Here is a 143430-nt window from a genome sequence, read left to right as displayed (position 1 = left end):
AAGAGGTTCCTTTATTTTATTTTTCCCCCAGGAGTCAAACCAATAGCTAAACTAGCCACACCCAGTGGCTTCATGGATGCAAACACAAATAAAAAAACTCAAAGCATCTTTCTTCATTATCAATTTCCCCTTGGATAGATGGAGATGCGCCCTTGTTTATGACGATAGCTTTTAAGCTAGCAGGAAGATATAAAAGATTCCACCTGAATGGCTCCTTAAGCACACAAAAGAGCTGAATTTAAGCATAAATTCAGCTGGTTTTAAGAGCAACCGGCTCTTGTACCCAAGGACAATTTGCCATCCAGAACAGGCCTTACTAAGAGGATCAAGAAGTGAAAGCCTTTCATTTGTGAAGCATTTCCAGACAGATGTACATATTTCTCTCACCTCCAGTATTTGCTTACCCCAATGATGACGGTGTCATCGCCCTGGAAAACCGGGATGAATTTATCTCCCCGTATGATCTCCGACTGATTCAAGGGCCGGAACCTACAAAGCACCTTGATGCTGCATTCATTGATTTCTGTAGTCATGCTGGCTGGGCAATGGGGCTCTGTCTTGGTGTGCAGCTTTTGTAGCTAGAAGGAGCGAAGAGCAGCAGGAGATGCAATTCCCAAGGAAAATGAGAGACAGAGGGAGGCAAAAGCAGGTTGCACACAGGCGCTCTCGAAAGAAGGATCACAAAGGGGAAGCCTTTCCTAGATTGTCACCCCACAGCAGCAGAGCAGTTAGCTCTCTCGGCTGGGTTGGTAAGCCTTCCGTGCCTGTGGTACCCTCGGATGCTGCTTGCAGTGCCTGTATCCCCCTCCTCCTGCTGCAGGAATCGGCAGCATCAGCATCAGGCAAAGGGTTGGGCTCTAGCTCAGGGTTAATACTTTTAAGGTGGAACAATTCCAGTGCCTTAAGGTGGACATAATTTTTTTTTAAGGACTGCACCTTCCAGTTAGTCTTTTCCCTTGATATTCCAGTTGGTAGCAGTTACTTTGTTCCCTCTATCCTTTCCAGATACAAAACAGTACAAGGAACTATAGACAAAAGATGTATAGCAGAGAAAGTATTGAAAATGAGAGTTTGTCATGCAAAGTATAAAAAAGTTACTTTTCCTCTTGTATGCAGCTGGTAATTTTTTAAAAAGATTCTCCTTTACTTCAGAATTATTCAGAAAGAAAAAAAACCCTCACAATTGAATGGGACTTGAGTGGTGTGGAATTAATTCAAAGCCAACACTGAAAAATGTATTATTTAACAGAAGACTGAAAATAGCAAATTTGGTTATTTCAGATTGGTTTTAAGAGAGCTCCAAACAAATGGGAATAAGAATTGAGCAGGTCTTTTATAAATTGAGGAAAATTTTAATAGTAAGGACAGACAAGTAAATGTAGCTGGCAATGCCTGTGGATTGAATTGCTGAAAGGTGCTTCCAACTCATTATGTAGGAATGAGGCTTAACGAGGTAGTATCCTTAATGTATTCAACCAATAATAGGATCGATTAATCCATGAAGTCCACACAATAAGCAATATAATGCTTGCATATGTTTACATGACTAAGCAATGAGTGACAGTATCTGATGGTACTGTGAGAAATGGAACTTGTGAAGAAAAGGACAAATAATTTCTAAAAAAGATGTTGAGACTCTAGAAGGAGTACAGAGAAGAGCAACAAAGATGATTAGGGGACTGGAGGCTAAAACATATAAGGAACGGTTGCTGGAATTGGGTATGTCTAGTTTAATCAAGAGAAGGATGAGGTGGGACATGATATTCCAATATCTGAGGGGCTGCCACAAAGAAGAGGGAGTCAAGCTGTTCTCCAAAGTGCCTGAAGGCAGGACAAGAAGCAACAGATGGAAAATAATCAAGGAGAGAAGCAACCTAGAACTAAGGAGAAATTTCCTGACAGTGAGAACAACTAATCAGTGGAACAACCTACCACCAGAAGCAGTGAATGCTCCAACACTGGAAGTTTTTAAGAAGAGACTGGACAGCCATTTTTCTGAAATGGTATAGGGTTTCCTGCCTGAGCAGAGGGTTGGACTAGATGACCTCCAAGGTCCCTTCCAACTTTATTATTATTATTATAACAGTCATACAGTTTTGTTTTGATTCTCACCTTATGATCACAGAGAGCATAGAGCCAGAACTGGAGTTACCTGACCTGAAAATTGATAGTGTGCAGGTCCTGCACAGTGACCGTGAATAGCTTCTCTTTTAGTGTCTAGTCATAGAACATAATGGAATTATGTAATGCCGGTAGAATAATGTCGACAAGACTATATCTGCTCAGTCCAGCCCTTCTGCTGGTTCTTCCTTCATCACCTGAGATGAAAGTTGACAATTCTACTCCAAATGAGTAGAATCAGGTATATGTTTTCCTTTCCTTTTAAAGTCCTTTTAAAGACTATGGCTTATTAATTTGGGGTGTGTGTGAATATTCTGTTCCTAGTTATTGGAAATTAATTTTTTGACTGTTTTTTAAAACAGATTTTTAACATGCTATCAAGAAGTGCTCATACTTTCACAGTCTTGAGTTTAGTTCAAGTCTAGGTTTATAAATGTTTGGGGCTGGTAGATGTACTTGGAATGAAATCATATCCTGGGAGCTCTCTGCAAATAACTGCCACAGTGGGCACATCAAGCCAATGGTCACTAGAAGCCAAATGAACAATATTGCTACTCACCATCACCTGTAGCTTCCTGGAATGCTGTCCACTCCTTCTTGTTTCTGAATTTTTCAAACATTTTCAAATGTAGCTTGCTGCTGTGGCTGCCTCCCATCTTTTCTGTTTTCTAAGAACGTGTCAGGTGTACATGAAGGGCCCAGACTTCTCTTATAAGTCAGTCTTTGCTTTGCTGTCTGTTGATTTCCTGTAAAAAAATATTGAATCTTTAAACAAAGAAAGAGCATGGAGCATGGAGCCTGTGTAAATATCTACAGGCACCATTTTGGAAACCCAGTGTATATTGCTCAGTGCCCAGATGTTCCTTAAAAGTCTTGGCATTAGAAACAAAATATAGGATTGTTCTACATTTAATAAGCCAAATAGGATTAACGTACATTCCAGCACAGGTACAAATGGTCTCAAGAAGAGTGGGATCTAACATGGGCTAAATTAATAGATCATATACCACTTTCAAAATCCTGCTAGCTTATGTGGAGAAAGATTCTTCTTCCCTTTATTATTGGTTTTTTTTCAAATGTCCTCTCCTTTTGAACATAACCACTGATGGCAACACCTTGTGACTTTGGTTGAAAGAAAGCTAAGCACGTTCAGTCCTTGTTTGAACTTGGATGGGAAATGGATGGGAAGCCTAGGAAATCCCATCGTGGGATGGGAAGCTGAAAAACATGGAAGGCAGTGACAAACCATTGCCGTTTGTTGCCAGACATTACCTGTGTGCATTAAGTCACTAGAAACAGACCTTTTTTCAAAGAAGACTTTTTGGAACAGGAATGGAACCCAGTCCTAGAATCGAAGAGTGAATCAGTTTGATTGATCCAGTGGCTTCTACGCTGCTTCTGTTGTTATTATTTCCCTGATAAGGACACCCCTGCTGGCAATTCACCCTTGCATAATTTTCTAACTGGGCCACTGTTAAGTTGTGAGCTCTGGTGAGCAGGAATGATGACACAAGGCTGAGTACAGAGAAACTCATTCTTTTATTCTTGCTGGAACTGTACTTGAGCTTGGGCCGCACCCAGCCACAATATATAGCCTAGCCCATGGGTCGGCAACCCGCGGCTCCGGAGCCGCATGCGGCTCTTTGAGCCGTCTCCTGTGGCTCCCAGCCGCCCGGTGCACGCGCACCTCTTCGAACGGGCAGTGGTGCGCGCGCACCTCTCCAAATGGAGAGTGGCACCGCCCGTTCTGAGAGGTGCGCACGCACCTTTCCGAAGGGCGGAGGTGCGCGCGCACCTCTCCAAGCCGCCGCCATCCCATCCGGAGACCTGCCGCGTTCGTCAAACATTGACGAACACGGCAGCTGTGCAAACGGGATGGCAGCAGTTTGGAGAGTGCGCGCGCACTCTCCAAACCGCCGCCATCCCGTCCGGAGACCTGCCGCGTTCGTCAAACATTGACGAACACGGCAGCTGTGCAAACGGGATGGCGGCGGTTTGGAGAGTGCGCACGCACTCGCCAAACCGCCGCCATCCCGTCCGGAGACCTCTCCCAAGCCGCCGCCGTCCGGAGACCTGCCGACATTTGGGGAGGTTTGGGGAGGTGCGCGCGCACCTACGGTCGTTCGGAGAGGTGCGCGCGCACCTCTCGGAATGCGCAGCGGCGGCGCTCTTTGAGAAAGCTGCCGCGGCATGTTTGCAGGCTGCCGAAAGCGGCAGCTTTGCAGACGGGCTGTCGCCGTCGCGCAACCGGGAACCGGTTCCATCACACATTTTTAAAAAAATGGCAAATGCATGCGTCCGCGCATGCGCAAGAAAAACCCGTTTTGCGCATGCGCAAATTTTTTTTGCGCATGCATGGACGCACGCACGCGGCTCCCACTTTTTTTTATGTGTGATGGAACCTGTGCCCAGTGGCTCTTTTCCTTTTTCAGGTTGCTGACCCCTGGCCTAGCCCTAAGGTGGCAGCCAATAGGTTTGAACCTGTGCTTGCCGCCTGGGGCTGACCAATTGCAGGACCGGAGATGGCCTGTCTGGGTTGCTGGAGAGCCGTTAGCTCTCCAGCAACGCATGTGGTGTAATACCACAAGCCCAATACATAACACCCCTCCCTCCTAAGATCAGGCTATAATACCCCTTAATAAGCTTAACAGCAGTCAAGACTTATGAATCACTCCCAACAGCCATAATAAAATAATAACAAAATAATAATTAATAATGCTTATAAATTCAAGGTGGCTCCAATGACATTAGGCGACCTTTACAGACGTGCCATTGTAGTAGGGACTACAATGAGATTAAAAGTCTAAACGGCTTGCCAATGCAGTAAGGACTACAATGAGATTAAACAACGTCTCATGAACATACTTACAAGCAATACAGGCAGTTTCAAAATGCCCCAATTTCTGTAGGTAGTGGTACAATTGTCCCAACACTATACATCATTTTATTTTACAATATAGTCTGAGAGATATGCCAGAGGTTTGTGTGGCCTGAAGGAACACCTTGGAGTTCCCCTCGCTTTGTGGTCTACCAGCTTACCCAGTGGGCTGGGTAGACCCATGTCCCCTTGTGCTCCATTGTCCAGGGGGATTGAAACGCTCTGGCTGGCCTCACCAGGTTGGCCCACCCCAGAGTCAGTCTGTTTTGCAGAGTAGGCACAGTGGTTGCTGAGATTCGGCTGGCTCGCCCGGTCAGGGGTTCCATGTTGCACTTCCGAGCTTCCTGGTTCTTCCTCAGATTCAACTTCTGCTGAGAAGGGAAAACCCTGGTGGTTCTGGTGTGGGCTGGCTTGGATACCAGTTTGAGGACCTCAGGAGGGACTTATGCCACAGTCCTCACTTAGTGACCATTCTGGAAACCTTTTTCTGAGTTGGTCGATGTGTCTTCTGACCAGTCGCCCTCCCTCCAACCCCACTTCATAAGATAGGGGTCCGGATGCCTTGGTTACTTGACCAGGAATCCATAAATTCCCTGGCCCATAGTTTCTGGCACAAACCCAATCGCCCATTTGCAGCCCCCTCGGGGGTTTTGGTCTAGAGGCTTCTGATGCCACTCTGTCTGGATGCAACCTGTCCAGTTTAGTAATCAAACGCCATCCCCAACGTAGCTCAGCAGGACTTTTACCTGTAGCAGTGCAGGGCATAGAATGCTGGCAGAGCAAAAAATCTGCCAATCTGTGATGCCAGTCACCTGTGATAATATGTTTGAGTGCCTCCTTTGTTGTCCTCACCATGCGTTCAGCTTGTCCATTCGAAGAAGGATGAAATGGTGCAGACGTAGCATGTCTGATGAGGTTAGCTCTAAGAAAAGCCTGAAACTCAGCAGCAGTGAATTGAGCCCCATTATCAGAAACTAAAACGTCAGGAAACCCATGTGTTGCAAAGAGTTTTCTTAGCACCTGGATGGTCCTAGCAGTAGTCATATTAGGAACTGGAACTACTTCCAGACATTTTGAGTGGCTATCCACTACTATCAGGAAAAGCTGTCCTTGAAAAGGCCCAGCGTAGTCTATGTGAACCCTAGACCAGGGGGTATGCGTTTCCTCCCACCTGTGAACTGGGGCCTGAGGCATTTCAGGCCTAGATTGCTGGCATGTATAGCAAACATGAACTTGATCCTCTACAGCCTTATCCAGGCCAGGCCACCAAAGGTAGCTTCTCGCTAAGGCTTTCATTCTGACAATGCCTGGATGGCCTTCATGTAAAGAGTGTAAGACTCTGTCCCTCAATGAAGTGGGAATTATGACTCTGTTGCCCCATAAAATGCAGCCCTTGTGTGCAGACAACTCATGTCTCCTGACAAAATAACTTTGAAATTCAGAGCCTGGACTTTTTTCCAACCAGCCCGTGTATACCCATGACAACACTCTACTCAGAATTTTATCTGTGGCAGTTTCAGTAGCAATATCCCCTGCGTGGAGGGGAAACTCAGGTAAGTCCTGAATGGACAATATTTTAGCAGCAGGAGCTGGATCCATTAGTGGCAGTGGCAGTGGTAGTCTACTAAGGCCATCCGCATGGCCCATTTCCTTTCCTGGTTTATGAATTAACTTAAAATTGTATGCAGACAAAAATATAGACTATCTCAACATTCTTGGAGATAGTATGTGGGGAGTTTGTCTATTGTGAACAACCCCAAGAGAGGTTTGTGGTCAGTGTAGACAGTGGAATCCCTGCCATATAAATAATCATGAAATTTCTTAACTCCAGCCACTATGGCCAAGGCTTCTTTATCAATCTGTGCATAATTGCGCTCAGCAGAAGATAAAGTCCTAGAGTAAAATGCAATAGGAACCTGTTTCCCATTTTTCTCTATGTGGCTTAAGACTGCCCCCACCCCATAGGGAGATGCATCACATGCAAGACATACAGGTTTAGACTCTATGTAATGAGTTACAGTGGACTTTTCTGATAGAAGGGCTTTCAGATCCTGGAAACTTTTTTCGTGTAAGTTAGTCCATTTCCAAGGGGCTTTTTTTTTTTATCAAGCAGCCTGTGGAGGGGCTCTGCTATTGCAGCCTTATGAGGTAGGAATGTGTGATAAAAATTTAGGAGGCCCAAAAATGCTTGCAGCTCTCCTTTTGATTTTGGCCTTGGAGCCATTTTGATGGCCTTCACTTTTGAATCAGGGGGGTGAATTCCATTAGCATCGATACGGAACCCCAAGAATTCCGTTGATGAGACCCCAATACTACATTTGTTTTTCTTCATTTTGAGGCCCGCATCGTGGAGTCTCTGCAAAACAGCCCTGAGCCTACTGGCCAACCCTTCTGGGGATTCCCCGGCAATGAGAACATCATCAAAATAAGGACAGACACCCTGGATACCCTTAAGTGTGCGTTCCATAATCCCTTGGAAAATACCCGGTGCAACACTGACTCCAAACTGTAAGCGTTTGACTTTGAATGCCCCTCTGTGAGTTACTATTGTTTGAGCCGCGGCTGTGGCCTCATCAACCGGCAATTGCTGATACGCCTGCGCTAAATCAAGTTTAGCAAAAATGGTTCCCCCTTGCAAGGAGGCTAAAATATGGTTGACTACAGGAACCGGGTAAGCATGTTGATTTTGTTGTTGTTGTTAGCTGCGAAGTCGTGTCCGACCCATCGCGACCCTATGGACAACATTGTTGATTAAGGGCCTTTTTTAATGTGCATTTATAATCAGCGCAAATGCGAACTTTCCCGTTGGACTTCAGTTGGGTGACAATAGGAGTTTCCCACTCCCCCCCATCAACAGGCTGTAATACGCCCTGTTCTACTAGCTTATTGATTTCGGAATCGATTTTGTGCTTTAGGGCAAAGGGGACCATGCGAGGCTTAATCCTAATTGGCACAACATTAGGATTTAACTTAAAAGAAATTGGCAGGCCAGTGTAAGTCCCCAGGGTTGGATCAAAAACATCCACGAATTCTTCGCAAACAGTCATGAGGTCTGCAGTTTGTGTCCGGTTAATGCCTGTAATTTGAATGCCTAAAGCATCAAACCTCTCATCAAACCAATAAGACTTGTTCTTTGGCCCTCTACTACTATTACATCCAGGTGCCCCAAAAACCCTTTAAATTTTACCAATAATGTGGCTTCACCCTTAACTTTAACATGAGCATTCTGAAAATCCGTTAAAATGATATCTGAGGGTCTTAGTTTAGCCCAATTGTTACTATGCCTACACACAAAGTTGAATGTGTCTTGTGAAATGATTGATACCACCGAGCCAGAGTCCAACTCCATCTTACATGGAACTCCTTGTAGCTCTACTGAGAGCTTGAGTTTAGGCTTGAGGGGGTGACGAGCCCCGGTGCGGCAAACGCTTCTCCGGCTTCTGAAGAACCCCACACTAACTGGACCCTGAGCCCCAGTACCTCTCCTAGTCGGTTCCTCCGACTGGTGTTTGGGTGGCCTGTCTCTCTGGCGGGCTCTGCAAACCACTGCGATGTGGCCGGTCCTTCCGCAAGCTCTACATGTGGCCAAGCGAAATCTGCAATTGGCGCGAAGATGGTTGTCTCCGCACCCCTTACATCTAGGTAAGAGAACTGCCTTGTAATCGTTCTCTCGTTGGTGGTTGCTGCGATTTTGTGCATTTGGTTGCCTTTGGAGCTTGTTGATTTCGGGTTCTTCATCTTCTGATGATTCTCTGATGCATTTGGTGACCTCAAAATGGACGGAATCTTCAACTTTTGAAGGTTTGGTGGGCTGAACTGTCTGCACTGCATCCCTGGCAGCTTTGTCGGCCATGACTTCGTCCTGTCCTTCGGAGAATGTGAGATTGGGTCTAGCAAACAATCTCTGCTGGAGGGTTCTGTCTCAAAGGCCACAGACAAGCCAGTCTCTTAGTCGTTCCTCTAAGTTCAAGAACTTGCAAATGTGTGCGGCCTGCCTTAGGCCCACGATAAACTCTGAACATGTCTCTCCGGGTAGCTGCACTCTCTGGTCAAATTTAAAATGCCACGCCATCTCTGACATCTTGGGCTGAAAATGCCCGGTCAGCTTCTTCTTAAGGTCTGCAAACGATACTGCTTAGATGGGCGTCGGAGCAAAAAGATTCTCTGCTAGGTCAAAAGATGCTGGTCCACACACGCACAGCAACATGGTGGCTTTTAGGCCTTCCTCTGCAATTTGGTTTGCTCGTAGATAGTTCTCCACTTGCGAGAGGTAAGATGGCCATTCTTCTGGATGCTTTACATTGAACTCTCTGACAGTGGCGTAGCGTGGGGGGTGCAGGGGGGGCCGGCCGCACCGGGCGCAACATCTGGGGGGGCGCGCTCGCACTCGCAGCTCTCTGCCCCTGCCTGGCTCCTGCGAATCCGATCCGAGCCACCGGGTCGCCGCCCACTGTGGAGGGGGGGGGTGCCAGGCGTGCAGTGCGGTGCGGAGAGAGAGCGAGCTAAAATCCACGGGTTAGGGGGCGCAAATTACTTGCCTTGCCCCGGGTGCTGACAACCCACGCTACGCCGCTGCTCTCTGAGTTTGATGACCTTTGGCATCTTTTCTTGATTCCTGCGTTCTTGGATCCTGCTTCTTAGGCTCAGGGAATGCGTCCGCTGAGCAAGCAGCTGCTAGCATAGCTTACTAGCTGGCCTAGAGAGGTGGGGGAAATGCCTCTTCCCTCCAGCATGTATTGCCAATCCCTCGTTGACTTCAGCCCCTTAAACGGTGAAGCAGGATCCCACCCTTGTCGCCACTGTTAAGTCGTGGACTCTGGTGAGCAGGAATGATGACACAAGGCTGAGTACAGAGAAACTCATTCTTTTATTCTTGCTAGAACTGTACTTGAGCTTGGGCCGCACCCAGCCACAATATATAGCCTAGCCCTAAGGTGGCAGCCAATAGGTTTGAACCCGTGCTTGCCGCCTGGGGCTGACCAATTGCAGAACTGGAGATGGCCTGTCTGGGTTGCTGGAGAGCCGTTAGCTCTCCAGCAATGCACATGGTGTAATACCACAAGCCCAATACATAACAGCCACCCAGGTAAAAGTTCCCCTCCTGCTGATGAAACTCCTTTGCAAGGCTTTCTACCCAGGTCTAACCTTCAAATGGCATTATGGCTGAGCTGTATTTTTTTTCTAAGGAAATCTACGAAAACTATTTGTGCTCATATTTAGGTACTCATGTATAAAGTACTAGGCCTTAATGTATAATATTAAAAAATGTATATAATTTTAAATAAGAAAGTCATGTGAATCAGCTTTTATTTATGTCAAGAGATCACAGGCTGATGCCACATTTGTTCTGACTAAAGCACAGGTTTGGGGTACACAGAATTACTCATGGGGCTTAAGTAGGCAATAATTGTCCTGCAATATGTTACAAATCCAGTTCTTTATTAGGTGCTGCAGGAATAGGCTTGAACATGGCTACATAATTGGAGTTATTCCTACCATCCCCTTTCTCTAAGCTTCTAAGTAATGGCCCAGCCAGGAAGATATGCGTACAGTAAAACCTTTTAATCATCACCACTGTTACTCTTCCAAGAAACAGAGAGCCATTTGGGCAGATATTGCAAAAACAGCAGAAATCAGAGGAAGTCTGACACATGAAGATGTAAACAATAGCAGAAATGCAGCAGCAGCTTTTTGCAGCAGGCAAGGAGACAAAAGCATAACAACTACAATAATTGGCAAAGAGGGTTCTTTTCCTTCCGGATTGAACAAAATAAAGCTTGAAAAAGGAATGGCTGAGAAAAGAGAGGTGAAGTCTGTGGCCTGCTTGCAGGCCTGGATACGGATGAGACCGCCAAATGCCTCATTAAATGGCCCTTATTCTGATTCAGTCTGGAACAACAGTACTTTTGGTATATATACAGGGCTACATGTTCAGTGTCATATCTTAGCACAGTAGCCATATGCTGCAGCATTAAACAGAGGAATACAGGGCACTGTAAAATAATCAGTTTGAAGATAGACAAGGACCGAGGAGGCCATGCTGAAACTGCTACTCAGAGTTACAGCTAGCTGAGTGAATTTGGGCCTCTGAATAATCTGCCCCACAGCATTGCTTTGAGATACTGTATATGGAGAACACAAAAAAAAGAGAAGCCAAGAACGGTACTTTAGTCTCCTTGAAGACCAATTAGATATATGTCACTGGTGTGTTATATGTAATTTAAACATTTGTGGTGGTGCAGTGGTTAGAATCCAGTATTGCAGGCTAATTCTGCCGATTGCCAGCAGTTCGATCCTCACCAGCTCAGGGTTGACTCAGCCTTCCATCCTTCCGAGGTCAGTAAAATGAGGACCCAGATTGTTGGGGGGCAATAGGCTGACTCTGTAAACTGCTCAGAGAGGGCTGTAAAGCACTGTGAAGCATTATGTAAGTCTACGTGTCATTGCTAGAAGTGAGGGTCACACAGGATGGACTTTGTAATGCTTAAAACATGGTTTTTGTAGTACCGTTGCACAGGCTAACTAACATGGCTTTTCCTGAAGGTTAAGGCTTTCAGTACAATTAAAAAAGCAAATTTAAAATACAAGAAAATCCATATTAGTTAGCCAATACAACAGTACTACAGAAACCATGTTTCAAGTATTACAAAGTCCATCCTATGTGGCCCTCAAAAGGAAATCACACTCTATTTAAGGGATTTTGCTCCCGAGTTTAAGACCAGAAGCCACTGGATGCTTTCTTTTTTTTTTATTGAAAAGTTTTTCAATACATTTTATCTTTAACAATCCCTCCCCCCTCCCTCCACCCAACCAACCCTTCCTAACCCTCCCTAACCCTCCCCCCCTTCCCCCCTCCCCCTCCCCGACTTCCCAGAGCTAAATACAAGGTATAAAAGTAAAAACAATCATAAACAACCATATGTTAACAACAATAAACTATTAAGTCTATCGCACTCTAGCTCATATGAAATGACTACAAGCAATACTAATATCACATAAAAAACTTATACAAATGCTAAATGAAACTTTTTGGTCCCATATTTGTTCTGGATATAATCAATCCACTTTTTCCACTCCATAATATAACGTTGTTGCGAATGGTCTTTCAAATAAGCCGAAATCTTTGCCATTTCCGCCAGGTCAGAAACTTTTAGAGTCCATTCTTCTATAGTCGGCAGTTCCTCCTTCTTCCAATATTGACCTACTAAAAGTCTTGCTGCCGTAATTAAGTTCAGCATCAACTTGGTGTCCACAACAGTAGTATCTGTAATTATGCCCAATAAGAACAATTGCGGACAAAACTTTATCCTTTGCTTAAATATCTTCTGCATATTCCACCAGATTTTAATCCAAAAAGCTTTAACCTTTTTACAGGTCCACCATATATGAAAATACGTTGCGTCTTCGCCACCACATCTCCAACATTTAGGTTGGTAGTTCGGATACATACTTGCAAGCTTTTTAGTATCTAAATGCCACCTATAAAACATTTTGTAAAAGTTCTCTCTTAAGTTTTGGGCTTGTGTAAATTTTACGTTCCTCACCCAGATCTTTTCCCAAGTGTCCATTGTGATAACTTCTTGAATATTCTGAGCCCACTTTATCATACAATCTTTAACAAGTTCTGTTTCTGAGTCAATTTCTATCAATGCAAGATATATCCGCTTGATATGTGCTGGACCCTGATTTCTAATTTGCTTTACCAAATTTTCATCAGTCATTGAGAAACCAATTTTCTGGTCTTCTTTCCACCTGGCCCGTAATTGACCATATTGAAACCAAGTTTGAACAATCTTCTCATCTCGTAAAAGATTATACGGCTTCAAACACCATACGTTTCTCTCCAAACTTAAGATCTCCTTGTATGTAGTCACATCATGTTTGAAGCCAACATTTATGTTTTCTATTGCATGTTTCGGAATTGCCCATAAAGGTATCTTGTAGTTTAGCTTATGTCTATACTTTTTCCAAACTCAGCAATGCCTGTCTTAAAATATGCACTTTAAACACATTATCTACCTTCTTATCATACAATAAATATGCATGCCAGCCAAATAACAAGTCGTGGCCCTCAAGATTTAATAATCTCCCTTGTGTTAAATTAATCCAATCACTTATCGCTGACAACGCAGCAGCTTCATAATATAATTTAAAGTTGGGCATTTTAAGACCACCTCTTTCGCGCGTATCCTGCATAATCTTAAGTTTAACTCGTGGCCTTTTCCCTGCCCATACAAATTTATTGATACCCCGTTGCCATTCCTCCAAATTTAAATCTTTTTTAAGAATAGGTATCATTTGCCAAATTTAAATCTTTTTTAAGAATAGGTATCATTTGAAATAAAAATAGAAATTTAGGCAAAACATTCATTTTCACTGCTGCAATTCTTCCCAATAAAGACAATTGCATTTTTTCCCAACTCTCCAATTCTTTTTGAATTTTCCCCATAGCTTTTCATAATTATTTTTATATAGCTTTGCATTTGAGGGTGACAAATACACCCCCAAATATTTAACCCTTTTAACAATCTCAAATCCAGTTAACCCTTCTAAAAGGGCCTTTTGCGATACTGTCATATTTTTGGCTAATATTTTAGTTTTTTGTACATTAACCTTAAATCCAGAAACCTTCCCATATTGCATTATTATCTCCATCAGGTCCACAACAGAATTTTCTGGCTGGGTCACCGTAACAACCAGATCATCTGCAAACGCCCTCAGTCTATAATCCTGATCTCTAATTTGGATACCCTTAATTTTTTTCGAATTCCGTATTTTAATCAATAATATCTCCAATGTTAAAACAAATAATAAAGGTGATAACGGACACCTTTGTCTTGTGCCCTTTTCAATATTGCATACTTCAGTCAAACTATTATTTACTATTATTCGGGCAGTTTGTTTTTGATATAATACCCTAATTGGTTGTAAAAATTTATCCCCAAAATTCATTTTATCTAAAACTTTCATCAAAAATTGCCAATCCAGTTGATCAAAAGCTTTTTCAGCATCTAAAAAGATCAACGCCGCAGGGATCTGGTTGTTCCTTTCCAAAAATTCCACCAAGTCTACTATATGCCTCACATTATTTTTCATTTGTCTACCACTAATGAACCCAGTTTGGTCCCCATGAATCATCTGTTGCAAAACCCTCATCAATCTGTTAGCTAAAACCTTAGCAAATATCTTGTAGTCTGTATTCAAAAGTGATATTGGTCTGTAATTTCTTACTTGAGTAACATCCTGATCTTCCTTCGGAATCAGGGAAATAAAAGCAGTTCTCCAAGACGGAGGCACCCTTCCTCCCCTTTGAATTGTCTGAAACAATTCCCTTAATGGCTTTATCACCTCTGATTGTAGATTTTTGTAATACACCGCAGTCAGTCCATCCGTGCCTGGCGCTTTATCCACCTTCAGTTGCTTAATTGCTAAAAGAATTTCTTCTTCTGTTATCAATTGATTAATCTCTTCCTTTTGTTCTTGTGTAAGAACCGGGATGTTGGCATTCTTCAGATATACGTCAATATCTACTTCATTGATCTTATCTTTAACATATAATTTGGAATAGAAGTCCACAAAAGCTTCCTTAATAAGGTCCTGTTGATACACAACCTTACCTTTATGTTCTATTTTATCTATGTTAGAAGCCCTTTGCTTTTTCCTTAACCTGTAGGCTAACCATCTACCTGGTTTATTGGCATTGCAAAAAGTGTTATGCCTAGCAAACCGTAAGTTAGTTGCCACCTGATCAGCCATCAACTTATCAAATTGTCCTCTTAACAAATTAATAACCTCTTTGATCTTCACATCCGATGGATTCAAAATTAGGGCCTTTTCTTTTTCCCTAATTTCATTCTCCAATTCTTTCCTCCTAACTTCCAAGTTACGTCTGTATTTATTGTTCATATATATTAACACCCCTCTCATATAAGCTTTACTAGCGTCCCAAACCATGTCCATAGAAGTATCCTTGTTCATATTAATTTCAAAAAAGTCCTTCATCTGTTTTTTACATTCTTCCACGTTACTCTGATTTCTAAACAAGTTCTCATTTAAGCGCCAAGAGCGCCTATCTCTATTATCCTTATTAATCTCTAACCAGACTGGACTATGGTCAGATATAGTTCTTGGACAAATCTTTATCTTCTTAATCCTAGAAAAAAAATCATTAGTCAGTAATATAAAATCAATCCTGGAAAAAGATTGGTGTCTATCAGAAAAAAAAGTGTAATCCTTTTCATGTAGATGTATTTCTCTCCAAATGTCTCGCAATTCCAAATCGTCCTTCATTTCAAAAAAAGATTTAGGCAATCTAGCGTGGCTCAGAGCATGTTTAAAAGAACCACACTTGTCCAGTTGTACATCCAAGACGCCGTCCCAATCTCCCATAAAAATAAAAGATTTATAATCCATCTGAGTAATCTTACTGTGTAGTGAACTATAAAAGTCAGCTTGTTGTTGATTAGGAGCATACAGTCCAACCAAAAGCGTTTTTTTGCCTTCTAACAGCAAATCTATCATAACGTATCTTCCTTGTTTATCTGCTTCTATTAGCTCCGCTGTCACAGTATTCTTGACATAAATAACCACTCCATTTTTCTTATTCATTGCAGAAGCAATAAATTGCGTACCCAACCTTAAGTTCAATAGGTACTTTTGGTCCATAACCCTAATATGTGTTTCTTGCAAGCAAATAACATCAGTCTTAAATTGTTTTAAGTATTGAAAAACTTTCTTTCTCTTCTGTGGTGAGTTTAAACCATTGACATTCCAAGTTAGGAACTTAGTCGCCATCCTTGGCGTCCCGAAGCTTCTGGAGCACGCCTGCCAGGATTCCCTTAACTTCCTTAGGCCGCACCCCTCCCACAGCTTCGCTATAGGTACGCTTTGAAGGTTCCATAACTTTCTGCTGGTCTTGCTCTTGCTCTTGTCTCACTCGTCTCGAGGCGGCACGCGTCATCCTCTGCTCTCTAGCGTCTTCCGATGAAACTGTAGTTTGATCCCCTCCAGTAACTTTCTCATCTGTCTGTGTTCCTTCAGCATCAAGATGCCACTGGATGCTTTCATTTGCTAGCAAGCCTTAGAAAAAGTTCCATTGCAGCAGTGCTTAATGTGTAAACAAATCGACAATAAAAAAAGGTAACCACAACTATTAATTATATCCCCAAAAGAAGTTTGAGAACTATATTTTAATCATTTTACATATTTTTAATTGATACATACTTGTTTCTAAGAGATTTAGAATGATAAAATGATGAAATGCTTACCTAGTAAAGACCAATTTAGCACAAGTAGTACTAGGCTTCAATGAGAATGCTGCAAATTAGAAACAATTAAGTAAGTAAGGAGCACAAGACATTTGTACATTGTACACATCATGAAGGAAGCTCTGGAGACTTAATTGGAGAAATGCTTTAATCCTATCTATATCACATATAAGTTTACATTTGTGTATGTCTATAGTGAACGTATAAATAGTACAAAACATGTGTGCAGAAAGAGAGCTCTACAAAACCTTCAAAAGAGATGCTTGGTTTTATTTTATTTTTTTCATTAGGAAAGTGAAGTAGCTGTATGGAGATGCATGTGAAAATAGCCATGAGCTGTGTAATGTATTGGCCTCAACTGCTGAATTCAGTTGCACAATGTATGACCTTAATTGCTGTCCTTAAGTGAAGGATTGCTTAACAGTTTTTGTTACTGCAACCCAGACTGTCTGTCTCCAAGCTGTTAATTATGTTTTGGGCGGGAAACTTTTACTTTGAACCTATTGGTTGCCACCTAGAGGCGAACTGTATATATAGCTGTTAAGCAGCCTCTAGGGCTGCTTCTGTTGTTAGCTAATAAACATGCTTGCTGTTTCACCGCAATGCCTAACCGAACTAAGAACTTAACAAGCAGTTTAAAAGCAGTCATATGAATCTGATAAGAGATGCAGCTCCTCTAACAATTAAATAAACGTTTCATATGCGCTCCCACACGGATGCAAAACCTCGTACTTGTACAGCTCGACAATGTGTATACACACATGCATATTTACAGGAAATGCATATGGTTCTCCAAGAGCCAGTTTGGTATACTGATTAAGGCAGCAGGTAGAAATTGGGAGAGGGTGAATTCTAGTTCCACCTTAGGCACAAAGCTGGCTGGGTGACCTTGGGCCAATAATTCTCTCTCAGCCTTAGGAAGAAGGCAAGGGCACAAACCACTTTAGAAAAAAAAATCTTATCAATAAAACTACAGGAATTTGTCCAGGCAGTTGCCAGGAGTCAGCTCTGATATGAGGGTAGACACATACACAAATATGGTTCCCCAAATATTTGAAATCCATCAGGAATTTTACAGGCACTTTCTGACAATGCTTGTGGGGCTTTCCTTTTCATAAATTGGCCACTAGGGGAAACATGATTGATGATAAAGCATAGACTTACCAAAGATAAATGAGTGAAGATGATCTCCATTGCATCTTTCTAATCCCTGCACTGTCATTCCCATCACTGGCTCAGCAGCCACTTGACATTTGTATTGTTTGAAAACATGAAGCCTACGTAGAATCTAAGATGTTTTTAACATTAAAGGTTATACTGAATATTAATATTATGCTTTGCTACATGACAATTTCCTGTTGTTGTTTTTTTAAATTAAAATTCAGGCATATTGTTAAAAGTTCTGGTGGAGCAGGAAAGACCTACATGTAATAAGGCAGATTTCCTTTGGTGCCAGTGTTGAAGGAAAAGTCTTCATCATCGTTCAGTCCAAGCTGGGAATAAACAACATGGTGACTGCTTTAGAAAGAAGGTTAAAGTTTATTGAAGAGGAGAGCCAGATAGAAATATGGCTCTGGAAGAAAAGAGAGTGAGCACATGTAGGGAGTGGGTTTTTGTACTCTCTGGAGCCTTTTGTTTGGAGTTGTTCCTGTGGCATGAACTTTGACCTGAGTCTGAGTGTGTCTTTCTTTTATTCTGATGGTGGTGGGTTAATCCTATTATGTCCCAAAGGTCATATCCTGCTTCCCTGGGGGTGTGGCTGATGACTCTTAGATTTTTTGTGTTGATTCTAGGGATCTTTCTTCCTGATCCCAGTTTCCTGACTCCAGTCTTTCTGTCAAGATTATCACATCTGCAATTCTGCAGACTTGGTTTCTGTTTGGGACAGAGAGACTTGGGGTGGGGGTTGGTTTCTGCCTTTAAATCCTTTAGGGAAATATATTCTGTCTTTTAAATATTTCCAAAAATATTTTTCTCTGTGGGGAGTGGGGGTGGGGCTGACTTCCCACATCAGTGAGCACCATGCTTGGAAACTCAGGGTACATATAGGCCTATTTCTTACATTCTTTATGCCTTATATTTCCACTGAATTAAGACTTTCATAGTGAAACATGAAAAGATTTTCCAGCTAAGCAGAACGTTGCATGAATATTTATTTTCTATCCTGTAGTTCCATTCCAAGAACAATCAAAGCATCTCACGATCCAAAAAAATGAAAAGAAATCAACCCAAATAAGTAACATTAAAAGAGATACAGAAATGTTTTAAAAGTTCTAAATGTTTAATGTTTTAACAAGTTTTAAAATATTAAATCAGAATTAATTTTTTAGAGTTCTATTTATGGCCCTTCAGTTTGACTGAACTTTTTCCCCTCAAGTAAATAGATATAAAGCTGCAGAGTCAATTGTTTAAAAGTCATGTGGAAATTTAAAACTCTACAAATAATGGGCAGCTTATTTGTCATTAGTAATTCACTGTTAACATATCCTCTTGCTATCGTGTTGGAGCATATTCACCTTTCATTCTTACAACTTACAACAATGTTCAAATGGATTAGGTGCATATACCTAATAAAAAGGCATAATGAATTATTAATATTATACCGGCATAAAAGATGCACCCCCTGTATACCGCAGAGTACATTTTGTATTATTTCCTGACTTGCAGCAAAGCCACACTCTGCGAGATACCAGCAAGGTCTCTAATCCTACTGAAAGTTGGCTGAGAAAAGGGTAAAGACTGACGAGATAATCATCATCATTATTCCCCTTTTCATCAATACCAGCTTTGGCCCAATCTATTTTGCAGCACAAGGCTAAGGAGTATGTGTTGCCCAGATAGATGTTGGCTGCACGGGAAGATAAGCATACTTTTACTATAAGACACAATTTGAGGGAAAGTGTCCAGCCTTGCAATTGAAAACAATAGGCTGGTTTGGGAATGCAGAGCTGGACCCCCTCCTTCAAACTCTGCAGGCATTTAGCTATCCTCTTCAATAGTTTTTGAGGGGGGAGCAGTAGCTTAGTAGTTAAAGGATCTTGAGATTGTCAGCTGGAAAGCTATGGCCCGAGTTCAAGAACTGAGCACCTTGCCCAGCTCCTGCCCACCTAGCAGTTCAAAACTATGCACATGTGAGTAGATTAATAGGTACCACTTCAGTGGGAAGGTAACATGTATTCCATGTGCCTTGGGCGGATAGCCATGCTGGCCACACGACCACAGAAAGTGTCTTCAGACAACACCTGCTCCCTTGACCAAGACACAGAAATAAGTATTGGACACGACTGGAGAGGGAAACCTTTACCTTTATCTTCGATAGATACAAGCCTGGGAGAGGTGGCCGTCTAGTCCCTCCTTGAAGTGATGGATTAGGGATTGCTTGGGCCACCTCTCTATTTGGCCAGCTATCTTGCAAAACTCTCGTACGTATTCCAGTGCAGGCCTGCCGGCTTCTTTTATTTTGTGGACTTGCTCTTCTGCTTTGAGGGCAATGGATGGGTCCTTGAACCTTGCTCTCAGTCCTAGGAGGAAGAGATGGGGGTCCTCTAACTCGGGTGCTTGCTCATTATATAAATTGTTCAGCCACTCGGATGCTTCTCCTTCCAAGCTGGGTGCAATCATGTCAACCATAGCGGCTGGGTTCGGATAGAAATAGGCACAGCAGTTCAAGTGAGAGCACACCTGACTGAGGAAAAAGATCAGCTTCTCCGGGTCTCCATCAAAGGTGGAGAGGTGCCGCCATCAGTGGTTGCTGGCCTCCCCACTGTGGATGTTGCATCCCCAATTGTTGCTCCCCCCCATGGCGGCTGCTGCATCCCCAGTTGCTGCAAGCTTCCCGGTGGTTGCTGCACACCCAGGGGCTGTTGCCACCCCACAGCTGTTCTTGCATTGCTGGCGGCTGTGGCACCCCTAATTTCTGTATGACCCACACCGTTTTCAGCAGCTGCTGTAATGGCACCCCCAGTTGCTGCGCACCTCCCAGCAGTTGCTGCATGGGCGGGGCCTGCTGCCATCCCCATTGCTGCGTGCCTGGGGGGGGTTGTGGTGCCCCCAGTTGCTGCAGGTCCTCCTGCAGCCCCGGAGGCAGTTGTTGCTGGATCCCCATTGGTTGCAGGCCCCTCAGCGGTTGCTGCACATTCGGAGGTGGCGGCCAGCCCCACCACTGCTGCAGTGCTCCCAGTGGTTGCTGATTCCCTGGTGGCTGCATCATCCCCGGTTGTTGCGAGGTCCCCATCTGCTGCTGCACATGCAGGGGCTGCAACCACCCCCAGCTTGGCTGCAGCCACCCCCAGCGACTGCTGCCTTCCCACCTGGGGAGGCTGCAACATTCCCCTTTGTTGTACAGGCCCCAGGCTGGGTGGCTGGTAAGCACGTCGATCCGGGGTTTGACTGTCCCAGTGATGGCTCAGGATCTTATCCCGTCAGCGGTGATCTGGGCTTTTGGAGGGGCGACAACTGGAGCTGTCTCTCCCCACAGGGCTGGAGGCCATGGTCGGTGGCTTCGAGGATGGGGAGGCTACCTGATCTGCACAGGGGGGACTGGGGGTTCCCCTTGGTAGGAGTTGGTGGCTGCCTTGCCGATCATCATGATCGCTCACGTATGGGGAACAGGAATGTTGTTCTTCACTGTTCATCTCTAGCTCCTCAAATCTTTCCACCAACGTCTCCACTGACTTACTACGTGCTGCGGACAGGTACTTCCACTCACCCGAGTCCTCAGCAGTAGACAATTTTGTGGTTCTCCACTGGTCAGGGGAACGCGACATGTGGGAATCCCCTCTTTGCAGCTCAGCCTTGTCCACCTTTGAAGCACTTGATGGTGGCAAGGCCATCTCGAGGTGTCTGGAGTCTCTACTGGGTAGGGTCCATTCCGATGGTCAGATCAGCTGTCCTTGTGGCTTGGGCTTTGCCCCCAGCTGGGGCGCCTGAAAAAGTTCCTTCTCCACCAGTACGCTGGCTGTCGCTCCTCTCTCTGGGGTAGCAGCCGCTGCCGGGGTACTGGTTTCAGGTGCTCTTTCTTTCTCCATGCTGAGATCTTCCCTGAATCTTTGTCGGCTTATCCCTCAATTCTAGGGACAGCGACTTGGCCTTGGGAACCCAAGATAGTTAGGGAAAAAATGGAGCTTTTGGCTTAATGTCATGGTTCCAACAGATGAAACTCTTTAAAAGAACTTCAAGGCATTGTTTACCTTAAAGAATCTTTTATTCGAGAAGCAAAGTATCGGCGCTACATAGTTAAAGCCAAAAACTGAATTCCTCTCCCCTGGGCACAAAGTAGCAAAGCACAATTCCCTCCTCCAATTAACAGTCATAAATCACATTCCCCAATTAGCTTGAAGGCGGGCTTGCTCCCAGCCCACCAAATCTTTATCAGCTCTGGGCGCAATAACCTTGATTCCCCCGACTGAGTTATTGTTGTTATGACTAACTGCACTCTCATCCACATCCCCCATCCTGGCATCATCTAACTCTAAAAGCGAAAGAGAAAAGATGGCTACATTTCCATCTGTTGTCAAAGCAAGAACATCCCATGTTAGCAGCATTGACACCCTCTGTCCCCATTTTTGTAAGTATTCTGCATGCATCATGGTAGGAGCAACTGAGTGAATAGTGAAGAAAGGGCCCTACTAAAGCTGTTAAGGCTGTTTTATATCACTAATCAGTGGGACATACAAACTATGCTGGCTATTCACACCCAATGTGAGCTAACTGCTTATTGGGATCATAGGCCCATGTCATATACACAAAGGACATCCCTTGAAACCCGTGGACTGATATTGATATCCACAGATTTGTCCGGGGCTCATAATTATACACTGCAATTTATTTTTAACATCCTACAGACAATTTATAAAAATCATTGACACAATCTGGAGAAAATTTAAATGCTCAAGATCTGCAGAAAGATCAAGAAAAAGCAAAGTGGGAAGGAAAGAAAAAGTTAAAGGTGATGATGGGCATCTGAAACAAAACAACAGTTCAGTGAGGATGGATGTGGAATATTTGGGAGGAATGGATTTGAATATGTGGACATCCAGAATTCTTCAGCCAGCCTGCTTGCTAGGAATTCTGGGAATTGAAGTCCACACACCTTCAAGTTGCCAAGGTTGAGAAATGCTGAAGTTGGAAATGATTAGATAGAAACTTCATGAGCAATATATACTTTTAAAAAGTACTTAAAGTTAGTGCAATTTAGTTATATACCAGCCTGGGGAAACAGGCTTTTCTCTGATCAAACCTGTCCTGAAGAGGGTCCAATTTGCGGAGTCCCCATTTTCCCTTCTATAATAATAATAATAATAATAATAATAATAATAATAATAATAATAATAATAATAATAATAATAATAATAATAATAATAATAATAATAATAATAATAATAATAATAATAATAATAATAATAATGATGTTGGAAGGGACCTTGGAGGTCATCTAGTCCAACCACCTGCTCAGGCAGGAAAGCCTATACCATTTCAGACAAATGGCTGTCCAGTCTCTTCTTAAAAACTTCCAGTGTTGGAGCATTCACAGCTTCTGGAGGCAGGTTGTTCCACTGGTTAATTGTTCTGTCAGGAAGTTTCTCCTTAGTTCTAGGTTGCTTCTCTCCTTGATTAGTTTCCCTCTGTTGCTTCTTGTCTGGCCTTCAGGCGCTTTCGAGAATAGCTTGACTTCCTTGTGGCAGCCCCTGAGATATTGGAACACTGCTATCATGTTCCACCTAGAAGACCACAGTTCCAAATTTTTATATTGTTCCTGTTACTTCTGAAAAATCTTCGCGCGTGCACTCACACACACACGATATACAGTACTGTCTTTGTTTCTCTTCACCCCTTTTAAATGATTTTGGAAAAAATAGGCACATTATTTTATAAACCTTAAATTTATTTGTTTTTAAAAAGTTGGGTACTTTTCTTGTAGATGTAGAAGAATTAGGACACTAAATAAATGAAAACTCAAGCACAAAAATAAAAAAATAAAAACACCAGGACATAAATAAGGCTAATAATAGCCAATTATTATTATTATTATTATTATTATTATTATTATTATTATTATTATTATTATTATTATTATTATTATTATTATTATATTATTATTATTATTAAACTTATATACCGCCCTTCTCCCGTAGGACTCAGGGCGGTTCACAAGGTTTTTTTAAAAAAAAACAATACAATTACAAAAATTAAAAACAATTAAAATGATTACATTAACCTTGAATAAATAAAAATCCCAATTAGAATCCAATTACTAATAATAAAAATCAGAAATCCCTTTTTCCCTGGAATGTCTGGTTTTAACTTTGATGGGAAGCTTCTTCTGTGCTTTGGAAGCCTGAAATGAAAACAAAATTAAAATCAACCCTGGAGAAATACGCTAGCTAGCCTATGCTACGAACATGCCCAGTAATGACTAAAGTAAACTAAGCGTTCTGCATCCAGCGGTGGATGACTAAATTACTTCCTTGCCTCCAGGACTACAGCTCCCAGAAAGCATAGCGCGGCAAAACCACACACCCCCAAAAAAAGCCTTTCAGTGTTCCCATCGCGTCTCTCGGTTGTTCTCGCGATACTTGGCTTTTCTGCCTCTCACCGGCCTAGGTGGCTTCAAAGCCATCCCTGCACCTGGCTATGGCCGACCCCAAGTATGCGGACCTGCCCGGCATTGTGAGTGGCGTGAGAGAAGCCCCTGCGGGGAGAAAGGAGTGGGGGCGGGGGGGAGACTGGTGCCGCGTTAAGGATGGAGGAGCATGAACCGCGCCTAGGGAGAGGAAAAGGGTGGGGTCGGACAGGAACTGGAGATAGGGGGGCTGCAGGATGCGGGATGTCTGGATGGAGAGAAGAGGAGCACCTGAGCATAAAAATGGGGCTTTTGATTCGCGCCAGGGAGTGGAGCTCCTTCGTCTTGGCTGAGATTAGAGAGGTTTAAGGGAAGCCCAAACAAAGCTCAGCCTGATCTCCAAAGGAGGTTTGTATCTGGATGCCGGGATGCCATTAAGAAAGGAGTGCCCCTGAGGTTGTGCAGACAAGGTGGGGATCCCCTGCAGAAAGAGCAGGGAGTATTGAGTAAATTAAAAGGTATTTTGGAAGATTGTGCGGTCGTGTTTTATTTCCTTCCTTCATGCACATCATGCATGCTCCGAAGCAGGGTCCTTCGCCCTCTGCTAAGGTGATTTAGACCTTGATAATTCTGGAGGACAGAGGTTGCCAGCTCGTTTCCCACGCTTTTCAGAATGCAAGGCTCTGGGTGTCTTGTTGGCCGTTCTTTATATCTGGACTAATTAAACTTGTGTTTAGAGTTAGGTGAAAAAGAGCCGTAATGGAAATAATGGAATGTTGCATGTGATTTCGTTGGTGCAAACTGTACCAACTCATTGTAGAGCTGACACAAACATAGAAAGTATAAGCAAAATGTTTTTTAGAGTCTTTTCCTCACTCCCACATTCCCTCCCTCCCCCCCCACACCAAATACTTTACACTTCTCTCTGGCTTTTCTCCACCACTGCCAGGGTGATAAAATATAGTTGAATTAGTATCTTATTAGTGATAACATGGTGTGCAAATCCCAGGGCACCTTTCTCTAAAGACAAGTGTGATGACAATACAGAGGGATACTTTTGCTCCAATGTCTTAAATGCAGGGTATGAGAGAATGAAAAGCTGCTGCTGTTAGTTGCTGACAATAATCAATAAATTGTGCTTGTCTCAGTTAAAAAACGTCAAGTGTCACATAGAAGGATATAACCTAAGGTGCAGACACTTTATGGGTATTTTATCTGAAGTGGACGGGAACCCTAAGGGATGGCACACATTCCATGCCCTGTAGCAACATCTCTCTATTTTGTCCTGTCATTGGAGTAACTCAGCATTTGTGAGGGATTATTTGCTTACTGGTTAACGGCTTACTCTGCACACAGGAGATTCTGCATTCAGTCCCTGGCAGCTTCAGTTAGCTTACATAGCAGGAAATGGGAAAGGCCTTCTCTTCTTGAGATTCTGGAGAGCCAACACCTAGCTAGAATAAACATTGCTAACCAAACAGCTTTGTTTAGTCTGTATGTTGTACCGTAAAATAAAAATGAATTAAAAGTTGATTAAACTATGTGGATTCCATATTTTTTAAAAATGTACAGTGTTAGGGAAGGCTACTTTATATTTTAGGAAATATGCTAGCAACCAGCAGGGCTTTAATAGGATAAAACTGAATGAGTTCTGCCTAACCCAGTCGGTTGTTGTTGTTTAATTCAGACATTGTATTTTTTTTGTTAGAGGGCTATTCTGAAATAATATGGTTTCTTATTGTCAAAAGCTGATTTGCAGAATGTTTCATTTTTCACTACATATAGAATTTCCCCTCATTTGCTTTTCCCATATTTTGGCAGGTATGCGACCTTACTGCTCACATTTGAGCAACATTTTGTTCTACTGGGCACTCAAAAACATCCCAATGGAACTGCTTCAAAAGTTCTTGGGTGCATCTAGCAGTGTGCAAGTGAGCATTATCGTGAACCAACACCACACCGGAAGTCAGCATGCCTCCGACACTTGTTATGGATGGCTCGCCTGAGTTTTCATAATGTTTCACACTAGAGGTCTGAATTGATGGTCAAACCACACTCCATGAACTTCACTAGCACTCCTTTGGCACCTTCACATTTGGCAGGATTTTATATGGCACCACTTCCGGTGTGGTGTTGGTTCACAATAATGCTCTCCCGCACACCGCTAGGCGCACCCAAGAACTTTTGAAGCAGTTCCATTTGGGATATTTTTGATCACACACACACACACACACCCATAGCCCAGATTTGGTGCCGAGCGACTACTACTAAGGAATTTCAAATCTTGTAAGACATTATGACAAGTGCCTCAATTTGAATGGCGATTATGTCATAATGTAGTTTATACATTACATTGTACAAACTACATTGTAGTTTTCTAATGTGCATAATAAAAAGTTCTGTATCTGCGAGTGTCTGTCATTGATAACCAAATGGAAGTTTATTTCCAAATTGCCCTCGTATATATTTCTTATTGCACCAGAGATGATCACAGTATGTACATTTTTCTGCTGAGAGTTTCTTTTAATTACTCCACCATGCCTTTTGCTAATGACTATGTACCCGGTTGCCTGAGTTGATTTAATACTGATGAGGCCAATAGTTTGTGATTCTACTGGAGTTTATAGGCCTGGTTCTGAACAGCAGAAGTGGTAATATCTAGTACTGATTTAACCATCACTGTATTTTCTAAGTAAGGAAACACCACAAATAAGTGTGTAGATTATACATGCAATTTAGTCAGGTTCATTAATCCCCCTTGAATTCTTCCCTTTGAAAGTTTACTTATTATTGAAAAGGTTTTATTAAGGGCTGAATAATTCAGAACAGCTGCTTTAAGTTGTGAATGGGCTAATAAATATTCTTTGGGCCGGTATGTGGGATTTATTTATTTTTAAGGTTCCCAAGTCTATCCTGCCTCTGGGCAACATAAAACATAAGATAGTTAAAAATAAAAATATACAAAGATCTTACAAAAGAAAAGTTTGGAAAACCTATTACTTAACTTTAAGTGTAGTCCATATTGTTAAGTTCTCTGATTTTAGTTCTTTAGATAAAAAGAGTTAATTCATACCATTATTAATGGTAGATTTTTTTAAAGGAAATGCTATTGTAGTAGGTCCATTCAGAATCTGGATTAATATTCTGATTTTTCCCTCATTATTGTTTTTCAGGCCAGGAATGAGCCTGATGTTTATGAAACAAGAGACCTCCCTGAAGATGATCAAGCAGAATTTGATGCGGTAGGAACATGAAATTCTATTCTTTTGTTTTTAAATTATGAATATTAAATGAGGGTATCTAGCCCTCAGACTATTTTCAAAAATGTCATTTCATCAATAGTGACTTGTATTGCCTACTATTGTGATAAGAGTGACCAAGTGAAAGGAAATATGTAAATTGGAAAGAGATATAATTTGGTATTTTAAATCTTTGTTAAAGAGAACTGGATTTCATAGTTTCTTTTAACCTGAATAACTGAAATAAAGCTGAATAAACTTAAAAACATCAATCTGTTAAACTATTGATCTTCTTGACTGCTTCTCGTTTCCTTAATGTGATTCCACAAAATAATTCTGAACTGTAGATTTTCTAAGGAGAATATTTGTTGTTTTGTAATAACAATTTTCTAAATCAAGATTAGATATTAAACAATTGCTTTAGAATCTTTCAAAGTTATTTTTATTCCTTCTTGCCTGAAAAGAGTTGCTTTTGTGCCTTTGTATATGTGTGAGGCTTTTTAATGTGTTTTTTATTAGTTATATATGAACTTTAGTCAGTTTATATTCAAGCACAAGATTCCCTTGACGTCTTCTTAAAATTCTTGGTGGAAAACCAGCAAAATTATACTGGGCAAGCATTAATTGACTTTGGTGATGAGACCTTTGCTGTAATGAACAACTAATTGTTTTTATACTCGTTGTTTTACTTGATTCTTGTAGGTTGCTCAGAATTGCTTTTTGTAAGATGGACAGCTACACAGATTTGATTAATAAGAAAAATAAATAAAACCAAGCTTTTACAATTAGATGTAATAGTTAGTAGTCCCAGTCTGAAAGAAAGCATTCCAGGAGAAGCTAGGGGGGGAAAATCTTAAATGGTTCAGAAGAACTGGCATGAATTTTAAATTATCATAATATATTATGAGTTTGATATCTGGAATTAGGCATGTATTTCTTTTCTTTAAATATTTGTAACCAAAAATTTCTGAAAAGATTAGATGTGTCATTTGATAAACTAGACTTTTTTATATATGCACTGTTAAAAATTTATATTCCACATTCAGAAAAAAAATTGAATTACAAGAAACACAACCACAAGTTTAGGATTCTAAGATTCTGTATGCCACAATTCCCAAATGTGTGGATGAAGAAGCTATTTTATGCTTCTTCACCAATGAAAATAAATTCAATATTACACAACTTGCTATTTTGCAGTTACATAAACTTTCATTTACAACTGCACAAGTAGTCCTTGTTTAGCAACTGTTTTGTTTAAAGAATTTGTTTTCAATTATGATAGTAATTACAATGTAAAAAGTAAGTTTATGACTAATTCTTACATTTATAATCTTTGCAGGTTTGTAAAGTAAAGCTGAAGGAAGATAAGCACAGTTGCAATTTTACTTACTGACCCTTTTGCTTGAGAACCAAATTGCCAATCCCAATTGTAACTGTTATTTACCTTATAGTAAATATATTTAATTGCAAACACAACCAATAGCTTCACCAGTACAACTTTACTTCTTACAAATATAGACCTGGGTTGTTGTTTTTTTAAAAAGAAAAAGAAGATAATAAGGCTGATCTCTGTTTATGCAATATTCTCCATTTCTACTCCATCCATACTGCTATATTAAATAGGCCCCCTTTTCAAATTAGGTGGATCATTACAGTTAAGTGGGATTTTTATGCATGCATAGTTAAATTGGTCAAATGTGAATTTCCTAGTTCTCATTTTGCTTCAGGAAATAATCCTCTTTGTTGTTCCAAGGAATATAAGAGCCCTTGTGGCACAGTGGTTAGAATGCAGTACTTCTGCTGACTTCCCGGCTGCCAGCAGACTGAATTGAGTATATATATGGGATTAGTCTGATATTTCCACCAAATTGCAAAGTATTATGTATATATTTATTTTTTGTCTTTCTTTCATTTTCCTTTGCAATGTATACTTTGGTTCTGTGATTTCAAGACATTGTCTTCCATTCTTTTGACTTTGAGGTATTTGTCATACTTAATGATGGTCTTGCTTAATTGAGTTCCTTCTTTAGTCTGAACTCACCCAGAAGAAAATGAGTAGGACCAGAAAAGCCGTGACACCTCTGAGGTTTAAAAATTACTGTAATCAGATTTGTTTGGGATGGGAAATAATGAAAATCTCCAAGGACTCAGCTAGTTTATAATCCTGAAGGAAGCATAACTTATTATGGAAGAATATCACTTTTTTTAATGAAGAAGGAATTATAGTAATCCTTTAAGTACCTACAGAAATTTGAAAGTAAAATTTCAGGATGAGACTTAGCTACGGAAAGAAAAGTCTTTGTTAAGAGTATCTGGTTTCTGTCTTACTATGCTGCCAGCCTATGATGGAATGGCGTTATGATTCGTCATGATGTGATCCCATGTTGTTAAAAGTACATTCAAAGAATGGATTGTTGTACAAGTCCAGTGTGATAATTTTTTTCCCTGTGGGAGTGCTGGTTGAATCTCATGAAGTTGAATCTCATAAAATGGATGCTGTAGATTTTAAAGTTTAGAATCAAAAGAGTTTTGATTCTTTGTTTTTGTATATCCCTGTTTACACTATAATGAGAATATTTAAAACTCCCTCACAAAGCCTATTCATATTGACTCTGCCTTTAAAGTCCAATCTTGCATCCACTTTTTTTTTAAGTAACCATAGCACCCAATAACAAATGTATAGTGCCAGAAGCTAATTCCTGGACATGACAGGAAATGCATCATGGGCTCAAATGCTCATTCCCGCTTTGGCTTTTCTGTCATTTGCCCAACCATTAACAGCCTCCGGTGATTAATTCCAATAATTTTTTATTAATCTTAGGTATGATTTATTTGAAATAAACCAGCATCAATCAATGTATTATGGAATTGTTATATGTCAATAAATCACATTTAATTGCAATTTGGCCTTATGTCCTAACTTCTGATTAACTTGAAACAGATTAATTAGAAATAAAACTGAAAGCTTCAGGTTATTTTATTCTCATTACGATAAACTAATGTGATGTCAACCTGCAATCATTTTAAATTAGGCTTTTGGCATGTCATGGTAACCCAGAAGTTCAGTGTATTAATTTTAATATTCCTTTTTGATTCCTCCTTGAATCAGGAACCCTGTTTGATCCCTCGTAACATGTCAGAGTTGGAAATACATTTTTTTTCTCGTTCCTGATCCTTGGCTTATTAGAGAAGTAAATGAGCAATTCCAGTTTGATTGTTCCATTTTTTTAAAACAAAGTGTTTTTTATATTTTTGTCTTAAAAATAAAAATCACAATTATGTAGAGAAAATAACTAATTTAAAAGGAAATTTGTGATTTAAAACTTATACAAGATTGGATTTTTTAGGATTTTTCAACCAAAACAAATGTATAAAATTGGCCGTTGAACAGTGTTATGAATTTTTTTGATACATATAAAAACTAATAGTAATATATTGCCTCAGACTAAACTGCATATATGTGAAGGCTGTTTCTCAGGCTAATAAAAATTGAGGATATGTTTTTGTAAATAGACAGCTGCAAGTTCGTCCATTGTATATATTTTCTGTTGAAGAGAATTTATTAAAGATTCTGCCCTAATATTTTCAAAGATGTAATAGGTTCTAACTGAAAAATAGAGTAGTTAGTAATATATCTGTAAGTTGATTCCTTATACTTCCTTACACACTTAACAAGAACAAAAATCAAAACCTCACAATCCTTGTGGGATTGTCCCTGGAAAAAGAATTTACTTTTATTTGAGTTGCCTGCTCAAGAGTTTGAGTACATAGCAATGATTAATTATATTAAATTATTGTGATAAACTGAAAAAAATGGATAACAAAACAATGCATTGCCTTTTGTTTCTGCTTTAGACTACAAGGGCACATGTGCTCTGCTCTTGGGATTTTACAGTATTTTCCTTCCAGTAATAATGGAAGGAAAATATAGCAACGCATTTAGTGTGGCTACAGAGAAGTTGTCTTTCCTATGTGGCAGAAGTAAAGGGTCTCTCATTAACCTCCAGTGGGAAGGAGATAGGCTCCATGCAGTTTTGATGATTGATATTGAAAACCCATGCCCAATTTCATCATTTGGTATTTTTAGGTGCAAAGGGTTCAGTTAATTGGGATGAAAAGCCACAGTGCCACATATCTTACTCAATTTCTTTCTTCAGGATAAGACAAACTGGAATGTTTAGGGCAGAATACTATTGGCTAGTTTAGGACAGTTATTTTAAGGAATTTTGACTGAAGCGTCTCAGGCCTTTTGTCATTTCCATTTATTCAGATCTGTGAACCATTCATAATCTGCAGTTTGTGACTTCTGCATCTAAAGGTCACAAATTTAAAGGCAAAATGCGATATGATTCCCTCATATTATCACTAAAAGAAGTTTCCACCTTCTACCATTAGAGATTACTGTATCTAGACTGAGTGCTTCACATTAAAATCTTAATGCCAAGCAGTGTGGTAGGTATGGACACTGTATGCCCAAATTCCTCTCAGGAATTTAATATATATATATATATATATTAAAGGATCCGTTCTGGCATCATTCCTTAATATTGTGAAAAAGATAGTGATTTTTAAAATAATTTTACATCATTTATAATTTTATAAGGCCCTTATACCAGTGTTTCACAGCTTTTTCCTTCATTACCCAAAACCCACCAGAAAGTCCTTTTTACTGCTTATCAGAAAGTTCTTTATTTAATTATCCCTGTTGTAAAAGAGTCATGGGACCATTGTCATTACTCAAAGAAAAACAATACCCACTTTTATCAAATTTTGGATAATTTACCCAGTTTTGGGAAGTACTGCCTTATACAGTCCTTACTTGGCCTTTCCATAAAGTTACACATAATAAAGTGCCCTGATGTAAATAAGGTGCATTGTTGCCTCAAATACAAGAGCTGCTCTTAGGTAATTGACTGAAGAAGGCACACTGCCCCTGTGTTTTTCTGCAGGTGTTGGGTCCATGAGCACCTGTGACAGTATGTCTCATCCTCTGTCTCTTTGGGTAAATATCGAACTCAAAACCATATAGTTTACACTTAAAGTTTCCTCCCATCTCCTGCTAAAGGCTTGCCTATTCCTGCAGTACAATAGGTAGCGCAATGTACGCCCTTAAATGTTTTGCAGTGAGTTGCATAAAAGCTATTTTTCTCTTCTTGGCATGCAAGCATTCCCAAAGGGAATTGTGGGAGGTACATTTAGTCTCATAGTAACAGGGCATAGTGATTGAGGAGTAATCAGGTCAACAAAGCATTACCTGTGTAATGCTAGCTAAAAGCACACTGAAGTAGCGGTTCCTTTCTGCAGGCTTAGTAAAATCTACAGCTAGTGATGGAAGTTACCGGTATATAACAATTTAGCTAATCTTTTGAGATTAATAATGCCTGATATTCAAGCCTTAGTTCTAGTGCCAACTGATATGAAAAATCTTATCTTAGTGTTAATTTACATAACTATTTAATTTGCTGCTTGTCACTGTGTGTACATCTTTCAACTTAATGTATCATCTTTGGGTTTTATTTTAATTTAACTTTTTATTTTGAATCAGACATTGAATTGGGATATACATGTTTGTCAGAGGCAGAATAAAAAGTATGCTGATAGAATAAAAAATAACAGACACACAGTAGAAAGCAAAAGGTAGGGATTGCATTTGACCCTCTCCTTTTTGCTTCTAGAAGCCCTCTTGACAGAAAAAATTATGGGTAAAATGGTCCTCATATCACATATCTTCAAAATTACAGCAACAGTTGTGACTCCCTAATGCTGGCATGAGGCACTTATTTTATTATTTTCTTTTCACAAAAATCACTGTGTCTAATACACTATGAAAATCAGTAAGGCACTTGGCTGCAGTTTAAAGGCTGCCTACTTCAACTGGCATACTCAGATTTATTGGGTCGTAGTTGCAGTCACTGTGGCCATGGCAGTACAGATGGTCATAAAGCACGAGGTCACATAACCTCATTGCTTAGCGATGGCAATCCTGGCACTCTCCATTGTTGCTGTAACTGAATCCCACCGGTTGTTAGCTGGGGACCAGCCAGATCTAAGCCAGCGATTATAGCGTTAGGGATTAGAGTCAAAAAGGTAAGTAGGAGGGAAAAAAATAATAAAAGAGGAGATTGCTTTGAAGATGCCAAAATGAAAAGCAATTGTTTATATTTAATTCAAGCCTGACTAAGCTTATCTTGTAAGGTGGGTTTTAGTAGATGCAGCCTCTAAGCCAGGGGTCCCCAACCCCCGGTCTGTGGACCGGCATCAGTCTGCAGTATGCCAGATGCCAGTCTGGGCAAACAAGCAAAGCCCCATCCGCAGGATGCAGGCAGCACGTGAAACCATGCCCCCTCCGATCTGCGGAAAAACCTCTGTCCGCGGAACCGGTCCTTGGTGTCCAAAAGGTTGGTGTGGGGGGGTTGCTATTCTAGGCAATCTTTGGTGTTATAACCCAAAAGTGGAGAATCTGACCCTCCAGGTATTGGTGAATTACGGCTCCAAGCCCCTCTCATCATTCGATCCAGTTGGCTAGGGCCGCTGAGGGTTGAACTTCAGCACCATATAGAGGTGCGTAGCTTCCCACTCCTGCATCAAAAGGATGTTGAGCTTCCTTAAAGGTCAGGCAGCTGTGCTCCACTTGTTTGTGGCAGAATAATAGTGCTGTAGCTTCTAGCACAGAGTGCCCCAATGAAATTGAAGCAGCTGCCTATCTAGCTTGAACGGATAGCATTATACGTTTAGCCTGTCATTACCTGCTATGAAAATGAGATTCTTCACTTTGGGTAAATGCTGTCTGGGTGATGAAAAATATCAGATCATCTGCCATTGAAGAGGAAAGGTTACCAGAGAGAGAGAGAGAGAGAGAGAGAGGTTTTTCTTTGCCGTGGATTTAAAAAAAGCTGCCATTAAAGATGTCCAAAGGATACATTGAAATACATAACCTGTTTTGATGGGAATTAGTATAAAGATTTCATCATGTAACATGTATATCTAAATGGTTCATTCATTTTGTTAAAGAAGGAAGTACTTTTTCAGTGAGGTGGGGGTTGAGCAGAGAAAAGGAGGGTTGTGTTGTTTTTTTTAAAAAATAGGCATTTGATAATATTTACTGAAATTCTCAAATTGTTCACTGAAGACAGTGCTCTAAAATGGTGGTGCAGTATAAACGCCAAAAAGTAAGACATTAGCATGCGTTATTAATGGAAGCTCTAAAATAAATATGAATTAACTTCCAGTCCATTTATATCTCTTGCTGTTGTATTTGTTTGCCTTTACCCTATTTATCCAAATACTGTCTTCACATTTAACTTACCCCTCATTTGTGAGTCTTTGCCCTTCACACTTGGCTGGTTTTTCCCCCCTGCTGTTGTATTTTTAATATATGTAAATGTATTCTTAATATTACCTCTGTACATAGTATTTTACACTATAACCATAAACAGAGGATCTTTGTGCCCAAAGTGTAAAATTTTGATTCTGAAGGAACAGTAGAAAGACCTGTATTTAAATATTTACATAGTACAGGAAGTCCTTGACTTGCAATTGGGACCAGAATTTCCATTGCTAAGCAAAGCAATTGTTAAGGAGTTGCACCTTATTTTATGGCTTTTTTATCACAATTGCTAAGCGAATCACTGCAATGGAGTGAAACATGTGGTTTTTAACTTAATCCAACTTTCCCTATTGATTTTGCTTGTCGGACGTTGTTGGGAAGGTTGCAAATGATGATCACACGGCCTTGGGATGCTGCAACCATGGTTTGTAGATGCCAGTTTTGATCATGTGATCGTGGGTATGCTGCAGGGCCGTAGGTGTGAGGAACACTCATAAGTCACTTGGAAATTTCAATGCCATTGTCACTTTGAATGGTCACTAAATGAATGGCTGTAAGTCGAGGATCACCTTTTTCAGTTTCCATACACACCTTGGAAAATTTTGTTCCTCTTATTCCTCTGGCAAAGGATCCGAAGCTATTTCTGCTATAATGAAAGCCAGATGTACTAACATAGAAGTTGTAATTGTACAAGAAATGATTGCTTTATAGCCCATTTTCCATGAACCACCCACTCCACAGCTAAGCATTTCTCACTGTTCAGCTTTTGCAGAGCTTAAACTACAAAGCATTATTTAAATACAGGTAGTCCTTGACTCATAAGTATAATAGAGCCTGCCCAGTATAATCAGAAGTTGTGACGGCTGTTGAGTGGGAGACCCAAGTAATCACCTCACTTAAGTCTTCCCCCCCTCCCCCGTGTCTATTCTTCCTCATGCAGTTGTTAAATGAACGTGTGCGTTAAGTAGAGCACAGGGTGCCTCAGGACCCCGGGGGAACCCATTGGAGGTCTAGTAGAGGCCCTGCCCCAGGCCTCCCTAGGCCTCCCATAGCCCCTGAAGCACTGCAGCAACCATAACTTTGGGATTGGGTCATAAGTAGCTTTTAGAGGGTCTGCCCTAATTTTGAATGCTCACTAAGCGACCCGTTGTAAGGCGAGGATACCTGTATTGGCTGAGATATTCACACATTATTTTATCCCGTGTAAAATTTCTACTGCAAGCGATACAATAGAGTTGTAATTTTGGAAGAATTTCACTCCTGCTCCCGATCAGATCTAGGGAGCAAAAGAACCCTGCTTTAGCAGCAAAATCAGCTGTGCATCGGCAGGAGAAAAAGATCGCCCTATCCTTAAGCATGTCACCTTGGGGGAAGTCTATTGTAGTTTTACATCTGATATAATTGGTGTTTTTTTTTAATTGAGCTGTGACAAAATGGAAGAAACCTTGTGAAAATAGTGCTAAGTAAAATGCCGCTTTGTTGCATTTTTGCTGTACATATTGCTGCATATATCAAACAAGCCTTTTTTCTATGGAAGAATGTGGACGGAAAGATGTTTATCATAAGCAAATCACATATTTTTTTCCAAGGAGAAGTGAGTTTGAGGTTCACCTTAGTCCATAATGAAAAATAAATAGATTTTGCATTATCTCAAGAAGCCTTAACTGCTTGAAGTGACATATACAAATATTTTGTCCCTTGCAGTGGTCGTATTGAAAATTTTATTGATACAATTACAACTGTACTGTGTAATAAATATGCATTGTCATAATTTAGATGTATTTTAGTTTTATAACGTTCATTGGTAAGTCTATATTTTTCCCGTTAAGGAGTAAGAAGTGAATAAGAAGTGAGGGATCATGTTTTTGCATTGGCAGTTCTGAAACCCCGCTTTTCCAAAAGCAGTTGAAAACAAAATGGAAAAAGACAAATTCTTTATATAGTTCTATTTTATTCAGCTGTCCTGCATTCATAGTCAAAGTCTTTCTATAATACCTATAACAAATAAATACTCTACAGCAAAGGTCCTTTCCAAAGTCAATTAAAAGCTTTTTATTTGTAGATCCTGCTCATTTTATTGATGTATTGATTATAGCTAGGCGAATATGAATAGCGACTGAATAGTTTTTACTTAATTTCTTTTGAGGTGTTATACCTGAAAAGAGAACAGCAATATGTGTAATGGATTTGCAGATGGTAATTCTGTTCTCAGCTTCCGTACTCTCTGTACAATTAAAACTCAGTTAATAATATTGATTTTGATTAACAAATAAATGAATTTTAATATACTTCCACTTGTGAACTCAGGTTAATTAACTGGCAGTGCATATGAGGAAGTTGCATCTTAATTTACATCCACATCATCAAAAAATTTTTTAAAATATTTTCATTATATTATCACTGGATTCTTTCTGATCATTGGGCTCCATGTCCTATATGTAGGAATTCTAGTAACTGGTAGAAGTGTGAATGTTATCAACTTCTATTCAGCTGTATTTTGTGATGATCGAATTCTAAAAGCTTCCAAAGCAGTTTGGGCACTGAAATCTTTGGTGCTGGTTATCTTTTTTGGCCAACATTTGAGGTTTAAGCCTTTGATCCTCCAGGAGTACTAGATTCTAGTTCTAATCAGATCTACTGTAAGATAGAATCAGATCTACAGATTTTACACTATAAGCTTGGAAGAAACAGTGCATTTCCATATTTCATCTCCCACACGGAAAAAGTGAGCCCCGCTAAGAACCTTGTTATAGGGTAGAATTACAAATATTCTAAATTAATAAATTAATAAAAACTGTAAAAAGTGACAAATATTGTAAAAAATAAAATAAATAAGCCCACCATCCAAAGCTAATTATAAAAAAATTAATTCAAATGCCTAATTTCATGGGCTTGAAAATTATAAAGGAATTTTAATGAATGATTTCCTGAGATGAATAACCAGGCTTTTTTATATTTGATTTTTTATGATCGCTTATTATCTTATCTTTTATAAATATACACACTGCCAGCTACCTAATGTTGAGTTAGAGCAATAGTTCATGTAGCTCAGTTTTGTTTGCATCTATCCTTGATGGACAAAATGGAGGGGGAGGGAAACTTGCCCACATTTTACAGCTACAGAAACAAGGTTTTCCCTCCCCTTTGTCCTTAATGTCTACTTCTAAACAACTGGGGAAAAACCGTGGCAGCTCTGTTTGCTCCAGTATGGGTCAAGGTGCTGTGTTGGCTAAAATGAACGACAGCTTGAAGGAATGATTATCAATTTGCATCCTTCTCTGCTACCCATGCCTTGGGCTTTATTGTACAGAGGCCTTTAATTTTAATTTTATCTTAACTTCTGTATTTATTGTATGTTATTGTTGTTAGCCGCCCTGAGTCCTTCGGGAGATAGGGCGGCATATAAATCCCAATAATTAATTAATTAGGAAGCGGGATGCTAAGGCAATAGAATTAACAGTGCATGCTGGCATGAAAGTTAATGTTGGTGTGTAAAAAAGGGACTGTGGTGGAAAAGAACTCCCTGAACTTCCTTATCATCTTCTTTCGGATGATTTTCGGATGATGGGTTAGTTGCATTACTGATATCTTGCTTGTGTGAACATAATATTGCAAATCAAGCATTGCAGAGTTTTTATATAGTCTGACCTACAGAGATCAGATGATAACTTCCTGGGTTATCTCTTAAATGGCCACTACCCACTCTGGCCTCCAGCCAACAGTTAACTTAGAATCCTTTCATGAGATATAATGGGATATGTTTTTTTGGACTCTAACAGGATTTTCTTTTGGGTGCCACCTGCGAGCCAAGTGTGTCTATATCTGCTATATAGGAAGGAATCCATTTGAGTGTGATCTACAACAATGAGCTATATTGAATCTAAATTTATTTTTAAAGATCTGTGTAGTTATACCATCAAATTGGAGGGGACCTAATGTAAAGTTGGATTATTTGGCAAAATGTTCATCATAGAGTATATTTGTTCCACTTCCTGAGGTGAGCCTTTTTCTAGAGAAAATCATGACCATATGAGAAGAAGCATATTTCTGCTCTTGAATATAACTTTTTTTAATAGTAGCCATGACATAAATACATATTAGTAAGTGCTCGGTAGATTCCAGATGTGAGGGGAATTGGACAATAAAGAAAAAATGGGTGACACTATGGCACTATTCCAGTATTTGAGGGGCTGCCACAAAGAAGAGGACATCAAACTATTCTCCAAACACCAGAGGGCAGGACAAGAAACAATGATTGGAAACTGACCAAAGAGAGAAGCAACCTGGAATTAAGGAGAAACTTCCTAACAGTGAGGACAATTAACCAGTGGAACAGCTTGCCTTCAGAAATCGCGGGAGCTCCATAATTATTTGGAGATTTTTAAGAGACTAGACATTCACCTGTCTGAGATGGTATAGGTTCTCCTGCTGGACTAGAAGACCTCCAAGGTCCCTTCCAGCTCTATTCTATTCTAATATAAATCTTCTTACTGGGAATATAATGGATTTTTGTTACAGGCATGGCATTTTAATGCCAAGCTAACCTGAAGCTGCACCTTAATTATACCTTATCCGTATGCCTTCTTCCAAATTATTTCGAGACTTTCTTTTCAGGGGTAAAGAATAAGAACTTGCCTTCTTAGAAAGGGTGTTGGGGAGAAGAAAAAGAGCTAGAATTCTCAGAAAGTGGAATTTATTTTATACAACAGCGTTTTTCAAACTTGGCAACGTTAAGACACGTGGGCAGGGCTGGCTGAGGCATTCCGGGAGTTGAAGTACATACATCTTAAAATTGCTAAGTTTGAGAAACACTGGGATAAAAGCTTTCCTTTCTATGCTTTGATGCATTCATCCCACAGTCACGCTTGATGGAATAAAATGTGATGTTGTGCATGACCACTCACAATTGAACCTGGTTTAGAGATGCAGAAGGATAACACAGGGGAATTATGAAGTAACCAAAAAAAGTTATCACTTCAAATGATAAGTAGAGAGTGCCCGTTTGGATTCTATTTTCTGAGCGTCCAAACCAATCTCTTCCCATAATACATTATATTTGTTAGTGTCATCATACCTGAAGTTGCTGTAGGGAAGATTCACCAAGAAGATGTGTGTTAATACTCCTATATGTTTAAGCCAGTGTTATTGCTAAGAGTCCTCCAGATTTGATCCAGCTTTGTTAACAATCATATTTTTTTACCGTCCTCTGCTAGTTATAAGGCCCTTTCTTTTACAGCCACTTCCAGGAATCGATTGAGATGTTGACAGAATGCCTTATCATTGTTTTAATTGTGTTTATATTGGATTATTGTACACTTGAACTTATCTGAGTTTTCCTAATGCTCTTCCCCATCACCCTTCACACCACCTTGCCTGGATACTAGTTTGCACAAGTAAGACCATTAAAAATGCTATTTTTGTTTCTTCTGCATGCTTCTAGAATCTGTGTTTGCATGGTACTAAATCTGCATTAGATAAAATTAAATCAGTTTTAAAAATCTCTTATAATCTATATTGTTTGTACTTTTATGGCACTGTTATCTTTTCATTGGGTCATTACATAAAAGAGAGGAGAGCAACACATTCAAAATTACAGGTTTTAAAAAGCAAGAGAACTTAACTTGCCCAAAGGAATTAATTGAAAGGGTAGTTCCTTAGCCTGAGAAATGATGGCTCAAGGTGCCAATTCTATGAAAAGTGTAACAGCCAGCTCTGACTTTGGAGAATCTGGAACAAAAGTCTGATATAGAAAATTGCTATACTTTGGTGTGTTTTTTTCCTCATCTGATCTATAAGTAGCTTCTATGTGCTTCCTGTATTGCTTTATCAAATTTGGACTGTGAAAATTGAAGCTCCTGATTTACAAAAACCTAATCATTTAATGCTATTTTTTTTAGAAATCTAATTGAATTGTGGGAAATAAGTGATTGGGTGAAGTGGATGTGCTGAAGATGGGAGATGCAACTCATCCTCTCCAAAAGTACTTGATTTCTGTTAATTTTGGGGAGTTGTTTCGTCTTGCAGAAGCACACAGAGGACTATCTATTTTTTAATCACCCTTGCCATTGCTTTTGTTAAAGCTTTTTCAAAGAAATCAAGCTGGAAGTGAATCTGCCCCAGGTTGAACATTTTAATGAATATTTAAAAAGCTCACACTAAGATGGGACTTACATTTAATGCCCATTATGATTATCAGGTGGATATTCTGCTGATGCATCTGGCTCCCTTCGATGTTTTTTGGTTGCCATGTTTAGCTCCCTTTCATTAGATCTAGTGAAAACCTTGTTCAGGCTTTGATTGTAGCTGTGCTGAATGCTTGGCTAAGGTGGTAGATGCTTTCTTGGTAGCTGTAGTGATCTAATTTACATTTGCCTTGCTTGCCAAAGGAATTATCTAAGGAAAAATATCTGAACACAACTAAAGTAGGAGATTCATTTTTCTGAATAAAAAAAAATGCAACCCCAATAAAATTAGATAGGCATTCTGATGTATTCTTAATGTATTCCTTGTTTATTCATTAGGCTTATATGCTGCTCCAATCAGAGTGGCTTGCTTACCTAATACTACTGTTATCCGCTAATAGGGTTCAAACAACTCAACAAAGCTGACATCATCAATTTCCCATCTACCTAACCACCCTGATCAAATACTAAGGATTGGCCACTCTAATTACAATCTCCTATTAGCAGGAAAGGGTTGATGGTCCAAGGCATACAGTAGTGGCCAAAATTGTGGAAACCTTTTGGGAAAAGTGTATAGTAGAAATGCTACCTTTGGTTAAGTTTCCACCAATTTTTCTTCTAATTTCTTTATAACTGTAGCCTTGTTCACTTAATAATACTATTTTACATCGCTTTCTGGGCAGCCAGTCAACTCTTTGCACCATTACTTTAATTTTATTATGTTTTACAAGCTCACTAAATGAAAGAAGACAAAAAAACAACAACAACCAACTTGATAGCCATCACATAACACACTGAGAAAGGTCCTCCTCTCAGCTTCAATACTGTGATCTGATTGGCTCATTGCCAAAACAAGATGACACCTGATTGGCTCTCTAAACACTCGTGCTCATTGGCTACAATCAGATGAAGGAAAGCTACCTGATATGAACCTAAGCAACTTGTGCTTCCATTTTCTGGTTATTTGGCTATAACCTTTCATAGAACACAGTACAAATAATTGAACAAACTTTGATGCATTACATTCTTGATTAAATTATCTTTCCATTGATATATAATTTTATGGTACTAGTCCAAACAAAAAGTGGTGTTATTAGCCATCAAAGCTCAAAAATACACTTTTCCCAAAAGGTTTCCACAATTTTGGCCATTACTGTATATGCAAATATACAAATTCTAAGTACCAAAATTGTACTCTGTCAACCTTTTACAGCATTGACTTCATTTAAATACACTGAATATAGTTTTCAGCTTCCAGAATTTTCAGCAGGAAAAGTCTTGGGGCTAAAGTTAAAGCATTTGTAGGATATCAGCATAGCTTTCTCAACTGAAGAGCACTTTTCCCCCACTACTTGCTAGCAGGCAGTATCTTCTATGTAAGACCTCCTCCATTCTCAAGAACTGTCTGTAAAATGCCGCAGTTAGAAGAGGAGACAAAATGTTGATCCATGCACACTTCCATTAAAAGAAAATCCCATTGCAGAAAATAGTCATCTCTGAATTTTTCTGCATGCATCTTAAGGTGATATTTAATTAGCTAATTGATTCTCTAGTGTTCCTTGAAATTATGAGATCTGCTGTCTTGTAGTTACACCAGTGGTAGATTTCTAGATTTGTAAATTATTACTTGGCTTGTTATAAGGTAAAGGTTCCCCCGCACATGTGTGCTAGTCGTTTCCGACTCTAGGGGCCGGTGCTCATCTCTGTTTCAAAGCCGAAGAGCCAGTGCTTGTCCGAGGACGTCTCCGTGGTCATGTGGCCGGCATGACTAGACTCCAAAGACGCACGGAACACTGTTACCTTCCCACCGTAGTGGTCCCTATTTTTCTACTTGCATTTTTACGTGCTTTCGAACTGCTAGGTTGGCAGAAGCTGGGACGAGTAACAGGCGCTCACTCCGCTATGTGGCACTCGGGATTCGACCCGCCAAACTGCCAACCTTCTGATTGACAAGCTCAGTGTTCTAACCCACTGAGCCACCGCGTCCCCTTGGCTTGTTACAGCTCCTACTGATTTTTCTTCTATTTTGACAGTCAGGTTTTTAGTAGCCATAGCATTACCAAAGGAGAAATGGTTTTCTTATATTGGTTTTGGGGGGAAAATTGACTTCTGTGGCTTATTATGTAAATCAGTTACTCTAGTCTAGGGGAATTTCCACATAGCCAATGATCTTTCAGTTCTTATCCATTTCTGCAGGTTCATGCCCACTGTTGCATGAATGGGCCAAACGTGGTGTTTTGTCCTCTCCTGTTGCCAGGTAGTGGCCCCTCTAACTGCCAAAGGCAGGAGGCAAAAACATTAGCCAGACTGCCATATCCCTACCCATGTTCTTATATCGGAACAACTGGGAAGAAGGGAGTGTGATGGCAAGGCGAGAAGGAAATAAAAGTTGGATTCCTACCTATGAGGGAAGCAGTATCAAACTGTATTTGTAAGACGATGAGCTGATTCAGCACCCTGAGCTGCACACGAGCCACACAGTGTTTGGCTTATTTCTGAAAGCCAACTTAGTTCTCTCTTCCCTGAGGTTTGAATTAAAATTGAGATGTGCTGGATACCTTGATGATAGGATAGTAATTTTTGGGAGCATCCAATAAAATCGAGAAAGCTGGAGGCTTTTTTGCCTTGCAAATAAGTTGACAATGGCTCTATGGATTTGAACTTTCCAGAGATGTAGTGCTGATGAGTCATTATTTTATCAGCGTGCTTCCCAGTTTTCCAAGCAGCCTTCAAGGGCAATGAGGGATTTAAAAATCCCTGCATGTTGTGTGTTAGTATTGCTTCTTTCCAAGGTACTTGTTTCCTCCTGATGGGCACAGTGTAGAAACGAGACACAGAGTCAGTTAAGCCACCTTGGAGTACAGAACCTGCAGCCTTTAGACCTGCTTCATTTTACTGAGAGTTGAGCAGGATGATTTTTTTTGGGTGGGGGCTGCCTGCTCTTATCTGCCTCTTTTCTTGTGGACAAACAAAAAGTGACCTTGGTTAATTAATGTCAACTCTGGGAATACCCCTACACCTTTTAGTCTCTGCTTTTTTTTTTAATTTAACCTCCAGAGCCATAGATACAACTCAGCCTAACAGATAATGGTAACTATTATCTGTTTATAAACGATGGCTTTCTAAAGCAAAAGAGGGGAGATAATCTTTTCCCCTTGGAGCTTCCCACTTAATGCTGCCCGCATTTTCCCAGGCTGCTTTAGAAGTCTCGAGCCATTGGTGCTTAGTCTAGCAAAGCATTAATTTGATGCAGTGGCAGAAACCCATTTGCTGATGAATTTTTAAGGCCTCTTTCTGGTGATCTCCACCCAGCCTGCACCACTCTCAGTAACAGGTGAATTCACCTTCTTCTTTTTCAAAACATCTCCCTTTTACGGGGCTTTTGCCCCCAAGGTGCCGAAAATTGAAATAAATCAGGTGAGGGGCAAGCTTCACAGAAATGATTACCTTGATCAATGAATATATTTTGAAATTTTGGTATGTAGTGCACGTGAAAGCCTTCTAATAATTTTTTTGTCTTTTCTTCCCTTCCTTTTCCTCGTCTCCCCCCCCTTCTTCTTCTTAACTTCCCCCACCCCACCCCATTCTTCCATCTCTGGTGAAAACGCAAGGAGCTGGTAAGAAGCCTCACCTTCCTTCTGCTTTGGTATTTGTGCTGAGAAGGGGTAGCTGCTAACCTCTCTATCTTTGCCAGTGCTCGCTACTCTGAGGGACTGAACTTTCTGTATTTTACGCATACATTTTTCACTGGCTGCCGAAATACAAACAAGTAGTCCTCATTTAGTGACCACAGCTGGGTCTGGCAACTTGGTCACTAAGTGAAGTGGTTGCTGAGGGAAACTGCAACTGGGCTTACAAGTTGTCCTCCTGCTTTCCTTCGCTTTACAGATCGGCAAAGATTGTAAATGTGAGGACTGGTCACCAAGTTACTTTTTCACTTGTCGAGGCAAACGGTCACAAAAACAAGGCGGTTGCTAAACGAGGACTACCCGTATTGTTACCTACGGCTGAGAATGCTCATGATTGCTTCTTCCACACCACAGTAAAAAAAGTACTGCGCAATAAGATGACTTTGGCTTGGCTTTGCCAGCTTTTCCTGCCATTCAGTTTTCATATTGACCTGATTGGGGGCGTGCTTTCTATATTGGCCCTTTCATTAAATCATCGCAAACAAGGGAAAGGCAGAGCCACTTACATTTTATGGTTGTTAGGGTTAAGCAAAGACTCCTCCCAGCAGACTGCCTCAAAATAGAAGATGAAACCCTTTGCCATCTAGCTTAGTGGCCCGTCATACATAGCTTCTTGAAGACAGACCTACAAGCAAGAGCTTAGAGCAGTAGACCTCTTTGGTGGCCCTTGAATGGGTGGAATCTGTGACGAGAAGCTAGATACTTTTCATCCTTCCTCAAAATTGGATAACCAGAACAGTGTACAGTATTTTAAATTGGTTATTGAGAGAGGGGAAGAATTGCTGGGGTAGGAGTGGGAGTCGTAGTAAAGCAGTATAAGGTCCCTTCGCATAATGATTGTGCTATCTTGATTAGTGGCTCACAAACAGAGAGCAGTAGCCAGCAGGGTAACTTCACCTAAAGGATATTTTTTTTGGATTACTTCAGTATAAGGCACTCAAGATGTAAACTCTAGATTAGCTAGTCTTTGGGCTGAGTAGATCTTCTTTATAGTCTTTCCAACCCAACAGATTATTGGAAAGGAAATATATAAAGGGTTTCAGCCCTCTGACTAGCAGCAGGGTATAAACTCTGGAAAAACACAGGGCAAGATATGGCACAGAGAGAAAGAGATATGGAGTTCAGAAGCAAATTGATCCATGTAATCATATTTCCCCATTGTGTCCCTGAGGGAGGAGCAATTAGGCATTGGCTGTTGCTAACTCTTCTTTTCTAATCCAGCTCCCTCAGCGCAGAGAGAATTTATAAGAAGTTCGAAGGCACTCTGGAAGCCAATTTCTGTATATTTCCCTATCATATATTTTTTTAAATTGTTACTGATAGGATTAATAAATTTTGAGCCTGGAGATTTATTTTGATTGTCAGATTCAAAGCAGCATGATGTTCTTTCATACAGAAATATAGTCCTGGTTATCCAGTTATCCCAAGAATTCTCATTTCACTAGCCACCTCATTGCAGCTGTTTAAAATTATGCATCAATAAATCAGTAAAACTTTGCTTGCCATCTCTTTGAACACATCTATCATAGAGCTAAATCCATTGTCATTCCACAGAGTCTAAAGATAGATTGATGGATAATCAAGATTGTTAATTTGGTCTGGGGAGAATTTCATTTTGACTGTGTAAAGATGACTCTGAGTGATCAGTTCATGAAGAAAGCCAATCTATCAAGTCAACGGGAACAATATTTTGGGAATACAATCTTTATTATTTTATATATAAGTGTGCCTAGTAATAGTACACTCTGGGTGGTGTACCATCATAAAAAACTTGAAATGCAGTAAAATATGTTATAAATAAATTATATTAATTAGTGATGCAATACCATTAAAGGGGTAATTTAAAATTCTAGCTATCTAAAATAGAGAATATCCGGCATCAAAATTATAGTGTATAGACAATGGTTTAAAACGCTAAGGCCATACAATTTTTAACAGCTTGCAGGACCTATTCCTAAGCATAAAGAGCCTTCAAAGAGCCTTGGTGGAGCAGTGGGCTAATGCCTCCTTAAGTAACACCAGCTGCCTGTAATTAGTGCAGGTTTGCATCCCACCAGGCTCAAGGTTGACTCAGCCTTCCATCCTTCCGAGGTAGGTAAAATGAGGACCCAGATTGTTGGGGGCAATAAGCTGACTTTGTAATAATGCCACTTGGGGGGGCGAAAGCCCTAATAATCAGGCATATACATAGAATGAAGGCTATTGCTAAGCACATTGATTTGTGCTTAGATTGTAAGCCGCCCTGAGTCTTCGGAGAAGGACGGGATATAAATGGGATTAAAATAAATAAAATAAATAATAAAGGTACTAGGCAAACCTCTACCGCTGGGATGGCCCCACCACAAGGGAGGCCCTGCTTTACTTAGTCCAACTCTGTCTCTTTAATAGGATGTCATTAGGTAATATTTTTCATCCAGCTTTATATATATATAGTAGTATTTCATTGGGATACTCTCTGATCTTCTATATTTGAGATGATTTTACTCTACTCAGAAAAGCCCAAAGGAAGGAATTGCATTTTGCTGGATGGACTGACCCTTTTACTGTCATATTTACCTGAAGAGAAAGTGAACTGTATTTTTGTTCTAGATAAATAACAGTAATAAAATGAGTCCTCTTGTTATGGAACGCCTTGAAACATTTTGGTGTGGTCAGGTTGGACTGTATATCTCACAAAAGAGACTTATATTAGCACAACAGATTTCTCTTCCACACATATCCCTGCACTTGGGGTGGGAGTATCTTCTGAAACAAACTTTACAGGTATATAAGAGGAAAAATGTAAAGGGCAGGAGAAATGGCTCCTCCTCTTCTTCCTGTCACCGTAACATTGCTTCCACTAACCGAAATATACCACTAGATGCAAAGTAAAATGTAAAACATTCTATTCCCTTTTACAAGTGAGACTCAGACAAGCTTGAATGAAATTTGGTAGAACCATCTGGGGCTAGAACAGGGGTAGGCAACCTTGGCTCTTTTATGACTCGTGGACTTCAACTCCCAGAATTCCTGAGTCAGCATAGCTGGCTCAGGAATTCTGGGAGTTGAAGTCCACGAGTCATAAAAGAGGTCAGCTTGCCTACCCCTGGGCTAGATGAATTACCAGTTGATTTTTCCCAGGAAGAATCTGTGGAAAAAGATATTAAACCTTCACCTCTGCAGCTCAAACCATCGCTATTTTCCTTACTGGTTCAAGGAAATGCATCATTTTGTTTTTTTGCTTTGTGCTTTATTTATCAATTGAAGGCCAATGTAAGGAATTCTGGAAACATGGTTTCTTGCCAGTCTTTATCAAAAAAAAAACCACACCCATATTTTTTTTTAAAAATGGAATTTCCACTCAGCCAGTGGTGATTACTACGTAGCTACAGCTGGTTCCATATTTCAAAAATGAGTGTACTATTAATATATAAAAAGTTATTTGCATAATTTAGTCCAGTTCAACCATTTTCTGAAAGCAGAATTGGAGTACCGCTGTTGAAGTTCCAAATGGCACAGATTTTCTGACTGCTCATTTATTAGTACAGGTAGTTCTGGATTTACAACCAGTCATTTAGCGTCAGTTCAAAGTTACAACAATTCTGAACAAAAAAAGTGACTTACAACCGGTCCTTGTGCTTACAGTTGTCACATCTCCATCGTTATTTGATCAAAGTTTGGGCGCTTGGCAACTGGCATCTACCTACGGCGGTTGCAGTGTTCTGGAGTCATGTCATCATCTTCCCAACTGGCTTCCGATGCAAAGAATCAATGGGGGAAGGCTGGATTTGCTTAACAATCACATGATTCATTGAACAACTGCAGTGATTTGCTTAACAACCATTGTAAAATTGGGTGTGACTCAGTTGTTTTCCTTAGCAATGGAAATACCGGTCCCATTTGTGGTCTTAAATTGAGAATTATCTGTACTATAGGCTCCTTTTTAACTTCAAAAGCTGAATGTCTTGATATTGCAAAATAGGCTTTTCCACTTTGGTGCTCTCCAAATCTGTTAACTACAGCCTGCATAATTTATGTCCATGCTGCCTGAGTATGTTAGAAATTGTAAATAATTTCTTTTTACAAGGGACAGTGCTAAGGAGGTATATTCACATTATTATTTAGTATTTGAAATAGATGAATTAATATTTTTCAGCCAAAATAGCAGAGCAGGGGTGTCAAACTGCCAGCCGGCGGGCTGGATGCATCATAGCGAAACCGCGCCCACCCCATTGCCTGGAATGGCAAAAAAGTCATGAAACGTCGCGACACGTTACGTGACATTGCGAGTTTGACTCCCCTGTAGTAGAGTAACCAGTTAAAATATACTGCCAAAAATTACTTAAGCATTTCATGTTTACTCCTGCAAACTCAGTTACTGGGTTATTAAGTTCAATTTTACAAATGGCATTGATGTAGGAAATTTCAAGAAGAAAGTATTTATGTATGCATATACAGAGGCACATGCACAGATACACACAAATGAAACATTTTGTCACAGGAAGGAATATTTGAACAGCCCTACCTTTAATGTACTTAGAAAACTGTGTACGGTAATGCATCAAAACCATGGACCGCTGCAGCAGAACATTTTTCTGAATTGCACTTCAATTGTTATAGTATTAACAAATTGTTAGTATTTGCTATTAACACTAAATATTTTTGATTAACACTATTAATATTTGCTATTAAAGCCCAGCAGTTTTAATATTGGGTATTAAAATCTAGGGCCTGAAATACTTTCCATAGTTTAAAAGGATCATTAATTTATAATTCTTTGGCAAGCTGTCCAGAGTCGTCTTACTGGGGAGAAAAGGGAGGAGGGAGAGAGGGAGGGAAGGGGAAGGAAAGGAAGGAAGGAAGGAAGGAAAAAGTTGCACTGAAATATTTCATTTTACAGTCTAAAAAAAAGAAGAAAAAAGTCTGCACCTATTTAAAAAGAAAAGCAATGTCTGTTATATAGTAAGGTAAAGGTAAAGGTTCCCCCGCAAATGCGTGCTAGTCATTTCCGACTCTAGGGGCCGGTGCTCATCTCCGTTTCAAAGCCGAAGAGCCAGCGTTTGTCCAAGGACATCTCCGTGGTCATGTGGCCGGCATGACTAGATGCCAGAGGCGCACGGAATGCTGTTACCTTCCCACCGTAGTGGTCCCTATTTTTCTACTTGCATTTTTACGTGCTTTCGAACTGCTAGGTTGGCAGAAGCTGGGACGAGTAACAGGCGCTCACTCTGCTACGCGGCACTCGGGATTCGACCCGCCAAACTGCCGACCATCTGGTCGACAAGCTCAGCGTCCTAACCCACTGAGCCACCGCGTCCCTTATATAGTAGGGTTGCCTTATTGGTGATATGGGTGGCATATAAATTTAGTAAATAAATACAAATAAAATAAAACTGAGAGAATCCTTGCCATATTGACTTAAACCCACATTTTTTTGCTGTCAGAATCCTGATTAGTCATTTCCTTGGCCTAAGGTCAAGTTCTCACAGCCTGTTGGGCCTCTTGTTTGTGCTTGAGGAAATTTACCCTCGAATAAAGTGGCTAGGTTAGCCATATGTCAGAAAGGCTGTCTGAGACCAGAGAGGATGCTTGGACATTGCCCGAATGCAGGTGGCATTCTAGAGAATTGGCTGAGATAGGATAGGATACAAGTCAACTGGCTACAGGTTTCTTTGTATACCTATAAATGACTTTGCGGTCTTGGGCAAAAAGAAGAAAGGCAAAACTATCTTCTTTTGTCCCTTTTTAAACATACATTTTCTCCTCTTTTTTTTATGTACTTCAAAGTACAGTGTCCCCGTACTTCAGTTTTTTTTCCTTCTACAACTTGCTTCCTATTTGAGGATCCTCTGGAAAGCTCCTGGGAGGTTCCCCTAAATATTGTTGAAATTTCTCAGTTTCTTTTGGCGGGATCTGTAGGTAACAGTCCACTTCATCAGACTGCCCAATGAGGATGGTCATGGCAGATTTTCAAAAAGCTCTTAGAATGGCCTCCTCCTTTATTCTACGTCTAGATTTATTAATATTACATTCACTGTATAAAGGTATTCCTAAGCTACTTTAAGAGCATAACTATTGCAACTGCAACTGCAGATTTGAAAGACGCTTCTCTGCAGAAAACCCTGTTGCGACTCCATTATCCTGCTAGCTGCTACTGGCTGCAGAAGTGAGCAGGTTAAGACAGTCTGGCTGGAGGTGGGGGGAACTTCTTTATTTGCCTCCCTTTCAGCACAAAAGTGGTAAAAATATTCAGTTATACTTAGCTGAGCCATTGTTATTAGGCACTGACTGCTTTGGGGATGCTCGGAGATCACTTAAGCATTCCAATCCTGCCCCTTGGAGATGGGAGTGAGAATCTATATAGCAGTGTTCCAATCTCTCAGGGGCTGCCACAAAGAAGAGGGAGTCAAGCTATTCTCCAAAGCGCCCGAAGGCAGGACAAGAAGCAACGGATGGAAACTAATAAAGGAGAGAAGCAACCTAGAACTAAGGAGAAACTTCCTGACAGTTAGAACAATTAACCAGTGGAACAACCTGCCTCCAGAAGTGGTGAATGCTCCAACACTGGACGTTTTTAAGAAGAGACTGGACAGCCATTTGTCCGAAATGGTATAGGGTTTCCTGCCTGAGCAGAGGGTTGGACTAGATGACCTCCAAGGTCCCTTCCAACTTTACTATTATGATTATTTATTTGACATTTAAATATAACTGTCTTCCAATTTAAAGATGGTTGGGCTAGAAATTAAACTGCTAAAGAGTGAGGCTTTTGTTTTAACATGATGCAGCAGCAAAAGGCTTGCCAGTGGGCAAAAGACTGGCATTGTGTGCTTTTGAATGACATTGGAGCTCACAAGCAAATGCAAGTAAAATATTGTTTTCCTTCAACTTTTCATCCAATCCTTGCAGTTATGACCTTTGTAGGTTTATAAAACAAAGGAAAGCTGAAGTAAGTTCATCAGCACAGTCACAGTTTCACTTAGCAACTACTTTGCTTAATGACCGAGTTGCCTGGCCCAATTGTGACGCTAAACGAAGAATATATTATTATTTATGTTGTATTTGTCATACCATTAACCATTAATATTAAGCCGCCTATAAATTTGTCATCCATTTGGTATTCACTGCATAGCAAATCCTTCAGCTATTTGCAGCTCATACTTTAATTAATAACTTTTTACTTACTATTAATAAGGCTAAACCATCTTTCAGATTTTAATCAACTCACCCTTCCTGTACTTTTGAGCTCTCCCAGATGACTAGAGATGAGAGAAGTTAATCAGAAACAGACCAACAGATTGGAAAAGACAATAATAGACATTCTTTTTTATTGCTCCACATGGTTTAACATAAGTAATCTTTCTGCGATTGTAATATTTTGAGAGTTCATATTATATAGTTAAATAGGTATATTAAAAGATTTGTTAGCTAGCTATTATAATGGCTACCATAGTTTTACACTCCTGTGATTTCTGGTATCGATAGCATAAGAAAAAAAATAATTGCATTACGAAGCCATACAATTCCAAATAATATGTGCAATATTTTCCGCCACGTTCCCACGTTAAAGTAGATTTTTGTAAAATAGATTAAAGTTACTTTTTGTAACAATTTACAGAATAGATTCTGCTGGCAGCATAATCATGTCTTGAGAGATCCCACCTGCTTTTGAAGCTTGCCTTTATGACCACCCCCACCACCCCCAACGTTGTTGCATTAGGGTTGCTTCCATCAGTGTGTTTTATGGGGTTTGTGTGTTTGTGTGTTTTTTTTGCCATTGGTATTTTGAGAACAATTACTCCAGAGGCATTTAATGTGAGAAAGCAAAGGGAAATAAAAGCAGAAGTTTGAGCATCTTGTAATAGCTCTTCAAAAGCAATCTGGCTCCTGATGCAGCCATATATTTCCCATCAGAGTCCATTAAAGTCAAAAGGGCTGACATCTCTTAGCTTGGAGGAGGGGAATTAGGATCATAAAAGAACAGAGTTATGTTCCATTGCTGCAAGGGATCTGCTTCTCCCCCCCCCCATTTCTGTCTATCTCTTCCAGCCTTTCCAAGAAGCTGCATAAGGTGCAGGGAGGAGGAATTAAGCTCTAATTGAGCATGCCTAGTCACCCTCAGCCAGCACAGCAATGCGTAGTACAGGTAGTCCTCGACTTATGACCACAATTGAGTCCAAAATTTCAGTTGTTAAGTGAGACATTTCTTGAGTGAGTTTTGCCCCATTTTATGACCTTTCTCGCCACAGTTGTTAAGTGAATCACTGCAGGTAAGTTAGCAAGCCGGTTAAGGGAATCTGGCTTCCCCATTGATTTTGCTTGTCAGAAGCTTGCAAAAGGTGATCACATGACCTTGGGCCACAGCAACGGTCGTAAGTACGAACCAGTTGCCAAGCATCGGAACTTTGATCACACGATCATGGGGAAGCTACAAAGGTCGTAAGTGTGAAAAATGGTCATCAACCACTTTTTTCCAGTGCCGTTGCAACTTTGAAAGGTCACTAAGTGAACTGTTGTAAGTCAAGGACTACCTGTAATGAATAGGGCCTCATTATCCATGGCTTACTGTTGCGGGGTTAAGCTTGATTTAGACTTGTCCACAACTGCCTGTATGTGGCGATATATACCTACGCTGCAAAGGGGTTGATGGATAAGCTTAGGTTGTGGATGGTTGCAGACGGGCTGGCACCCACACCTCCCAAAGCTCAGTTATGCATTGTGTGGAGATGTGTGGCGTGCATGGTGATTGGTTCCTCCAATTTCCTGTTGGGAGGTGGCTGGAAGGCAAGGCACTTTCAAACATCGTTGTTAACATTGGCAGAAGTGTAAATGCAACAGCTGTGCAACCGTCTCTGGTCGACAGACGCATACGTTCCCTGATGTGCAGTGACGCAGAAGTCTGACCCCAGCTTTAGCGAATGAACCCGGCCACATCATTGATTGCTCGTGCTTTTTTCTGCCATCCTTTAGCAGGGCATCAACTGGGCACTGCCCTCAACTTTGCCTCCTTCGGAGTAAGAAGCTAGATAGTTCAAAGGTTAGGCCAGGCAGGTTGTGGTGCTTCCTTGAGGGGACCTGTTCCCAAGGGGGTGACAAGGCACACGCACCGTGCCCTTGCGGTCCTCTCTGCCACCGGCTGAGTGCATTGCAGAGAAGAAGCAATGTTTTGTTCCCGGTTAGATAAACCACCATGTGAACATAGCCCCACCTTGTGTTTTTGCAAGGCATATATTCTCTTGTGCTATGTAGAGAATGCCAGAAAGGTGGTGAGGCATTCTTAAATTCCCATAAATGGAACCAGCTTAAGCTCATTGGTGTAAACCTTTTACCGATCATTTATGTTCGTAATCAGTGTGACTCAGCCCTCTGGATGTTTTCATTATCCTGTAACCTTATGACATGCATATGTCACACTGTGTTCTGCAGTTGTTACTGCTAAGGCAAGTCTTACTTGCAAGCCTATTCTCCCTTCCTCACAGTTACCTCACGTACAAATTGCCTCTCTTTTCTCATATTTTGAGTGCGGGGATTGGCTGTCATTGGAAGGCTTATCTTTCAAGACCCAAAGATGAGCAGGAGAATGAGGCTATGATGAGAATTTTGACCTTACTCTACTAACTCTGGAACCTCTTGTGGAAGACTGGCCAAAATGACCTTTCAGTTTGATTCCCTGCCTTCCTCATTGTTATTATTATTTTTTTTGGTATAATTCTTTAAAATGGAGGGGAGCTATAACAGTAGTTATGCTATCAGTCCCAGGTAGCTTTCCTTGTCTTTTTAACATACACCTTGTTTTTAACCCTGCCCATTCCTTCGTTTTCAAAGCCATTCCAATTTTCCAAGCTAATACTCAGTAAATCAAACTAATACTTGATAATAGTCAACTGCTTTGATTTTTCCTCATCATCTAAAATTTTATCTTTCTTGTAATGGGAGAAGTAGCTTCCATCATTTTAGATGCTATTTGTAGTATCTAAATATGCCTTTAGTATACTCTTGGGTTTGTAACGATACTTGGAAATTGATTGCTTAGTGGTAAGAGGTGAGGTGTTGGCATTCTGGCATTAGAATTAAAGTGCCAGTGTCTTGACCATGAAGACAGATTTTCCTTCTAAATGTGGACTTAACAATCACCCACAGTGTTGACTTTGCTATTTTATTTATAGATGAGTTTATTTTTTATGCCACCCCCATCTAAGACTGAAGGTGGTTTTTGCAAAATACTAAAACAAACTCAGTAATCATAAAACTAGAATATCAGTAAAACTCATAATTAAAACTGTCTTAATCATCATAATTTTTGATAGACATAATGCCAAGAATTAGCTGCTATGTGAGTTCCACAGGCTTGTTTTTCCCTGTTGGTCATCAAACCAAGTATGGACTGGGTCATTAAAAAAATAATTATTTGTATATAGACAATATTTTATTTTAGCCTGGGCAGTAGAAGAACAAAGGCCTACTATAATGTTGAATAAATGGCTCAGAAGTAAATGGCATTGTCCTCCCACCCATATACACACTTACTGTACATACTCAACTTTCAAGAAAAAAAATCAGGAGTAAAAACAGTGTTTATTCAATAGCCATGTGGACTTGGACATAAGCAGTCATCTTGGTTTTGCAAATAGGGTTCTGGTCAACATTTGCAGACCAAGGAATGTAGACAGCTAGAATTGTGCCAATCTAAACACTTGAATATTTTTTCCTTTTTGAAATAGAATGTGACAATTAGCTGTTTCCGTCCATGTTGACAAGTCATTTGTGTATCCTGCTAACATCTACTTGTATGAACATCTCTATTTAGTTACAGAGTTGTAGATCTGAAAGGGAAACAAAGAACTGCCCAGTCCTTAAATGCATGCATAGATTTGTTTGGATAAAGAGAATCTCTCTGTGGTGGAGAGGAGACCGAAATGGATCCAAACCAGAGGTCTTCAAAGTTGGCCCATTTATGACTTGTGGACTTCAACTCCCAGGATTCCTCAGCCAGCGTGCCTGGCTGAGGAATCCTTGGACTTGAAGTCCACAAGTCATAAAAGGGCCAATTTTGAAGACCCCTGATCTTTTAGGAAACTCCAATAAACCAAACTGTGTTAATGAGGAGAAATCCATTCCTCCCTGCAGCTGACCAATGCAGAGCTGATTTTAACCTTGGGGATTCACTTTTGACTCCAGCGATATATATAAAACTATATAGCCAGTGAATTGTTGCTCGGGCTGATATTTTTTGTCAAAAACAACATTGTCACTGCAGCTTGATTGGGTTGCTGCTGATGGAGCTTCTCCTCCTCTGTTCTGTGGACCTTTAAGACCAGTTTTTGGAAAGTGATGGGTGCAGTTAGGAGAGGAGGAGATTGGAGAGGAGGAGATAAAAGAAGGCTTCGCTGTCTAATACATGTCTCCTCTCTTTGCATAGGAGGAGCTAACTAGCACCAGCGTGGAACACATCATAGTCAACCCTAATGCAGCTTATGACAAATTTAAGGACAAGAGAGTGGGTACTAAAGGGCTAGGTAAGTAATGCTGTCATGGGCCCTTAACAATATATCCAGGGAAGAGCAATAGTTTCAGATTCTCCCCTAAGGTAGAAAATGGTGGCAATAGTAAACTCTTACAGTAATCCACAGAGAGGACCTGAAGGTCATGATTAAAAATATCCTAATACATGTCTGTCCATTAAAATTATAAATCTGCATTATTTATTATCCTGTGTTTTATTTGTGTCGCTGTGTATGTGCAAAGTATATTTTCTGCAATTTTTCATTAGGGTTGTTGTTGGTTTTTTGTTTTTTGAAATTTGAAAATCACAGTATCATGGCCTACAAAGGCAAAAAAAAAGACAATGCCCACATGATAATGGCAGTGGTAATACATTATTTGCCCTGAAATATATCTATCTGGGTGATTTTGTTGGTGATGTGAGGACTTGCAAATGATGAGTACCATAACATTAGAGTTTATGCCAGAGTCAACAGTGCAGCCAGGGATTCCAGACACATTGTGACAAGAGGAAATGATTACAAAATTCAAAAGGGAGGGAGTGTAATACTTATCTGCTTTAATTTAAATTTATGGAAATATATGAACCTGCAATTCAAGTGGTCTAAAAATGCAAAATTAAATGTCCCCCCCTTTTTTTTGTTCTATAGATTTCTCTGATCGTATTGGCAAATCCAAAAGAACTGGCTACGAGTCTGGAGATTATGAAATTGTAAGTTGTTGACTTATTTGGACAAATTCAATTGAAAAGGGAGTCTTCCAGTCCAGTTCTAGTTCAGCTCTCCTCCCCCCCCTACACACACACACACACAGAGAGAGAGAGAGAGAGAGAGAGAGAGAGAGAGAGAGAGAGAGAGAGAGAGAGAGAGAGAGAGAGAGAGAGAGAGAGAGACACTCTTAGGTGACAGTGCAGGGAGAAAAATCATTTCCATAAAGCCCACTTTTAACTCAGGAATTGGATTAAGGTGGAAACTGCTCTCTCTTATCTTCTATTACATTATCAGCTGATATCCCAAAGTTCTAACCTTGTTCTTTCCTGCCTTTTTCATTCAGTTAGGAGAAGGACTTCATGTGAAAGAGACCCCTCAGCAGAAATATCAGCGACTACTGCATGAAGTTCAGGAGCTGACTGCTGAAGTGGAGAAGATCAAGGTAAAAGTCGAAGATAGATAGAGGAGATCTGGAACCTGCTGAGGGGGCCTTAATCATAATCATAATAGTAAAGTTGGAAGGGACCTTGGAGGTCATCTAGTCCAACCCCCTGCTCAGGCAGGAAACCCTATACCATTTCAGGCAAATGGCTGTCCAGTCTCTTCTTAAAAACCTCCAGTGTTCGAGCACTCACCGCTTCTGGAGGCAGGTTGTTCCACTGGTTAATTGTTCTAACTGTCAGGAAGTTTCTCCTTAGTTCTAGGTTGCTTCTCTCCTTGACTAGTTTCCATCCGTTGCTTCTTGTCCTGCCTTCGGGCGCTTTGGAGAATAGCTTGACTCCCTCTGCTTTGTGGCAGCCCCTGAGAGATTGGAACACTGCTATCATGTCACCCCTCATCCTTCTCTTCGTTAAACTACACATACCCAATTCCAGCAGCCGTTCCTTGTACGTTTTAGTCTCCAGTCCCCTAATCATCTTGATTTGCACCAGACTAAGCTGGTCCAGAACTTGGTGTATTCTTTAATTTCGGTGTGTGTGTAAAATTAAGTGCTTCCTCAGATAACGTCCTTTGCGTTAAAATTGGAGGGGAGGGAGCTGTTGATTATTAGACTTCTTCTTTAACCCTTGCATTCCTGCTTCCTCAGAATAGCGTAAAGGAGTCCTCAGCAGAGGAGAAACTGACCCCAGTCGCTCTTGCAAAACAAGTGGCTGGCCTGAAACAGCAGCTGGTCTCCACCCATCTGGAGAAACTGTTGGGACCAGAGGCGGCGATCAACTTAACGGACCCTGACGGTGCTCTGGCCAAGTAGGTTGTGGTGGGGACTAGGACTTCCTTCAGGGAGTAGCTTTTATCCCCAGCTTTTTCAGTCAGACCCTCTGCACCTTAAGGGTCTGAGGAGATTGCGAGTGCCCCTTCCCAGTCAAGCTCAAGGTCAAATATACCTTTTCTTTCTCTCAAACTCTCTGAGGGGGTATAGAGGTAGATATTTGAGGGAGCACCTGCTGCCAGCATCAAGCTCCCTTTGTCCTGTGCGCTCCCATAGGGAGGGTCTTCTCAGGGTACCGCCGGTAAAAGATTGCCGGCGGACAATACCCAGGGGGAGGGCCTTCTCTGTGGGTGCGCCGGCCCTTTGGAACCAGCTGCCTGTAGAGCTTAGGACCGCCTCTGACCTCCGCTCGTTCCGCCGGGACCTGAAGACCTGGCTCTTTGAGCTCTCTGGCCTGGACTGAGGTTATTAATTGGGGTTTTAATTGGATTTTAATTAGGATTTTTATATTCAAGGTTAATATAATCATTTTAATTTTTGTAATTGTGGTATTGTTTTCTTTTAAAAAACCTTGTGAACCGCCCTGAGTCCTATGGGAGAAGGGCGGTATATAAGTCTAATAAACTAAACTAAACTAAACTAGTCCTCCACTTACAACAGTTCATTTAGCGACTCTATTCGAAGTTACAGCGGCCCTGAAAAAAGTGACTGACGACTATTTTTTCACATTTCACGACCGTTGCGGCATCCCCAACGTCACGTGATCAAAATCCAGGCCTTTGGCAACTGACACATATTTATGACAGTTGCGGTCTCCCAGGGGGTCATGTTGATCCCCTTTGGCAAAGCAAAGTCAATGGGGGAAGCCAGAATCACTTAACCATAATTGCTAGCTTAATTGCTAGCTAGTGACTCAACTTAAGCACCGTTAAGTTCTGTAAGACTTTGTGGGCTTCTGCCTTTTTTCAGGCGTTTGCTTCTTCAACTGGAAGCGACAAAAACTGCGAAAAGCGTCTCTGCTGGTGGGAAAGGTGCTGCCAAAGCCCCAGCGGGCCCAGAAAACACCGTGACATACGAACTGCATTCTCGACCTGAGCAAGACAAGTTCTCTCAAGCTGCTAAAGTAAGAACGGGAGATGCTTGTTCTCTGGGTCCTCTCACGAGATGGTGGGAGGGCGGGGTGTGTGTGTGCCTTAGAATAGTGGGGGGCGGGGGGGGGGCGAAGTATGTAGAACCAAAGGTGAGTTACCTTTCCCCAGGATTGTCTTGGTGGGATTCTTCCACAAGCTTTTTAAACTTTTTAAACATCTGTAAACCACGTTTTAAAATATGTCGTCTTTTTTTTTTTTAAAAAAAAATTGTAAGTTGAAAAGAGGGATATTTATTTATTCTGTGTTTTTTTAATTTAATGTAATTTAAATTTTAATTGAAATGATTTGTAAGACTGCCCATCTTCAAAAACCACCTCTGAGTGGTACATAACAACAACAACAACAACAGAACAGTACTATAAAAACCATAAAGCAGAATCCAAACCCACTGCTTCAATTATCCCCTTGGGATGCCCCAACAACCAATCCAAAAGAGCCCCAAACAACATCTACACACACACACACACACACACACACAAACACAGACACATGTCTCTCTGTGTATGTTTATATATGTGTGCAATATTGAAAACAAAATATGACAGATAGTGGAAGTAACAGAAGCATAATTGACAATTGACAGTAATTGACATCTGAACCAGAATCACTACTCCTGCATGGAAACTGTTAAGGCCTTATCACAAACTTATCACAGCCACTGTTGCTCTGCTTGCTGCTAAAATATTAAGGTGACTTTAGAAAGGAAAAGTAGCATTGGGGAACTAGAATTCCAGACTGTCTCCAGATTTCTGGGGCTATTTCCTTATTTCTGGCACTGTGTACATCTTAAAATGAAAGCCATGGCTGATCCCATTTCTAATGAGCTCCATGAATTTGGTATATTCAACACTGAAGGATTTGTTCATCTGTTAGAAATCCAGGGTATTCTTCCAGAAATTGCTGAAGCAGGGAGCCAGCATGATCATTGGGAAAGGATGCTGGGAGCGATATTTCAGTGCCACAAGTTCCCACTGCCTGGCCCATTAACTTGTTTTTAGTGGCATAAAAAAAACACACCACCACCAAACCTGTTCTTTGAAGTGCCTGCTTCCCGGAAGACTCATCTCAATTCAAAACAAAACTTTAGAAGCACTTTGCCTGTTTGATTCCAAGCTAGCAGAGATTTGTGGATCAGAATTGGGGAGTAAAATATCTCATTTGTGTGTGTGTGTGTGTGTGTGTGTGTGTTCCTTGTCAGATAGCAGAACTGGAGAAGCGTCTGGCTGAATTGGAAGCGTCGGTTCGTTGTGAACAGGATGCGCAGGTGAGAGACACAGGGGGCAGTAGACTGGCAGGTTGCCTCACAAAGATGGGGGTTTTAATAGATTGTAACGATCCCATATAAACTTATTCATTACTCAGGCCTGAGATGATTTTTTTTCTTTTTTCTTACGGAGAAGCATAGGGAAAAATATTGTACTTTATGTCAACAGCTAAAATGCAGCAATGGATGGATTGCCTGAAGAAGAGCTTTCTTTTTGGGTCTTTCTAGGGCTATCCGCTTTCCTTACTAGGTGAATTCTGAGATCTAATTATGTTACAGATGAAGCAAAAACTTGTCAAGAGTTCGATTTTAATTCAGGGGGGAGGGGGAGGAGCAGGACCTCACATTGTAAGAAGGTTGTAGTGGCCTAAATGGGGGGAAACAGACTTGGACTCAATTCAGACTCAGGCTGAGTGGCTGAAGATTTGGGGCCTTCCCAGACACAGAGAATTATCATCTTTGGCTCTGGATGGGGTTGCACTACTCTGGATAGGCCAAATGTGCCTTTTAGGGGTCCCCTCTGACTCATAATTTCAGTTTGAACAGCAGATAGCAGCCATGGCTTGGAGCGCCTTTTGACAGTCTGTTTTATAAATCAAATTGCCCCCATACTGACAGTCTCTCATGCTTTAGTCACTGTCATCTGGATCGTTATTCCGGCATTCCCCATCCAGCATGGGAATTGAAGCATATATGTTAATGTTGCAAGTTGACAAGGTTGAGAGACACCGGCCTGTATTAAAACAATGGCATATCCTTGTATTGCAGACTAACATCCTTGTTACAAACTGAATGGCATTGTATTAAATCACCATTTCTCTCTCCCTCTCTCTCCCCCCCCCCCCGTCTTATCTACCGTAGAATCCTCTGTCTGTTGGACTGCAGGGTGCTAGCTTAATGGTAAGGCACTGATTGGGTCTTCTCTCTTGGGCCTCCTGTGACTAGGAAGGAATTAAATGGGATGTCTGCTTTTCAGTAGTAAGCATGAAGGAATCCTGTAGAATGGTTTATACTGTGGATGGTTGCAAAACCATATTGTGATTGATAGCTGCTGTACAAAACCTTTGGATGTATGCCTGTTAATGAAATCCTGGAAGTGGGAGGGTGGGAGAAAGAAAGAAATGGGGGTGGGGGGAATAGATTTCAGTAAAGTATGATTGAGGCACATATTTTTTGCATTTGCAAGATGTTCTAGACCAGGTAGTTGAGATCAAATCGAAGGGACAGGGAAATTGCCAAGAGCATTTTGGTCTGGCAAAGTATATTTGTTTCTTATCTCCTGCAGAAGGCAGCATGACAGTAAAATGTAATAAACATTGTTTCAGGGGTGTCTGCAGTCAAATAGTAAAAATGATGACCACAATGGTGTGATCCCCAAGCTCTGCCTGTTTTTCTTATATGTGACAAGCAGAGCTTTGAATGCACTTTCAGGGCTGTGTTCTTGATTTCTTTTTAACCATATCCTGTGGACCCCCAATGTTATTTAATGGTTTAAAAGGATCTCATCTTTCCTAAATGCTATATAGGGATCGAAAGATCAGTTATAACCTCATACTTAGAATGACTAAGCTCTTGGTGACATAATCTCAATCATATCTGTATTTCTGGATATAAAAGCTTCCTCATCCTTAAGTTTGTATACACACATTAACCTCAGACAGTATTATCAGTCGTAAATACTCCATGGTATAGCTGGCTATGGATATACGGTATATACAAATACTTAACACATATCTCCCTTGCTTCCTGCTAATAAAGAGAGAAAGAAGCTGTGGCTTAGGGAGTTAAAACAACTGCCTAATATATAATCAGCCCAGGTTCGAATCTCAGATAAAGGGTATGACTGACTGATGAGAATAAAATAAGTTTGAAATGGCCATCTCAGCCTCCCTAATTCTTTATTAGCAATTTGAATAATTTACACAAATAATGAGCTGTCATAAGTTGACTATATCCTGTGGATAGCCTTGGGTTAGGCAAAAACAGGAAAGAAAGAGTTAATTAGCAAGGTGTATTTAAAAAAAAGCCTTGACAAATACTTAACATATAGATAGATAGAGAGAGAGAGAGAGAGAGAGAGAGAGAGAGAGAGAGAGAGAGAGAAAGGGAAAGAGAGAGAGAGAGAGAGAGAGAGAGAGAGAGAGAGAGAGAGAGAGAGAGAGAGAGAGGTAGGTAGGTCAGTCTTGGCGTATTCGGGTCTTTTCCCATGTAAGGCAGGGGTGTCAAACTGCCGGCCCATGTGCTGGATGCGTCATGTCAAAACTGCACCCACCCCATTGCCAGCAATGGGAAAAAAGTCACGATATATCGCGACACGTCACATGACGTTGCGAGTTTGACATCCGTGATGTAAGGCCTAGAGACTGCAGGTAAGGCTATGTTTGATTAATCAGAATGTTGTAAGCAGTTAGATTTTCATTCTCTGTGTTGTCAGCTGAGTGATTTACACTCTTCAATCCCAACCATCGTAGGAAACTGTGGAACTTCTGCAGGCCAAAGTCAACTCCTTAGATGTGGCAACTCTGGACCAGGTAGAAGCAAGGCTACAGGTGAGTCTTATTCTAGGGTTTCTTTTTTATATAATTTTATTAATAGTTCTAAAAGGGAAGATTTAAAATATGAAGTAATATAAAGTGAAAAAGAAAAGAGGAAAAGAAAGAAATCGAAGAGAAAGCTAAAACTGACAGCGCAGGTGGTTAGATTCTATGCAGCATCAGAAACAGGTAATCAATCCATCACAGCTATTTTACACAATCAGTGCAGCAAATCCTTTTGCATTATCACTCTTCTACATTTCAGTATTTAATTACTATGGGCCTCACAGTTTAAGGATTAATATTATAGTTAGGCCATGTTGTGTTTTGCTCATGTGCAACTGACAGATTGGATGCCAAATTGTGATTTTAATACAGATTTTATCTGTCATTTATTATATTATTCCAGAAATTTTAACTGGATATTCCTATAGTATTTTTAATTTGCTCTGGTCTCTTTGACCGTAATAAGCATTGACTTGATTTGAAAAGTTGAAAGTGCAACAAAGAAAAAAGAGTAAGTGAAAAATAGAAAAGAAAAAAAGATATAAAGAAATGGCTTCCAGTTTTCTTTACAGCAGTTATTAACAATTATACATTTACTCCTTTCTCTAAAGTTACAATATGTCTCTCCTTTCTATTACCTATCCTATCTAATCTTCAAAACCCTAAATCGTAAATTCGGGTTTTTTTTTTCCTGTTTTCTGGAAAAAGTTCATAAGGGGTTTCCAATCAGCAGTAAATATAAATATTGTCTTGTCTCTAATCAAAGAAGAAAGAGTTCCATCATCTTCACCAATCGTTCCTCCATTATAGGTATTGCCAAATGTTTCCATCTTTGTGCCTACAATAATCTTGGCTGCAGTTATCATAGATTAAAAAAAAAAGTTCCATTCCTTTTTTTCCACCAGATGTTGACTTGGAGGCTTTTGAAGATTAATAAGCAGTTGAGAGCAGGGGACTATGTGGTGGAACTGCTGGACAAACAGCTGGAAAATGTTTCCCTAGGGGGTTTCCCACCAGGCAGTACATTTGTGCTTATCAGATAGGATTTTGATATTGTGGCAAGGTTTCATGCTCTGTTAACATCAGATTTTTTTTCCCCATTCCTAGAGTGTTTTGGGAAAGGTGAATGAGATTGCCAAGCACAAAGCCACAGTAGAGGACGCAGACACCCAAAGCAAGGTCAGCTTCTGTTTAGTCTGTCTAATACAGCACGTGATAAATCCACAAACCTTTTTTTAGAAGACAGCGTGTACACGCAGGTTCTCCTTAGGCCATGCCTATTAGGTTCACTGTTCAAAGTTACAATGGTGTTGAGTAAATGGTACAGGTAGTCCTCGATGTATGACCCCCAATTTAGCCCAAAACTTCTGTTGCTAAGCGAGGCATTTGTTAAGTGAATTTTGCCCCATTTTACGACCCCTCTTGCCACAGATATTAAGTGAATCACTGCAGTTGTTAAGTTATTAATACAGTTGTAAACCTGGCTTCCCCATTAACTTGGCTTGTCGGAAGGTCATAAAAGGTGTTCCCGGGGTGATTGCAACCATCATAAATAGGAATCAGTTGTCAAGTATCTGAATTTTGATCAGGTGACCATGGGGATGCTACAGCGGTCATAAGTGTGAAAAACAGTCATAAGTCACATTTTTCAGTGCTGTTGTAACTTTGTCACTAAATAAATGGTTGTAAGTCGAGAACTACCTGTACTTTAACATTGGTCCTCAGATTTCCCCCCATTGCAACATCCCTGCAATCACATGAACACAATCTGGATAACCAATATCCGGTTATTGCATCGTCACAGCAGGCGGCAGTCACGTGATTGTGATTTTTTGATGTTTCTTGCTGGCTTCCCACAGAATTTGCTGTTATGACAGGTCCTCCCTTAATGGTGGTAACCAAGACTGCTGGAATTGCCATCACTTAAGTGCTGTGGTCACATGACACTGCACTTTGTAACTGTGTTGCTTAGCTACAGCCATTCTGGTCTCAGTGGCCATTGTAACCGTATCAGGAAAATTTTAAAGCAATTGCTTCTTTCCCTGGACTTCTTTCCCTGGAAGATATGGTGGGTGGATTTATTTTATTTATTTATTTGTATCCCGCCTTTATTATTTTTACAAATATCTCAAGCAGCGAACATATCCAACATATCTTTCTCCTCTTATTTTAAGCCGGGTAGGGAACCATGCCCCCCTTTATGACTTGTGGACTTCAACTCTCAGAATTCCTGATCTAGCCATGGTGGCTCAGGAATTCTGGGAGTTGAAGTCCACAAGTCATAAAAGGGGGGCATGGCTCCCCATCTCTGTTTTAAGGAAATTCCAACCAATACAGTACATCTACACTTAGGTGAAATCATATTTTGCTTTTTGAATCTGGTGTATATGCCTGGCATTCAGCAAGGGCAACATTTGTTTCTGGCGGATAATCCAAGTATATAGGGATTTGTACTGCCTGTTACCTCTGCAGCTGCTACACCTAAGTCAGATTTTGTTTTTAATAGCTTGAAATATTAATAATCTGTTGCATCAGGTAGCTTAAAGCTCATGATGACTCTAGATCTTGTGGTTTCCTGGGTTCATTTTGTCAGCTCCGGAAGAGAAAACAGAGCATTTATGATTGCTCTGAGCAAACAATAGTCTTGATTCCTCGTTCAGATTCTGCCTTTAAAAATTGGAGATTGCACTCTCACGTCCCCGTATAGGTTTCTGAGCAAGGAGGAGGGAGCGTGACGTGTGACATGGGCTTCTTTCATAACAGGCACGTGCACCCTTTGTTTGCTTAGCACCTACTAGTGGCTAGCATTTGATTGTGTGAACTGAACTTTGCTGGATAGCATCATAACTAAAGCATGGCCGGGCAAGATGACTGTTCTGCCTGCACACTAGAGCTGAATATTTGTAATTTATGCACTAACTATGTGTTGGTTGGTTAATGGTTGGTTAATAATGGATTAATGCCAACCGGCTCATCAGATTTGAGGGCCAAATTTTTGTCTCAGGCATGCATACGTGCATATGTTAACCTGAGTGCTGTGGAGTTTCAGAAGGTCGAGGCTAGGGCCAGATCCTCACTCCACTTCTCTCCTTGCTCAGGATCTTCCTTTGTCTCTCCTGAATAGGTTCATCAGCTGTATGCACTTGTGCAGGAGTGGAGCCCACTGGCTAGCACCCTCCCTGAGCTGGTCCAGCGCCTGGTTGCTGTGCGGCAGTTGCATGAACAAGGTGAGTTCTCGGGCCTGTTTGGATGACGGCGAGGACTTCTTCTGAAAAACCAGGAAAGGAGCACCCTCGAAGTCACGGATTCAAAAAAAAAAAATATTCTCAGCCTTTGGGCTTCTTGTTGCCCCGAGGAGCAATCTACTGCTGAAGAGGTTTTTTTTTTCTTTCCCCCAGCTGACTTGGGTTCTTCTTGGTTACAGCCATGCAATTTGGGCAGCTCCTGACTCATTTGGACACTACCCAGCAAATGGTTGCTAATTCTCTGAAGGATAACGTCACTCTGCTGACACAGGTAAGACTTAGAACGCCCAGAGTCACCCGGGGTAGTGGCAGTGTCGTCGTCGCTAAGACCTCTACTACCTGATCTGCATGGATGGTGTTTGCATGTCCCTCTACAGATGAAACACGCTTGCACGTCTCACAGTGTTTTAAGGGTAGGGAGCAGCTGTTGCGTTCCACCAAAAGGTATAGCGGAGTTGTCTATCCCAGGGGCAGGCAACCTTGGCTCTTTTATGACTCGTGGACTTCAACTCCCAGAATTCCTGAGCCAGCCATGCTGAGGGGAAAGGGAGAGGTTTCCAAGCTGAGCCATGCTGGCTCAGGAATTCTGGGAGTTGAAGTCCATGAGTCATAAAAAGAGCCAAGGTTACCTACCCCTGGTCTATCCTATGACGGTGTGGTCTAGAGGGAGGAATTTTGATAATGTAACATTTACTCAAGATCATATAGTTTTTAGACATTATCACTGTGGAAATACGTTTAGCATTTTCTTAGGAATGTCTCCTGAACATCAGAGGTCAGAGAGTAAGATTTCGGAAGAGGGCTGGTACCTAGTTTTGCAACAGTTCTGACTGATAGTGTCAATAGAGTCCTCAATAGATAGTATCAATAGAGTCTGTTCCTCCTTACAGAACCTTAAAATTCAGGAGATGGAGGAGATCTCAGAGATAGATCAACTGGTCCATCCAGGAATCCACTGCTAGTGCAATTTCTTCCTTGTAGTGGTGAAACCACTGGAGTCCCTCTCATATGGCATTGGTCTTCCTCCAGCAGCAGCTCTCCCTGTCTTGCCACATTGTAGAGGAATTAAAAGGGAAAGTCCTAATACAGTGTTCATCAAGGAATCTGAGGTTTTTATAGTTCTAGAATCTATATCTAAATCTGAAAAAAGGGGCAGATAGGGCAGTGGCCCCATCAGAGGATTTGGGGTTCAAGTAAATGTTCTGATGTTAGGCTTTTTTCCTGGCATTCCATGCTCAGCTTGGGTGTTGGGAGTTTAATATTATTAAAACTAAAATTCACTAATAGATGATAGAGGGATGAGAGAGAGGGAGGAATGGATGGAGAGATGATAGATATGAGAGAGAGATGATAGATGATAGATGATCAATATAGATGATAGAGATGATAGATGATAGATGAGATATAGATGATAGATGAGATAGATGATAGAGATGATAGATGAGAATGATAGATGAGATAGATGATAGAGATAGATGATAGATGAGACAATGATAGATGAGATAGATGAGATAGATGATAGATGATAGGTGAGATAGATGATAGATGATAGATATGATAGATGAGATAGATGATAGAGATGATAGATATGATAGATGACAATAGATGAGATAGATGATAGAGATGATAGATGAGACTGATAGATGAGATAGATGATAGAGATGATAGATGATAGGTGAGATAGATGATAGATGATAGATATGATAGATGATAGAGATGATAGATAAGACAATAGATGAGATAGATGATAGAGATGATAGATGAGACTGATAGATGAGATAGATGATAGAGATGATAGATGATAGGTGAGAGAGATGAGAGATGATAGATGAGATAGAGATGAGAGATGATAGATGAGACAATGATAGATGAGATAGATGATTGAGATGATAGATGAGATAGATAATTACGCAACATTTTGCAAGTGTTATGAAAAATGTGAAATACAATGGATTTGCCCAATTTATTCTGTGTGAAGGACGCTGCTATTCTTGATGTGTATTGAATTGGCTTGCTAAAACCTTGCCTCTGGTTATTAGACATCAGCGCCACCCTAAAGCATTTGGGGTTCCAGATGGTAGATGACCTCAACTTGGAGCTCCTGGGTTTTGCGCTGTGTATGGTGGGAGGAAGGTCTGCCAGGCGAGAGCTTGCCCTGAAGGGCTCGAGGGAATGGGCCTGGCGGCTTCCCCTCCGTGGCTGACCACTCTCCCCTCACCCTCTCTCCCTAGGTTCAGAAGGCCATGAAGGAGAATCTAGCTGCTGTGGAAGACAATTTTGCCAGCATCAACTCACGGGTACAGAAGCTGGCCAAATAAACCTCCTTAACAGAAAGGCAGGGCAGGAAGATTTGCCCACTCTGTAAACACACCCACACTAATCACTCTGTCCCTTACCTACCTTTGGCCCTTTTCTTGCACATTCCTAGCAGGAGTGGAACCTTCCCACAGGCCAGAGGATTGAGGGCTTCTCTGTTAAAAGGCAGCCGTGCCCCTCCCTCCTCCCATTGTTTTTCCACTGTCCCTGAAGGTTGCTGATCGCAGAGGGGAAAGTCGCACACCCTAGTGGGCGGGGAAGCTCTGTCCTGGCGAGGGGGGTCATTCTTGGCCCATTTCTTGAGGAAGGTGTGCTGCTTCTTTGGCCCACAATGAGGGCCTTTTACATGGAAAGGCGTCTTTAACCCTTTCAGCATGGAGTTGAATTGTGTTGTATAATTATTTTCTGTCATTAAACTCTGATGCTTACTGCTTTGTGCTGCAGTCTTTTTTTTTTAAACAACCCTGCGACATGATACAATCTTACGTGTGTCTCTTGCCTTTAGATGATTTGTTGTATTTTTGTCTGTTTTCATCAGGGATTAAACTCTCCTTTGCTACTTCCAGGCCTAGAGTGGTTGTGTCACTAGGTATCAGTGGGAGACTGCGCAGCAAAGCCAGGCCTGTGAGCATGTAGTAGGCCCGGGGGTTGAGGGGAGAAGAGAGATCCTCCAGCTCATGGTCTAAAGTTGGGCTGTGAAAACTTGCCATCTGGCACATGAGGCAAATGAGGCCGCACATTCTTCTCTTCCCTCTGGGGAACCAGCAGCTTCAGGGTTACCTTAGAAGTGGGCCTCGCTTGTGTCTCCAGAAAGGAAGAAGAGAGCAGAGCTTTGGGCCTGTCGCGAATGGGTGCTTTTTTTTTTGGCCTTTTTTTTTTGGAACGTAACACCACTATTCATTTCTGATGCGCCCTCAGAGCTCAAAGGTATACAAAGCAACAGAAGCAAAGTGAATCTGTTAATCCCAAATGCACAAATTACCCTCCTTAAATTTCTGCCTGCCGCATGCAATTTCAGTATTTTCAGCAAGAAAATTAAGACCCCTCACCTTCCCTCTTGGCTCCCCTCCTAGCAGTTACTGTACAGCATGGAGTACCTCTTAAGATACTGAATTGTAGTGGATGCTCTGGAAATGAAATGCAGCTACCAGACGAGTTCAAAGATTTTTTTTCTGTGTTTCCATTATTTTTGTATAATTTCTTCCAGAATGATATTCAATATGATACACTGAGCTTTGAAAATCAAAAGCATTTGGAAGATTGGTTATCAGGCAATACCACTGGAGAAAGGGGAAATTTGTCTTGAATCTTTTGTTGTTGTTAGTTGCGAAGTCATGTCCGACCCATCGCAACCCCATGGACAACGTTCCTCCAGGCCTTCCTGTCCTCTACCACCTTCTGGAGTCCATTTCAGCTCACGCCTACTGCTTCAGTGACTCCATCCAGCCACCTCATTCTCTGTCGTCCCCTTCTTCTTTTGCCCTCAACCTTTCCCAGCATTAGGCTCTTCTCCAGTGAGTCCTTCCTTCTCATTAGGTGGCCAAAGTATTTGAGTTTTAGCTTCAGGATCTGGCCTTCTAAAGAGTAGTCAGGGTTGATCTCCTCTAGAACTGACCAGTTTGAACGCCTTGCAGTCCAAGGGACTCGCAGGAGTCTTCTCCAGCACCACAGTTCAAAGGCCTCAATTCTTTGGCGCTCAGCCTTTCTTATGGTCCAACTTTCACAGCCATACATTGCAGCTGGGAAGACCATAGCCTTGACTATATGCACTTTTGTTGTCTGCTTTTTAGTGTGCTGTCTAGATTTGCCATGGCTTTCCTCCCGAGGAGCAAGTGTCTTTTAATTTCTTGGCTGCAGTTCCCGTCTGCGGTGATCTTGGAGCCCAGGAAAATAAAATCTGTCACTACCTCCATTTCTTCCCCATCTATTTGCCAGGAATTGAGAGGGCCAGATGCCATGATCTTGGGTTTCTTAATGTTTAGTTTCAACCCAACTTTTGCACTCTCCTTCACTCGCAACAAGAGGGTCTTTAGTTCCTCTTCACTTTCTGCCATTAGAGTGGTATCATCTGCATATCTTAGGTTGTTGATATTTCTCCCAGCAATCTTAATTCCAACTTTTGATTCATCTAGCCCACAGGTCTGCAACCCGCGGCTCCGGAGCCACATGCGGCTCTTTCAGCCGTCTCCTGCAGCTCCCAGTCCTCTGCCATGTGCAGTCCCCCCAAAAAAAGTGGGACTAAAAAAGTTCAACCAATCAATTCAAATATGCAGGGTAGGTGCCTATCTTGCCTTGGCTCCACTCTTCAGTCAAACCCTGTTCTGTGCATGCACGCATGTATGCGCATGTGCACACATTTTTTTGCGGCTCCCAGTTTTTCCTTTTGTGAGGGAACCGGTTCCGAGTGGCTCTTTCACTGTTTCAGGTTGCTGACCCCTGATCTAGCCCTACCTTTCTCACAATGTGCTCTGCATATAAGTTAAATAGGCAGGGTGACAGTATACAGCCTTGCCGGACTCTTTAGGTAAAGGTAAAGGTTCCCCTGCACATGCGTGCTAGTCGTTTCCAACTCTAGGGGGCAGTGCTCATCTCCGTTTCAAAGCCGAAGAGCCAGCGCTTGTCCGAGGACGTCTCCGTGGTCATGTGGCCGGCATGACTAGATGCCAAAGGCGCACGGAACACTGTTACCTTTCCACCGTAGTGGTCCCTATTTTTCTACTTGCATTTTTACGTGCTTTCGAACTGCTAGGTTGGCAGAAGCTGGGACAACTAACAGGCCTTCAATCTGTTACACGGCACTTGGGATTTGACCCGCCAAACTGCCTACCATCTGATCGACAAGCTCAGCGTCCTAACCCACTGAGAGGTGACTTAATGTCACTTCTGATTGTAAGACTCAACTTGGGAGTTTGTTCACTGAACTTTGCCCCCAATTTTCCTTCCAGCAGTATTTTGACACCTAAAACACTGCAGTTACATTGATCACATTGCCCTAGTCAAATACATAGGGATTATTTTTGTGGATTAACCCACTTCATCTCCTCTTAGGGACAGAACGGTAGCCAATGTAATGATACAAAATTTGTATATGCAAGGTTCTAAGTTCAATGAAAAGATGAACTGGGAAATATTGGATTAAAATCCAGGACATTCTTAAAAAACAGTATGATAGAATTATAAGACTCGTCACAGCTTTTTCATGTTGCCTATGTTGAATAAAGAAAAAATGATTGGGTAAATGCAAAAAAAAAAGTCCAGTACAGGGAAGAAAAAGCAATCTTTGGTTGGAACTGTTAAAGAGATGATCAGTGAGCATGATTTATCTTGCATAATAAGCTATCTCTTATTCTCTCAAGGTGGAATATATAGCATTTTTAAAATGTCAAAAAGTCTCCTTTTAGCACTTTTGGCTAATTTGCTACTGCTGCTTTCACGCTTCCAAGGCAAGCTGATTATTGGCTGACAGAAGACAAGGAGGCCTCAGTGCAGTCATGCTTTCAGGAGATGAGCTCAGGCAATTTAGTCACACTGCGTTACCTAAGGCATTTGGATTACCGTTAGTCATGAAGAAAACACTAATTTAATGCTAGACCCGAATGAGAATTGAAAGGTGCACAATGCAGGGAGGCAGCTGCCGATCTGCAAACAGCCCATTTCTTGTTATTGCTTGTTAGAGTTGCCTGCCCAGGAAGACTGTTTCTTTTAGACAAGGCGCCTCCTAACTTAAAGAATATAGCCTTGTTGCAAGGCTAGAGTTTCAGCTGCTCAAAAACAACCGCATCCAGCTGTTTTAAATACATATTTTAATACTTGATACAAAACACCCCCCCAAAAAATAAACAAATAAACAGTAACTTCGATCTAAGCTTCAAAATATTTTCATCTGTTAAATTAAAAGTCGCTCCCATAGAAAAGCTACAATTCACAATTGTGTATTTTTATTTTTACAAAACAAAATTTAAGCTCGAAAAAGGAAAAATAGTTCCCCCCCCATTCCTTTTTTTTCCCTTTATACAAAAGAAAGGCCGAAGTTGGTTGGTTGAAGTGCATGGGAGGGAAGGGGAGACACAGCACAACTGTACAGTATCTACACAGTGCTTTTGCATAATGTGTCTAGAGTTGCAACCAGACGTGGGATGTGGGGGGGGGGGAAGAGTGGTGGCGTGAAGTGATTTGGTCATTTAGAGATGAGGATTGTAGTGTTTGTGTTTGGGGAATGAATGAGGAGAGGAGCAGGGCAAAGGGAGCTCGCTCTGGCAAAGATGGGCCAAGTGTATTTTTGAGCACAAAGTCTTTTTGACTTTCCACCTCACCCCAATACGCTGTGACCTGAGTGTTCTTTTTAAGGATTTTTTTTTTAAAAAAGGGAAATACAAGGAAATAATATATAGTTAAAAGCAGGAGTATTTTTGTGTAGGGGGTGCACTTACAGTCCCAGACTTCCAACTGGACTGGAGGAGAACAGAACAGGCTAAGTCACCACTCAGGGTCTGGCATATTGTCGCTCTCTTTGAGTAGCATATAAATAAGAGGAGTTGGGAGGGAAGAAATTTCTGGAAAACTGAAAGGAGGATGTTTCCTTGGTCTAAGGTGGCTTATTTTCCTTATTGCTTTGTACCTTGGCCACTGGGATCAGGACCGAGCTTGCCTGCGTGTGTGGGAGAGCGCCTGTGTGTACGTTTGGCAAGGCAGAGAGAAGTGACTGATTCTTGTACTAAAACCCTGAGCCGGTTCTCACCTGCGTGCAATGCACACAGGCCTGAGGTAAGGTGGGAAGTGAAAGGGCGGCGCTGTCCCCCTCCAGGAGGACCCAGCCCTTGCTACTCCTTGCTGAGGTTTGGGGACCCAACCGTAGGGGAATCTCACCAGGGGTGGGGAAGACACAAAATCAAGGGCAGGAGGGCCTCCTGCGCCACCAAGAGGAACATTACAAACATGGCTTCAAGAAGTGCTATGGGCATGGCCCTCTTCCCTCCCCCCTTAGCAACTCCTCCCGACAGCAACCCCTCTCCAAAAAATGCTGAGACCAAGAGCTGCACCGTGTGCTTTGAGAGATCCCTCCGGTAAAAGATTCGGGACCCAGGCAAGTGGCGAAGCGAAAACACATTCATGGTCATGGATGCTCACAGCCATCAGCAACAACCGATCCTCTTGTTGGTATTTCCTCTCCTCCCCTGGGCCACATCCATAGGCTGGGCCCCAGAGATGGAAGGGGGTCGTGGATGGGGAGACACAGATGTCCCAAGCTCTCTTTGCTTAAGAATGGACAGTGGTGGAGCCCCCTCAGTTCAGGCAGTGTTATGTGGCCAATTTCCTCCTCCTGTTTTTCACAGGCCGGCCAGGCCGAGGCCGTCGAGCAACAGTGTAGTCAACCTACAAGGGGGAAAGACAAAGGTTTAAGGCACTATTCGCAAGTTGGGACCACAGTACTGCTCCTTATTCCATTTTTTACAAAGAGGGACATCCTCAGGAGCACGTAACATAACCCTTGAGCAACCCTTCTGCAGTCCTTGTAAATGGCTCTCTGCAGCCACAATTGCCAAAAAGCTGGCGTTCTTCCCCCTCCATACTGAAGCAGAAACTAGTATAAGCCACGAAGGTGCCCCTTACATCAATTTAAAAAGAGGCAAAACACACCAACACCGTACGTCAAACCTTAGGGGAAATCCCCTCCCCAAGAAATGCTTCGCTGCCTTGGTCTATTTCACATTATCATCCACCCACCTATGAGGGAAAAAAATTACCAATGGGCTGGACCCTGGATCAATGCTAGGACCCCGAATCCGTGTAGTCTCAGGTCGGGTACTGGGCCGGACACCACTGCAAAGACAAAACAGTGGACTAATAAATAACTTCTGAGACATCCCAGGCTTGCTTTGAATTCTGCTCCCTCTGTGAATCCCGTCCCTTCTAGGCACCAATTCTCACCTGCTTTTCCTCCTTCGACCACGTCGGGCTGGTCGCCTGCCTGGAGGGCCCTGGAGAAAGAAATGGTTAAAGGGTACGTATCAGTTCTGAAGATGTCAGCTTCCTAAAAGTACTCCAGAATTGGTGATAAAACCCTCCACACGATTTGACTGATTGGCAACCCATGGTTTCACAGCCATTCTACAAGGATCAGCGTATCCGTTCAACTTACGTAAATAGTAAACCTTTCCTGAACCTTTTTCGTTTCGGCGTGAAGGCAAAGTGGGGAAATGTGAAAGTGTGCACAGAGACACCCATACTGAAAATGCTCCCTCGTGTAAAATGGGCAATATTAGATAACCTGGCACATTGCTACGCAGTTCTCCTGTTTTCTACATGCATGGGTTTATATTTAATATTGTTAGAATGAGGGCAAGTTATTGAAACAGCAACACATACATACCTCCCCCATAGTTTGAAGAGTCCAAAATTCTTCCTGAGTAAGCTTTAGAATAGTCTTTTACTTTAAAACCAAAGTCCTCTGAAGAAGGAGCAATCAAAGGAAACAAAACAATGTTTGGGTTCACACATCACACTAAGCCATAATATCAGTCTTATCCTACTAGAAGCAGGTTATGTCCTGCAAGCCCTCTGCTACTTGCCTCTACAATCTTCACAGTCCCACAAGTTCCTCAAACAGGCTTCAGCCTCTGACCAAATCCCACAAGATCCCTTTGTTAGGGGAGACTGGTGCATTAAATGCCTTTTTCCCCAATCTGTCTTTTGTCTCACTGAGATGAAAAATTGCAGCTTTCAATTTCTAAAAACAAAGCCTCCTTGTTTGACCTCCATATAGTGTGGAGTCAGCCTTGTGTCAGAAGCCAGGCTGGTTTCCAACAGTGTTGACTTTAAAACTAAGACAGCTGGAGGGGTAGAAAGTGCTGCGAAGATCAGGGGCAATCTGTGCTTTTTAGAGCAAGGGTGGGGAACCATGGTCCTTTTATGATCTGTGGACTAACTCCCAGAATTCCTGAGCCAGCATGGCTAACTCAAGAATTTTTGAAGTCCATAAGTCATAAAAGAGCCATAGTTCCCCACCCCTGCTTAGAGTGACATAAAACACAAGCAATTTTGGTTTGCAAACAAAAAAATTAGCCCTGGTATTTATTATATATGAATCTTGCTAACCGTATTATTTAATGAATAATGATTAAGAAAACCATGGCTTAGCATAATGTATGAACCTAATTGGTACCATGAAATCATATGGCCATTTGTCCAATGCAAGAAAAAAACAAAAACAAAGATACAGTCATGGCCGAAATTGTTGGCCCCCCAGAAATTTTTCCAGAAAATCAAGTATTTCTCACAGAAAAGTATTGCAGGAACACATGTTTTGCTATACACAGGTTTATTCCCTTTGTGTGTATTGGAACACAACAAAAAAGAGGAAAAAAAGCAAATTGGACATAATGTCAAACAAAACTCCAAAAATGGGCTGGACAAAATTATTGGCACCCTTAATATTTGGTTGCACACCCTTTGGAAAAAATAACTGAAATCAGTCGCTTCCTATAACCATCAATAAGCTTCTTACACCTCTCACCCGAAATTTTGGACCACTGTTCCTTTGCAAACTGCTCCAGGTCTCTCTTATTGGAAGGGCACCTTTTCCCAACAGCAATTTTAAGATCTCTCCACAGGTGTTCAATGGGATTCAGATCTGGACTCATTGCTGGCCACTTCAGAACTCTCCAGCGCTTTCTTGCCATCCATTTCTGGGTGCTTTTTGATGTATGTTTGGGGTCATTGTCCTGCTGGAAGACCCAAGATCTCGGACGCAAACCCAGCTTTCTGACACTGGGCTCTACAGTGCGACCCAAAATCCTTTGGTAATCCTCAGATTTCATGATGCCTTGCACACATTCAAGGCACCCAGTGCCAGAGGCAGCAAAACAACCCCAAAACATCATTGAACCTCCACCATATTTCACTGTAGGTACTGTGTTCTTTTCTTTGTAGGCCTCATTTCGTTTTCGGTAAACAGTAGAATGATGTGCTTTACCAAAAAGCTCTATCTTGGTCTCATCTGTCCACAAGACGTTTTCCCAGAAGGATTTGGGCTTACTCAAGTACATTTTGGCAAACTGTAATCTTGCTTTTTTATGTCTCTGTGTCAGCAGTGGGGTCCTCCTGGGTCTCCTGCCATAGCGTTTCATTTCATTTAAATGTCGACGGATAGTTCGCGCTGACACTGATGCTCCCTGAGCCTGCAGGACAGCTTGCATTCCTTTGGAACTTGTTTGGGGCTGCTTATCCACCATCCGGACTATCCTGCGTTGCAACCTTTCATCAATTTTTCTCTTCTGTCCATGACCAGGGAGATTCGCTACAGTGCCATGGGTTGCAAACTTCTTGATAATGTTGCACACTGTGGACAAAGGCAAATCTAGATCTCTGGAGATGGACTTGTAACCTTGAGATTGTTATTTGTCCACAATTTTGGTTCTCAAGTCCTCAGACAGTTCTCTTCTCCTCTTTCTGTTCTCCATGCTTAGTGTGGCACACACAGACACACAATGCAAAGACTAAGTGAACTTCTCTCCTTTTTATCTGCATTCAGGTGTGATTTTTATATTGCCCACACCTGTTACTTGCCCCAGGTGAGTTTAAAGGAGCATCACATGCTTGAAACAATCTTGTTTACCCACAATTTTGAAAGGGTGCCAATAATTTTGTCCAGCCCATTTTTGGAGTTTTGTTTGACATTATGTCCAATTTGCTTTTTTTCCTCCCTTTTTTGTTGTGTTCCAATACACACAAAGGGAATAAACCTGTGTATAGCAAAACATGTGTTCCTGCAATACTTTTCTGTGAGAAATACTTGATTTTCTGGAAAAATTTCTGGGGTGCCAACAATTTTGGCCATGACTGTAGACCATGAAGCACTTTCTGGAGGACTATGGAAAAACTGTTCATTCCTGGGAATCTTAAAACGGATCTGGGCTGATGGAAAAAGCGCACTTATGGTATAAAGCCAGTGCTCAACTTATAACCATTCATTTAGTGGCCAAAGTTACAACAGCACTGAAAACAATGGTTTACAAGTGGTCCTTAGACATTGTCAGAGCATCCCCACGGTCACGTGAACAAAATTGGCGTGCTTGGCAATGGGCATGCATTTACAACAGTTGCAGACCTTGCCAGCTGGCTTCCAACGAGAAGTCAATGGGGGGAAAGCTAGATTTGCTGAATCAACCGCAGTGATTTGCTTAATAACTGTAGCAAAAAACAAAACAAAAAAACCATGTAAAATTGAACACGACTCTCTTTAACAACTGCCTTGCTTAGCAATGGAAATACTAATCCCAGTTGTGGCCAGTGTGGGGTCCAGTGTGGGCTCAAAGTGGAATTATCTTTCGCCTAAAGAACAGACCAACACAACTGCTTTGTGGACTAGATGAAAGGTCCATCCTGGTCCAGCGTTTGGGGTTCAGTGGAGATGTCAATAAGAAAGTACCCCCAGAAAGCAAGCTTTTTTTTTCCTTTTGGGGTGTCTGGACAACTGAAGTAAAATAATTTCCCTACAATTTCCTTGAAGTCCTTCCTTGTTCCATCTAAGCCTTCCCCAACCTGGTACCCTTCAGTTGTACTGAGATTACAACCCCCAGAATTCAGCCAGTTGACTGGCAATTCCAGGGGATGCAGTCTCCAAACACCTGAAGGGTAGCAAGTTGGAGAGGACCATTTAAGCACTGCTACATACCTTGATCTCCTGAACAGCAAATGGACCTGCTTGAGTTTCTGCACTGCTAGCCACCATTTCTCCGTTGCAACGCCAGGTGGGGTGCGACAGATGTCCCGCGCCCAACTCAGGAAGTTGGCCATTGAAGTGCCGCCTGCCCCGTCCCCGTCCACCCCCACGCCGTCCAGTCTTGCTGCCGCGGAATGACCCTCGCGGAAGGCTGCCGGCCGAGTCCCCATTCAGTTCTTCTGGGCTACATCTGAGCCGCTTGTGGGGAGAGTGGGAACCACTGGCCTCTTGCCCTGCGGGGGCCTCCTGCTCTCCTTGCCGGGTTGGCTCAAGGGCTCTGGGCGTCTCTAAGGCACTTGTGAGGGCAGTGTCCGTGCAAGGGGGCAAGATAGCCTGGTGGCTTGGCTCAGTCTCTGGCACAGGCAGCAGGCTGGACAAGGCTGAGGCTGGAGGTTCACCGGGTAGCACCAGTTTCTCTGGGGCACTGAAGCCAGGGCTTAGCTGGCAAGCAGAGAGAGAGAAAGAGAGAGAGAGAGAAACCTTCATGAGATCATTTTATCTTCTCTGCAGCACTCAGAGGTTGCTTCTCCAAAAGCTTTTCTGAATTTACATTTTGCCAAGTGGATGGATATTTGAATGTTTACATTGCTGTTAAATATTCAGCTTCTCAGGACTTTCTTCCTAAAGACCATCAATATCATGCTCAATGGGCTTACCCTGGTCCGTTTCTCATCTTTTAACCTTTCAGAGAAACAATATATTGGACCGAGGTCTGGACAAAGGATGTGTAGTTAGTTCACACGTACACTAAGTAGTACGTTGGAATGTCTTGGAGAAGACATTGGTTGTTTAGGCTAGGAAAACTGGGAAGGGATAGGCCCCAGTAGAGGAATAATAAGGAGAGTCCGCTGTTTCACTGCTTTGTTCCCCCTTAAAACAGCTATTGGCCTCACTTTAATAGTTATTCAACCAGTTAACCGAAGCCTTAGTGGCCCCGGGTTCTGCTTGTTGCTTTTGAATGCTAGGTCTGCCCTCATTCGTGACTTGACTGTTGATGAGGGCACCAACCTGGAATTATCACTGAAACCTAGGTGGCTTCAAAGAAATATACCCATCCTGATTTCAGGTTTTGCTTACCCTTGGGGCACCAAGCATCTTCAAAGAAGGATGGGACCCTGAAAAAAGCGTCCTATTCTTGCTGATATATTCCTCTTTGGATGCAATCCAATTACAGCAATGATGTAAATCCACATATTTATTTATATGCTCCTTGGCCGTGCAATTTATGATTTAGGCCGGAGTGTATTCCCAACTAGTCTTCCTGACAACTGGTAATAAGGATTGGCTCTAATTTCCTGAAAGTTCTGGAAGAAATTGATCTTATTTATTATTTATGGATTTATAAAATTTATCGGCCGCCCATTTTACCATAGGGTAACTCTAGGCGGCTTTTGGTTACACCTTAGTTAAAACTAAAATGTTAAAATCAAATCTTAAAATCAAAGATACATGGGAATGGGGGGGGCAGAGTTGGGGGGAGGCGGGATCTGTTATTGATCAACCACCTCAATTCACGGGGGGCCCCAAGCCGACTGGCGCAGCCATGTCTTTAGACCCTTATGAAAAGATAGGAGGGTTGGGGGTCAGAAATTTCTGCTCCTTCTGCTAGGGTGCATACAACAATTTGTTCACACATTTGTTCAGGAATTGATAAAATACATCTGAGTATCACATGCATACTGATGACACCTGACTCAGAACCAACAAATGACCTCCCTTAGTGTCCTTGAATAAACAGGTGAATGAGAACATAAAGTCTTGTAAAAGGTAAAGGTAAAGGTAAAGGTTCCCCCGCACATGCGTGCTAGTCGTTTCCGACTCTAGGGGCCGGTGCTCATCTCCGTTTCAAAGCCGAAGAGCCAGCGCTTGTCCGAGGACGTCTCCGTGGTCATGTGGCCGGCATGACTAGACGCCAAAGGCACACGGAATGCTGTTACCTTCCCACCGTAGTGGTCCCTATTTTTCTACTTGCATTTTTACGTGCTTTCGAACTGCTAGGTTGGCAGAAGCTGAGACGAGTAACAGGCGCTCACTCTGTTACGCAGCACTCGGGATTCGACCTGCCAAACTGCCGACCATCTGATCGACAAACTCAGCGTCCTAACCCACTGAGCCACCGCGTCCCACCGCGTCTTGTAGCAGTCTACAAATCAAAGTTTTCAGGTTCAACTTTCCTCCTTTAACCAAAATCAGAAGGAACTGGCCGCCCAATTTCTATTTCTTACAGCCATAGGATATTTTAAATTTTTGAGGGAAATACAACCGTACCCAACACCCGTTAAGGAAAATACAATAATACCCAACATCTGTCAGTGTCAGATCAGAATTTTGCCAGTCTGATTATGTAGTACCTCCTCTTTCTACTTATCTTTCGTTAAATTAAGAAGTGTCCGAGTCGCTTCTGAATATTATCTGTCTGTTGTAGACTTAAAACCAGCTCAGGAGATGGTTTTGAGGAAGGAGTCATTCTAAAAAGGATAGCTGGTTGGCAAACAACCGATGCAATAAAACCGCAGAAATAATTAAATGTCACCACCTTTAACACAACAATTTAATCCCTAAAATGGGTTCTTATGATGCTCAGCTGGTTCACTTGGTTGTTTTCCTCCAGGGGTTCTCCAAACTTCTCTTCTGACATGTCATCTTTTGGAGTTTCTTGGAAAACCTAGCTCCTCCTCATTCTTCCTCCATGGGATTAGCAATAGCAATAGCACTTAGACTTATATATCGCTTCGTAGTGCTTTACAGCCTTCTCTAAGCGGTTTACAGATCAGCATATTGCCCCTCCCCCCCAACAATCTGGGTCCTGAGAAGGATGGAAGGCTGAGTCAACCTTGAGCCGGTCAGAATCGAACTCCTGGCAGTCGGCAGAATTAGACTGCAATACTGCATTCTAACCCCTGTGCCGTCACGGCTCCTAAGTGCAGTGAGAGGCTGCATAGAGCGACCTGGTGCAGGGCCCTCTTGACCTGGCCATTCCAGGCACAAACAGAGGTCTCCCAAAAACGACCTGCCAGACCCTCAGGAAAAACCTCGTGCCCTCTGAAACTCCTTCAGGTTCATCAGGTGCCTGGTGCAGACAGATGAATAGGCCACACTTTCTTGTAGTGTGTGTGTGTGAGGGGGAATTGCACAGGATCACCAAAATACCAATCAAAGAGTGATCTAACCATGGCAAACGACTGATGTAATGTACTCTGTCTTAGATCATATCGCAGCTACTACCCCAAGAACAGACAAAGAACAGATTTAATGTGTGATCTCTGGTTCTTTTGACGATCGGGTTGCCACCAGCTCCTTAGCTTTTCCCAGATTCAGTACCATCCGGGATTGAAGGTTAAAATCCCCAAGCACCACCGGCCCCAGGGAATCAACCGCTAATCTGGCAATGGAATCAATAGTTTCAGTGAAGTCCTCTGAACCGCCGCATATTGTCCTGACAGATATCAACACGTTTGGTTTGTTTGTTTTGGCTTCGAACTTAAATCTATGCAGAATTGGCAGATGCATTATGATGGGTACGCATCTATGAACGAAACATGTTCTTTTATCCCCAAGTGTGGGTGTTCCGTGCGAGAGAAGAGCTAAACGTTGCTCATCTGTCTACCCTGAGCCAATAGCGACCTGTGGCTTACCTGTAAGGTCTGGAGGAGGCAGGCCAGGGGGTTGGAGCCTGCTAGCAAGGGCAGCTGTCCTTGGAAAAGCTGGATGCCGAGAGGCCCTTGAAGACTGGGTGGCAGGAGAGGCTGCTGGGCCTGGAGAAGAGGACTCCCAATCAAGGAGGGGCCCGAGGCTGGGTTCAGTGATGGAAGATCACCTTCACACGGACAAAAGCGGGGAGAATATTAACTCTGCTGCTGGCACACAGCTATCATCATCGGCACCAATCCCAAGTACTTCTACGGGTAGTAGCAGTTAAGATTTCCTACATTCCTTCTCTCCCCTCCGAGCTTGTAGTGAACTGCTGGAAGGTCAGAAGGAATTTTCTCTGCTGTCCCGTTTTTGCAAGTTCGGAAGGCATCTGAAAGAGGCACCTTATGTGCGTACGACTGCTTTTGTTTTGCAAATGCATTAAATCACGCTGAATTGAAGAACCATCCCTTTACAACAATTCCTGTGCAGGTAAAGTTGCAGCCGGTAAATATAGCTCTACTCCCTCTCCCCCCAGTCGTATCAGCAGGGGAACGCCAACAGGGGCTGGATAGGGAGAAGCAAATTGTTGGTTATGTCCACAGTGGGGAAGACCTTTGCCCAAACTGCAGCTCTCCAGAGGTGGTAAACTACAGGCTGTCCTTGCTTACTGATGCCTCATTTACTGACAGTTCAAAGTTATGGTGTAAAGAAAACCAGTTTGCGGTTGTGACCAATCCTCGTATTTATGACTATTGCAGCAACCCATGGTCGCGTGATTTGGGCACTTCACAGTCGCATATGTTTATGACCACGGCAGTGTTCAATGGTCACATGATTGCCGTTTGCTTGCTTCACAACCAGGTTCTCGCAAGCAGAGTTAATGAAGATCACAGAAGTAAAATCACAAGTCATGGTCACATGTTTCACTTAATGACTGGGAAATCACTTAACAACCAAAGAGGAAATGAGATCCTAAGCTGGTCACAATAGTGCTGTTGGTCTCACTTGTGGTTGATAAGTGAAGACTGCTGCATAACTCCCAATTATCTCCTGCCAGGAAGAATCAGCTTGGAGAAAGCTAAGAGCAAAACATTAGGTCTTCAAACTAGACCCTTTTATGACTTGTGGACTTCAACTCCCAGCATTCCTCAGCCAGGGCACGCTGGCTGAGGAATTCTGGAAGTCAAAGTCCATAAGTCATAAAAGGGCCAAGTTTGAAGAGCCCTGCATTAGAACAAGAGGACATCTGGGGGTGGGGCGAGGGGGAACAGTCTCTTTCTGCTTAGGGGCAGTCATTTGGGCTTTAATTATCTTTACCTTCCCAGGAACTTGGCATCGAACAAGATGGCTATTAACTCACCCAGAAGTGTGGTACTCAGCAGCGGGTTGACAAGCTGGGGCAATATGGGATTCAGCCGCCCAGAGGCACTGGGGGTACCCTCAGTAGTTGTCGGTGCGTTGTTAGTGGAGGTAGGTGCCACAGGAGTGCTAGCCAGGCCAGTCTGGGACGGAAAAACAGGAAAGGTCTGAGGCAAGAGCAGAGCCATCCGGACAAGCCCCTCAGGTGACTTCAGGAACGAACTCAAAGCTGTTGCTCGGGCTCAGCCACCTCGTTTAACCCTAAACCAGGTTTCTATCATTTAAAGCAGGTATTGTTTTTTTTTCATTGTTTAACGACTAGTTTATAACTCTAAGGCAGGAATCTTCAAACTTGGCCCTTTTATGACTTGCGGACTTCAACTCCCAGCATTCCTCAGCCAGGGCACGCCGGCTGAGGAATTCTGGGAGTCGAAGTCCACAAGTCATAAAAGGGCCTAAGTTTGAAGACCCCCTACTCTAAGGCAAGGTCTCCTTGGAATCACACTTTCCTAATAGGTAAAGTCAACAGATTAGTATCATCCCTACAGCAGCCGGATATACCTTGTGAAAACTCTGCTAACAGCAACTACCTTCTTCCCAACCTTGCACGTTCCTCAGATAGCCTTCAACCTGTGACCAATCCCACAAGATCCTTCACAAAAGGGAAGGCCGAGGGGTGGTTCACTAGATACGCTTTCCCTCCGATCCCACCACACATCTCAAGTGAAACGAAACACTTCTAAAAGCGACTGGCTCAACCTCTGGCTCAACCTTCTTACCTGGGTGGGGCTCGGTCCTGTGTCGGAAGGGCCCAGGCCGGTTGCCAAGAGTGCCGAGTTTAAAGCTAGGACAGCTGGAGGGGTGGAAAGTGCCGGGAAGAGCAGGGGCTGCAGAGTTTCGGGCAAGCTGGCAAAGGGCTCCAACAAGGGCTCCGTGGTGGCTGCTTCCCTCTGCCCTTCACAAGCTGCCTCTGGCAGTGCCAGCAGCGACGCCAGGAGCCCACTTGGCTGTTGTAGCAAATCCAGGCTGGGCAGCACCAGAGGCAACAAGGGCTGCCCGTCTGGCTCCTCCTGCAGGTTAAGAGGGGGAAGCGGCGTCTCTGGGCCCAGGGTCAGCGAGAAGGGGAAGGAGCCCAGGGGGAGCAGCCCAGGAGGGAGAGCATTCCCAAACGGCAGCGCTTGTTCCTGTGCCAGGAAGGGGAATGGATCGGTGCCGGTGGGCAGCGGGCAGCCCACACCCCCACCTTCCACTGTGCCGGTGGTGACAGTAACAGGGCTGGGGGTGGGAGGGCCCTTGGGAGTCATGAGGGAAGCCGAAGCAGCAGCACCTGCGGGAAAGAAAACAAAGGCATCACCAATCACAGGAATGGCCGCACCCCTGCCTAAAAGGGATGCCTCTTCCCAGAATGCACTGCACTTTGGAGATGCCCCTTGTGAATCCTCCAGGCCAGAGCAGATGTCCGGTGTCATCTGTAGCCAAACTCTCATCAATTCACACTCGGACACTTACTCCACTTAATTCTTTACGCGATTTGGAGTGTATAACAAGAGCGTAGGCTTGCGAGCCACTCTTTACGGGGGCGGGGCGGTGTTCCTGTATATTTTAAGGGACACGCAGAGGGGAAAATTCATCCTGGTGCAACTCCCCAATAGGCTGCTCAATTGCTAAAGGCTTAGGAGTTTTATCCTTTCAACCCTTCAACCTCAAGAGTTAGTAACTGCTTGAATAATTCTAACGATTTCATTCAGAGAGCAGTGAAATCTTCTGTGACTGGACAGATCACCACTCAGACACCATCAGCCAATCATTCGGTCTTGTCTGCTTCTCCTCTGAAGAGGCATCAGCTTCTAAGCCAGCCATCAGTAGCAGGCTCATCTATAGATATTAGGAGGAGATATGTAGACTTCACATAATCCAAGGGCCGGATTGACGCTTTGTACTAAGCCATCGTAGGCTTTGCTTTCAACGGAAAAGACGCTGAGGTTGGGAAAGATTGAAGGCAAAAGGAGGAGGAGGATGAGATGGTTAAATAGCAACAGCACTGAGACGTATATACCGCTTCGCAGTGCTTTACAGCCCCTCTCTAAGTGGTATACAAGGTCAATGACATAGTGGACATGGATTTGGGCTAACTCTGGGGGATAACAGAGGACGTGCTATGGTCCATGGGTTGTGAGGAGTCAAACATGACTTAACAACAAAAATACTTTGGGTTGACAGGATGGGTTCTCACCACTGATTCGTAAAACCATTGTTTTTGGGTTAAGGTAAAGGTAAAGGTTCCCCCGCACATGCTAGTCGTTTCCGACACTAGGGGCTGGTGCTCATCTCTGTTTCAGAGCCGAAGACATCTCTGTGGTCATGTGGCCGGCATGACTAGACGCCAAAGGCGCACGGAGCGCTGTTACCTTCCCACCGGAGTGGTCCCTATTTGTCTACTTGCATTTTTACGTGCTTTCGAACTGCTAGGTTGGCAGAAGCTGGGACGAGTAACAGGCGCTCACTCTGTTATGCGGCCCTCGGGATTCGACCCGCCAAACTGCCGACCTTCTGATCGACAAGCTCAGCGTCCTAACCCACTGAGCCACCGCGTCCCTTGTTTTTGGGTTAGCATAAAGTATAAGCCCACTTGAGCGTGGTTTATTCAGCAAGCCTTAATTAAACCAAAACTAAACACGTGAATCCAATTAATGTTTGTTTTATATTATAATATAGTTATATGTGTTACCAGGGCAGCATTGGAGAGCTTCTTTTCCTTAATGTTGTTTTCCTTTTCTAACTCTCCCTACTGTGAATGTCACTGCTCAGAAGGGGGGGGGGGTAACTGCATCTTCTACACCAGTTCCCACGATGGAAGGTAGAGGGGAATATAGTAGTTACAACGGCATTACGTCAATGGCAAGACTAAGCTTCTCCTCGCCACTGCTGCTCCTCCATTCCTCAATCTGTAAGTTTCACAGACGGGAAGATAAACAATTTAAACCGGCACATCTAGCCTGGCAGTAAGAAGCATCAATTTATCTAACTGCAAAGGGCAAGGATTAAACCACTGTACTTGTTGCCAAGGTGTAAGCCACACGTACCACAACAAAGGTTGGTTTGAGTAAACTTTCACAGAATGGGGTATACCACTAACCGTCTCCTTTAGCTATTTCCGTCTGTGTTACATTAAATAAAACAAAGGCCTACGTTCAAATGCCCGATCAAAGGGCACCTCCGATTATTCAGTCCCCACCATTTAATACATAGCCCTTTTGCCCAAACTTTAACCAGAATCTGTAACTGATGACAAGCCTTAATTATAAATTCGGGATTGCATAGGCTGAACGTTGCATGATCAGAAAGGATCAGACAGCAACCCAGCTTGGGCAGGGCCTTTTGGTTCAGCAGAGATAAGATCTGCTTTCCTGGCCCAGAAAAGGGAGGCAAGACAATCAGGAGGTGTGACTGCCATAGGGCTGGCAATTCCCCCCCCCTTTTTTTCCCTTAAAGAGAAGAAAGAAGTAAAACTCTCCAGGCCCCAGAGGACTGTCACTCAGCTGCAGCTCCCAGTCTGGGGAAGGACCAAACACGATGAAGGCCACCTCCGCCTCCATGTACAAACCTACCTGGGGGTCCTTGGGATGCAAGCGGGGAGGTGGGAGGTTTTGGCTGTGGGGAACTCCCTGAGATCTGTTCGGAAGACGTGGAGGCCAGCTGACCAAAGAGGCTGAGGAGTTGGCTGTTGAAGTCCTGGAAGGGGGGCAAAGAACTGGGGCTGTCGCCAGCAGGGGACTGGAGAAGTGGGGGCAGGCCTGGCGTAGGTGAACTCCCGGGAGGAGCCAGTAGACTGAGTAAAGAGGCCAGCGGCTGTACTGGGGCGGCTGAGCTTGGGGGTCCATTCTTGGCCTCTCCTCCGGGGGGCTGGTCCCGAGACCAGGGGTGTCGGGTCAGTGTCTCCTCAGGATGGGTGACCCCTGTCTGTCCTGCGTGGGAATCCTTGAGCAGGCGCAGGACAGTGGGGGAGCGACGTTGCCGCCGAGGTGTCCGCCCGCCCACCACCGACAGCAGCAAGCGGTTGGGTAAAGTGCTGGCAGCCAGCTCATCAGGACGCCCCCGGCCGACCAGCTGGGCCTTGGCGGCTGCACTCAACAAACTGCTGGCTGGGAAAGAGCCTGGGCCCTGAGGAGGAAGGAGCAGCAGGCCGGGCGGTCCTTTGCTTTCCGGAACGGCTCCTAAGGGCACTGAGGGCAGGTTATTGCTGCTTTGGTTGGTTAAGGCGTTGGTCGGGGGTGTCGGGTCCAAGCTGGAGGGCCTGGGAGCCAGGCGGTGTCCAGAGGGGCCCTGCTCGGAGGAGGCCGAGGAGTGCCGGGACCGCTGTGGAGAAGGCTCAGCGCTGCCTGCTGACGAGGAAACGGAGGAGAAGCTGGTGGGGGCAGGGGAGCCGGCAGCACTCGCCTGCGACCCGAGAGGGATGGAACGACCACTCCAGGGGCTGCCCTCTTGACCGGGCCCCACCTCATCCAGCAGGGGGAAGAGGAAACTGCTGGATGAATAGGGCCGGGGTGATGCATCTGCGGAGGCCTTGCTGGGCAGGAAAGAACCCCCGGTAGCGTTCAGCTCAGACGGGAAAGTCGGGCGGGCACTGCCATTGACCGTGGCTGGCAGGCGACCTGGGAAGACATCCCCAAAGACAGCATTGGGATGGCGGGGAAAGGAAGAGCTTGGACCGGACCAGGCACTGCCATAACGATCAGAGGGACATGGCAAGGAGAGATCCGGCCCCTTGGGCAAGCTGGCTGGAGCTTTGTTGGAAAGAGTCTGCTGCAGGCAAGTGCTGGGCCCTGGCGTGGCCGGGTGAGATGGCAGAGTCATTCCAGCCCCTGTAAATAGAGGAAAAGGTGATTATTCTCCAAAAGAAAGGACAAACAGAAAGCCCCAATTTGCACCAAAAGGCTGGCTAGCTGCTTGGAGGGAATGAGAACACAGAATGAATGGATGAACCTTTATTATCAAAGTACAACCATGTATACATTGAGATTGGCTGAGCCTCCCTTCGTGCCCCCCCACAACTCACAGTGATAACAAACCCCACCATCTTGTTACACCATGTGAGCTAATTGCACAACACACCGGCCCCGCAAGTCAATCATACATAAAGTTATTTCCCATTCAAAAGCCTGACAGCCCACAGATAGAAGGTGTTCTTCAGCCTGTTGGTACGGCTGGCTATACTCCTGTACCTCCTACCTGATGGTAGATGAGTGAAGAGGTACCGACCAGGGTATATAGTATATAGTATATATATATAGTATATAGTAGGCATATAAATTCACTGCAGATGGGGACTGTAGCCAAGAAATTAAAAGACACTTGCTCCTAGGGAGGAAAGCCATGGCAAATCTAGACAGCACACTAAAAAGCAGAGACATCACCCTGTCAACAAAAGTGCGTATAGTCAAGGCTATGGTCTTCCCAGTTGCAATGTATGGCAGTGAAAGCTGGACCATAAGAAAGGCTGAGCGCCAAAGAATTGAGGCCTTTGAACTCTGGTGCTGGAGAAGACTCCTGCGAGTCCCTTGGACTGCAAGGCGATCAAACCGGTCAGTCCTAGAGGAGATCAACCCTGACTGCTCTTTAGAAGGCCAGATCCTGAAGCTAAAACTCAAATACTTTGGCCACCTAATGAGAAGGAAGGACTCACTGGAGAAGAGCCTAATGCTGGGAAAGGTTGAGGGCAATAGAAGAAGGGGACGACAGAGAATGAGGTGGCTGGATGGAGTCACTGAAGCGGTAGGCGTGAGCTTAAATGGACTCCAGAAGATGGTAGAGGACAGGAAGGCCTGGAGGAACGTTATCCATGGGGTTGCGATGGGTCAGACACGACTTCGCAGCTAACAACAACAACAGGGATATAAAAAAAAGTAATCTAAAAATCAAACTTCCAAGTTCTTCCACCTTGGCAGTAAGATAGAAAAAACAATCTTAACTGCATTTCACATCTTCAGATGCATATCTGTTCCCAGTTTTAAGACATACTTTTTACAATCCTATCATTATGCCATTATTGTGGAATTATTTCTATCAGTGTTTCTATCATTATGGTTCTTTATGGTTTTTATTTTTGTTGCTTGTTGCTTTTAATCCTATGCTTGCCGCCCAGAACCACAGTTGCAAGATGGACAGCTATCTACACTGCCATAGTAAATAAATAAGATTATTGTAAGCCACCCAGAATCGCTGGACATGAGATGGGTGAGAAATAAATTTTATAAATAAATAAGATCTTGGTACGGCTTCTGTTTAGAAGGCTAATCCAGAATTCTTACTCAGACTCTTGCAAGAGGCCAGACGAGAAGGACTGGGACAAGGAGCAGCTGAAGAAGAGATGTACAAACAAACAAACAAAAATACAAATCAGGTCATTCATCAAACAACATAAGTTACCTGGCCCCAGATGTGGCAGGCCCAGCGGTCCATGGCTCTCCATGCTGCGATAAAGTGTCGCCATTGCCACTATTTTCCGCCGGTGATTGCAGAGCTTGGTCATGTCTTGGTCTCCCTTGCTGCCTTCGCTCCCAATCACCATTGCTGCAGGGTCGAAGTTGAAAACCTAACCATGATGGGGAAAGGTTTAGTGACCGAACACCTGCCCTTCCCTCAATCGACTAAAGGTGCTACAGCAGGAATTTGCCCATTCTTTGGTTCTAGTTGGAAATCAGGACTGTAGCTGAATATCAGCAACCTCGTGAGTTTTTCTGCAGGACATTCCACTGCTTCCAGGGGGATTTTTAAGTGGAGGAGCACAACCTCCAGCCCCCGACAATACATGTATGATCATTTAAACCCAGGTTTAATTTTAACCTGAATGAAATGTAACCCAAATGAGTACTGTCTAGGCTTCAACTTTTGCTTTTTTTTTGAGTGCAAGCCACAGCAAGCTCCTCGAAGACCAAGTATGATACGTGGCCTGGAAGAAGCTGCCTCCCATGGGTTTAAGGGTGTGCAGGACCACAAACCAAAGCATTTTGCCTTTCTATACAAGTGTGTACTTATGGTAGTTAACTGTAATTAAAATACAGAGCATAAAATGAACCACTAAAGAAAGGAGATTAAAATTGACAGTTAAAAAGATAAATGGAAGAGTGCGTTTTGATTGCTCTTAGAAAGAAGGAGGATGTAAATGTACTGTAATAGTTCCAAAATGCTATTCCACCACCTGGAAGACTCAGACTTTTTTGGCTAGCTAAAAGAGACTGAGAGTGGGGCGTGTGTGTGTGTGTGTGTGTGTGAGTGTACACTTTAAAAGAGCCTCTCCCACAGACCTGAATTGCCAAAACAAGTATATGATGAGTGAAGGAGTCTATGTCAGTCCTGCTGACAATAACAAGACCTCCCAAAGCACATACAATGTCCTCCAGATGTGCCATAATTCAGTTTCTATATATACCAAACCAGCCTAGCCAACCGGAGCTGGAATGCTAAGGCGGTAAATCGTGCTCTTAGTTTGATCCATCACCTGACTAGCAAGAAATATGTCCCAGTGATAAAGCACATGCTTTGCATGTAAATGTTCCCAGGCTCCATTCCTGCCACCTGTACAAAGCCTGAGAAAGACACCTGGCTGAAACTAGAAAGCTCTAATCAGCCAGCTAGAAAACCTAGCAGGACCCACTGATTTGCTGTAAGAGTTTCCTACCTTTCTTGTTAGGTGTCATTAGTCTCTTTTACTTGTGGAGTTTGTTCCCACTCGGGCAAATTCTACCCCAGAATCTCTCTCAACATCCGATACTAATCCATTTCTCTTTTAAGTCCTCTACCTTGTGCACGTTGAGGGGACACTCCAGTCCACACTTGCAAGTGCCGTCCGCCAGCAGATATGCACGAGTCTGCTCCAATGAAGCCAAGCTTGTCCCACTAGGGCTAGGAGAAAGAAAAGAGGGACGGGCCAGATTAGCACGAAAGCAGCAGTGGAGAAGAGGAGAGGGAAATATATGGTTGGGGGCATGCTGTACCTGATATAGCACACTCTGCCCTCTTCCACCCTGCGCTGCCAGCCCACAGGCACAGGTGTGACTGCCGGGCGCCCACCTCGATCCACACCAGAGCAATCATCGCCGCCATTCATTGTGCTCCCTCAGCGCTTGGGCACCTGGAAGAACCCGTGGTTGTTAAGATGGCAGGCATCACAGTGGTTAAAGAGCATTGAGAGCAGCGGGAGGAGAGGATTCTAGCTAGTATTAGTAGGGATGAAAACATAAAGAGATGTGCGTCCTTAGCTCCAAGAGCTCAGGCTACTCTAAGCTGAGAAGGATGAGGCCTACTTTTGCAGGCCTGACAGCACTGAGGAGCTTAAGGCATCTGCTTAAGGCATCCACTACCTTTACAAACAAAACATTAAGATTTCGCCCTTAGCCTTGCTCAAAAGCCTGGCATCTGAAACTGGGTCCCTCCCTCTAAATCTCCCAACTCCACAGGTAAACGCTTTGGCAGAATAAACAGCCTGCCACCCAGCCTTTCCTATCTGGGAAAAGTGAGATTAGCTCTAGGACTGCGAGAGGCTTTGTGTCATGGGTAAGAGTTATTATTAGCCGAGCCAGCAACAGAATGGCTTCAGGCCAAGCGACACAAACCAACAGAATCACACTTGGGGGACTACACCACCTCAGATTCCAGGTCGGTGGGACTCCTGTTTTCTTTTACAATGGATTTTTTTTTAAAGGATAATAACAACAATTCCCAATATAACTCCCTACTAATTTATACAGTCCACAGTGGTACAGTCATAGAAGAGCTAACTCATAGGATTCTATTCTAAGATTATGAGGAGAGGCGCAAAGGTTGGGGGGGTCATTCAAAAGAAAAGACAGCAAACAGGCCACGAAGAGTAGCTGGAGAGAATAAAAGAGGGAGGCAGAAAAGTGGCACTGCATGAACTAGGACACTAGTCAGACATGACTTAAACCAGCAGAAGATCTGAAGGGAGTCAGAGAAACAGATCTGCATTACCCAAGCCCCCTCCCCCTCTCCTCCCCCAATTAAGTGGGCAGCTCTGCCCTACTAAACAAAATCAGAAGAGAGCCACGAAACAGCAAACAGCTGGCTGATCCTTTAATCCAGCTCTGCTATGCAGATGGCTCCTACCTGCTCATGGCTGCAAACCTCGCGGCAGGCGATGTTAAGGCTGGGTGGGTTCCCTTGAGGCACTCATGGTCACTCCAGTGGCCTCTCGTCTGAGAATCCAGATGGTGACCTGTCCGGCAAGCTCACGCCACTCAGTAGCCACACTAGCCTACGCCTGGAAAGGAAGGAGAACTTAAAGTTGAGGCTCCTCAAGTGAGGAAAAAGAGGGGAGATAAGATTCTCTACAATTTTTTTTTTGATAGGAAAATATCTGGGTCAAACGCTTCTTTTTTTTTTGGCTAATATTAGGACACCATTCTAATGTGTTACTATTCCAGTCTGAGTTAGTAAAAGTTCTTGTTACTTTAAAATGATTCACCGTTTACTATTTGGTGTGGTACAAGGAAGTGACAGATAGACACCCAAGGAAAACAAGGCCTACCATTAGATTCCCAATTATTATGGAGGATTAACATCCCAGTTTAGAGGAGGGAAAATTGAGTATTTGCCAACAGCAGGACAGAGCTTAACATATAAGGCTGTGGCAACCCTTGGGAAACTGACTTGCATGTATTGATGCATATGATACATATTGCACACCATTGGATCAGGCTTTCTGGGCATAATCTGCACAAAAGTAAATCCTTAAGAGACAACAGGTTAGAGACAGTCAACTTGGAATACACAGATATTTTGGGTAACAGTTCCAGTTAAGGTGGCCAAAAACAGTGATTCTGGGCATTATAGCCCAAAGCATCTTGAAGGAACCACTGGGTTACCTCCAGTTCTTGGACTAGACTACTACATCACAGCAGATTCTCTTAAGTAAACATGCAGGAGAATCCAGGTTCAACCTCTGGCATGTTCAGACAGAAAAAATCCTGCCTAAAACACTGGCAAAACACTACTAGTCCATGTTGATAATGCAGTACTGTACTGTGTTAGTTGGACCAATGGCTTGATTTAATGTAAAATAACTTTCTATATTCCTCCTAGCAAATAAACATTTAACCAATCAGAGGAAAGGTTTTCAATCCAGCCCATTCCATGTTGCATGCAAAAAATCCTGAAATCATTTCTATTAATCTGGAATACTCCTCCCTAAGTGCAACTTATAATGACTGGCATAAAAGCGAACCAATAGGCATTTGTTTTGGCTGCACATCTAAATCATATGCTAATTTTTCTTATTCATAAGAGTGGCATTTCTAGGCAGATACAAAGATGTAGACTAGATATTGGTTTCTCCCATGCTACAAAGAAAAAAAAGCTTCTATAGAAACATGTTGATGCTGGCTGAAGCTTAGGGATGAGTATGAGTAATGGACTGGAGCTTTACAAATACATTCATTTGTTGGTAGCCCACAAAATGCCTGTGGGCCAGTGGCCCATCTCCATATACACAAACCTGTTAGCCTATACCAGGGGTAGGCAACCTCGGCTCTTTTATGACTCATAGACTTCAACTCCCAGAATTCCTGAGCCAGCATGGCTGACTCAGGAATTCTGGGAGTTGAAGTCCATGAGTCATAAAAGAGCCGAGGTTGCCTACCCCTGGCCTATACAGACAACTAAGCATTTATTTTTGGAAAGCTCTTTGGCTGATTGGCCAAAGGTAAAACTTTGTCACCTAAAATGATTAGAAGAAATGCTTATTTAGAATTCTGAACATTATTTTTTCTATCCCTCCTTTATTATTTTCACAAATAACTCAAGGCTGCGAACATATGCAATACATCTTCCTCCTCTTTTCCCCACAACAACCACCCTGTGGCTTGGGATGAGGGAGAATGATCAGCCCAAAGGCACCTTTCTGGCTTTTATGGCTAAGGCAGCACTTGAACTCAGTGTCTCCCGCTTTCTAGCTTAGTCTAAACTGAATCTCACATTCGCTGAAAAATCTACACTCATCAGGCTAGCCAAGGATCAAACAATAGGGATACGACATATTATATTTCTCTTCACTGCAGTCATAAAAACTGACTGAAAATGATAGCCCAATTAAAATTAATTACTAATGGGGAAAAAACAGATTAATTTCATGTATTGTATTAAACCAATATTTCTTTAACCATGGTTACTGCATTAACCACAATTAAGCCAAAATCAAATGAGTCACATGTAAATAGCTAATATACTCTTAATATGCTATGTACCAGATCACAGCTTGAACTGCTCTATTCTTAGTGCCTTTAACAGTAGCCTGGCAGGCAGAAAACAGAAGAGAAAAGAAGAGAATCTGTATTTATTCTACAGATCAGGTGAGTGTAAAAGGCGTAAGACGGGATCAGCAGTTAAAAAGTTGGCAGTTCCTCTCATCACACATAAATTGATTACAAAATACCTAAAGAATTCAGAAATGCAGAGGAAAAATACTAGGAATGGTTAATAGACCTGCTGACACATTGATTGGCCCCTCCCATTTACTCATTGACAGAACTAAAGGTAGACTGGGCTAAAGCACTACAAAAGTAAATTTCTTATTTCAGAGCAGGTGAATGTAGATTATTTTTTTGGACTTAGGTCTTTTTCTTTTTGAGGAAACATCTGAAAGCAATGTTGAAGCAACAGAAAAAAATGCTCTTTTTTTGAAACCGTATGTGGGGTTCATCTTACACCTATTATTATACATCTATATTTTTTACATTTTAAAAAATACTATAAACCACAAGGAGAAATCGGAAGGATGCTAATCTTACCATCCTTAAAGATAGCACTATTGCTGAGACTGGGCCCTGTCATACTAGTTGCTCCCCTGAGTGAAACTTAATACGTACATACATGTAAGCGGCTGTCAGTGCAACAATGAGGTAAGGACAGTTCCGTATCCAAGTTAAAGTGCCCAGGCCTTGTATTGTCACTGACTAAAGCCTAGGTAGTTTGGTTCTGTTACAAAGAAATCAACTATAGGTTTTAAATGTATAATTTACACTAAGTATATATTTTAAAATGTTAAGTCTTGGCCATATATTTTTTGGATATATTCAAAGCATTTCATTCTTTGGAGGGAACTTTAAAAAGCAGTATAGAAAACTATACTGACCCACTGCAGAGGATAAAGGATCAGAAATTATTTTGCCTCAGTGTAATGGAAGTTGGCAACATGCTCAGGAACTTATAATGCAGGATAGATATCCTCCATCAGGATATAGGTAGTCCTCAACGTATAATTTCATTTAATGACCATTCAAAATTACAACAGCACTGAAGAAAGCAACAGTCCATTTTTCACACTTACAACCATTGCAGTATCCCCATGGTCACCTGATCAAAATTCAGACACTTGGCAACTGACACATATTTATGACAGTTGCAATGTCCTGGGGTCATGTGATTATCTTTTGTGACCTTCTGACAAGCAAAGTCAATAGGGAAGCCAGATTCACTTAACCACCTTTTTACTCACTTAACAATGGCAGTGAGTTACTTAACAAGGGTGGCAAGAAAAGTCATAAAATGGGGCAAAACTCATTTAACATCTGTCTCACTTAGCAATAAATGTCTGGGCTCAATTGTAGTCATAAGCCGAGGACTACCTATAATCAAATGTATGCAGCAAAAAGATTAGTCTACTCTCTGATTGTATAACTGCACTCTGATTAACTTTAAACAAGGCTAGCATTGTTTATGTTCTGCAAGGTGTGTTTACCTAATCTAGCTATTTTCAACAAACACATACTGTGCATTTTGAACAATTGGTAATGTTGTAGAATCCAACCTACTATTTGGAGGGAGGGGAATATTGTACCTGGAGCCCTCCAGTTGTTCTCAACTTCAGCTCCCCTAGCCACATAATAATTGCATGTAATTCTGGGAACTGTAGTCCAAAATATCTGGAGGGGAGGGCAGCATATTCTTAAATGCAGTAAAATAAATAAAATAAAATAAAAATCACAAGACAAATAAGCCTGGCGGAAAATGTATATTGTACCATTAATTATTACTGCCTAGAATCTCTTGCCATCCAAAATAATGAGAATTGGGATTTTGCATAGGAAGCAAGTGTAGCTTTTAAACCTTTTAACAATTACCAAGGAGCTACCCTACCTGATAAGCAAATTCCTACTGAAGAAGATCAAAGGTGCTATCTAGTTTCTAATTTCCCCCCCCCCCTAAACATAATAGTTGATGCTTGGATGGAAACAGCCACAGCAGTTCTGTAATCTGAAGAAAAAGGATTCTAAGAGAGTTTTGTTCTGTTCTGGCCTTTCCCAACCTGGTGTCCTCTGGATATGTTGGACCACTATTACCACCATCCTTTACACAAGACTTCTAGAGGGAAGACTATGCATATTTTGCCTCTGACTTTCCTAAAAGATCTTGAGAAAATCTGTTAATCTCCTTTTATTTGGACTCGCTATTGAACGAGAGTCGGGGAAATGGTCCTAACCAATTTTCTGGTGACTTTTAACCTTTTCAACCACATTTCTACTCTGCAGAACCTGCACTGGAGAAGATGAACACCACCACCCCTTTACTTTTCCTGCACAGTCTGAAAAGGTATCAACACAAGAGTGGGAAATACAGAAATCAGACTCCAGCAGAATCCTCTTATGAGAAATTTGTGGGGAAACCTCTCTATGACAAGCAATCCTTCTGTCCACCCTTTTTGCCACCTGCAGTTTGAGAGACTGAAAACAGAAGCTGGAAGCCTTTACCGAGTAATGTTCTGCTACTGCCCCTTGGGTCATAGACCCCCTTCATCCCTGGAGGATGGCTGAACTTTTCCCAACATTGCAGCAGTAACTGAAGGTCTAGGAGTGGGGTTTGGATCTCTCCCCCCCCTCCAAAAAAAAGGGAAGACATAAGGCAACCAAGCACCCCGGCAACCTTTCTCCTTAGCTTTGTGCAATCGGGTTTAAATGGGAAATCCTCCCTCTCCCCCAAAGCATTATTTATTCCCTTTTGGTACAGGAAGAGTAGTTGTAAGAGGTGGCGGCCAAATCGCCCTTTCCCAGCAAGCTCCTCTATAATGGAAAGGCTCGGCAACTCCGGCAGAAGTTTGAACTGTCAAAGAGAAGCTGCAAGCGGGAGATCGGCTCGACTCCGGGCACTCACAACTCCCTAGCCATAATGCCGAATGCACCCCGAAGTCCGACTTCAGAGAGTGCCCAGGGCCCCTTTGGCACTTACCTTGGTTCATGGTGCCCCCTCCCCAGAAGCAGCTGCAAGCTCCAACTTGTAATCGCGTCTCTCCCGGGGGCTACGGGTGCCCCCCCCACCTGCGGTGGGTGCCGGGTGGGTGCCGGGTGGGTGGGTGGGGGTCAGGGTGCAGGGGATCGCTGGTGCTCTCCACCCCCACCCCCCAGTGCCTACCTCACTCCCTCCCTCCCCCCTGGACTCAGTGCCAGGAAGAGGAGGGGGTAGAGCGAAGGAGCTTCCTCCCTGGCATGCGCACTGGGGGCCGGGTGAGGGGTGGAGGTTGGGGAGTGGGGGAACAGCCCTGGGAATTCCGTTCCCGACCTCCTCCGCTCTGCGCTTAGGGCGCAGGAGCTGCGCTTTGAGCGCAGGGCTCGCTGTAAAATCTGGCCTGGGCCCTTTGGGTTGTTTCGAAGTCCCGGTGCGGAAATGGGAACGGCACTCGCGGCAGTCATCCTGCCGCCTGTTGTTTTGCGGCCTGCCTCGCTTTGACCCTCTAGCATGCTCGAAAACGACCTGCTTTCCAGGCAAGCCCTGTCTCGAATGCGCTGGCAGAGAGGTTTGGGCAGCCTTTGGAAAGGACCCGATCCCGTAGCGCAGTGGCGTTTTAATGGGAATGAAAGATGAAGCCCTCTTATGATCGCCCTTGTTTTGCCCCTGAATGGATACAATTGGTGTGTAAAAAAAAGTCTGTACAACTACATTACGTAAAGGCAGTCTGTAAGATGATGGAAACTCTAAGAGGGTAAAAAGTTATTCTCGGGAATCTCCTCCCCATTCTGAGAAGAAACGTAGAATCCAAAGTTATTCTACCACAATGGGCCAAAAACTGCTAAGGAAGAATTGAAAATACCGTTCCCGTTAATGTAAGTTCCTAAAGTCACAGGTATGAGATGGGTGGCTGTAGAATAAATATACAGATTAATTTAACCATGAATCACTCAACCTAATTGGCTGTATTTAGATAACTTACTGGATTTGATAACAAATAGCTTTAAACAAAATCTCATTTTAGCCTATCCCTTTGTGTGGAGGAAGCTTTTGTGTTCTCACTTAAAGTGGGGGATAGCAGAAGAAAACTCTTGCTAGCTTTCCAGAGGCATCTTACCGATCATGCCTCAAACAACACTCTGAAAAGGCTTCTCACTTGATCCAGCAAAGAAGTTCTTTTTAAGCAACATTAAAAATTGCTTGGACAAATTAAAGTTCTATACAATCCAGCATCCTGTTTCAAACCAACAGAGAAGGAGGCTACAGTTTCTCTTGCAGCTAGTCTTAGCCTCAGAAGTTGAGGTAGACAATTAGCTATTGAGGTAAGTAATAATTGATAGAGATCCAGTGCAAATGATACTAGCTTCTTTTCTTAAACACTCTGAATTGACAATTCACTACTGTATGTCTTATGGCTGGGCACTCGAGATAATGCAGGTGAGGTATTTCCTCTTCTGGAACTATGGTTTTATCTGGGATTTCAGTGGTGGATACTCTTCAGATGTTTTACTAATCTAGTAATTTAACAGAACAGATTAGGGGTCTGGATTTGATTCCCAAAACATGTTTTGAAGGCAAGACCATAATGGCTCTCTGCAACAACTGCTCCCCCCCCCCAGGATTGCAATCCAGAAATCTCTCCAGAGTACCTTTCTTGGAAACCCAACCAAAGTGCTGCATAGCCTATGATCTGTGTGGCTTAGATAGAGGTGATAAAAGGCTGTTCATATTCAGCTAATTAAGCCTGAGCACAATTAGATGTTAAACATAAAGAAACTGAAGTGGAGAGGAAAGTAATACATATCTTAATTATGAAAAATTTAACAAAAGAATAGAAATATATATGCAAAATATACATTAAGCAGACATTGGGATCAAGTTTTTCTTATAAGAGAAAAATCTGTTAAGAATGGATAAATAGCAACTATATTGGCACTGGCATACCAGCAAGCATGATAAATTATTATTTGTGGTTCTCAGGAATGGAGCACAAGCTGACAAAAGGTAATTTCATATTAAATAATTCAAGGAAATTATTTCTACAAGATTTGATGATGTGCTCCATAAATCACATATAAGTCCAATTTACTGTCCTTCCCAGGCATCCAACAACATTCTGGCCAAAATAAAAATATTGTCTTATACTGTACCATATATGAACGAACGTGTCTCATACAGAAACCAAAATAAATTCTGAACTGAATTGGGAAGAAGACTGTGGATGAATTGCAACAGAAGCAGACACCTGAATTGGTCAACGGTCATATTTGTGAACAAATCAAATGTATGACATACAGTTTACTTTTATGTAGGAGAATGCTGTTGGTTAATTAGGTCCAGTCATAATCCCAAAGTTCTTCAGATCATATAAACATTAGTTGGCAATTCATTAAAAACATGCTTTTTATTAATAACTTTACCGATCTAATTTTCTAATTCTAATGTAAGTTATTAATGTTCCCATTCTTCAATGCTGAAATTACGACAGAAAGAGCCATATTTTAATGTGGATTTGTATGCTAGAGTTTTAGGCCCAAGTCTAGTAAATTTTGCAGTTGTTTGGTAGTGTACACAAGGATTCTTTGGACGTTCTTGTGGGAGCTCTGAAGGTTCCCTGATAGCTTGTCCACCCTCTACTAGACATCCCCTTAAGAAACACTGTGAGAGAAAACTGTATATTACAGTGTGTCATGGATTCCTAGGGGATATAAACTGTGCCAGGCCTGAGTAGAATTTCCTACAAACAGAATGTTGCCGTAGGATGTTTTGCAATTCAGAGATCCACTTTCAATGCTATTTGTCAGGCAAGATGATATATAGAAGTTTGCGATGGGAAACAGATTCTGGCTCACAAGCATAACAATCAAATGAAATATCAAGTTATTCAAATTACACTGCCAATACAACAAATTAAAGGTAGCTTCTCAAATTCATTTTCAAATGAAATAATCATAATATTCCAGTTCAAAAGTTCAAGTCCTTTTTCTAAATCCAATGCTTGTTTTATATTAATTACTTGCAATTGCATTCATTTTTATAAAACCTATTCAAGTGGCTTGAGTATTGTTTCAAATAATAAGTCATTTGGTAATCCTATCTGTGCAAAGTTGGAAATAGCCTGAATTTTTGTGCCAGGAGCAATTTTGACAAACTTACACAAGACCTTCTTTTTTAGTCTAATATATAATTTCTACGTGTCCTTATTGTTTTATTAGTTTGTTTCTCCTAAACAAGTGTTATTAGAATTGGGCAAAGCTCTGCTACCTCCTTTCTTTGACTAAATATCACTGAGATGAAAAGGGACACAATCCGAATATACACTTGTGTGTATACACTGTTTTCTTCCCCACGGAATTGTTTGCTTTGTATTTCAGGTGCAATATTTAGATTTGACTAGTTAAAGCAACTGGTTTAAAATGTCCTGATTAAACAAGCACTGCTTAGTACAGAGAGCAGATTATTTTCAAAACTGCAACCATTTACAGGAGTTGGGCTTTCTGGAATTCATATGTGACATCATTAAAAACCAAGGGAGAAAATGCTTTTTCTTCAGAACTCTCGTTTTATTCCAAAGCAAACGTACACAGGCTTACTCCTTTCAAATCCGTGCTATTAATCCAGTATCTTGAACCGATCGGCAGCTCTTAAATTTATTTCCTTACATTCCAAAAGCCCGCTTTTCAGGTGATGATAACAATACCAAAGAGAGCAACACTAGGCCAAATACTACGTGCAAGGACAGCTCAAGCAAGGCCTTGTCACTGTTTCCCCAGGGAGAACTGGCCCTTTAAGCAAACGGTGGGCGTGACGTGACGTCATAAAAGCTTATCCGGGGGGGGGCTCCCAACGTAATTCGGCCTAGTTACTACTGGGAGATTTAGGCACAGGCTCGTTGGAGGCGGAGGAAAAGAGGAGGAGGAGGAGGAGGGAAAAGAGAAAAGGAAACAAGGCAAGCCCTGTAAAAGGGACCTAGGAAGGCCAAGGTCAGGACTCCAGCCTCGGCTGCCGCTGCCGTGACCGCCAACGGTTGCCAGGACGTTGCATCATCCCCAGCGCATGACTCACCCACTTAAAGACTCGTGACCCTGAAGGGAGGGGGGAAATTTCGGGAGGAGTCATTTCCGGGTGCGACGCGGCAGTATCCACCCCGGCGGAGCTGCGTCACTCACACACTGGAGAAGGCGGGGCTTAGCGAGAGGACGACGACGGCCCATTGGGCGGCGAAGGGCGGAGGCTCCTTTTCTTCCGCCAATGGAGAGGCGCGGCGTCGCCAATTGGCCCGATATGGCGCAAGGGTTGCGTCATGCCGAGGGGGCGGGGCGCTCTTTTAAAGATTTCTGTGACCATCCCGAGCAGGAGAGGCATTTGGGAGCCGGCGGGTCTCGAGAGCGGAAGACGATGAGCCGCGAGAGGAGAATGAGCTGTAGCCAGCAAGTCGGAGAGAGGATCGCGGGCGAGAAGGGGCCGCGTAGGAAGGTGCGGAGCTGGGAGGGGCGCACTTTTCGGGCGCCCAGTGGAAGGTTTGGATGGCTGGACAGAAAAACCGGATCGGGTGGTTCACCGGCTCTGCATCTTAGGCGGATCTGGCGCTCTAAGCCGGGCTCCGCTTGCAAGATGCGCGGCGCTTTCGTTGCTTCTCGTCCTGAACCACTGGCCAACATTGGCCGGTCCCTTTTCTCTCTCCACGTGTGCCCCCGACCACTACCTGCAAAGGCTGGTTTTCTTCCCCCTTTCCCTGTCGGGATGGCTCCTACATCCTGGCTTGTGTTGAGTCTGCTTTCTACCCAGAGAGAGAGAGAGAGAGATCTGAACTCGAGGGGTGGATTTGCTCATTTAACAAACACCCAGTTAACATTTTAAACAGAACGGGCTGCAGGGTTTGTGCGTACTGCATAAAGGGGGGGGGATCGTTTGAGTCTATTTTTTTATATTAAAAACGCAATTTCATAGGAAGGGGATGAGTACGGGGGCATGGTGTAAAAACCAGTATAAGGTACTATAGTGCGTTGAGGATTCCCCCAAGCAACTCCCATTTCCTTCCTAGAAAATGTGAGAGGTGCCCAGATTTCCGGAGTGAGCTTAAGGATGCTAGCTGGGTTTTGTAGTCTAGCGGCCAAACCTCATTTTTCCTGGCTTGCTTAGTTTCCAGTGCAGAGCAAACTGGGGGGTTTATTTTGAAAAATAATTTGAAACTGGGTGCTTGGCCAGCTCAGACTACATCCTTTCCCATAGCTGTGTGCTTGCTGTGGGCCTGGCAAGTAACCCTGAGGACAAAGCTTTTGTTATAGCAAGCTTTCCCCACCCCACCCCCCTCACACCATTGGAAATGAAATCTTGCCTTGCTGAGAACTTGGAAGAATTTATCAGAATTTATTAAACTATTGGAGAAGTCTAAAAAGGATGCATTCTTGCCAGTAGCTGAGGACAGTGCTGCAACATTTCCCTGCCAAGTTTGGAAAATCACCCCCCCCCCCAGGGTACTCTGGTTACTTGGAATGCCTGCTTCTCTAATTCCTTTGGGAACCATTCTCTTGCACATACATAAACATGCATCTTTCCACTAAGTTGCATAACAGTTCTTGGATCCCTAATTCTCTCAGTTTCTTGCATCACTCGGGGCTGATGAAAACCAGTGGTGATGTCCCCTGTGCCTGCTATGTTCCTGTGGGGTTCAGAGTAGTGTTGCTGCTTTGCTGTTTGATTTGGGGCATTGCAGAAATCTCTGTAGGAAATGCATGGCTAGAATGGAAAGCAGCCATCCTGGTTCCTGCCATGGGCGTTAAGAATACAATCACACACACCCAGTGTCCCTGTCCATGAAGCTCATTGGAAAGCAGACTTAAGAGTTCGATGCATTTAGAGAGTATCTGGTTGTAGGAATGGAAGGAATGGGGTTTTTTCATAATCAAATGAGATTGATGCTCGTATTTTTGTTAAAAGGAAACCACTAGATTTGGCAAGTGTAGATTTTGATTCTTAAGCGTAAGCATTGTCTGATTTGGTCTGCTTGCAAGTATCCTCCGATCTGCAGTTTAGCTTGTGACCCCCATGCTAATTTGGTCTGCTTTACAAGGTAGGGATAGAGGGACTGTAACTGTTTCTGATGCTGAGTCCAGTGAAGGAAGGGCGAGCTGCATCCAGATGTTTTTTCATCTGGATTTACCCTTTCTATAAAAAAAAATAACTGTTAGAAATAATGCATTTAAAAGAATAAAAAATTGGCTTTGAGTGTAAAATGCATAAACATGCTACTTCCAAAAAACCTAAAGCCCTTAATGATTGCGTTGGCTGCAATCTAAATTGTGACACAAAGATGGTTGGGGAAAAAAGGACTGACATGAAACATATAGGTGACAGTCAATGAGCTTGAAGAAGAGGATAATGCTTTGATAAGCAGCAGCACTTCCTCATTTTAAAGGACAGAAGTGAAAAAAAATAGTAAAGGGAATTTGTGGTGCCCCCGTTCCACGCTGCTGTTCAGTGTCAAAGGCCAAGATTGTGTGTGTGTGTGGGGGGGCTTTTCTTAGATGGGTGTAACACATTTATGATACACCATGTCCCCTTTTAGTAATAATCACAGATTTTTCTCTTCTTTCAGTTTCGAACAAAAAATCGCACATTAATACATCACCACACTTGAAAAAAAAAGGTAAGAAACCAAGAAAAGCAGGTTGCATGGAGGGAATCTTGGGAGAATTGTACTAAACTTCAAATGGATTCATTTTAACAACTCTGCATTTTTGAGAGTAATAACTGTTGAATTCTCTGGATTTGCTCCAGAATAGACATGTTGTAAGATTGGATTAGAGTGTCTCCTATCTTTCGGCCTTCGAGGTAGGCCAGGTCAAGAAACTAGGTCATGGCAGGGATTCTGGGAATGCTTTTTGGAGGACAGAAGCCTATCTTAATTTCTCTCTGCCTTATCTTAACTAAACAAAATCAAGGCTGGATCATTTCTCATCCTTTTCTCCCTGGGATTCAGTAATTTTTTTCTGAAGGTTCTCCCCCCCCATTTCTCAGTTTGTTCATCCTCATTTCCTTATGTCTATAATTATCACTAAGAAGTTTGTGGAAGAGTAAGAACAATATAAATTTTGAAAGAAAAATAAAACTAAGGAAAGTAATGTGGATGAAAAAGCGCAATAAAAGAAATAAAGAAAAGAAAAAAGTTATAAAGAAGCTACTTCCAATCTTCTTAACGCCAGTTTCAAGTACCTTTATATTTTGCCTTCTCTCCCTAAGAATCCAACATAATATCCTTCTTTCTACATAGTCTACCCTTTTTAATCATCAGTCACAAGTTCATTTCTTTTTCAAGCAGAAAGCCCAGGACTTTCCAGTCATTAACAAATGTAGTTGTTGATCTTTAATCAAACAAAACAACCTCTGCTAATCTTGTCACCTCTACCAGCCATTCCTTCATTGTTGGATATCTCAGAAACTTTCCACTTTTTGTGCCTATAATTATCTTGGTCTTCCATCATGCTTTTCTAATTGTCTGTCCATTAGTCCCAATAAGAAAAGTTCTGGTTTTAATTGAATATTAATCTTTAAAGTTTGTGGTATTGCTGTGTACCTGAGCCCAAACCCAAAATTTTTGGCTATTTTGTAAGTCCACCAAACATGATAAAATGGCATGGGTCCGGGTTATTTACGGGAGCACCTCTTGCCGGCGTTAACTTCCCATTGTCCTGTGCGCTCCCATAGAGAGGGCCTCCTCAGGGTGCCGTCGGTCAGGGAATGTCGACTGGCGGCTCCCAGGTGGAGAGCATTCTCTGTGGGCGTGCCTGCCCTCTGGAATCAGCTTCCAGTTGAGCTCTGGATGGCTCCCGACCTTCACTCGTTTCGCCGCGACCTGAAGACTTGGTTGTTTGAACAGGCTAGCCTGGACTGAAGGATTGGATTTTAGAGTTTAAATTTTAAAAATTTTAAATTTTAGAATGTATTTATTGTTTAGGGCTATTTGATTTAATCTTATTTTAATTTTTATACATTGTGTGTTGTTTATAGCGTTTTAATTGCCCTGTACACTGCCCCGAGTCCTTGGAGAGGGGCGGTATATAAATCTAAATAAATAAAATAAATAAATAAAATGACCCTTCATGCGTTCCACATTTCCAACTTAAATTTTCCTCATTCCCAAGGTCATGTCTAGTTCCTTCACCTTGGGACAGGCACAGTGAATGGGTTCCCATGTTGTAATACACCCAGGGGGCACTGCTTTTTTCAGGTTTGAGATATGAAGTTTTGACATTCCCCCACCCCCATTATCATGTGACCACATTTTGGGTGCTTGGCAAGCAGCCCACATCATGGCTGTAATTTATGACATTTTTCCCCTGAAACCAGGGTTTACTTTTCAGAAAAAAATCCCCCATAGTGAACCGTGGGTTTGCTTAATGACTGCAGTATTCACTTTACAACCCCTGCAAAAAAGTCATAAAAGGCTGACCAGCTTTACAACCATCATGACTTACAAGCAAAATTGCAAACTCGGTTACAGATGTAAATCAAGGATCAGCTGTGACTGTTTCAGGAGTGGCCAGCATTCCTGTTATTTTTCTAACCCAAAGAATATTATATTTAGCAGAAAAGATGGATTTAAAAAATAATATATTATTCAATTTCATTCATTCACTCAAAACTAGTTAGTTTTTGAGGCAGTTACACTTATACTCTAAAAATACTTATGTTCATTTAGAAGAAACTGTAAACCAAGCTCTTCATAACAATAATAATGTTATGTTCTTAGAGGCACAAATGTCAACATAAATTACTTGCTGTTCTTTGACACCCCCCCAAACTGATGTATTTTTATTGCATAGTATATTCCATCTGTGTAATTTACAAATATGTATATCATCATAAATGTCCTCGTTCATATGGTTGTTATCAGTTGTTATCTGCTGAAATAAATGTCTAGAATAGTGGTTTATTCATGTAAAGTATTTGGATCAGTGGGGAGGGCATAGGTATTTATGTGAATTGAAGCTTGTACTTAGAAAAGCATTTCAAAATAAATAATTGGTTTTCATTGGTTGTTGAAAACAAACTGGGTTTTTAATGCTTTTGCTGTTGTTTCCTTGTGGAAGACAATGCAATCATGGTGCTTTTCACCAAGAATATTCTAAATGTCTTTAAGATGCTTCCATTGTATATACCAGGGGTAGGCAACCTTGGCTCTTTTATGACTCGTCAACTCCCAGAATTTCTGAGCCAGCATGGCTCAGCTTGGAAACCTTTCCCTTTCCCCTCAGCATGGCTGGCTCAGGAATTCTGGGAATTGAAGTCCGCGAGTCATAAAAGAGCCAAGGTTGCCTACCCCTGGTATATACGAAGGTTATTCCAGAATTGGTAATTTATGCAGCTGATAGCTGTGAAATAGAGCCAGTTTGGTGCAGGGATTAAGGTGATGGATTTGAAACTTGGAGCCTTCAAGTCCTAGTCCTTCCATAGGCTTAACAGTCTGTTGGGTGATTTTGGGCCAGTCACACTCAGCTCAACACAGGATGGCCGGGAATCAGGGCAATCTGCTCATGTTCAAGTTTTAAATAGACACAGACCTGGTTGGCTGTGGAAAGGTTACGTAAAAGGCTAGGCTTTTTTCAAGATGCCTGAAATTTGCCTTCGTGGTCCCAATATGTTTCAGAGTATACACCACAGGAAAAGTTAATTGGACAGAGAGGCTGCTTGTGGCTTTGTTAATTGCTAATTCGGAGCTTCCAAAAATGGACGGTGCTTTCTACTTCTGAGCATGTCCCAGCTGGCCTCTAGGCCAAGGAAGAAAGAAAAGTTCCATGTCTGAGGCATAGGAAAGCTTGGCTAGCCCTCCCAGCCTGTCTTGTGATGATGACTCACCTTTTATTTCTCACAGTCCAGGAGGTTTGCGTTTGCTAACCTCCGCCCATTGTGAAGACATCTGGAAAAGCCCCGACTTATCTCCCTGTGCAGCATGACTTGAATACAGTATTGAATTCAGAGCTCAGCTCACAGCAGGTATATGGAGAAAACACCATTTTCCCTGTCTGTTTCCCCCCGCCCAGTAGATCACTTAAGTAAAATAAAATTGGCAAGGTGCCTCTGAAAGGGAATGCTTCATGGTTACATGGATACACGCTGCAGTTTTGCTCATGTGTATCTACATGTTGTAAATACAACGGACCAATTTCAGTCATACGTCAAAAATATGGCATATATTGACAGCCGCAGTTCTTACTCTGAAGGAGTCCTGCAAAGTTCAGAACTAGCTTGTCAGGAGGGTATGATCAAGTGTAATTTGGCTGATGCCAACTTAGCGATTGGTCTCATTGAAAATCTGTTCTGCCTTTTGCTAATATGGCGTTCAGCCTTTCCCAACCTAGTTGCCCTCTCATGTGCTGCATTCAGGTTGGTCCTCCGTAAGAGTGCTGCCCAATTGCAATTTGAGGTTGCTTTCCCCCCCCCACAGCCCATGTGCATTTTTACCGTTCTCTTTAATTTTTTTGCTCTTAAAAGAATTTGCTCTGCCACAGGTACATTGAGCAGATTTTGTAGGGGCTTCTTTTGGGAACACGAGAGGCTTCCTAACGTGAGAGATGAGAAGGTTTTCTACTTGCCCATTGTTGTGGATGATCTGAATTAAAATGAACCTTGGGAGAAACTTTTCTTTCTCCCAGAGCAAGGGTAGGCAACCTCAGCTCTTTTATGACTCATGGTCTTCAACTCCCAGAATTCCTGAGCCACCATGGCTCAGCTTGGAAACTTCTCCCTTTCCCCTCAGCTTGGCTGGCTCAGGAATTCTGGGAGTTGAAGTCCATGAGACATAAAAGAGCCGAGGTTGCCTACCCCTGTCCCAGAGCAAGTCTAACTGGCTGAGCTGTGTTGCAATCTACAGAGATGTTATCCAGTTTTCTGACAGCATCCATAACTTTGCCTTTCAGAAGCAGTGTGGCTACTTCTGAACCATGATGGCAGAATCCCTGCCCTTTTCACTGGGCACACCAGTGCCCACCTGGGAATTGGAAGCCTGGTACGAGGACTTGCAGGAAGTGCTGTCCTCAGATGTATCCAGCAGGACGGACCCCTCTGGGGGCGGACAGGAGCAGGTGAGTCAAATGGCTTTTCTCTGATGCTTCCAGAACTGCCGAGCCCTGCATCAAGTGGGTGGTTGGATTCTATTGTTCTTTTATGGGCTGGCTCTAGATCACACACTTTTCTGCATTAGAGGGATGTGGCCACTACCTGCAGTAACAGATCTTGCAGTCCTTTAAAAATGGGCACATTCATTGTAGTATAAAACCACGTGCCCCAGTCAGGTGCCTTCCAGATGTTCCCATAATTGCTCACACTGGCCAGGTTTGGGGAGTTACACTTGCACGCACATCTGGAAAGCAACAAATAAGAGGAGGATGCCCTTGTATTTTACTTCATTTATGATTCCTCCCCTCCATCGAGTGATGACCTGAAGAGTTGTGTTCTAGAACGCTAGAGTTTATATTAATCTTTCAGTGCTTTCATTTTTTTTTCAAGTTAATAAGTCTAAGGAATGTAAGGAATTGTTAAGATATATTTCAATTAAAAAATGCCTGAGTAATAATTGTAGCTTCCTCAGGTCTTTCCAGGGGTGGTCTTATAACCTTAAGTATGTGTGCTCAGAAGCCAGTAAATGGATAATTTGAATAGTGGGCATCTCGGAGTGTTCTTTCTGGCTGTTTTCCACTATAGCAGCGCCTCTCAAGCTTGGCTTTTTAAGATGAGGACTTGGACTTCAAGAATTCCTCAGCCAGCCATGCCAAAGTTGAGCAACACTGCATTCTAGACCAGACATGTCAAACACAAGGCCCGGGGGCCGGATCCGGCCCGCGAAGTGGTTTCATGTGGCCCACGAAGCCATCCTGGAAACAGTGAGGGAATGGCCCCCACTGCCTTGGCCCTGGCCCAGAGACCCTCCTTCTGCCAGAGACACTCAGATCTGTCCCACTCCTGCCCAGGCCCCCATAGGCACCCTTGATGCGTAGGTCATACGCACTCTAGCCACGCCCACCCAGTAGGCCACGCCCACCCTGGCCATACCCACCCGGCCCCTTGAGGGCAACCGCAATTCTGATGCGGCCCTCAATGAAATTGAGTTGCACTGAACTCGGTTTTAAGTAGGTACTAATAGTAAGGGGGTACTATTAAATGTTTCATTTGAGCTGCTTTTGACTACTGCCTTTTCTGCCATGGCTCCTGCCCTGTGGAACGTCAGCCGCCCTGCCCTCCCCCTGCTGATGCTGGCCCCAACCGGTTGGCCTTCCAGAAGACCCTCAGTTTTTGCTAATGAGTCTCAGGATCCCATGATAGAATGAAGCCCATTAGATGATGTTAACTGATGTGCTCTTTGCAGCCATTCTGTCTTTTGGGGTTTTTTTTAGTTGTGATTTTAATAAGTTTTTATGTATTCTGTTGTTATGTATGCTGCCAAGAGTTACTATGTGAGATGGGCGACTTATATAATCGACCTGGCCTTCCCAAAAGCCCCGAACCCTTGGCTTTTCCCTCAGGCGTTGGGATAGGATGAAGTGACTGCAGGCCGGAAGCTTGATTTGGTGCCAGGTGTTTGTTTTTAATGTTTACAGTTTTAATGTTTAATTCTTGATTGGGAGCCACCCTTGGTTTGGTCTAAGATGGGCAGCTATATAACTATTTAAAATAGTGGTAAATAAAAAAAACTAGGCAAAAGGTGATATTTTAAAATCCCCCATGCTAAATTGATAGCACTCATTGTTCGGTCATATATTCAGAACCAAGCCCTTCAATACAGCACTCCGAGTCTTCCCCCCCAAAAAAAATTGCTCAAATATGAGATGGGCAGAATATAAATGTAATAAATGTCTTGACTTGTTAAGTGTGCTTGTTGAGGTGTGATATTATCTTAAGAAAACACATGCACGGGCTTAGAAATTATTCTTTCCTTAGAAATGTATTGTTCCACCAGGGCCGTCAAATAATGCAGTGAAATTTTAATTAGATGGGGCTGATATGGGGACATTTCTTTTCTAATACCAAATGTTGATATCTTTAATCTGTTTGCAGTCCTCTTTCTAACTTCAAGAGCATCAGAAATGCGAATGGAGGCGAGGGCTTAATACCAACATGGCTGCAAATATAAACTGCCAGCCTTCATTATCTTCTGGTTAAATCTCATTACTGGTGGTTTTGGCAGCATCCAGCTACACTACTAAGTGTGAAATTTTGGAATAGGATCCCCATTTTCTCCAATCACAAGAGCCCTTGCCTCAGGAATATACCGGCCGTCCTTGTTTAATGATCACAATTGGGATCAGCAACTCAGTCATTAAGCAAAGTGAAACTCTGATTCTGCTTATTTTACTTCAGCTTTTCTTTGCTTTACATGCAAATGTAAGGACTGGTCACAGAGTTACCTTTTTTATCATTGTTGTAACTGAACGGTTGCTGTGTGAGACAGTTGCTAAACAAGGGCTGCCTGTACTCTTTACATTATATTGCTAGGAAGTAATAGGCATGGCTTGGCTACTCTGCATTTGGGAGGTGTAGATGCAAGTGCAGTAACAAAGAGACTTGTTCTTTCAGCAATCTGATTATCTCCAATTTGTCTTGGTGGCGTTATTTGAACCAAAGTTGGATATTGTTCCATTTTCATCCAAGTTAAAAGTTTATACAACACAGGGCCCTTACGTACTACATATAACTTCTTTTGTTCCACTACTTGAGGATTTTACCCAACACTGAGTCAGTTAAACATGCTGGGTGGGCAAGGCAACTCAGCAAACGGAGACTGCATAGGAAGGAGGCGTGGCGAGTTATAAAATTTTCATAGGTTCTCAGGTTGCGAACTATAGTTTCCATGACAGTGTAGGAAACTCTTTTCTGGATGCAAAGCAGACACTGAAGGGCTGTATTCATGTTTTCTCAGGCATCAGAGCACCTCTTGGAGATCAAATCCCAAATGCTGCACAGCTAAAATCTTCAGGTGAAATTGTACATTACAATGATTTATGTAACCCCCACCCCACCCCTTACCCAAAGGACTGAGTGTATTTTGTTTTTTTCTCCCACTATATTCAAACTTGTAGAAATGGAACAGGCAGTAAAGGCAGCCAGCACAAAGCCTTCCCATCGGTTTGACAGCTAAGAACCTGGGTTTTTTGAACTTCTGTCTGCAGCCTGCCACAGAGGCTATTGGAAATGGAGGCCAACAATATGCACCTTTTAACCCATCTCTCGCTCCGCTTCTTTTTCAGAAGGAATTTGATGGCTTTGATGGTGCTGCTCTGCTGTGGAACTTGGAGACTTCCAACTCCTTGGAGCTTAATGGGGACACAGTGGCAGGAAACTACGAGTTGGAGCCTGATCTTGCAGCTGAACTTTTGGAGCAACTGGGCAAGGAGCCCCCGGAGCCAGCTGAATCCGATTCTAGCCACGGTTCTCCTACACAGACAGGCACCGATGATGAGGGGATGTCCACTGGCCGGAAGAGGCGGCAGAGTGGCCAGCCTCACGGTGGCAAGAGACAGCGCGGCAGAGAGCGGGAGCAGCAGAATGAGCGCAGAGTGGCTGAGCTGACAGCACAGAATGAGTACCTCCAGCAAGAGATACAGCGCTTGAGCACTGAGGTGGAAGCTACACGAGCAGCGCTCATCCAGCGGATGGTGAGCCTAAAGACGTGATGGGTTCCGGGAACACTTTCTGCACTGAAATTATTTCTCCTTGCTGTGGACCAAAAGTGTACAGGGCTTCATCCTTTCCGGACTGAGTGACTCTGCAGCACGTCGAAAGGAGAAGCACTGGTTGACACCTTAGAACACACAAAGTATCCTGCGGCACTTTGAACTTGAAAAACTTGCTCCTACTCTGGACTTCCCTTACCGAACTGTACTGTGTGTGGCCCGGTTATTTTAGGCAAAGAGGAGATCCCTGACTTTCCTAGAGACTGACCGTGGCAGTTGTGCAACTGACTTGTTCTTAATAAGTTATCTGTTCTTGTCCTTGTGAGGAGGTGCAGGGAGGGATGTCTGCGTGTATCGTTTCCGTGCAACAGTGCTTTGTACTTGTATAAAGAACAATAAAGTGTTTATTTTGTCCCGTGTAATCCAACAATTTTGAAGGTTCGGGAACCGTTTGTGGTAGTGACAGACTGAAAAAAGGAGAAAAATTAAATGGGATCACAGTTGCTAGCAATTGTCCCAAACAAAACGAACCTGAGATGTCTTGACTGCGATCACAGCTCAACAGTTCACTTTTTACCTTTTCCTTCTACCACATTGTGTTAGTTCTGCAGCTCCACCAACTCTGAGACCACGGCATCAGCTCGCTCTTTCCCAGCAGCAGCCTGGGCCTTGGCGTGTTTTGCCTTGTTACCCTAGATACAAAACTGCAATGAGTATATGGCAACCTTGTTCACCAGGAAGTGCCAAGCTAAAAACAACATAAGCTAAGATTTTCGTGGAAATGTAGACATTGCGTGTTCCTTTCCTTTACTAACTTCCTAAAATGTATTATAGTTTCAAAGAAAAGTGGAACAGAAATAATTACTGGTAGAAATGCAGACTTGAGTATGGAAAGTGCTACACATTTCGTGGACTGTATAATGAACGGTTAAGGGAAATAGGTATATCTGGCCTAACGAAGAGAAGGATTAGGGTGACAGTGATAGTTGTTTTCCAGTACAGGTAGGCCTCAATTTGCGACCACAACTGAGCCCAAAACGTATGTTGCTAAATGGAACATTCATTAAGTGAGTTTTGCCCCATTTTACGACCTTTTTTGCCACATCTGTTAATAACACAGTTAAGTGAATCTGGTTTCCCCAGTGGCTTTTATTAGAAGGTCGCAAAAGGGGGTCAGATGACTGGGATACTGCAACCATCATAAATACGTGTCAGCTGTCAAGCATCTGAACGTAAATCAAATAACCATGGGATGCTGCAAGAGTCATGAGTGAAAAATGGTCATAGGTCATTTTTTTCCTAGTGCTGTTGTAACTTCGAACAGTCGCTAAACAAACTCGTAAGTCAAGGACTACCTATACAGTCTCAGAAACGAAAGGGTTGACTTATTCTCCAAAGCACCTCAGGGTAGGACAAGAAGCAATGGGTGGAAGCTCATTAAAGAGAGAATCAACCTGGGACTAAGGCGAAATTTCCTGACACTGAGAACAATCAACCAATGGAACAAATTGCCTCCTCTGGAGGTTTTCAAGAAAAGATTGGACACCCATTTGTCTGGAATGGGCTCCTATCTCGAGCAGGGAGTTGTACCGGAAGACCTCCAAGGTCCCTTCTATCCCTATAATTCTATGATTCATTCTTGCTGGCAGCAATAAAATACAGGTGGATTATCAACAGATCTTAATTAGCCTGCAGATCTAAAATCTTGTTTGGTTAATATATATTAATACATTATTAGCCACTATAGGGCATTTCATCCCCAATTTCTAGTCTAGATATATTTCTATTAACTTATAAAAAGATTTGATTAGCACAACTGAAATCGATAAGATGGGGGGGAAAAAGCTATAAAAATGCAAGGGGAAAAAATATCGTGCATATGTCTTGTAGAAATTTTGATTGCTAGAGGTCAGTGGGCATCTGAGAAGAAAACGTGGGTGTTCTCACAAAAACGGCTACCGTGGTAGGGATAGCTAGTTTAACCAGAGCATGCTAATGTATAAACTACAATTTACACATCAGACCGGCTGGAGTTATGCTACGTGCTCAGCCCAAAGACAAATTAGCATTTTTGTGCAAATTCACCATACTGGAACTAGAAAGAAAAGGTTATTAGCACAATCCATTCGGTCTCAAAACCTGCAGCATTATTTTATTGTGTCTTCTTAGAAATGAGTGATACCTAAGTGTGCTCATAGGCAGGCAAAACACCCATAAGCTATACAGGGAAGCCTAGACCTTAATGATACTACACTTGTTACTAGCCTCATCCCCAACACTTCAGAATCCAATCTTACCCATTTGTCTCCTTCCTGATGTTCCTTCCCTCCCAATGTTTTCTGGATATTTGCAGCTGCTTTTTGCTGGAAGCCAAAGAAGATAAATATTATCAAATGAGCCACACCTCTCAACTTTTTAACATACCTCACTCACGCCATGCTTCTATGATCTCCAAATTGGGTTATGCTTATTGACAAGAAGGGAAAACAATACCACAGATACTAAAAATATTACAACGCAGCTAATTTCAGGAAATGGAGAAGTAAGGCATGCACTCCTTGATGAGCACCATCCATAAAAGGAATATTATAGTATCACAATATTAAGGTAAAAGGCAGAGACAAAGGACTGGCGTGTGATTGTAGCAATCTTTTAAGATTTTGGGGTGGGTGGGGGTGGGGGAGGGTTGAACTTGCAATACAAGCTGCAAAGGAATGGTTATCACGGTTAATAAGCCATAGATATATGCTTCTTGGAGGAAGGATTCAAGTTAAGTTATGGCTAGAGCACTTCAAGAGTTCATACAAGGATTTGATCCTCTGGTGGAGCTCTAAAGGATGCTTGTGGAGAGTCAATAATAATAATAATTTATTAAATTTATATGTTGCTCAATTCCCAGTGATTCTGGGAAATTTATCAACGGTTTCAAACAAGAAAAACATCAAAACAACAAGGTAAAGAGAGCAGGGTGAAAAACCAGGTAGGAGCAAAGGAAAACAACCTGGGTTAAAAGGAAACCAGTCATTCTCTCCAAAGGCCTGGGGGAAGGACCTTCAAAAGACCGGAAGGGCAGGGACCGTTCGTATTTTCCAGAAGTTAGGGGCCATTCCAGAGAAGATTCGTTTCCAGGTTTCCAATAGATGCTATTGTTTAACTGAAGGAACCTGGAGCATGCCAGCCCGACCAGATCAGATCGGCCAGGCAGACACTATGGGAGACAGGTGAAACACCCCACCCCCCCAAGTACCTAGACCCTATGCTACAAAATGCTGTCAGGTTAACAACTTTTACCTTTGGCTTCAGTGGGAAGTCTTCAGACTGGAAAGCAGGAGAAGGGAACCAGAGAAAGACCAGAAAGAGGCAGGAATAGTTAGGTGCTACAGCAGAGGAAGCTCTTTGCAAGCAACCTAGAGTATGTAAACCAGATGGCCCAAGGAGGAGGAGGAGGAGGAGGAGGAGGAGGAGGAGGAGAACAGCTACAGGAGAGATTTACTAATACTTGGAGCACAGATCCCATCCCAATCCAGTTAACAGTGTCCATGTAAAATACAGTCACAACGGGTTGGGCTGTTCCAGCTTGACAGGAAAATTAAACCACAGATGCAGAAAAGTAAAAAGGGTCAAAGTAGGAGAGCTGGCTGGCAAAGTAAAAGTGGTTCTGAAAATAAAATCCACTTTTAAAGAATATCTAAGTGCACATTTCCCCAAACGTTTTCCGAGTACGAAAGGATCAAAGGATTGGCCACCAACCCAGGAGCTGATCAATCAGCTTATACTATAGGAAGGAAGCTCCCCACAGGGTTTTGCAGGTAACGAGCAAAGAAAAGGGTAACGAAATTATCACGGCTGATCTAAAATTCATAGTCTAAACATGAACGTAAGATCTGGGAAATGGAAATAAATTAACGTCAACTAACACCCGTATTTTAAAATGTTTGTGTTTTTTTAAAAAACGAAGGTATATTCATATTATTTACATTACAATACAGTGAAACCTAACTATCTAGACCTCAATGGGAGGGATCAAATTCTGCCTCATTATAATGTTGCCATCACACAATGACACCAATTATGTAAATGATGCATCCTGTGACATATGATTTGATTTTACCAGATATGGGAGAATAACAGCCATCTCCTCCCCCAACCAGTTCATTAAAATGAGGCTTTGCTGTATGTCTGGAGCCCCATCATAACATTGTGGAAGGCACACCATAAATCAGACATGTCAAACTCGCAATGTCATGTGACGTTGCGTGACGTATCGGAACTTTTTCCCATTGCCAGCAATGGGATGGGCACGGTTTCTCCGTGATGCTCTGGCTCATGGGCCGGCAGTTTGACACCCCTGCCATAAATGGAGAGATGCCAGAATGTAGAACGTGGCAAGATCCTCTGTGCCAGGGGTAGGCAACCTTGGCTCTTTTATGACTCGCTGAATTCAACTCCCAGAATTCCTGAGCCAGCATGGCTGGCTCAGGAATTCTGGGAGTTGAAGTCCACGACTCATAAAAAAAGCCAAGATTGCCTACCCCTGCTCTGTGCCAATGGGCACCTCTCTCTCTCTGATGCTCAGTTTCCTCATATCGGTGTCCTATGAGCAATCCTTCTCTGTTCCCAATCATTGGTTGGCAATGACAGTACTACAACTCGGCAACTATGAAGTGAAAGGAGAAGCTGAGACCACTGGTAAAAACGAGGGGTATATCTGCATTTTACAAAGATGTGCTTTCCTCCTTGGTTTTCCAGTAACTATCATGGATGAGTTAGGAGGAGTTGTAGAGGAGGCGGACTTAACCACCTAGCAATCGAGAAAGAGGCTTTTACTTTGTGGCGAAGGGGGTTATGCATTTGGTTCTCGACCAGAGCAGCTTTAAGTGCACCCTGCTTGTCAGGTTTTTTTCCCTTCATCTTTTCCTCATCTGGCTTTATGATCTCCTGGCTCATAAAGTTGTGAGGTACAGTGTCAGCATCCCAACTATTTTGAGGAGCCTCAGAAGTGGTGTGGAGACGTCTCCTCTTACTGTCAATGGTTTCCAAAGCAGTCTGGATGAATCAGTTCTTCCGCCATTTCTTACCTGTCCTCCACTAAAGTGCTTTCGCAAGTTTTCAATTTGTTCAGCCTCCAACTTTTGGAACAAGGGAGTCACCTGGAATGAAATGTAGAAGACCATGAAAAAATCTGTGTGTGTGTGTGTTTTGTTCTCTGAGGTCGAATTACGTATATACAGGTCTACATGCATTCTATATCTCAGTGCTGTATCCAGTATCCTCATTCATATAGTTGCATGTAAATGTTTGGAATTCCGTGGACAGTATCTGATGAAGGTACGAAACAGCCAGAGTGGACGGGTGGCAAAGCATAACTTAAGTTCCCAACAGTGTCACTGCTGTCTGCGTAGCCATTAAGCTATTGTTTAATATTAAAGTATTAAGATTAACAATTTATATAAATTATATTTCATCAAGCCCCTGCCCCAAGTAATTTATTATTTAGTCTAGTTTGGCCTAGTGCAGAGGTCTCCAACCTTTCTGGGCTCATGGACCGGAGGGAAGGAGAGCAGCTTTCAAATTGGCAAGTGCACATGCGGGCACGTAAACGGTACCACGTGCCTGCAAATGGTGCCATGTGCGCCGGGACGGCATTAGCGGCCCTGTTCATGCATGTGCAAATGGGCCGCGCACACCCACCCTGCGCTAGCGGGCACTAGCACAAGTGTTGTGTGTGTGCGTGTGCAACTGTTCACACACCGGCCAGCCATTTCTGCAGCCCGTTGGCCAAGAGGCCGCAGCCCTGTATTGGGTTGTGGCCCATAGGTTGGGGACCCCTGGCCTAGTGGTTAAGGCACCAGGCTAGAAAGCAGGAGACGGTGAGTTCAAATTCCGCCTTAGGCATGAAAGCTAGTTGGGTGACCTTGGACCAGTCACTCTCTCTCAGCCAATTCACCTCACAGGACTGTTGTCGTGGGGAAAATAGGAGGAGGAAGGTGTTTTGGATATGTTCGTCGCTTTGAACTATTTGTAGAAATAATAATTAATTTAATTTAATTTTAATTTATTAATATTTCTATACCGCCCTTCTCCCGAAGGACTCAGGGCGGTGTACAGGGTAAGAATAAAACACAAAGCTACAAAAATTAAAAAGTAATTAAATACATGCCCATAAAAAACAATAAATACATTAATAAAACCCCAATAAAATGATAGTAAAAACCCCACCAATCCCCCCTCAGGCCAGGCCGGCTTGTTCGAACAGGTATGTTTTCAGATCGCGGCGAAAGGAGCGAAGATCGGGCGCCGTCCGGAGCTCAACCGGTAACTGGTTCCATAGCTCCGGGGCGCCCACAGAGAAAGACCTCCCCCTGGGGGCCACCAATCTACATTCTCTGACCGGTGGCACCCTGAGGAGGCCCTCTCTGTGGGAACGCACAGGGCGGAGGGAAGTTGACGCCGGCATCAGGTGTTCCCTGAGGTACTCCGGGAATAAAGGCAGGATACAAATAAATATGAAAACAATTTAATAAATACTGCTTTAAACTAATAGTATTGTGAATAACAACAAGGCTCAATACTGACCTCTTTGGAGAACCCTGATAGCCACATTTATCAACGGAAGAAACTTCGACACCATGAAATTAACTTACACAAATGGTTTTGAAGTTTTCCTTGTGGCTTGGGTGCCTAGAATATACGGGAGCTCTTTTCCTCATTGGTTTCCAGCATGGTCCAAAACAAAAGTTTTTAGGAACAGTAAAAGGAAAGAAGCTCAAGCTTGTAATAGGAAAAGTATAATTATATCCCTCAGTAAACCATATGTTTCTTCTGGCAAATATGTTATATATTTTTTTAGTATGGAACAATACTTCTTACATGAATCTTGACTGCATCTAAGCTGGTATTATTTATTCTTTTTTTCCCCCTGGCACTTGGGAGAACTGGTCCTCAACACTGCTTCCATTACCCTATCACATGGCTTCCATCCCTGCAACACGTACCGTGCCAATCTGATGTCCAGCCGGCAGGGTGCAGACGAAGTCATTGGTCACAACATTAAAGCTGGATGCAATGCACAGCTGGTCCTGGATTGCAGCGCTCACATTGGGCATGTAAGGTTGCAACACAACTGACAGCAAGCTTGCAATGTTGACAGCCACCCCTATCACAGTGCTTGCCCGTTTTCTAGGAAGAAAAAAAAAAGACATCTCTAAGAAGACAAAAAAGCAGCAAAGCCAAGAAAATGGTGCAATAGCCAATAGGCAACGCTGACAGTTTAGTCTAATCCAGGGGTAGGCTCTTTTATGATTCATGGACTTCAACTCCCAGAATTCCTCAGCCAGCGTGGCTCAGCTTGGAAACCTCTCCCTTTCCCCTCAGCATGGCTGGCTCAGGAATTCTGGGTGTTGAAGTCCACGAGTCATAAAAGAGCCAAGGCTGCCTACCCCTCATCTAATCCTTAGCCATGAAACTTGGCTGGGTGACCTTGGGCCAGTCACTCTCTCTCAGCCCAGCTCACCTCACGAAGTTGTTGGGGAATTAGGAGGAGAAAGGTGTGTGGAATATTATGTTTGCCTGCTTGAGTTATTTGTAAAAATAATCAGGCAGGATACAAATAAAAAAAATCAATATTTAAATAAATGTCTGAAAATAAAACCCAGCTCACAAGAATAAAAGCAGAGAAGCATCAAGGCATTTTTCTCTCAAAGCAACAAATCTAATCCAAATAAGCTATATCACAACGTTGGGAGGAGAATTCCCTTAGTTAGTTCTGCTTGAAACAGACCATCCCCAAATAGCATTTGCCCACTATCAGTCACTCACTTATCTGCATCACTGCCTTTGATGCACTTCCAGGGCTCATTGACCTGAAGGTACTGGTTGCCATGGCGAGCAATATTCAAGATGCTGCGTAAGGCATCACGAATCCTGAGAGAAAAAAAAGCCAAGAGACAAAGTTGTTGACGTAGCAGAGGTAAGGAAGAAAATGGCACTTTACTTCTCATTGCTGAGAAACATTCGGCAAAACTGAGCAGCCCTCTCATACAAACATGCAGGAAACCTTCCAGTAAATCTGTTGGGATTTTTCCTTTCAAATTCTCAAGCAGCCACTCACAACAGTCTTGGACGTTTCTGGGTAGGCAAACTAATAAGGACTATGCAAATTAATCATAATCTCATCTGAAGTTTTCAAGATTATGAAACCAGCATCCACAAACGTTTATATATTCAGGTGTTGCTACTTCACACATTCAGAGCCACTCTGGGACAATCTCTAGCTCTGATGACTCCCCACAAGCATAAAGGATGGAAAAGAGTCTTCCATTTTTTCCAGACTTCTACCACTGCAGTTGTTCATGCATATTCTTCAGGAAAGGTTGTGTCTAAGCTACCGATTACATAGCTCCTAGAGTTACTGGCAGATGCTAGATTTCCAGGACGTACTTAACCTTCTCCAACAACTGGTTGTATTGCCGCAGCTCCAACGTGATGTGAGCCAACAAGCGCTTGTCATCCTGGCTCAAGTTCATCGCAGGGACGCAACCCCCAAAGAATTTGCACACAAAAGTTCCTGCTCTGAAAAAGGAAGCAAAAACAAGGGACAGAGCTAAGAGGATACATTAAAGTTTGATACATTCGAAGTTCACAGAAAGCTAGATTAATTTTCTCATCTTTTGTTTCCAACTATCCCAATCTACCTATCTGGGCAACTCCTGGACAGTCAAATAATGAAAGATCTTTACACGAGGATGACGATGCATTGGTTACTTGACACTTGGCCTAACTCACATTCTGTAGGTCACAGCTACAGGCTTGTTCTGGTACATCTGAATTTCTCATTCCAGAAGAACCCAGAAAACTATATACTATAAACAGAGATTTAAGTAGTATGGAATTCCAGAGCAAAGTGATCCCCAACCCCCCACAATTTTCTTTTTTTTTCCCCAGTGCCTCCACCTAGTAAATTCTTGCACTAGCCAAATTAAGGTTTCTTTTTCCTCTTTGGGATTGACCATTTGAGTCTTGATTTCTCCTTTTCATCCTCAACACAGTTTACATTTAGACAAACAGCGATGTCTAAATGTAACTCTTATGAGCAACACCATGATTGCTGTTTTGAAAAATTGTCTCACAATTTTTTTTAAGGAATGCCCCCAATTTTATAATGTTCACTACATCTTCTGAGATTTCAACAATCTCGTAAATGAACACCAAACTACCACACAGTACAACTTTGCCCACAAATGGTTGCTGATATTTCTTCTTGTTAGGGGATAGTTTTGTATTACTCATTTTAATTGACCGACATAAAATTCTGTCTGTCTATGTGAGATGTAGATGTTCTTGAGAATTACAGAACTACATGGGTTGTTGCACACAAGGTATGAAATGAGCCTGAGAGTTACTGACCTGAAGACACAGTGAAAAGGTGGGGAAAAAATAATCCTCATGCACACATACAAGGGCCTTTCCAATTTCAAACCTTCTTCCTATGGTGCCGCTTCACTTTCTACTCCTCGTCCTAACTCTAGGCCAGTCTTTGCAGTAGGCTAGTAAATAGTTTACAGGGACGCGGTGGCTCAGTGGGTTAGCACACTGAGCTTGTCGATCAGAAGGTCGGCAGTTTGGCGGGTCGAATCCCGAGTGCCGCGTAACAGAGTGAGCGCCTGTTACTCGTCCCAGCTTCTGCCAACCTAGCAGTTCGAAAGCACGTAAAAATGCAAGTAGAAAAAATAGGGACCACTACGGTGGGAAGGTAACAGCGTTCCGTGCGCCTTTGGCGTCTAGTCATGCCGGCCACATGACCACGGAGACGTCCTCGGACAAGCGCTGGCTCTTCGGCTTTGAAACGGAGATGAGCACCGGCCCCTAGAGTCGGAAACGACTAGCACGCATGTGCGGGGGAACCTTTACCTTTTACCTTTACCTTTAGTAAATAGTTTGTCTGAATCTGAATCTTTTTTAATACTGTTTTTAGCTCATCCCATACCCAAAGCTAAGCTACCACATTGTTTTACTGAATTCACACCATGGGCCCATTTTTCTCTTGCCAGATTTACCTGTTGATGAAATTTCCAAGGGTATTCAGCAGCTCGGAGTTGTTTTTGATCATCAGATCATTCCAAGAGAAGGCACTATCTTGGCTCTCTGGCCGCAAGTAGAGCAGGTAAAAGCGCCAGATGTCTGCAGGAATGCCTGTGTCCTTGGCCATATCCCCAAAAACTCCCACACCACGGCTTTTGGAGAACTTGCCATCCTCGTAGTTCAAATATTCTACAGGGAGAAAAAAAGAGGGTGATGTTAGGAACTCCTTTTTTAAGGGTTCCTCCGTTGAAGAAAGGGAATGGAAATGGTTAGCTTTTGGTTGTAAGGCACCCAACAAGACTAGAAGTCAGGAATGAAAAAATGAGGTTTGTGGTTAATTCTCTCCCCCGGAAATTACCTGTTGCAATTAGATGGTTGACCAGAGTGTAATTATCACCGGTGCCCAGCAATGAGCAAGGAAACACAACGCTGTGGAAGGGAACGTTATCCTTGGCCATGAAGTTATAAAGCTGAATCTGAGAAGGGAAAGAAGAAAGAGTGAAAACGCGGCATAAAGCACAGCTGTACCTCGACTTTCTGACAACTCCCTCCCATCCTGTGTAGCCTCAAATAACTGACTGTGATAGCATGTTATCATGATTAATTTTTTTAAAAAACCATGTCTTACAATAATCAGAGGTACAGATTTCCTAAAGACATAATAATCTCATGCAATTTGCTAGGGTGAGTTGAAGAATTTAAGAAGAAGTTTGGTTCTAAGTAGTGAATGTGCTTAAAGCTCAGAAGAGTTTATCTAATGGAATGATGGAAGATTTCCCTGATTTCCCTGCCACAAATCTATTTATATTTTACATATTACAGAGATATATAAGTGACTTCAGAAAATTTCATAATGATGTGTTCCTTCATATTGTAAATACAAAAGATAAAGTATTATAAATATTGTAAAGGTGAGTTACTATATATTTATAGTATACATATAAAGATATCTCTGATATAAAGAAAGGAATCAACTTTCAGAAGGAAGTGCCTGGATTAGCCCACCTGTTCTGGGTTCTTCCACCATTTCTCCCATTGGTCAGTGTAATTAGCTGTGATGGACAGATAGCCAATTGGAGCATCAAACCAAACATAGAATACCTATTAAAAGTAGGGAAGGGGTTACATGTACAGACAGATCCACAGAGAACAGAAAAAGAAACATCTGCGTGAGCAGCTGAGATTTGAGCTTCATACTGTACCACTTGCACATCTCTGGGCCATTAATTATCATATTTTTCTAAATGAAGATGACGACTCTGATTAAAACAAGAACGCATCTAGGTTGTAGGGACAGAGGTGGCTCTTCACCCACTGACTTCACAAGTGTTTTTCTAGATTCTGCATTCTCAGTAAGGCAGAAGCTAGTTCTCTTATTCAATAGCTTATGTCTCTCGTCTGAAAGAAAAATAAGACAATGCACCACCTCCAACTTAAAGGTAATGACTGGGAATGCCTTATCCTCCTTTTGAGTAAGTACAATTAGTTCACATTGTGGTATTATTACTCACACAGAGATTGTTATTCTTATTTCAAAACAGATGTTCTGTACAGACCTTCAGTTCTTTAGATGATAATTTACATACTGTAACTACTGGCTTGCCATATAGGGCTTGTGTGAACTTTAATCCCAAGCTATTCACATTTTATGTCTAAGTGATATTCATACACAGTGTGACATTCAATCACATCAAAAAAAATCTCTCTCTCTGCCCCACATTCCTCACCTTCTCACGGAAGCCATCAAGTGGAACCGATGTGCCCCACTTCAGGTCACGAGTGATACAACGTGGCTTGAGGCCATCCCGGATCCAGGAGCGGGTGATGTATCTTGAGTTGGGGGTCCAATCCCCACTGGACTGGGACACAGCCAACCATTTCTCCAGACTTTCTTCTAACTAGTTGTTGACAGGTTAGAAAAAAAAAAACCAAACAGGATTTCTGGCTATGATGCAGTACTTGCCATGACGATACGGATATTAGGCAAATAACCTCACGTCTCTGCTTGCATCGCTTTTAGCATTTTTCTCTTTTGTACTTCTGATGCTTATATGCTACTCAAGAGTGACAAGTAAAATCAAAATAAAAAAAATAGTATTTAAAGATAAACACACCCTTATACACAAAAAGCATTGCATAGCCCATTGTGGCAAATACGGTATATGACTATTTAATACTCAGAAAGTATATCAAAAAAAGTATCAGAAAGTATACTTGGAGAGAGGGTAGGGCAGATTTTTTTTTACCCTTTTCTGTTCTTTTACCCCTTAAAACCTCCCAGATGAATTTTTATAATTGTCAAAGTTGAGAACCTCTCTAAAGGCTTGAGACATCAATTTTGTCCCCTAACGAAAAACAAACTAGAAATTTATATTGCACAAAAAACAAAATTGGAACAAAAAAACCCCAAATATAGTACTGCTACATCTTCCAAAGGGTCATACAAGTAATTAGGAACTATTTCTGCTACTTCTCTTCAGTTTGTTATTTGGAAGACTGACTTAGAAGCCACTATTAATTCTTCCAACATATTTTTTATTGTATCACGGTCATATGTACATTGTACATGTATGACAAATGTTTGAATGAATCCAACTGAAGAGTTCAGACTTACTGTTCCAGCAACGTGACAACTGGCCACATCCCTCAAGCTAACCAGAGCATCTCTTGCAAGAAAGTACATTTAAGGGTTCAATGTGTTGGAAATTTTCAGTCTTAGTAAAGATTTACCTTCTGATGAACATGACTATGGTCAACTGCTTGTCTCAGTTTGGCCTCTACTTATGAAACAATACATGCTTGGGCCTCCTTCATTCTTTCTAGCCTCATTCTAATCTCCACTTATATATTAAAGTTGGGCTTCTAGGTGTATTTGGATTTTACCAAATATCATGCAAAGTGATATTCTACCCAGCTAAGATAATTTGTTTCGTTCAATTATTTATTCATCCTTTCTGTCACTTGCCCTTCTGGAATACACCTGGGATTTTGTGTTTCTTTATGCTAACCTTAGTAATACAAGAAGTCCTTGGTTAATGATCATTTGTTGAGCAACTGGTTTAAAGTTTTGACAGTGCCGAACAAGGAGTCTTGTGACTGGTCCTCAAAAGTTACAGCTGAAGCAGCACCCTCTGTCATGTACCTTGATTTGGGTGCTTGGCAACTGGCTTCCCATTACAATGGTGGTGGTGTCCCATGGTCGTGTAATTGTCATTTGCAACCTTCTCTGCCAGCTTCTGACATGTAATATCAATGAGGAAACCAGCAGGAAGTTGCAAATGGCAATCACATGACATTGTGCTTAATGAACACATGACATTTGATTAATGACCATAACTGGAATTGTAGAACTGCCATCGTGGGTCAGTGCACTTATGTAACATTGCACTGTATGTCTATCACTTAGCAAGAGTTTCCCATCCCAATTACCATAGTTAACTGAGGACTACCTTAATCCAGGTAGGAAGTGAAATTTTCTGGTGCCTTCTTTGGATCAAAATAGTTTGCTCATCTGAGGAGAGAAATCAATTTTCCTGTGCCTGTACCAGGTTTAATTATATCCATTATTAATTTTTCTCCTATCAGAACATTACAACATGACTACATGCAGTAGAAGGGTGAGGGGTTCTGTCTTAGATATGCTTTACCAGCATTAGCTGTATAACGTATGTTATTCAGAGCAGTATTTTCCAGATAAGTTACTATTTAGCTATTGAGGCTTTATAAGCTTTAAGATTCAAAGTTTGCCCAGTACTCCCTAGTTCTGATGGCAGAAATCATCCCAGTGCATACCATGTGTCTTTTTGTTTGTAACCAGGCAACTTGAAAATCATTTCAGGTATGACATAAAATGTTAGTGTAAGTTATCCTAGATCAGGCATGTCATACTCGCAACGTCACATGACGTCGCATGACATATCGCGACTTTTCCATTGCCGGCAATGGGGTGGGCACAGTTTCGGCGTGACGCATCTGGCCTGCAGGCCGGCAGTTTGACATGCCTGTCCTAGATAGTTAATAATAATTTTAATGAAATGACTGTATTGTTATATCAACCATCTATATTCAGCAAATGTGTAGAGCACTCACATCCATTTCCTGCAGCTGCAGTTTCTGATGAAGACCTTCACCGATGGGCAAATAGTAAGGGAAAATTATTTGAGCTGGTTCCTATACCATCAACTTTATTTCTGCTTCACAAAAGGGACCAATTTCACTCTAAGAAGATTCTTCAAAGATAGCTCCAAGTGAAGCCCACTTCAATAATCAAATCAAGGTGTTAATTAAATCCTATGTCTTTGTGATGATGTCAGGCCTCATCAAAGACTGGCTTAACCAACAAACTACTTTAAACTGGGCAAAGGAGCTGTGCCTTCAGGTGCAAAGCTGAATCTAGTAATATACCCATCTGCTCAATTCTAGAGTTTATTTACTTCTGTTGAAGAAGATTGCCTCTGTCTGATCTGGATTCAGTCCTGGTTTATTGACAGTTTATCACTGCCACAGATGCTGATTCAAAGAATCATAGAACGATGCTGTCTTCTAAAGACAGAAGAACAAGGGGCCTCACCTTGGGTAGATCCAGGAAGAGGTGCTGAGATGATTTCACCACAGGGGTTCCTTGGCAGACTTTGCACACTGGTTTCTATCAGAAGAAAAAGAAGAAGACATCATGAAACAATTTATTCTTCAAATTACCTAACCATAATTACCACATTTCAGTATACCTCTAAATCTAAAGAAGTCTTTAGATCTTTTCAAGAAAAAGCCAGCTATCCAGAATAAAGACTACGTATGCTGCGCACAGATAGCTCACGTCAAACAAAGCGGTATTTTGTAGTTAGGCCCATGGATAGAATGGATACTGTTAAGAAATTAGCAGCAATGCAGGCAGAAACGATAAAAATCCTGGAATCGGGAGAAGCCCAATAAAGACATGATTCTCTTGTCTTGTCACAACTTTTTAAGTATAGTCTTTAAATACATTTCTTGTACATGGATAATCTTGAAATCAAGTGGCCAATGGAAACAAAACAGGACATTAAAAATGACAGGGGGATAACTGGATGGGCTTCAGTAGTAAGAAAACGTAGCTATTAATAATAAATAAGGACAATGTTAAACAAAAGATTCATAATATCTGTTGAGCTATAGGCCCTTAGCAAGTTTTGACAAGTGTACAGTACATAGCAAAAAACTGGTCATTTTTATAATTATAAACAGAAGAACACCAATTCTGACATCCCCTACACATCGCTGAAGTTATTACCTAGCCTGGTAATGAAACATTTGTAAACCAACCTACAAGCTTGGAGAACGAATCTTCACCCTCATCCTACACCTGAGCAACAGATATTTGCCACTATTGTAAATCACAACTCTCTGGGCTCAATAACTTATAGTCAGTAAACCATGGGTTCCAAATACAGCATCTGGGTAAACCGAAATCAAACATTGCAAGATGGTTTAGTTCAGGAGTAGGCAACCTTGGCTCTTTTATGACCTATGGACTTCAATACCCAGAATCCTTGAACCAGCCATGCTGAGTTGAAGTCCACAAGTCATAAAAGAGCCAAGGTTGCCTAACCCTAGTTTAGTTCATAATCATTTTTTTCCCAAGGCTGAGAAGGGAGGATGAACTAGCATAATGGCTATACTCCTCTCAGGAAAGGGAGAGGAGATTTTATCCAGTTTAACAGAATTTCAGTAGAAGAGATGACTTGGATTTCATCAACTCTTATTGGAAAAGGGTCTACTCTGAAGATCAGGTTCAGGTTCCTGTTTCCAAAAATACCTTAAGTTCAGTGGCATTTATGAGCTTGCCACATTTATCACACTGATCTCCACGGGCTTCTTCGTAGTTGCAGAAAGGGCAGATGCCTTCCACAAAGCGGTCTGCTAGGAATCTCGCACATTTCTCACACTTCAACTGGTCCACTGTCTCGGTCAGAAGATAGTGGCGCTCCAGCAACTGTTGGAAGATGCTTTGCGCTATTCTGAAGGGTTAAAGAAAGGGAGGTGTAAGGAACAGCTTCTGATCTTCACACATGCAAATATTTTTAAAAATGTAAAGAACAGCTCAGAAGCACGAATGCCTGCTGTGACAGCAAAGCACTGCCTGTCCTTCATTTGTCTCAGTTTCCAAACAATGTCGACATTTGCATTTGCACTAGTATAGTAGATGGGCAGGCAGACTGGCAGATAGGCAAAACAAAATCACTCATTATGATATTTCCAAGGTCCCATTCCATGCAAATGTGTAGTCCAGCGGGGTGTATGTTGATTTGCAATGTGTAATTCCATGGTTCTGTTCCATGCCCCTGAGTGGATGAGTGCCTCTCACTGTACAGCACAATAATATCTGGATTTAGTACCAAGCCATGGCTCATTTTAATTAAGATGTTTATTAGTGGAATTCTAATAGGTAGGGTCAAAGCAAGGCACTAAGTTAAAATGGCAACATGATCTATTCCAATAATACAAGCAAGGATGGGTAACTGAATCCCTTCCACATGTTCTGGAATGCAATTCACAGCAACTGCAGCCAGCAGCCAGGTAATTTAAAATATCCGAAGGGTAATAAATTGGCTGTTTGCTTGTTTAAGAGTGTACAACGATGAATGAATCAGATCAAAGAAATCCAAAAACTCATCAGGTTTATGTTCAAGAAACAGGGGTTAATTGTTCTTTGGTTTAGTTTAGTGTAACCGTGGCTTATTTGACAAATAATTGTTTAAATATCCCAGCTTACCATTACGGCTTAATGCTATCCAATTGTTTCAATTAACTCTTTTAAATATTTTTGCACTTTGATCGATTCAGGGACCACCTGCTGCCATTGTCAATCTCCCATCGCCCGGTTCGCTCCCACAGAGTCGGCCTCCTCAGGGTTCTGTCGGCTAGGCAATGCCGGCTGGCGACCCCCAGGGGGAGAACCTTCTCTGTGGGCGCGCTGACTCTCTGCAATGAACTGCCTCCGGAGCTGCGGACGGCCCCTGACCTTCGGTCCTTCCGCCGTGACCTGAAGACATGGATGTTCCAACAAGCGGGCCTAGACTGACTATGGTTTTAAATTTGGCTTTTATTGGGTTAAATTGTCATCTATTTATTATATCCATTGTTTAATTCTTTTTTAAATTTTGTACTTTATGTTTTTTTAATTTTTTATTGTTGTGAGCCGCCCTGAGTCCTTGGGGAGAAGGGCGGCATATAAATTTAATCCTGCCATATCCTCATTGGTGACACATGAAAATATTCATCCATTACCTCCCAGTAAGCCCCTATTCTGGCTTGACAGGGAAGTTACATGCCCTCAACAGCTAGCCTGCCCAAGGATCATTAGCGACTCAAGGGAAAGTATCACCATAGATAACGAACAGATGATGATGTTAACTTACCAGAACTGGGCAGTCACTTGCTAACCCTATAATTGGTAATAGTTGCTCTTCTCTGATAATGTCAAGACTATGCTTGGAGCCCTTTTGGCCAAGAGATGAGCTAAAATTGCTTCAAATGAATAGCAGCTCTTTACTCTGAACACTCAAAGTGCTCCTCTTTGCACACATTCAGAAACTAGCTGCAGAAATTACCTTCAATCACCTGTCGGTCTTTTGGCAAGCTCCAAAACAGGAGACGAACTTTTTTTGCGGGTACAATGCAAAAGTTAGGTAACACAAGGGTTGTAAGTCAGGGAGGGAAGGGGAGGGAAAAAAACACAATCTGTTGTTTCATTTCTGCGTTTCTTCCCCCACTGACAATTCTTCTGACTGCAGCACTTACGTAGTCTGTTGGGCTGTGGTGGTGCGACCAAAATAGTCAAAAGAGATGTTGAACCACTGGTAGATTTGTGCATGGATAGAATAGTATTTATCGCAGATCTGTTGTGGTGTCAGTCCTTCCTCCATGGCCTTTGTCTCCGTGGCAGTACCATATTCATCAGTACCACATATATAGAGGGTGTTCCAATTGCGTAGGCGACAGTACCTAAAAAAAAAGCAGGAGATTTATTGCTATCAATAAGAAGTAAGATCTCCTATGATCTTGTTTTATTTTATCACATTTTTAAACCACCCATCTCCCTCACAAAGGGACTCTGGACAGCATACCATAAAATACTACAAGATATAAACGTTAAAAATAAATTAAAACAAAGGCTTCGTATGATCTCGTTTTATGTTGTCTGGACCACCGTTCATTTTATGATTGTAAGCTACCCAAACTTACCCTGAAGTAAGATGGGGGTGGGGAATTCATTTCATAAATAAAAATCATTCCAGTAGAGCGTATTATTTGTATCCAACTCCCCCAACCCCCCCCCCCCTCACATTCAACATTTCCAGGAAAAGACACAAGTATCTTAGGAAGCAAGTATGGCAAAGGCAGAATTCAGAGAGACTCACAGTGAGAACAATTTATAAGTTCGTATGGACAGAGGAGTCTGTGCTGGGTGTGGGTGCCCATAAAGAGATGCTTTAACTTACCTGGCAAAGGTATCCGCACTGAGAACGCAGCCAATGATATTTCCAAGATGAGGCACATTGTTTACGTAGGGCAGCGCACTTGTGATCAGCACATTCTTCATGCCTTTCACAGGCAATCTGAGGAGGACGGACATATGAACTCAAAAAGATAACATTCAGATTTCTGACTTACTCAAGCAACTTAGGTGGGAATGGGATAGGGGGAGAGGTAGGTGGGGAAAGCTATGCAATATACTGAAGAATCTGCAGTTTAGGAAGGTTAATTACTCTGTAGGCAAAATTGGCCCACAGAGTTAGCAGATATCAAGAGGTGAATAACCTGTAGCTCGCCAAGATGTTGCTGAATTTCCAGCTCCAGTCAGCACTGCCAAAGATCAAATTATAATACAACAGTATCCAGAAGGCTACAAGTTTCCACATCACTGAGACAAATAATAATGGATGCTATAGAGCAGGGGTTCTCAACCTTGGCAACTTTAAGACTTGTGGACTTCAAACTCCCAGGATTCCTCAGAGGAATTCTGGGAGTTGAAGTCCACAAGTCTTAAAAGTTGCCAAGGTTGAGGACCCCTGCTATAGAGAACTATATGGCTGTGTTTTGATAATATTAAGGTTCATATTGACAATTCCCATGATATAATTAGACATAGCATGTGTAATATGTGTATTTGCCATTAGGAGACAAAAAGAAAAAGTGAACTGTTTATATTTATTCAATGTATTTGCTGCTCGTCTCTCCTGGAGGGGACTCTAGCAGCTTAAGAATAATTAAAAACCAATAAAAACCACTGAAGAAATAAAACAGCAAGGTCAATTTAACATTGCCAAAGATGAGAGGAAGAGAGCAAGATGCACACATGGGGGTGGGGAGTCTCTGTTTTAAGATCTTCTTTGGTATCCCTCATTACCATCACAGGGACATTTCAGCCCAGCAAGATTCTTACATAGGATGCTGTGGTTTCCAGGGGCTAGGAAGGCTGGCTGGTCCTCTGCTCCAGATTTCAGCAATGGCCTCAATCTCCACATCAGACAAATGCTGCTGGATCGATTCTTCTTCCTAGAGAGAAGGACAGACGTCCTGCAATGATGTCTGATATTCAGCAACCCAAATCCAGGAGTTATTTTAATGGACCATGGTAATTGCCAGGGAATGCCAAAGTCTAAAAGAAACACCATAGCACAAACTTTTCCCTTGGTCTACTGTCCCCCCCTTTAAATAATGCGGTTAATATTTAACAAAACAAATTCTGAACAGGTGGTATATCATCTCTACTTTCCCCAAAAACCATAGTATTTCCCATTTCAAATCCTACTGAACAACAGCTGAAGCCACTATTTCAATAGTATGGAACTCCCCTGAGTCTTTCAAGTATATGTATGCGAAAGTTCATCCAAGATAATGCTGGGCATTTGTAGCTTCACTTTCTTCTTCGATAAGTGCAAGGAATTCTGCAATAAAATAACCTTCAACTTATTAGGCTAGAGACTTAACATCAGGGGTCTCCAAACGTGGCCCTTTTATGACTTCTGGACTTCAACTCCCAGAAATTCCTCAGCCAGGCACACTGGCTGAGGAATTCTGGGAGTTGAAGTCCATAAGACATAAAAGGGCCAAGTCTGAAGACCCCTGGCTTAACATGCTCTTTGTACTGAGTGAGAATAAAACACCTGCTTTGCATAGGAAATGTAGCATTAATACCTTGGCTTCATTGGTAGCTGACTGCTCAAAAGCCAAACTGGGAGCAGGATGTTTTTGTAGATAGGCTTTAAGTTCCAGCAATCCCTTGGGTGTCCATACAGATTCCACTGCCTTTCTGCAGTGTTCCTTCAAGTTCATGTTCTGGAACCAACTCCTCAGAGCTTTCAGCTCACCTTGAAAATTAAATTAGAACATCGTTATTTCCAGAGAATCCAAACACTACTCAAAAATTAGCCAAGGGGCCTTTTCTAAACCCTAGGACACCTAAGTGTCCTGAGAAAGGTCAGCGGTGGTAGACAAAGATCTTGCCTCCATAATATAAGTCTTCCGTCACAATTGCAGACTCAACAGCAAAGGTGAACAGCCCTTGGGCTGGATTTCATGCAATCGGCCATGCCACAGAATCCTGTGTATGATGGCCTGGTGCAGAAGACATTCTCCAAAGACAGTTCTTTTTTGAGGAGCATGGGACCTTGTTTTAGCCCTTATCTAGACACTTCCATATTTAGGGAAAGGAGAAAGTGAGAAAAGGAACTTTTCTCCCAACAAATATGAATTGATGAAGGAAAATCAAAAACGGCTTGTGTAAATTATCAGCCAAATGGTAAGCAGATATTGCTACCTCCTGTCAAAGCAGGAAGGCCATCTTTGGTGCCTTTCCCAACTTTGAGAGATTATAGGAATTGAAGTCCAACAATTTGGAGATTATCAGGTTGGAGAAAGCTGAATTAAGCTGTGGGCATCACTTACTTGGTAAGAAGGAGTCATCTCTTAAGAGAGGAAACAGAGATCCCCATAAGACAATATCAGCAGCTGACTCAACATCCTGGATTAAAAAAATCAGAAGAAATTGGTTCAGTCTGGATATGCAGCAGGAGCAGCTTGAATGTTTCACACGCATTGGAAAAACATTTCCTAAATGTTCAAGATAGAAACTTCTTTAATAGCACACACATAAATTCTTATCTCCATCATTAACGCTGACAAGACAAGCTAACATTAGCAATGACCACTTCAGTTTAATTGGCTTTACATAATGCATGGTAACTTTTATTTACATATTCCAGAATTTGATTCTATATGATACACAACAATAAAATTAGTTCTGAAGTAAATTCTGTAAAGAAAAAAAACCCTAATAGATACTCCGGTGCTTTTTCCCCAATGAAAAAAAGATCTGGAACAGAGATGAGCAATCTGCAACCTGTAACGGGTCTCTAGGCTTTATTTTGGAAATTTTTGGAGTCTTCCCGTAATTATGATCACATCACACTTGTGTCAAAAGCACTGAGGTGCAACTGGGTTGAAAGGATTAGTTGGTGACAGGGGCTCACCCCTCCCCATGGCCGCATTCTGCAGGCTTGCTAACTTCCGACCCTGAATCTTAACCATGTGAGCCACTGTGTTCCTATTAGGATAACAAAATGGGATGGTTAAAAACTATAAAAAACACCCCTCCACAGCTATTTACCTATTCCTACTTTTTATAGGTAGTAAAAATTTCCCACAGGAATTAATTCATCTTTTAAAGAAACATTTGTCTCCCACAAGAACAAAAAAAAAGGCTAAAAATCTGTACTCTGAAAAGATTACTGTTGATGAGAATCATTCCATCTATCATGCTTTCGTGCTTTAGGCATAAAAACAGTTAAGCACCCAGACGATTTCGGCTCTTATTACTAATTTTCTTAAGACATAGCTTTTAATCCTTAAAATTTACTAAGGTAACTCCCCCTATGCACAATGCTTGTGGAAATCTCAAAAGCTGCAAGGAAGGTGTGAGAGGAATTATGCTTCTCCACATTCTATTCTGATCCCGAGTAACATTTTTATGTATATATAAAATCCATATAAAAGCTAACTGTACTGTGCTTTACAAAAAGGCTGAGGTTTTATAACAACCGGCTATCCTTTCGATTCTCCCACATCTCCGCTTGTACATCAGCCAGTACTGCAAAGTTTGCTTACAGAGGTTCTTACTTACCCCAGTGAGGTAAGAGGTACCCTTTTTGGTAAGAATCTGGTCAAGGTAGTCCAATGGCTTCCGGATGATGCCCAAAACATCCTCTCCTTTCTTTTCTTGTACCACGTGAAGATACAAGGCTACAGACAAAGCAGGCTGAGAGGAAAAGGAGGAATTTTAATCGACCTTCATCCTCCTTTGCTGCTCCAATCATCTTACTAAATTCACACTGTTGTATTTATTTATTTATTTAATTTATTTATCAAATTGATATTCCCACCTTTCCCCCAGGAACTCAGTGACTTCCTCCTCCAATTTTCTCTGCAGCAAGCCTGCAAAGTAGGTTGGGCTGAGGGAGTGATCAGTCCAAAGGCACCCAGTGACCTTTCGTGAGAATAAACTTGAACCTCGGTCTTTCCAGCCTCATCTAGCACCTTATCTAATACCTTAACCACTATACTGCATCTTTCTTAAGAAAAAAAAATGAAACACAGCAATAGCATAGGGCTATTAGATTTCTACACCTAACTCAATAGCCCAACGTGATCATAAAATAGTATGGAACTATAAAGAAGAAACAGGAAGTGCATGAAACTTTGGATGCTTAACATCTGGTTTCATCTGCTTCCAGTGGTGCCTCCAAGGCGCAATCCATTTTTCTCTCTAAAGAGACTACCCATTTTAATGTTGACTGTTTACACACCCAAAACTCTCCTGATGTTCTCTCTTTCACTCACATAGTAATAGAATGGTAATCAGGGAAGGGATATAGCTTTTTCCTTATCTCATTGCCTGAGATCATGTATTATATTAGGACCTAAACTAGGCACAAATAAATATGCCACAAGCATCAGCATGTGCCTCTAATTTCCCACCCACTGACTTCTCCAAAGACTCTGGCACTTAATTTGCAATAAAATCTTTGGATCTCACAAGACCCTACTGGAATGGTAGAGCATATCCTGGGTAAACAGGGTGGAGAACTAGTCTGTCCTCTGATATATATATATAAGATGTTTGCAAGTCTTTTATGGCAGCCATTTTGTGAGTGTGCTCACTTTTAAACTTTTAGTTGTTTTCCAGGGCTAACTTATTTCCCTAGTTTGCCATAAACCATGGCTTACAACTGGCTTAAGATTCACAGTAAGTTAAGGCCAAGCCACACAAACCACATGATCACTTGACACAGTGCATGATTCGTGTCATTGGATTCATTCACTCAACACAGGATGTCATGGCACAGTTGGTTTAGTTTTGGTTCAGTGTGTTGTGTGAACCAGAATGAGAGAGAGTGCGAACTAGGCAGAAGAGGTGTCCAGTAAGTGCAAGAACTAGACTTGTCGCCCAGCTATGAGAAAGAAAGCTTTCAAAGATCCCACTTTTTAACTGACTCACTATAAGTCTGCTTGGTAATTTATTTTTATAGTGTTCAAGATCTTGCTTTCACTCTAACTAGCATTAAAGGTGTCTCTGCTCAAATGCAGTATGATTCTGCTTCGTGAGTTTGCTAGCTACGTGGGCTAGGCAAACACAAACTATGTAACCTGCGGTCAGCAAATCTCACTGAATTTGATGAATCCATGAACTGAAACCTTGTTGGAGCAGGAAGCAATATTTGCATCCAACATAATGGCAACCAGGGGCACATCTAAATTTCTTTCTTTTGAACAAAACACTTGCTTTTTACTCCATAGAGAAAAGAACTGCAGTAGGTTAAATACTGTAAAGGCTACAGAAACATAGCTTCGTCCACATACCTACACCATAAATGATCCATCCTACACTGATAAAAGAAATGGTACAAAGGAGCATACTATACCTGTCACAGGTTTTCTTGTATCAATTGGTTCCTCTCCCCACATCCCACTCGTAGAGCCAGGCATAATCTAAACCGCCAGCTGAACAAGAAGACCTCTTCCATTTAAGAAAAATGCCTTACCCAGGCTACCCCCAATACACGGCTGTTTTACTCACCTCTAGCTCAGTTATATCCCATTCAAAAAACTGATTGGCAAAATCACCGTGCTCATTGCTAAAACTGCTCATTTCTTTTCCAGATAAGCGGAAAAAGTACCTAGAAGATAAACAAGAAGAACAGGGGGGGGAGTACTCTCGGGCAATGCTCTTCCAAGGACTTAAAAATATTGTACAAGAGCCTTTGTTCTATCATGAGGTCTTGCTACCTCACAGGAGGCTTCCATTAGCACTTCCCACTCTAGAGTTATTTTCTTCTGGCAAAGGATGCTTCTTCCTTATGATTTTTCCATTACTAGAACACAGGTGCTCTTGCTATAGGTGCATCTATTTCCTTGGTAGGTTTAAGAAAGGCATTTCCCAAACAGGCAGGAGATTTATTTATTTTTAATCTTCCAGTCTACCCGGCAATTATTTGCTGTGCTCATTTTCCAAATGCTCATCAGGTCTAATGCCATTTGGCTTTAAAGCCTGATAAGGACCTCCAGATGCAACAACCTGCTGGCCCTTTCTATACAGTCCTTGTTTTAAGGACTGCCTCCTTTGGCAACCTTTCCCAGTTAACGATGGTATTGGAAAAAATAACTTTGTGACCTTGCATTTACAACCTCTGCAGGTCTGGTAAAGCAAAGGGAAGATGAAGTAAGATCGTAAGCACAGGAGTGGTTTCATTTAGCGACCACTTTGCTTAATGACCAAGTTGCTAGTACCAACGAGGGACTACCTGTACCTAGTTTTACAATTTCAGGTGCATCCATGATTAATATTGACAGTAGAAAGCCAGTAGGGTGCAATGTTTAGAAGCTTTAGACCTGTATCCAAGACTCCTCATCAGGCTTTTATTTTCAAAAACATACATTCTGGCTTCCCTCACCATAAATGCAAAAAGACCACTCACTAACCATCCAAGACACTCTGCTGCCTGAGATGACTCTGCTCCTACTGTTTTCCCATACACACATACACGTGCCACACTCCATCTATAGAAGTTCCCCAAAATGGTTCATTTTACCCAAGAACAGCAAGGTAGCTTAAGAAGAAGACTGTCCGGCATTGCTATCAACAACCTCCCACTGTACCTTTCTGCTTTTTAGTATTGGCTGGTGAGACAACTGGCTAATAGTAGAGCCAGCCTACACAACATTTTAAAATATTCATTGACTGAGAAGCAATTTAAAAGTGTATGCCACTGTTACCTCCCATACAAGTTAATCAATTAAAAGGGCAGTGTGGGAAGAGCAGAAGATTTTCCTTCCAGCTCCATAGAATAAGAGGTACCTTTACCTTCTTTCTCTATGTTGTACTATTTCAATTTCCCATCACATTTTGGGTGATGGAAACAGAACTTATGGCAGTACTGAGAAAAAAGAAGCATGCTGATTCTCCATATTTTCTTATATTAAATATATTTTAATTTCTTAAATTGCCATTAATTTCTTAATTACCATTATCTATTTGTGGCCAAAAAAATAATATTTGGAAATATTGTGGCAATGATGCCAAGTCTCTATCACTCAGCATGCTTTAGGTTCATTGACATTATAGGAAAATCACCAAATAGGCAACTGGGTATGTGAAAATAACTTTCCAAATTATAACCTTAAGATGTTTATGTAGCACAGTTTCTACAAGATCCTTTATTAGCATCCCTTTTTCTCCTAATTTGGTGCTTCTCTTACATGCCTATATACTTAACTAGCATTATAATCAGATTAGGTTTTGCCAAAAGCTTACCCTGGAAACAGAATGATCAACTCTATTACTTACTGAGAAATTACATTTGTGGAGAAGAGGAAGGATCCATTTTCCAGCTGTAGAGCTGGCAGCTGTGGACGGGTGAGGAATGGAACAACATGAGCTATCAAAGAAGAAGAAAAACAAATTAAGGGGAAATTTTATCTGCAAAATCTTACCCTACTTAATATAGCAGGTATTAAGATGACATAACAATAGGAGCAGTGTGTGCTTATATTGTGCATGCATATTATGCTGTGCATACATACAGGGCCAGTGGTTGACAGAACATGATTACTTTTACTTGAAAAGACAATTTTTCCTTCTTCTTGAAGATTGAAAATGCTCCCCCCAAAATTTGGCAAAGTAGTTCTCTAAGTCAAAATTACTAGCTAACAAGGAAGGCTTTCTCTATCAAATTTCTGCTTATGATGCAACTTTTTAAATATGGAGGCCTTACCAAAAAGAGATGACAGGGAAGAAAAATAGAAAGAAAAGTCTTGCCCTCCCCCAAAGATATTTGATGAATAAAAGGAAATTGAACAGCCGTTTGTCAGGAATGGCATGGGATCTCCCGCTTAAGCAGGGAGTTGGACTAGAAGTCTTCCAAGGTCCCTTCCAACTCTTGTTATTCGGAATAAATTTATATACTGGTATTGGAATACACTTGCTAAGTCCAGCTATGTTTAGTCCAGTTAATCCATCACTTGCTCATTTTCTGAATGTGTTATCATGAATGCAGGTGCAGATTCTCCCCTCTCATCCATGTATTCAGAAACCCAAAAGTGAACAGAGTCGATCACAAAACCACGGGAAGTAATAGGGGAGCAGGGAGAGGAAAAAGACATAGCGCAGAGAGAACGGACTAAAGAAAAATCCTAAAGAGGGGGGAAAAAACAATTCTGTCATTCAATGACTCGAATTTTTATGTCAATAAATAGCCCGGTCTCCGGGACTGGAGATCTTCCAATTCAATAAAAACTAGATTTTTTTCAGCCGCCCCGTTGCGGGGAGGAACTACCGCCCTCCTGGCACTCACCCTCTTGCGGAAGCCACCGCAACTCCACCGGCGCGCCAGTGGCTTTGGCAGCCGCCAAGACCTTCAGCCCACCAAGGCTGCCTTCGCTCAGGCACAGCTTCATGCTCCGTCCTCCCTCTGCCTCCCAGCCACGCTTCGTCCCCAGCTGATGCAACGAAGCCGCTCCTGACATGAACGCCGACTCCCCGTCCACGCCCTCTCACGCCCTACGTCGCGTTGGAAACGGGTCACCCGCCCCCCCCCCCGCCTCACGCCCACTTTGGGGCCTGCCGGCTCGAGCACATCCTCCCTCCGTCGCGCACCAGGCCAAACTTTGGGACTACCAATCCCGACATGCATTGCCTACCCAACCGGAAGTTTTAAAGGAGGAGGCCCGAGGCCAAGGGAAAAGCGGACGTTGCGTAATAATACTACACTCAGATTGTTGGCGGGAGTGTGAAGTGGCGCTGTGTATTGTCACTAGTTGTGTCGCATTAGCTCCTGTTATCTCCTGTGGATAATAATAATAATAATAATAATAATAATAATAATAATAATAATAATAATAATAATAATAATAATAATAATAATAATAATAATTAATAATAATAAAAATATTAATACTCATTATTACTTATTACTTAATAATAATAATAATAATAAATAATAATAATACGCAATGTTGAAAATGCAGTTAATGTGAAATCCATAGTTCTAGTATAGGTTAAAAGTCTCTTATCTGGACCAGATTTTGAATATTTAAGAAATTAAACAGTAAAGCTGTTATCAATGGAAGTTTCCTCAGCAGTAATCAAGTATAAAGCCAATTGTGTTCCGAATATTTTCGAATGTACCCCTAGGAAGTGTAATGAAAAATCTGAAAGCTTGCACACTCTCCTTATTGGAGTTGGATTAATAATAACCTAATGGGAATTAATAAGAATAATTTGTAAAATCACTAGTAACCAGATTGACTGATTATGTGCATGATGTCAACTCAGTGACCGTATATTATACATCTACCCCTAACCTGGTTCTCCAGTGGTGCACCTGTTGCCACTCTTAACAGTCTTTCCACTTTACTTGTCATTTTCTTTCTACCTTTCCCAATACAATCTTTTCCAGAGCTATTCTTAGCATAATGTTTCCAAAGTAGGTTAATTTCAGCCTGACATACCCAAGTTAGTGGAAGCAAATTTCTGGTAAATTAGGGCCTGGATATCTGACTTGTTATATCTGTATAGCATTTGCTTCTTAATCTCTAAAGAGGCCACACCGGCATTATTGGACTAGTAGTTTATTGATAAGATTTTTGTCCCACTTTACATTTAGGAACTCAAGGTGGCATACACTTCTTCAGTTTTCCTCCCACACAACAACAAATCTGTGAGTTTCAGAGGAATTGACTCAACGTTATCAGTAAACTTGTATGGCTGAGGATGTATTTGACCCTAGCGATAGAACACCTTAGCCATCATTTGTTAGAGAAATAAATATAGCCATAGTAATGGTGGTGTAAGTTTGTAGATGGATGTCTATTCCATCAGTAGGCCAGTATGTATGTGAATATAATAAACCCAATGGACACAGTGATATCAAAAAGAAATTACTGTAAATTAAATGCAGAAATTAACAATAATTCAAGCTTAAATGTACAATCGTATGTCTATTGTGGACTTACGTCTATTTATAAATAAATAGATAACAGATTTAATGTATGTTGGAAGAGCTTTTGTATTAAAAGCAGCCTAAAGATTTTTAAAATAAATACCTGGTAGTATTTTTTAGTACTTTTATATGAGGACTATGGTTCCTCTCTTTTAAAGAGAATATGGTCAGGTTTTTTTATTTTTAAACTACCTTATGGAAACTCAAGAAATCATACAAGTGTAGATTTGTTTTTCTCGCTATTGTGTAGTGGGTTCTGGAACGCATGGAGGACACCAGGCAGAGGAATACATCATAGCAGCTCTTTATTTGGTGGTAGAAACTGTACTGAGAGGATAGGGTTACCTGTCCCCTATTTATACCTGTCCAGGTACACTTTCCAGCCAATAGATTTAAACCTGGCTTTCCTGCCACGAGTCCGGGTACATTTCCAGCCAATAGATTTAAACCTGGCTTTCCCGCCGAAACGCTGCTTCCTGCCGCAGCAGTTTCGGCCCAGCGCCACCTGGTGTATCAATAGAGCCGATGGTTGCATTGTTATTAAACCCCATACATAACACCCCTTCCCCCTTAAGAACAGACAACACCATTCCACATATAACACATGCCACATTAACTATGTACAAGATACAGGTTATAAGTAGCCTTTCGGTCGCCCTCATGCCCGCACATAGTCTGTGAGATAGGCAGATGGCCTATGAGACCGGGCTGACCATCTCAGGGGTTCCCCCCTCTCTTGGGCAGCAAAGTCAGTGTGAAGGTCGGTTCTGGGCGCTCCTGATGGACCTGCCCCAGAGTCTGTTCCTGTGGCTGGGTTGTCTGAATGATCCTGAGCCTGTTGTTGACTGGGCCGGACAGGTCTTTCTGACAACAGTACTGGGTCCATGCAGTCCTCCTCTGAGTCGGGTTGGTCGCGCAGATCTGTGGGTGCTGAAGGGTGCCCCCCCTGTTGGTTGCTGTCCCATGGTCTTTCAGGAGCTCATCTCCTGACCTGATCGATGTGCCTTCTGATCTGTCGGACCCCTCCACCCCTACAATATAGGACAAAGGCCCAGTTTTGTCAATCACCACCCCCGGAATCCACACATGTCCAGGCCCATAGTTCCTGGCCCAAACCCAGTCGCCTGTGTGTAGTTCTCTCGGGGGGTTGGGTTGCTCGGTCTCTGCAGCCACTCTCTTAGGGTGGAGCCTGTCCAACTTTGTGATGAGCCTTCTGCCCCATCATAGCTCTGCTGGGCTCTTCCCTGTGGCTTTGCAGGGTGTGGTGTGTTGATTAACACCCGCCATGCACATGTATACATAATCCAAACTAGACTGTATTGTTTCTCTGTGTCATATATTGGCTATTTGCATAATTCTATATTTATTTTTGTCATATTTATGTAGTAAATATTGGAGGTGGTGACCCTTTGAGAGCTGTATGCAATGAAATTTCATTTTAATGTATGCCGATTAGTGTACATTCAAAGTGACAATAAAGTTATTATTCTATTGTTGTGCTTGAAGAGGGGAATTTTAGCAGTGGGGAGAAAAATGAATAAAAAAATAGCTTTTTTAGGAGCTAAATATTCAGTAAACACCAAGAAGTGATAATGACTACCAAGCAAGCTAAGATTTATGTTTTGTGATCCATCTGATTCGAAGCATATTCAGTACTGAGGGAAAAGTCATCATGGTTCAGTCCAAGCTGGGAATAAACAACATAGCGACTGCTTTAGAAAGAAGGTTGCAGTTTATTGAAGAGGAGAGCCAGACAGGAAGATGGCTCTGGAAGAAAAAGAGAGAGCACATGTAGGGAGTGAATTTTTATACCCTCAGGGGCTCTTGAAGTTGTTTCCTGTTCCTGTTTGAGGCTTTGTATTTCCTGTGTCATGTATCTTGACCTGAGTCTGGGTGTGCTTTTCTGGTATTCTGATGGTGATGGGTTAATCCTATTATGTCTCAAGGGTCATATCCTGCTTCCTTGGAGCTGTGGCTGATGACTCTTAGATTTTTGGTGTTGATTCTAGGGATCTTTCTTCCTAATCCCAGTGTAATGTATTGGGCTTGCTTTGTTAAGGGAACACCACGTGGTAATTGCTGGAAGGCCGTTTGAGCAGGGAAGCTAGTTAACGGCTCCCAGCTCCTCAGACAACCCATCTCAGCGCTGCTATTGGTTGCCCCTAGGGCGGCAATAGGTTGCTTCAAACCTATTGGCCGCCGCCTAGGGGCCAGGGTATAAATTGCTGCATCTGCAGCCGTGTTCTCTAGTTCAGATCCTGCAAGCAATAAACTATGATCTTTGCCGAACTCACTCGCCTCATCTTCATTCCTGCGCAACGAACCCAGTACACAACACTGGCGACAAAGGTGGGATCCTGCTTCTCCGTCGGAGCTGAAAGTCACTAGGGGAGAGGCAGCGCATGCTTGGTGGGAAAAGCAATTCCCCCCCACGGTCGGCTAGCTCAGCCATGCTAGTGACCACGCACTCAGAGGTACAGTTGCTGGGTAACGGAGAGGCAGGATTCTAAGACACTGAGAACCAGCTGCGCAGACCAGCAGAATGCCTAAGGTCGGAAGGCTGTGAGAATTTAACATCAAGCAACCAGAAGAATGGCCCTCGTACCTGTCCCAGGTCGAGAACTACCTTCGAGCGAACCAGGTCGCCGAGGACAGACTGAAGGCCCCCACACTACTATGTGTGTGCAGCCCAACGACGTTAGATTTAGCCGAGAAGCTGTTCGTGCCAATGCTGTTGGAGTCCGTCTCCTACGCAGAATTGAAAAACAAGCTCAGAGAACATTTCCAACCAAAGATGTTGGTGATTGCATGGTGTTATGCTTTCAAGCAAAGAATACAGCAACCGGGGGAGACCGCATCTGAGTACATTGTGGCCTTGAGGCAGGCCATATGCCTGTGCCAATTCTCAGATGTCAAAGAGAAACTTCAAGACCAGCTTGTCTGTGGCCTCTGCAACAGAGAGCTACAGCAGAAACTATTTGCCAGAGAGGTCCTGTCGTTTTCAGACGCACAGAAGCAAGTC

The 143430-nt window shown here is 42.3% G+C and overlaps 5 protein-coding genes across 11 annotated transcripts in view; 2 read left to right on the top strand and 3 right to left on the bottom strand.

Moving 5' to 3' along the window:
* Positions 1–533, bottom strand: part of KIF5A (kinesin family member 5A) — a gene marked incomplete at both ends in the record, with an annotated part of 59317 nt that extends 58784 nt beyond the window's left edge. The window contains one exon of the mRNA XM_081321693.1: positions 405–533. Within this exon, the coding sequence (XP_081177819.1) occupies positions 405–533 (129 nt within the window). The remainder of the gene's footprint in view (positions 1–404) is intronic.
* Positions 534–23667: 23134 nt separating this feature from the next.
* Positions 23668–68606, top strand: DCTN2 (dynactin subunit 2). The gene is made up of 14 exons (XM_081320390.1): positions 23668–23934; positions 27001–27069; positions 55660–55756; positions 56393–56454; positions 56796–56894; positions 57540–57700; positions 58632–58785; positions 60012–60077; positions 60939–60977; positions 62549–62626; positions 63725–63796; positions 65742–65844; positions 66042–66133; positions 68094–68606. The coding sequence occupies exons 1-14, from the start codon at positions 23899–23901 to the stop codon at positions 68178–68180; spliced, it is 1215 nt and encodes a 404-aa protein (XP_081176516.1). The 5' UTR covers positions 23668–23898; the 3' UTR covers positions 68181–68606.
* Positions 68607–71964: 3358 nt separating this feature from the next.
* Positions 71965–97336, bottom strand: MBD6 (methyl-CpG binding domain protein 6). 3 transcript variants are annotated; one of them, XR_014024978.1, is made up of 14 exons: positions 97127–97336; positions 92015–92168; positions 90886–91022; positions 90691–90793; positions 89318–89483; positions 86500–87753; positions 83671–84218; positions 82893–83034; positions 81535–81716; positions 77852–78340; positions 74549–74626; positions 74107–74156; positions 73923–73998; positions 71965–73551 (listed from the first exon to the last, which is right to left on the bottom strand). XR_014024978.1 is itself a non-coding variant. In XM_081316588.1 (13 exons), the coding sequence occupies exons 3-13, from the start codon at positions 90996–90998 to the stop codon at positions 73477–73479; spliced, it is 3198 nt and encodes a 1065-aa protein (XP_081172714.1). In that variant the 5' UTR covers positions 90999–91022; positions 92015–92168; positions 97127–97336; the 3' UTR covers positions 71965–73476. The 3 variants fall into 3 exon arrangements, 2 of the variants coding, with proteins under 2 accessions (XP_081172714.1, XP_081172715.1); XM_081316588.1 differs by lacking the exon at positions 74549–74626; XM_081316589.1 differs by lacking the exons at positions 74549–74626; positions 97127–97336 and having other exon boundaries at positions 92015–92579.
* A 4127-nt stretch (positions 97337–101463) lies between these two features.
* Positions 101464–112206, top strand: DDIT3 (DNA damage inducible transcript 3). 3 transcript variants are annotated; one of them, XM_081320637.1, is made up of 5 exons: positions 101464–101599; positions 103722–103772; positions 106998–107119; positions 108043–108207; positions 111367–112206. In XM_081320637.1, exons 4-5 carry the CDS (start codon positions 108067–108069, stop codon positions 111790–111792), a joined length of 567 nt encoding a protein of 188 aa, XP_081176763.1. In that variant the 5' UTR covers positions 101464–101599; positions 103722–103772; positions 106998–107119; positions 108043–108066; the 3' UTR covers positions 111793–112206. The 3 variants fall into 3 exon arrangements, with proteins under 3 accessions (XP_081176763.1, XP_081176764.1, XP_081176762.1); XM_081320638.1 differs by lacking the exon at positions 106998–107119 and having other exon boundaries at positions 111370–112206; XM_081320636.1 differs by lacking the exon at positions 106998–107119 and having other exon boundaries at positions 101465–101599.
* On the bottom strand, positions 112147–138991 carry MARS1 (methionyl-tRNA synthetase 1). 3 transcript variants are annotated; one of them, XM_081320634.1, is made up of 22 exons: positions 138762–138991; positions 137756–137846; positions 135989–136088; positions 134036–134170; positions 132802–132877; positions 132052–132224; positions 131297–131409; positions 130353–130469; positions 129652–129855; positions 127667–127868; positions 126443–126517; positions 123600–123770; positions 122878–122973; positions 122231–122348; positions 121848–122061; positions 120232–120363; positions 119611–119715; positions 118788–118971; positions 116871–116942; positions 114090–114155; positions 112370–112484; positions 112147–112259 (listed from the first exon to the last, which is right to left on the bottom strand). In XM_081320634.1, the coding sequence occupies exons 1-21, from the start codon at positions 138931–138933 to the stop codon at positions 112392–112394; spliced, it is 2709 nt and encodes a 902-aa protein (XP_081176760.1). In that variant the 5' UTR covers positions 138934–138991; the 3' UTR covers positions 112147–112259; positions 112370–112391. The 3 variants fall into 3 exon arrangements, 2 of the variants coding, with proteins under 2 accessions (XP_081176760.1, XP_081176759.1); XM_081320633.1 differs by lacking the exon at positions 112147–112259 and having other exon boundaries at positions 112362–112484; XR_014025516.1 differs by lacking the exons at positions 112147–112259; positions 112370–112484; positions 114090–114155; positions 116871–116942 and having other exon boundaries at positions 118830–118971; positions 120237–120363.
* Between the last annotated feature and the right edge of the window lie 4439 nt (positions 138992–143430).

This window comes from Vipera berus, assembly GCF_964194415.1.
Source record: "Vipera berus genome assembly, chromosome: 2".
Classification (NCBI taxonomy): Eukaryota; Metazoa; Chordata; class Lepidosauria; order Squamata; family Viperidae; genus Vipera; species Vipera berus.
This window is presented reverse-complemented; position numbering and strand designations above follow the sequence as displayed.

Excerpts from the sequence above, each read along its gene's own strand:
- DDIT3 (XM_081320637.1), top strand. The coding sequence starts at position 108,067 with ATGATGGCAGAATCCCTGCCCTTTTCACTGGGCACACCAGTGCCCACC. Across the intron at positions 108,208-111,366 it reads CTGGGGGCGGACAGGAGCAG|AAGGAATTTGATGGCTTTGA; the intron begins GTGAGTCAAATG and ends CTTCTTTTTCAG.
- DCTN2 (XM_081320390.1), top strand. The coding sequence starts at position 23,899 with ATGGCCGACCCCAAGTATGCGGACCTGCCCGGCATT. Across the intron at positions 56,895-57,539 it reads CTGAAGTGGAGAAGATCAAG|AATAGCGTAAAGGAGTCCTC; the intron begins GTAAAAGTCGAA and ends CTGCTTCCTCAG. Across the intron at positions 62,627-63,724 it reads AGGTAGAAGCAAGGCTACAG|AGTGTTTTGGGAAAGGTGAA; the intron begins GTGAGTCTTATT and ends CCCCATTCCTAG.
- MBD6 (XM_081316588.1), bottom strand. The coding sequence starts at position 90,998 with ATGAATGGCGGCGATGATTGCTCTGGTGTGGATCGAGGTGGGCGCCCG. Across the intron at positions 89,484-90,690 it reads GTCCCCTCAACGTGCACAAG|GTTTTCAACTTCGACCCTGC; the intron begins GTAGAGGACTTA and ends CATCATGGTTAG. Across the intron at positions 84,219-86,499 it reads TGCATCCCAAGGACCCCCAG|GTGCTGCTGCTTCGGCTTCC; the intron begins GTAGGTTTGTAC and ends TCTTTCCCGCAG.
- MARS1 (XM_081320634.1), bottom strand. The coding sequence starts at position 138,933 with ATGTCAGGAGCGGCTTCGTTGCATCAGCTGGGGACGAAGCGTGGCTGG. Across the intron at positions 136,089-137,755 it reads TCCACAAATGTAATTTCTCA|GTACTTTTTCCGCTTATCTG; the intron begins GTAAGTAATAGA and ends TTTATCTTCTAG. Across the intron at positions 122,349-122,877 it reads GGTGGAAGAACCCAGAACAG|ATTCAGCTTTATAACTTCAT; the intron begins GTGGGCTAATCC and ends TTCCCTTCTCAG.